The following is a 139,025-nucleotide window of genomic DNA, read 5'->3' as shown; positions in this document are numbered from 1 at the left end:
ATTCTCCAGGTATTAGTCCTGCCAGCCACGCACCTCTTCAGAGAGAGGGACGCCCCGCGGGGCTGCCGAGGGCGGGCGCACCAAGGCCGGAGTCTGGAGGGAAAGTTTTAATGGACTTCCTTTGGTCAGTGATATTTACAGTTGCCCATGACCAGAGAAGTCTGTTTGTACAGTGAGTAACTCTTCCAGCTCATTCTGCAGTGAGCCTGAGGCCCCTGACAGCACTGGGCAGACAGACTCCAGAGCCAGGCAGGAGCCCAGCGGGTGTGGGGGGGCTGTAGGTCCTCTTCCTCCAACTGCTGTCCAAGTCCTGGGCGGCCCACCCAGGAGCCACCTGCGTACCTGCAGAGCCACAGACCCCCGTGGAAAGGCCTTACAGTTCGAATTTCATGTGGTCTTCTGACAACCCCAGGAAGTTGTAGTCCAGGCTCAGAGAGGGTATGGGATTCCCCCAGGTCACACAGCCGTGCAGCCCAGAAGGGCTTGGCCTCAGACTCGGGTCCCCTGATGCCCCCTACGGTGTTCTTTCTGACCCTCACCCACCCCCACGTACTGGACTCCAGTGCGAGGAGGGAGACAAGATGAGAGGAGGACCCTCTAGCTTATCCTGCTGCTGAGCCCTTGCTTCCTCCGGGCTGGGCAGTGGGTGTTCACAGACCGTCCCAGAACAGTTCTGCCTTGCTCAGCTCCGGAGGCCGTGAGAAGCATCCACTGTGGTCTCCGTGGGAACCAGTCCATCTCAGGTACCAAATGCCCCGTAAGTGAGACTCTTACGGCGAGGAGGGGCAGGGAGGGCCTCGGGCTGTCAACCTTACTGCTCAGTTGTTTGGCTCACAAATCGGCAGGGGCCAGACATGGGTGCAGACAAAATTGTCCAGCACCCCTTCTTTGCCCAGGTCCAACCTCACCTGGAAATTAAAGGACATTACTAAATCAGCTTTGCACCTTCAGGGACCTCACTCTTTTCTTGATGGGACTTGACGCTCATTTGTTCGTTCGTTCGTTCATTCATTCATTCATTCATTCATGCCAAGCACCTTGCTGAATGCCTGCTATGTGACAGGACCTCTGGCCAGTCTTGGGTCCCAACAATAACTGGATCCTCACCCTGCACTTGCCTGTGACCATGTTTGAAGTATGGGGCGGTGTGTGTGTGTGTGTGTGGTGGGGGGGAGTGGAATGGTGAACACTGAGAATTAAAGGAGCCAGAAGAGTTGTACCTAGCTGAGTCTGAGGTGGAAGCAGGTAGTCATGGAAGGCTTCCTGGAGGAGGTGGAAGGATAGGGGCAGTTATCAGACTGAAAGGGGTGAGAGTGTGAGCACATCATCAGAGGGCACGAGCAAAGGCCCACAGACCAGAAAACTCCACGGTGGGGAGGGAGCAGGTATTTGTAGTTGGAGCCTGAGGTTCAAATCTATCTCTGACTGATGGATGGGACCACGCACTGAGGACCAAGAAATTAAGGCCAAGAGAGAGACAGGACGTTGGCAACCAGACTGAAGGAGCCTGGACTTGATCTCCAAGGAGAGCAGAGAGAGCCAATGAAGGGGGTTCGGCAAAAAAGGGGTGGGGCCAGATTTGCATGTTAGGAGGGACCAGCCGGCAGCCACAGGGAGATGGGGAGGCAGGGGGAGCAGGGAGACCCGAGAGGACCCCACTGCTTCCCAGCTCAGCCTCACACGACCCTCCCGAACTGTAGGTGTAAGAAACACCCAAACCTGTAGGGAATTGTTACAAGTTTATCCGAACCAGACTGACGACGTGTGCCCGGAATGAAAACCCACAGGAACTGAGAGGGTGCTCCAGAGAACAGCGGTTTTGTTTATTTTGTACATTGGAGTCAAAGGAGGGGGCGCAGGGAGGGTTCCATGGAATCCACTGGCGGTGGATTAACGGGGCGGGAGGAAGCAAAGTGGGGAAACCTCTGGGGTTTGATAGAAGGTGAAATGGATAAACATGCACTTTGTTTGCTTGGGGGGGGGGCGGGTACAGGACCTACGGCACATAGAGACCGTGTGTGAGGAGTGGGATACCAGTGGGGTCCCGTGGTCTCCTGCCCCGGTGCTGGGGGGTCCGGAAAGAAGATGCCTCTGGCGTTTCAGAGCTCTGGCATCCTAGATGCACACAGACAGCAGACAGGCCACTGAAGGTGAAGACTGACCTCTGTCAAGGAAGCTACAGGCCTAGGACATGACGACCGGCAGTGATAGCTTTTAGGTAGGAATTTGTCCATTCAGACTCTCCTGTGTGGTGGTTTCTTTTGGTTTCTGAGTTTGTAAGTCCCACCCTGCAGGCCTCCCCTGAGCTTGTTGGGTGTAGTATGTGGCCCCCTTTTCATCCACAAAGCCCGTGGGCCACCCACCCCTGCAGAATCCATACTGGGATTCTGGCATCTGGACCAGTATGGACCCTCCTCCAGCACGGCAGCTCTCTGCTGCCCCCCTCTGCCTGTAGGGGGCAAAGTCACCCTTTGGGCCTCGAAGGCTTTTTCTTAACCCCTTGCATCCTAGCCCTGGAGTGACAGGCAAACTTTTTCTGTAAAAATGGGGTGGGAAAACACTTAGGATTTGCAGAACACACAGTTTCTGCTGCAAACACTCAACACTGCCATTGCAGTGAAGAGAAGCCATTTACAAAGTGCGAACAGACTGGTGTGTTTGTGTGCCAGTAAAATTAGATTTATGGGCATTGAAATTCTAACTGCATGCAGTTTTCACAAGTCACAAAATGTTCTTATTTTGACTTTTTAACCACTGAAGAAAGGCATTGACCTTAACAACGGCAAAAAAACAATTTAAAATGGGTAAAGAACTTGAAGAGACATTTCTCCAAACAAGTCATACAAATGGCCCATAAGCATACATGAAGATGTCCAACATTGGTCATCAGCAGGGAAACGCAGATGAAAACCCCAGTGAGACACCACCTCGTACTCATTAGTGCGGCTGCTACTGAAGAAAGAAGGACAGAAAACAACAAGCATCGACACGGATGTGGAGGAACCAGAACCCCCGTGCACGGCCGGTGGGAATGCGCACCGGTGCAGCCTCTACTGAGAACAGCATGGTGATTCATCAAAAACATTAAAAATAGACTTATCATAAAGTCAGCACTTCTATTTCTGGGGATGTAGCTGAAAGGAGGGAAAGCAAGACTTCGAAGAATTACTTTCATACTCGTGTGCATAACAGCACAAAATCGCAACGGCCAAGAGGAAGACGCAGCCCAAGTGTCCATCCACAGGAAAACGGTTGAGCAAACTGTGTCCCACCCACATAGAGGACTGGGGGTCAGCGTGAAGGAAAGTCGGACACACACCACAGTATGGATGGGCCTTACAGCCATTAAGCTAAGTGCCATCAGCCAGCCACGAAGAGTTAAATGCTGTGCAATTCCACTCCTACGAGGTGTCTGCTGCAGCCCAAGCAGCCCAAGGAGACAGAAGTGAGAATGCTGGTTGCCAGGGCTGGTAGGGAGGGGTGGGGAGTCAGTGTTTAATGTGGGGACCTTCAGTCCACAAGATAAAAAAGTCCTAGAGACTGGTCTCAAGGTCGTGTGAATACACTCAACCCAATGTGAATAGACACTTCACAATGGTTAAGGCAGTACATTTAGGTATTCTACCATATCTTTTTTTCTTTCATTGTGAAAACCGTTCTTAGCTTGGGTTGCTGCCCAGAAATGGGTGGTGGGCTGGATCTGGTCTCTGGAACATAGTTCACTGACACCAGTTCTTCCAGAACAGAATTGACTGGTTCCCAGGATCCTTTCTTAAGACTGCGCAGCGCCCCGTCTGAAGTTCCAGAGTGAACAGAGTTTCCCAGATGCTTCCAGGGCCTGGGGAGAGAACCTGTTCTGGCTGTAAATCAGACCTGGTCTGGGGCCCCAGGCACCACCCAGAGAGCAAAAGGTGAAGAGAGCAGAGAGCAGAGAGCAACGGCGACTGGCCCACCTGAGCGGCGTGGAGCGGGCCTCAGGCCTGTCTCTGCCTGTACCCTCTGCGCGAGTGGAGGCCACGGCGACTCCCCAGAGACGCAGCCTCCAGACAGCCCGAGCGCCCACGGGATTGGGAAGGGCACTGCCCACTTCACGCCGGAGCCCTGGGTCACACCACCCTCACTGCAGTTTTTCATTTAACGCATTTCCTGAGTGCCCGGTGCTCCATGCTGGTGAGCGTTAGCGTGTGTGTGTGTGTGTGTGTGTGAGAGAGAGAGACACACGCACACATGCAGTGTCCTGGGTCCTGGACAGCTCCTGGTTGAATTACAGGGCTCTGAGGCCCCCCCAACTCTGGTGTCCACTGTCACGCACCCTTCCTTTTGGCCCAAATTCTGGAGAGATTCTGGTCACCACTCACCCCCCTGGAACAGAAAGGGTCACCTCTATTCAGCACAACCCAAAGCGTCACCGCCTTGCCAGGGATGGTGTGGCAGACAGGGGCAGGCTGCCTGTGCCCCCCTTGTCCCAGCACACAGCTGGACTACATTTCCCAGACCCGTGGGTTGGGTGCGACCGAGCTCTGAGTGTGGGGGTAGGTTTCTAGGCCTGGACCCTACACATGCCCCAGGGAGGACCCTCTGTGCCCTGGCCCCCTTTCCCCGGACGCCAGGGGTTGAGGCCGGCAGGGCTGCAAGAATGAAGGCCCCCAAGGTCCCAAAACAGGAGGGATGCCAGCCGAGCAGATACCTGTTTGGCATCTCGAGGGCGAGGAATAAATGTTTAATTTTGCTAAGCTCCGGAGAGTTGGAAGTTTGCTGTGAAAGTGGCTCATGTTCCGTGAGCAACGTGTCGATGCAGGCATTCAGTACACAGGCATCAGGCGGCGACAAGGGCCTGGCTCTGGGGCCGGATCTGGGGCTGGATCTGGGCTCCGATCTCAGGTCTCCCCTCACCACCCCAGTGGTCCAAGACGAGCCAGTCACTTCTCTGACATTGACATTGTGCGTGCGTCCCTGTGGGCACTGACGAATGGGGACGTATACACAAAGCAAACTGGTTAACATGCCCCTGAGGTCCCCTTGCATCCGAAGCCCAGCGTTTCAGAAAAACTTTCAACACAGAATGGCCTACGTCTGCATGTTTCCTGCATGATATCGTCCCCCAGTGGCCCTTGAGCACTGGAGAGGGAGAATCGGTTAAGGCACCCCCTGTGGCCACCGGGACTGTCTAGCCAGCCCCTGACACCCATGCATAGGCAGTGACAGCTGTGTCCCAACTGCCACTTGGCTGATGGCGATTGTGGGCAGCATCATGGTAAAGCACACATTTTAAAGGAGGTGTCCATGACTCCGAATTTACACTGCCAGCCCCAGTGCCCTGGGAGCCCCAGATACACTGGGCATCTCCACCGGGGTGTCATCTGACAGGTTCTCCACCCAAACCGTCCACCTGCTTGTTTCGGTCCGACAGTTGGGAGCTCTCCTTCAGCCCTCTCTTCTCCCCAGCGCTCCTGCCGCAGTGGCTCCGGAGCAAAGCTCGCTGATTCCCCTTCCGAAAGTCAGGGCGTGGCTGTGGGCAGCAGGACACAGATGGGGGAGGGGTGCGGGTGTGACGTGATCGCACCTGCATTTTCAGGAGCAACTCTGGATGCCAGGTGGTGGGGAGACTAGGAGCAGAAACGGGCAGCGCAATTCTCAGGCCTCGACGATAGTGCAGCAAGAGGTCACCCTGGCTTGGAGCGTGGCGCTGGAGGAAGCAGTGGACAGCAATTGGTTGCTTTGGGATACGTTTGGAAGGTAGAACCTCTAGGACTTGCTAAGCACTTGGATAGGTAAGGGAAGAAAAGAATCAAGAATACCTCCCAGCCCTGGCCGGCAGCTCAGTTGGTCAGAGGGTCGTCCCAATGCACCAAGGTTGCGGGTTTGATGCCCAGTCAGCAGGGCACACACGAGAATCGACCAGTGAATGCATCAGTGAGGGGAACAACAAAATCGATGTCTCTCTCTCTGTCTCCTCCTCTCTCTAATCAGTAAATGAGAAAAAAAAAAAAAAAAGAAGAAGAAGAACTCCCAGGTGTTGGCTACAGGCAAGGGGTGGTCGGCAGAGGCTGCCTGGGGAAGGAGGGAGGAGCTGGTCTGCTGTGGGGGAGTCCAGAGCTCAGTGTGGACCTTGTGGAGTCTGAGGTGTCCTTGGACTTCTGCATGCGGCTGTCATTGGCACAGCCAGGGGAGCATGTCTGAAGTTCAAAAGCGACGTGAGCGCAGGAGACAGAGATGGGGCTGTTGGCACGTAGAGGGGATGCAACACTGTGGGGGTGGGGGGGCTCACCAGGGCAGCGTAGGGAAGAGAAGGGACCCTGGACCGAGGCCCAGGGACTCCGCCACTGGAAGCCAAGCAGAGGAGGAGCTCTCCAAGGAAAGAGAAGTGGCAGGGGCCTCGCATGAGGAGAAGAGACAGGACAGTACGGGAACCGAGACTTGGCAATCTCAGGGGACTGGGGGCGGCCGGCGATGGCTGGGGGCCGGCTGAAGGTGGGGAAACGCACCAGTAGACACAGCAACACCTGGCCACTCATGGGAGAAGTTCTATCAGGAGCAGGAGCGAAGGAGGGAGGTCAGGTCAAGAGGATTTCTTCCTTTTGCGTGACAACAGAGCGGGTTTCTAACCTGGTGCAGAAGGTCAGCTGTCAGGGAGACGTCCCATGTTCAGGGAGTAGGGGACACTGTGAAGGAGGCCCCGAAAGGACCAGAGGGGCGGTGCCCAGAGCTCGAGCTGAGGGCTCGGGCTCAGACCCAGCAGGGGAGGGTGGCCCTTGGGCATGCCGGGAAGACAGAACAGGCACACATGAGCTGATGCTCCTGCCTGGGTCACTGATGCATCACACGGACGCCTCATAGCCACTCCACGTATCCCCGCTGGACGGTGGCTCACGACGACATGGTGGGCGCATCCCACTGCACCCCCAGCGGCTCTCCCAGCACGGGGCACAGGGTACCTGCTCAAAGGGTGTTTCCAGGGTAAGTCACTTCCGGGTCGATCTCCAATGTTGACGTTAAAAGGAGGGCGAATTCTGCCGCAGACATGAAGCTAACCATTGTGGATGCCAAGGTCCTCCACTTCCTGGGGGCCCTCCTTCGCCCCGCCCCCTTTTCTGTCTATCAAAGTCCCTCCGAGTCCACAGACCCCGCCCCCGCCTCCAGGTGGCCTTTCGGTTCTTCCAGCTCCAGGGGCAGCTCCCTTCCGCGCCGACAGGTCTCCGCTGGCAGCCCGTTCGTTTGGCCCGGGACTCAGCTGTGCCCTTCCCTTGACCGCACCCTGACCTCAGGTTTGTGAGTAAATACACAGCGGGCGCCCTGCGGTGGGGGCTGCGTCCTGGTGCTCGGGGGACTCGTCACGCACTTGCTGGGTCGCGTTGGATCGTTAGACTCAGCGCTGCGACTCCTTTCTTCCGCGGAGTTGGCACCGCAGGCCAGCTCCGCAGAAAGGGACGGAGACGTGCTCCCCAGCTCCCTGCAAACTGCGATCGGCGGGCGGGTTCTCTGTTTTCGGTGCGTGTCTAGCCCGGAAGTGAACCGGCAGGGGGCCCTGCTGCGAACCCGGCCCTCGAGGGCAGGGGTTCCCTTCTCAGCAGGCCTCCCGGTGCACCGAGCCCCGCCCACCTGGAAGCCTGCCGGTCCTGCGTGCAGCCCCGCACGGGCCACGGAGCCTGCCCAGGGCAGGTCCTCCCTGCGGCTGCGGGAGAGTTGAGGGCCCGGCCAGAAAATCTCCCTGTCTTCCTACCACCGTACTCCTCGGACTGGACCATTGACAAATAGTAACTGATAAATAGTTTCCGAAAGATACACTTTTAAAAAGGCCATTTTAGCCGTGGCCGGTGTGGCTCAGTGGGTTGGAGCATTGTCCTGTAACCGAAAAGTTGTGGGTTTGATTCCCAGTCCGAGCACATGCCGGGGTTGTGGGTTTGGTCTCCAGTCCAGGAGCGTACAGGAGGCAACCGATTAATGTTTCTCTCTCACGCTGATGTTTCTCTCTTTCCCTCCTTCTCTCTCTAAAAGCAGTGGGGGAAATGTCCTTAGGCGAGGATAAAAAAATTTTAAGGTCGTTTTGAAGGTCTAACGTGAGCTCAACTCCGTGCCAAAGTGCGAGACAGCGTGGCCAGGAGTGTGGAGCCCACCTGGCTGATCTAAAGGAGCTTCACGTGGACAGAGCTTAGATCTGCTCCGCGAGGTTCCAGAAGGCAGAGTCGGGACTGGAGGGCGGGGAGAGAACCGACTCCAAGGCCGACTTCGGCTGGGACCCAGGATGAACTTTCCAACACTCACGGCTTCTCACGCACGGTGCGAGCGGGCTACCTTACAGAGTCAGCGCCCTCCCCGCCGGCCCTCCAGCGGGGCCGGCGGAAAGCGACTCCACGAATCCTTTCGGCTTTGGAGAGAAAAGGTCGGCACCTGCTAACGTCAGCAAGTGCTCCGGGGTGTCCATCAGCCCCCCGCCACCCTCTGGGTGTCCTCGTCAGCACTCTCGTACTCTGCAGGAGCACGAGGAATTACTCCCGGCCCTCTGCATTATCATCACATCTAATGAACTCTGGAACGGCTTCAAGCTTGAAATGCCAGGCCCCGGCTGCGGACAGCGGGGAGGTGGAGGAAGCTAAGCAGGGCCCTTGCCTTCAAGGAGCTCACTGTCTGACACGGGAGCGCGTGGGGGTGGAGAAAGGACATTTTGAGAGCCAGGGCTGCTCAGTAATAACTCTGCTGTCTTCTTTTGATTTCTGAGAAATGGGGAACAGGAAACACACGGACATCAAGCTATCAGCCTGATTACCAAAGCGGTTGATTGAGGAAGGTGACCTCTCAGGGGACACAGTGCTCCTTGGCGTCTACCCAGCACGTGGTAGGGCTGGGGGCTCAGGTCTGCTGCTCTGGACAGGAGGGGACTCGGGCTGGGGGCTGGCCGCACACACGCACTCCCCCTTCTGCCGGATCCCCAGCCTGAGCAGCTGCTCTCCACCTCCTCTAGGAGTCACCGAGAGGTCCCAAGGGGTCCCCCCACACCTTTCCCTCCTGGGAGTGTGGTTGTGTTCCCCTCCCCTCCGTGGAAGTATGAGGGGTGAGAATTAAGATTCCCTGCAACATGCACATGTCCCACTAGGGCAGACAGCAGCATTGTCCAGGCCAGGAAGTGCTGGCTCGGTCAGGGGGGAGGACGACTGTGTCGAGGGGGTCTGCGGGAGGAGGTTCCACGGGCCCGGGGAGCTCGGCTGCAGTAGGGAGACCCCCAAACCCCCGCAGACCACCACAGACAGCAAAGGTTCCTTTGCACTCACACTGCCCCGCCAGAGGGGACTCTGCTCCATCTGGCCACTCAGGGTCCCGGGTGGGTGGAGCCTGCTCCTGCTTGTGACATGTCATCTCGGGGTTCCCAGGACTGGGGACATGAGAGACAGGGCGTCTGCACGGGCTGCTCAGGGCCCATCCCGGGAGCAGCAGGCATCCTTCCCCTCACAGCCCGCTAGCCAGCTAACCGAGGTGAGCGGGGAACCCGGGTGAGCCCCAGCCGCGTCTGTACGTTCGGAGCCTCGCAGAGAAATAGAAATAGACTATTCTGTGTCTGCGCAGCAAGTGTGAGCATGTCCCCTGGAGGCAAGGCTTCCAGAAACAAAGCGCTTATGTTAATGCTCTGCTTACCAGAAGGGCGCTGAGATGCCAGCTTTCGAGGCCACACGGCTCCCAATCTCAGAGACGCTCAGGAGAACACCTGAGGTTCTACAGAGGTCAGATGCAAGGGTCCACGATCGGAATTCAGGGTGGCCCCTGAACTTGGATGGAAAAAAACTACATGTTCTTCTCTAATCTCTCACTGAAATTTAGCAGGGTTTTTTTTTTTAATTCAATGAAGAATAAAAGTGTGAAGGTGGTCAAAGGTACCAGCTTCCAGGTATAAAATAAATGAGACTTGGGCATGCCATGTGCGGCGAGGTGGCCATAGCTGACAATGATGCCCTCACTGATAGGGGAGGGGTGAGGGACCCAGGACCCCCGGGAGCCAAGCCGGAAAAACAGGCTGCCGACTCTGCCTTCCCACCTCTCACGCCTCCTCCTTTTTCACTCCCACCGTCTTCCAGGTTCACCCAAAGGGCTGCTTTCTTTGCTTTGCTTCCCCAAATCCTCCTGTCCCTGAACCAAACTCCATTCTCAGTGCTGGCCTGGCCCCTCCACACAGACCACAGGGGATCTGAACCGCCTCTAGGCTCTGCCCTTGAAGTGCTAACGAGGGAGAAGGAAGCCTGGCACGTCCTCTCTCCCTGAAGAGCTTTTGGAACCAGGGCTTGCAAAGCCTCTCCTGCCTTGGAGCAAAAAGCCTTCCAGCTCCCCTGCAGGGGGGCCGCTGCAAGGAAACTGCATAGGTGAAAATGCATTGGTTTAAACTTACAAAAAAATTACCCTTGGCGCATTAGGAAGATCATTACGGCCCTGGGTTGGGGTGAGCTCTCCAGAGCTTGAGAATGAACTTCAGGCAGACCTTGGGCAAATCCGTGGTCTTTAATTACAAGGGTAGCAAGATGGGAAGGAGAGCCCACAGCTGCGTCCCGGTTTTGAACTCTCAGGAGCTCACGCATCTCCTCTGAATATGAAATTCAGGGATTGGAAGAGGCCATCCCCAAGGGCTTTAAACTCCGAGGTTCTCTGGCCAAAGGTCCTGATTCCCTGTATCAATACTTCATATTTTTGATTGAAGCTGCCAAATACAATAGAAATCCAAGCCACGTTGAGTTGGGGGTAGTACTTCAGGAATTGAGCTCCTGCGTCCATTTACCCGGGGGAAGAATGGCGGACCCTGGGGAGGGCTCGTTAGCAGGGAGTTATCTGGGGCAGGTGGACAGGAGCGCAGGGTTCACCTGCAGGGGACCAACAGGGAGCAGGAAAATGCAGAGCGAGGTGACAAGACGTGAAGAACTGGGTGAGGTCATTCTGGACAGTTTAGCCCAGCAAGACTGAACCATCTGCTTGGGTCCATTCCCACCAAGGGCAAGCCCACGTCAGTTCTCCCCGGCCGGCCACCATGGCCTCCCACAGGTCTTCCTGCCTCCACTCCGGGTCCCTCTGACCACGTCCTCACTCAGCCGCCAGGGCTTCCACCGCCCTCTGGATCTTCCCGCCGCCCAGGCTGTAAAGGCCATGCATGGCTCGAGAGGACTTGAACGTTCTGGCCCACTGGTTCTCGGCCCTGACTGCATATACTAATCCCGCCGACCCAGTCTCAAAAGATTCTGATTCAGTTGACCTAGGGTGAGGTCAGAGCATCATTTTTTAAAACTGCCCAGATGATTCTAGCGTGCACTGAAGACAGAGCGCCCCTGATCGGCCCTGCCATCTTTTCCACCTCGCCTCGGGCAAATCCCAACCCTCCCCCCCATTTTCTTTGTGGGCCCAGCACATTGCCCGGTCTTTCCCGAGCTGCCCCCGCCCCCGGCTCCCCGAGACCACTTGCACTTGCTTAGCTCCGATGCCCAGATATCTTACTCATTCATCAGCTCTTAGCCAGAAGTCCCTTCCTCAGCAAAGCCTTGCTGACCTGCTGGCCTGCGTCCCAGTATCCTCCTCCACACCGCATCACTCGAGGTTCAGCCAGGCAAACAGAGACCACTGTCGTGTGTCAGACAGAAGGCATTTAAATACGGGCCCTGGCTACACGGGTGATGGGAAGGGGAGCTTCATGGGCGACGGTGCAGCAACAGCAGGGAGCTGCTAGCACCCCTGTAGCTGGGGGGTGGGAGATGCCTGCTGGACGTCAGAGGCTGGGGCGGTCTGTAGGAGCGAGAGTAGAGTGCCGTGAGGGCTGAGACTACAGGGGGAGGGTCTCCCTGACAAGAGACCGCACCAAGGAGGAGCTGCAGCCGTGGCAGGAGGTGCCACCACAGCAGAGAGAGGGAAAGAAAGCGCCCTGCCTCCTCCCTTCCTTCCACCCCCCAGTCTCCCACCAGCGCCTCCTATTGGCCCAAACCACTCACCCCAGATGACAGGGTGCCTAGGAAACTCGGTTCTCCCTGATAGCAAAAACAAAAGCAGATGTTCTAGTTATGGATTGCTGCACCAGACCACCCCAAACTGGGTGACTTAAAACAATTTATCAGTATCACCCACGGTTCTGCGGGTTGATGGGGCTCAGCGAGCCTGTTTTCCCTTGGGCTCTCCCGTGCACTTTCAGTCAGGGGTGGCTTGGTCGACAGCTGTCTGAAGGCTCACCTAGGCTGCGCGTCCTCGATGGCGCACTCACAGGGCTGCCCGGTGACGCTGGATCTGCCAGCTGGAGCTCCGGATGGCCTCTGCACGGGCTTGGGGCTGTCTCACAGCACGAGAGCCAGGTTCCCAGAGGGCGTTTGACAAGAGTAAATTTTCCGGGAGCCCCGGGCAGCAGCTGTAGGGTTTCTTATGAGCTAGCCTTGGCCATCATCTCTACTGTATCTACTGGTCAGAGTGTTACTGTGGGGTAGCTAACTAGATACTAATAAAGGAGCAAAGGGAATTAGACATTGAGTTTAATGAACTGGGGGGCAAGAGCCTGTTTGCTTCACCAGGGAGCTGCAGATGCATACATCAGGGGGTCATAGTACCACTCTGTCAGGGGGATTAACACTCTTCCCTCCCCCCACCCCAACTTGACTGCTGGGGATGGGGGGGCAGGGGAAGGCAAGCACATGCGCAAGAGAAGTCAAATGGCACAGGGGGAGGAGCTTGACCGCAGAGGCCTGCCTGTCTAACTAGGGGGTGGACGTATCAAAAGCCCACCAAAGCTTGGAAAGTTGATTGGTTCTTTTGAAAAGTCATCTGATCCGTCCCAAACCAAAGCCAATATAATCCCAGGGAAACAAAGAGTGAGTTCTCTCTCTCTCTCTCCCTCCCTCTCTCTCTCTCCCTCCCTCTCTCTCGTGCACACATGCACTCCTGTGTTCTCTCTCCGAAGCCCTATGGTCTTAGCAGCTGCGTGGCCGGCAGCCACGTGGACTCCGCCACCGGAGCAGCCTGGAACGAGCCACATGGATGGGGACGGAAACCGCGTAGCCGCTGCCTGCAGGCTCCGAAAGACTAAGCTTTAACATGACATGCAGACTGTGGACACTGGCTTTCCTTCTGGCCTTGCTGAGAACATGGTCAGATGTTTTCCATGGCTGGACGGAGGGAGATGGGCCACTGGAAACACAGGGACTTTATTTCCACCCAAATAAACCATGTTGCCACAGTACAGTCTCCTGTGCATGGGTCCCTGGAATGCTTTCCTCGCCATCCCATGTCAGAGCCTAATTTCTACCACAGTAGAAGCACGAGTTATACTCCAGGGGCAGAAGCACAGACGCCTCTTCTCAGTGGGAAAGTAGCAAGTGTGTGCACACAGGGATCGATGGTGGCCCTCTCTGGAGGCAGACCACCAGCACCCTGTCTATAACCACGGCGATGCACAACCCTTCCATGTGCAAAACGTACTGCTCCCCTGCCAGCACACCCCAACTGTCATCCTATTATGGCAGCAGGCTCAGGCTCAAGATATGGGGCCCCATTGTATACATCAGGTCCAGGTGTGGATGAGGCTTACTGTGGTCTGAATTCCTGTGTTGAAATCTCAACCCCCCAAAGAGGACAATATTTAGAGGTGGGAGAGTGCCTTGGCTATAAAGGAGGAGCCGTCCCGAACAGGATTGGTGCCGTTACAAAAGAGGCTCCAGAGAGCTCCTCGCCCCTCCGTCCTGCTGAGGACACAGCAAGAAGGTCCTGGCTAGGGGTCAGGAAGAGGGCCTTAACTGGCAGTGGCCGCACAGGCACCATGATCTTGGACTCCCAGCCCCGACAACTGTGAGGAAGAAGCCACTATGGTCTAGAATCCTCACAGCCTGGAGGATTCTGTAACAGCAGCCTGCGAAGATGAAGACAGGGTGACCTCGAAAGCTGCAGATGCTCGAGACACAAGAAACATACACACGGACTACCGAGTCCTGTGGAGGAACAGGAACAAAACGGCCACTCTCTCAAGGGGGGGGGGGCTTCCCACCCGAGCAGGCTTTTATTAAGGATACAGATACAGTTTGTTGATTACAGTCTGGCAGGAAGATCAAATGAGTAGGCGACTTTCAAAGGGCTGAAAGGGTTCATGCTGAGTTTGGGATTTTATCACCTAAAAGGCTACAGGACCTAAAAGCTAGTTTCATTTCCTGCCCGGGCCTTCATATGCTAATTCAAGAGCATCCTCAGCAAGCAGGTCTCACAGGATCTTGCATATTCTTTGTCCCAGGTCTAATTACTCCGGGGGTCCGCAGACTCTGGTCTGGACTGCACCGCCCCTTGTTATGTCTGCAGGCCTGAGTCAGGCAGAGGAGACAAAGGCAGCCGGAAGACTTGGATTTCTCACAACTAAGAACAAGGACTCAGGCTTTGTCAAAGCTGAGGGGGCAGGGGACGATGTCGATCACCCCCTCATTTCCACAGCCCTGAGTCTCTTCCCTGAGGCCTCCACGTAATCGTGCCTATCTTCATACTCCTTCGAGAATTGTTACCCGTCATTGACTACCCACCAAGCAATGGGAGCCAGACGTAGAGCAGGCAGCGCTCCTGCCAGGGAGATAAGCTTGTCTCCTTAGTGTCTCCTGGTCCGGAGGTCTCTCACTCAGCCTTAGCCACGGGGTGGGGGTGGGGGGTTACAGCTTCCTGAGACCAGGCAGGGTGGACCCCAACAACAGGGTTCCTCAGGGGCAGCCCCTCAACTGCAGTGCTCACGATCTCAGAGAACTGAAGACACAGTGATGTCCCCCCCCGCCCCACATTCCCAGTCCCAGCACACAATGGTGGCACAGGCAGAGGGTAAATGCAGTAACACACCCAACAATAAGGGGTGGGGTGGGGTAGGGAGTGGGGGCAGTGGGGGGCCCATAGGAGTCCCTGGTCTGTAGCAATTCTCAAATTCAGCTGAGCGCATCCCTTGTTCTGGGTCCCTGGGAGGGCTTCCCTGTGACTCCGCTCTCTGGGTCGTCATTCTTTTCCCCGAGAAGTGGCCTCTGGGAGCAGTCCAGCCTGCCTCCCGCTTGTCCTATGACCAGGGCCAAAAGGACTCTTGTTACTTTGAACTTTGTCTCTCGGGTATACGCTGATGCATTTCCTTTAAAACCTGTACGGGTTTCCTCTTATCAGATTACAGGCCACACGTTTCTTTCTGAGATGTGCTCTTCCTTATTTTGGGCTCCCCGTGAGGCTGCTGAGGGACAACTTTGATGTTCCTGAAGACCCTCTGCACAGGGGGGCTCTCCACCCCCCACCCCGGGGGCAGTGGGTGACCTCTGGGGAGCGGTCAGCAGTGAGGTGTCGGAGCGTCACAGGGGGTCGAGGCACTGACTGACAGGGTCTGAGAAGGAGGGGCAGGGAGGCAGGAGGGCACTGGGACAAGGAGCATCCTCGGGGGAGGAGGCTAAGGAGGCCGAGGGCCAGTGTCAGCGGTGCTGCCGGGGACATGCGCCGGCAGGTGAGGCCTTCGCGTGCTCTGGGACCCTGTAGGCGATGTGAGTCACGTTACCACCGTCTCGAAACCGGTGCCTGGGACCGTCCGAGGACCAAACGCAGCTCTCTGCCTCCCTTTTTAGACCACAAACTAAGAACATAGTCACATATTTTAATGTTGAAAAGAAGTTTTAAAGAATAACGTATCGTAAGCCCTGGCTGGTGTAGCTTCAGTGGATTGAGCGCGGGCTGGGAACCAAAGTGTCACAGGTTCGATTCCAAGTCAGGGCACATGCCTGGGTTGCAGGCCACGGCCCCCAGCAACCCCACATTGATGTTTCTCTCTCTCTCTCTCTCTCTCTCTCTATCTCCCTCCCTTCCCTCTCTAAAAATAAATAAGTAAAATTAAAAAAAACACAAAGAATAATGTATCGTGACAAATGAAAATTTTCTAAAGTTCAGGTTCCAGTGTCCAGAAACGAAGTTTCATAGGAACCCAACCTCACCCCTTCATGAGTTTGGTGTCGTCCATGGCGACAGAGGCCACCGGACCCAGAAAACCTGAAGTGTCAGCTCTCTGGCCCTTTGAGGAGGAGGTTTGCCGACCCTGTTCCGAGCTGATTGGTGGGAGTGCCTGGTGCAGGACAAACCACGCCCCCATTCAGTGTGCGCGGTTAAAGACAAACCCAAGTATGTGATCCCCCCCGAAATCCAAGCCAGTCTCAGTGCTACGGGCCCTGGACCCACGGTTTTCTGTCCCTGCGGTTCGGATCCCTCCCTCGGTAGAGAGAAGGGAGCCCTGAGCAGACAGGAACGCCGCCCACTGTGCACCTGCCTGGAGGGGCGGCTCCGTGCGTCAGCAGTTCTCCACGCCAGCTAATTAAGGTCACTTCCGGCAGCTCCCGGGATGCGCCGTGCTGGGCTCCTGCTCGGGGCGCTGGCCCGACCCTGCATTGCCGGGCTGGGCACCCCCACCCCTGGCCTTCCTCTCACCCCAGTACACCCGGGGTGCCAGCTGGGGCCGCCCAGAGTCTCCTGGTTCCGCCTCACCCCTGCCTCCTGCCTCCACTCCGAGCCGCCCTTCGTGACTAGCCTCCGGCCTTGGCGCTGGTCCACGGAGAAGCCTGCACCAGGTCAGCTCTCTGCGGAAGCCAAGTGGGCTTGCTGCCCATCTGGAGCAAAGGAGGAGGAAGAAAAGTCAAATGCAATTACGTTCACATAATCACTCCCATTCGCCTGTCCCTTAGTATTTCACATTGGTGTTCCATTGTTTGTCCGTGTCTCTGGGGGCCCGTGGACACCAGGCACACAGTGGGTGCTCAGAGAGCAGCAGACAGAGGGAAGTCCCCACGTCTAGGCCCCTGACATGTGCCACCACGTGTAACCCCACCATAGCCCAGAGGGGAGTGCGAATGGCTTCCTCCTCCTCCAAGGAGGCACAGAGAAGTCAAGAGACTTGTCCATGATCACGCAGCCGACAAGGGCCCCTGAGATTTGACTCTCAGCCCAAGCTCTTCCCCCAGCAAACTCACAGGACAAGTAAAGATGAGAAGCAATGCAGGGCAGCAGAGTAGAACACGGGCTTGGGAATGAGTGGGGCTCTGCGGCAGGGGCTGCTGCTCGTCTGGAAGACGGTGCATCCCCAGCCCCCTGGCCTCTCAGTGAGCCCATGTGAGTACAAGGTGGCTAATGAGAGGCAGACAGTATTGAGTGTGACCTCCCTCAAGTCTTTCGAGCCAAGCAGGTGCACTTTCCGTGCACCTTCCTCCATCCTGCTGGAAGGTGGATGTGAGGGTGGGAGCTTTGGCAGCTCCCCTGGACCTTGAGGAGCAGAATTACACCCAAAAGACTGGGGATCAGAGCGCTCTGGGGGCTTACCCCAGAAGCCCTGGATGTTTTTACACATGGGGAAAAATTAATTTCTGTTTTGTTTAAGCCACTGATCTATGCATTTCTTTTTAAAGCAGATAAATAGAACCCTACCTGCCATCCTTACTCCCCCTGAGCCCCAGTCCCCTCATCCAGAGTCGTTAAGGAGTGGCTGCCTGACAGCTCACACTTATTGAGCACCTACTGCTTACCAAGCACTTCTTCGGTAAGCGTCTTACCCCTGCCGACACAATGAGTCCTCACAGCGAGGCAGGTGCTGCTGTTACCGTCACTTACAAACGGGATGCTGAGCCTCAGAGGGCGCATTTGTTCACTGAGGTTCCGCTGAGAGTGACACGCACCCCAGGGTCACAGTGGCAATTGTGTCCCTCTCACTTAACAGGCCGGCAGTCAGCTGGGCACCGAGGGAGACTTGGCGCCGTGAAGTCCACGGAGCTCACCTCCTTGTTGTCCCCGGCAGTGGCCACTGTAAGGAACCCTCACAGGAACTGAACCACCAAGAGGTTCAATAACTGACCCGAGGCGACGGAGGTACACAGGGGCACACCCTGGGTTCAGCTCCAAGCAGGCTGGCTCAAGAGCCTGCCCTCCGAACCGTCCACTAGAGCAGGGTGGGCCAAATCCAGCCTGCCACGTGTTTTTATAAATGAAGTTTAATTGGCACACAGCCACACCCATTTATTTCCGTACCATTTGTGGCTGCTTTCTCGCAACAGCAGGGGTGAGGGGTTGTTATAGAGACCGTGTGGCCAGAGCCAAGAGCATTGACTTTTAGAGAAAAGGTTACAACCCCTGCGTGTCCAGAGGAGAAGCAGTCACCCCCAAGCCAAGCCCAGACTGGTGGGGAGGTGAAGAAACCTTCCCGTGTCCCAGGAGGAGCTCCAGCCCCCATCCCCGCACCTGGCGAGGTGCATGCAGAGGTGAGGCTGGGCCCCACACTCAGCGGGTGGAAGAAGGAACATCTCTGCCACGCACAGCCTGTGTTGTGCAGGGCTTGGGACCGGCTGAAATTACAGTGATTTTTCAGTGCTCAAATCTGTGTAGGTGAGCCAAAGTTAAAAAGGGAATCTGTGGACCAAACGGTTCTAAAGTTCATTAGGAAAAGAATGCCAGGAAGAACAGCCAAGAAAAGTTTTGAAAAAGAAAAAGACGCGAGATGAGAGACACTCCGCCGGGAATCTGGGATCGTGCGTCTCCCTTCGCCCTCGTGGCGGGGCAGCAGGTGGGGCTGGTGGTGACGCCACTCTGGAGACGAGGGAGCTGAGTTCAGAGGTGACAGAGGACCTCCAAGGGTCATAGAGTTAGGTGTGTTTGTAACCCTACACATGCCTCTACCTGCCCCTAGAGATGGTTTGAGGAGGCATTTGACAGAAAGTGTTTTCATCCAGACCCTAGATTCTCTGCGTTCCCCTTGAAGGCCCCAAAGCGCTCTCTCTCTCACTCTCTCTCTCTCTGTCTCTCTGTCTCTCTCTCTCTCTCTCTCACACACACACACACACACACACACACACACACACACACACACCCTGTCCCCTGGGAGGTGCTGTGGGCGTGGCTAGTGACTGTCCCAGATTGCTGAGAAGTTCTGTCCTGCTGCCGGTATAACTGATCGCTCCATCAGAAGTGATTGATGAGAAGATGTCGACTAATTTCGAAACGCTGCCGTTTAATAAATAGCCCCCAAGGGGAAGTGATTCCTCACATACACACAGACTCGGGCTGCTCAGCGCCCAAGAAGCCTCGTTCTCCCCAACCTGAGGCCGAATCCCAAGCCTCCTCTTCCCCTGCTCTTCACTGCTTGGGCCGGGAGCGTCTCACCCTGCCGGGTGGGTTATTGGGATCAAAGACCGAACAGCATCCGCGCTGATGAAAACCGGGGAGTCAGGGGGCACGGGCCTCCGAGCCCCTGGAGCGTGACCGGAGTTCACGCCTGGTTCCCGACAGCTCTTGGCTCTCGCGGTCCGAGGGCTCAAGGGTCTCCGGTCAAGTCAAAAAGATGCCGGGGTTCGTCTCCCTCACGTTCTCTCCCCCAGCGCCCCAGCACACCCACGCACGTGGGAAACCACGCCGACTGCTGGTACGTCTCTGTACCGTTGGTGGTCACTGTCATCAGCGAGGGAAGCCCCGGACAGCAGGAGAGTCTGGAGCCCCGAGACTGGCCCGGGAAAATGCCAGTTCCCAGGCCCTGGTGCAGAAACCCTGGTGTTATACTTGGCTCCTGCTTCTCCCTCACCTGAGCCCCCCCCAGTGCGACCTTCTAAACACCTCTCAGAGCCTCCATGGCCCTCCGTCACCACCGCCATCCCTAAAGGTAACGAAAGTCACCCAAAGCACTTAAAAAATGGCAGAGCAGTCTGGGTGTTCGCTTGGCTTGGTACCTCCCGTGAGCAAAGCCCTGGGCTGAGGTACAATGTATATACACAAGCTGTCTTTAAATTCTCACTGCAACCTTTTAGGTCGATCTTACGGCTCCCCCTTATAGATGAGGACTCGGAGCCTCAGAGCTGTTAAATAATTCCAGCTATGAGGGGAAGGAGTTCTGGGGACGTTATGCACGGCCGGTGACTGCAGTTAATAATCCTGTGCTGTGTGGTTGAGAATTGCTCAGAGAATAAATCTTAACCCTCCTCGCCACACATAACAAAGGAAGTAGGTGAGGTGATGGATGTGCTCATTACCTTACTTGTGCTAATCATTTCACAGATGTGTATGTATATCACATTGTACACTTTTAATACATATAATTTTATTTATCAGGTATATCCCAATAAAGCGGGGGGGCGGAGAAGAAATAACGTTCTGTGTTGTTGGAGGTTGAATGAGGAAACTTCGTGGGCCCTAAAACTTAAACCAAATTCAGTTCAATTCAGCAAGTATTTTTGAGTATTTTTGGGCACCTACTATGTGCCAGCCATTCCCCAGGTGCTTAGAGAACAGCAACGAGCAGCAGCCAAACAGTTCTCCCCACTCCTGCCTCTGCGGTTCCTGCAGCAACAGCAGAAAAATTGGAGGAAAAAATCACAGACGTTCTCTATCAAGGGTATTGAGATACTGCAGAACCTCACCATAGCCTCCATGGGTCTTTTACACAAAATAACTGGTAGACAGCAACTGTCAAAAATCATGTAGCCCTGGCTGGTGTGGCTCAGTGGACTGAGTGCCGGCCTGTGAAACAAAAGGTCACTGGTTCGATTCCCAGTCAGGGCACAGGCCTGGGTTGCATGCCATGGTCCCCAGCAACCGCACATTGATGTTTCTCTGTCTCTCTCTCTTTCTCCCTCCCTTCCCTCTCAAAAAACTAAATAAATAAAATCTTTTAAAAAATCATGTGCTATTTAAAGAGGAAGAAAATATCATTCATAACCAAAACAAAACAAAACAAAACAAAAACACAGCAGCATACCTACAGACGATACAAATGGTGGCGTGAACCAATGTGAGCTTTAGAAAAATTAAAATTAATGTGTTAAAAATAGAGGGAATGAGGCCCAAGAGGTAAATGGAGCATTGGAACCAAGAAGGTATAGTCCATGGAAACATTCAGCAGCGATCGAAGCCACACCGTCTGGAAGTGAGAACTCATCGGGATGTGGGTCGGCCGCCGGGTCAGGGCAGAGCACACGTCGGTGAACTTGAAAGTGGGCCAACACAAAACCCACGCGCACATTTTTCAGGAGGTGATGAATGCCCTGCAGAAAAATACACCCAGGTAAGGGGACAGAGAGGGGTGAGGAGGCGCCCTGTCACAAGGCGCATTTGCTGGCAGCCCCCCTGAGAACGCTGACCACCTGCTGAGGCGGTGGAACTCTGCGTCCTCGGTGCCCGGCTGGCCATGAACTTCTCTTCCTCGGGTAACTCGTTCTCTAGTTGGCTCCTGCCAGCTTTGTCTTTAGACTGTGATCTTTCAACCAACACCGTCCAGCCTGCCGCACGCGGGGCACGCTGCTGGGTGTGGGGGGCTGAGCCCATCAGACTGGGCCACGCCCTTGGACCAGCTCCTGGAGAGTGGCTGGAGGGCATACACAGCCAGAACGGACTTCAGTTTGCTGGCCTTCCATCCGGTGCCCTTCCTGGGGCCGGGGATACATGTGAGGACACTCTGGGGAAATCCCACAGAGGATCCAGGTCCGAACTGAGAAAACAGGTCTTCTTCCATGTGACCCCGCCCCCCCCCGCCCCCACCCGCCAATTCTGAGGCTGCCACAGCCTCGGGACAACACAGGTCACAGTAGTTAGGCCTGAAGGTCCCTCCAGTTCCATTGCTGGGAAAGCAGTCCCTGTTCCCTCTCTGCAAGGGACAGTGTCTCCCCCTTAGCTCTGAGGTCAAGGCAGCCGTACTTCTCTCAGTGTCCCTGACATGGGAAGAGTCCTATTGCTGTAGTTAATAATCCTGTGTCGTGTGTTTGGAAATTGCTCAGGGAATAAATCTTAAATATTCTCACCACACATAAAGAATGAATGAGGACACAGAGACCTATACCCGACAGGTGAGTTGTCGAGCAAATGTGTCAGGACCCCTCCTCCCCCATTTCCTGACCCAGGGACACAGGTGAGAGGCCCAGGTGGAAGCAATTCCTGGCCACTGAACAAACACTCCCTCTCTGGTGCTGGGAGTTACGTGGGAATCTCGGGGGACGCAAACACTCAAACCAAAGCAGCAGACTACTTTATTTAAAAAGCACAAACACCCTCACAGGTGCTACCCTTCTCCCCCTTTACGTAGGAAAATAACCCAGGGCCCCAGAAGTCACTGCAAGGAACGTTCTGGGGGCCATTGGAGAGCTCCATCCAGGTGAGTTACGGGTGTGTGGCTTTCTGAGCGTGGAGAGTGGACGGGCCGGCGAGCTAGGCATTGGGTTCCCGGACCTGGGGGTGGAGACAAGAGTTCCAACTGGAGAGACCTCTGGGCAGGTACCAGCAAGGCCTGCTTGGGTTGAGAGAAGGAAGAAAAGAAGGAAGAAAAGGGTGTCTGGTCTGAGCAACTGCAGGGAGGTGGGTTTGGACAAGACTAATCGTCACAGCATGTGGCCCTCGCGTGACACGTCCCATTTCCCAGCACATTGTCATGCCTGTTCTTCAAGCCTCACGGCCACCCCGGAGGGAGGGCGAGGGCACTCGGACACGGGAAATGGACCGGCCTGGAGGGCCCACCAGGGGCCGGGACAGATGGGCGCAGGCGTGGCCTGTCCTGAATGTGGCAGACATAACCCCCGTGTTTTTTGGAGGCCCACGACCAGCCAAGGGCAGAGCACCCAGCCAGCCCCTGGGCCTCTCACCTCCTCCAGACACCCAGCTTCTCCCCGCCCCCTCCCCTCCGTCTCAGACACGGATCTTGTCTGTGCCTTTGCTGTTGTGGGTTTACCTTGCAGAAGAGCAAAGCAGCATCTAATCATTCCCTGCGCCGACTTATTCTTTGACAGGAGGTGCCGTGATTGTCCCCATTTGACAGGGGAGACCACTGAGGCTCAGGGAGCTGGCTCCTCCAAGGTACGTGGGAGCCAGGATTCTGGTCTTGGTCTCCCGCCTCTCCGTCCTGCCGGCTGGCCTGCTCTCAGGCGGAGAAGACAGAGCCAGCCGGTTCCAGCGCTAACGCAGGCGTTTGGGGGGGGTGGGGAGGAGGGAGAACTGGACTTACCGCACTGTGGGCGTTCCTTAAGTGCCTGTGCTGCCTGGTGACAGAGTCCACTCCCCGGCCGCACCAGGGACGCAGGGGACACCCCCTTCCGCAGGAGGAAATGCAGAATGTGGGAGAAGCAGGGCTCTACCTGGGGACATGTATACATCTGCCTAATTTTCTTTGTCACATAGAGGGTACATCAGGGAAGGTCAGAATGTCTCGGGGAGGCTGAGATCAGGTTAGAAAACCGGAAGGGGGCCCGCGGAGGTCACCGCGACGTGGAGGGGCTCAGTCCCAGGGACGCAGCGCCATCTGCTGGGCACCTGTGGTGCGACATGCTCTGAGACTGCAAAACAGAAGCCATTAGAAGAGGGATTTCGAAGACAGTTAAGGCTTTACTCCTGCAGTTCAATCCGAGAATGTGCAAGAGCTTTGTCCACTTAGCATTTAAAACGAACCCAGAATGGCTGCTAATTATGCAATAGATATGTGTTGAGCACCTACTAAGATAAACGTGGTTTCTGCCCTTTTGGAAGGGTACCTTTGCCAAAAGTAAAAGGCAAAAGATATTGTCTGTCTTACACACACACACACACACACACACACACAGAAATATACACCTACATACAGACCTATACACACACGCACATATACATACATGTATAAGCTCGTGTTAGGTACGCTTAGATAGCATGTGTAACTAAATTAATAGGGTAGCAGTTAGGATCATGATGGGCCTTGGAGCCACTTGCCTGGGCTTCTATTCCAATGCTTTCACTTTTTTTTTTTAGCTGTGTGTCCTGGGCAACTCACTCAACCTCTCTGTGCTTCAATGTCCTCATTGGTAGAATTTTAAATTAACTTTAAAATATATTGAGCATCATGGTAGTGTATAGTTAATATATTTGAGTATTCCATATGTGCAAAACTTTTTAAAAGTTAACAAAAGTTTTAAAAAAATTTATATGAACAAAACTTTCAAAAAAGCCCTCTCGTTGAGAACAAGGGTCACCTTGTACGCGGCAACACACGCGATTCCACTGGAGTTGGGGTTGTACCCGCTCCTGGGGCTCGAGGATTCGGCCCAAGTCCTGCCTTAGGCAGGGTTTCCATTGAGCAACCTGCTGACCTCAGAAAGTGTAAACACGAGAGAAACTGCAGATGTGAACGACCGATTAAACAACTAGAGGGAAATCCACGAGGAGCACTTTGCTCAGTATCACTCTGCAACACGACCCCCTCACCCACTCCCCCACCCCCCACCCTGTCCTGCGCTGTGTGTGGGTCACAGATGAGTGACCCTGGCCCCCGGCACAGGGGTCAGAGGTCTGTCCCAGGGATATTAGTGCCGGCAGGAGGCTGGAGCCCAGACAGGAAATCCCAGCTCAGACTGGCTCCAGGTAGGTGGAAGAGGGGGGCTTAGAACAGCCGCTCTGAAAAGTGTGGGGGCTGCCAGGGGCGGGGCTGCCAGGAGTGGGGTAAGGAGGCTCAGCCATTAACTCAATCAGCAAGCCCAGGTGCGCAGGCTGCATCACACTGGCTGTTTGTCTGCGTGTTTTCCCACATGACCATTTCTGAGTCCTTAGAGAAGGCTGCTTACGTGTTGCAGTGCTGACCCAAATAAGCCAGAGGGCGTCACCGGAGGGTCGTGGGTCCCTGGGTCACGGGGCTGGCCTGGTAACTGGCCAGTCTGTAGGAAGTTAACAAGAAATTGTCTCTCTCAGAGGAAAGCGTGGGGGCTCCAAGCCCAGCCACCTAGGGATCTTCTCACGTCAGGGCTCCCCAAGGCCACCTCGGAGGAACTCACAAATTTTTTTTAAAAAAGCAAAGGTAAGAGGTGCCCAGGGCGGAGTCCAGGAGAGATCAGGCAGGAGCTGCCAGGTACACTCCCCCCATGGAGCCACGGCCAGCCCTGTGCTCTCCATGCAACGGTGGGACAGTGTGTGCCGAGTGTCGCCAACCAGCAGCGCTCACCCGAGCCTCGGTGTGCGGGGTTTTTATTGGCGTCCGGTTGTGTGGGTGCCGATCACTGAGCCACTCAGAGGCCAAACTGCTGGAGTGTGACCGGGGCCTCAGGCACGCAGGACACTGTGGAGCAGGACACGCCAAGGGCTCAGGGAGTCTGTCCCAGGACCTGGTCCGTGGCCAGGCCTCTCTGTGAAGCATGGGGGTTTTGAGCCCTCCACGCCTTCCCTGCACACGGCCACGGGCCAAGCCCAGAGGTTCCCCGTTTCACTTAGTGAAGAAGGTGGCGGATGGCTCGTTCCAGGCCCATCCTGCTCTGGTTTGTGGGAGGCGGGAGAAGAGATGGGTCAGTGTGGTCGACACCTGGTCGGTGCAACGGCCCCGAGGTCAGCCAGCGGAGTCCCGCAGACACACGCGGAAAGGGGACCCACGTGGCGACGTTCCTGAGGAGGAACTGTGGGTAAAGCGCAAAATTTAAAAAGCCAGAGTGACGGGATTTGTGCTGCTGGGTCCTCAGGATTCTAGCTTGCAGGAAACAGCACTGAGCCAGCGCTGAAATTCCCCTTCAGATTCCAAGCATTCTGACACCCGTTTCCAGCTCTACCCCCGCCGGACCCCCGCCGGACCCCCGCCAAGGGCTCGGCTCCCGACCAGCCTGAAGGAGGTCCCCTCCCATAGTCCAGGGCCTGGCGGGGACTCCTGGCCTGCTCAGGACTGGGAACAGGCGCAGCGAGGATCTTCCCACACTTCATCACCAAGCCTCCTGTCAACGGTGGGGCACTTCCACCTCTTTTTCCTGGCAAAACGCATCCCGTGGCAATTCTTAACGAGGTGCCTTGGAGCCGGGGTCGCAACCCTGGCTGCTGACAAGTGAGAAGGAAGTCAAGGCGGAACTGTGCTCCTCCAAGCGGAACTCCACGCAGGAAAAGCCTCACTCGTTCACGCGTTCAGTGAAGACGTCCCGCTGGGTGAAATGGAAATCATGTTCAAAAACCAGAACTCCAGCGCAAGTCAGACTGTGAGCTCAGGAAAGTACCTTCCAGGGACTCCTTGCTCTCCGAGGCCGTCCTGTCCCCAGGGACAGCGGTGGGACAGCAGTGGGAGGCGGTGCACTCCACTGAGACCCCCACAGGTCTCACACCCGCCACTGACCCTCGGAGATGAGCCTCCGGGCTCCGGGGCAGCCGCAACATGGACGGTGGCCTGTCGAGAACCATGGGCTTTCCTCCGCTCTGGCAGGCCTTCCCAGGACGGTAACGCAGGACAATGCAGAGTCCAGGTGAAGTCCAAGGTGACTCCAGAGGTTCACTCACCCTGAGAGCTCATCGTGGGCCGGGCTGACGGGGGGTTCTCCCATCGAAGCCCGCCTCGGGTGACACGGGCCTTCCCTGGTCACCGAGGAGGAGAAGGGGGGCTCCTGGGCGAGGTCAGTCGCACGCCAGGAGGGGTCAGGCTGGGACTCGAGGAAGTCTGACCGGAAAACCACAACGATCTAAAGCTTCCTGCGACCAACCTGGAAGGAGTGGAGGAAGGGGATTCCTTCCCCCCTCACTTGGCACATGTGTTTGTGGGCACTACATGCACCAGCCCCGGGGGGTCCCCAGGTGAGGCCAAGGCGGCAGCTGCAGTCAGGTGAGTGGCCGGGGTGGGGGCTCCGGGGAAGGCCGTAGCTGAAGTCGGAAAAGGCCTTCGAAGCCAGGCGTGCCGGTTCTGTGGCACCTGCCGCCGCGGGCCGGGGCCGGATCCGCTCCCTGGCCGACAGTGGCACCGCGAAGGCCCCTGGGGCTGTGAGGATGCTGCCCTCGGGCAAGGACGGGGCTGCGCAGGATTCCTCTAGGTCTCCGCTGGCCGCTGTGGGCGGCTTTGCCCCCTCCCCCTCCCTCCGCTGCCCCTCGGGTTAGCTGCCCGGGTTCTTAGGAATCACCGACGTCATTCTTCAGATGTATCAAACAACTCCTAAGTGGGATGGGAAGGTTTCCTTTATCAAACTGGCGACTTTTCCTGCGACCCTCCACCAAAATCTCTCCTCCTGACTCTCAAGAAAAACTTGGTAGACGGCTCACCTCTGGCTTAAACTTCCTGCCGCAGACACTTGCCGGACGGAGGTCCTCCCCGTCGCCAATAACCAGGCACCCAACCCTCAAGACACAACCTACCTCTAATAAGGCGAAAGGAGCAATTTAATACATTCACAAGAATTCTGTCCTGGCTGGTGTGGCTCAGTGTTTGAATGTCGGCCTGTGAACCAAAGCGTTGCCGGTTCAATTCCCAGTCAGGGCACATGCATGGGTTGTGGGCCAGGTCCTCAGTTGGGGGCACGTGAGAGGCAACCACACATTGATGTCTCTCTCCCCACCTTTCTCCTTCCCTTCCCTGCCTCTAAAAATAAATAAATAAAATCTTAAAAAAAAAAAAGAATTCTCTCTCGAGCTTGCTGTTGTGGCTTGCCTAACTTTAGGACAGCTGGATGTCCAGATTCTACACTGGTAACTGCGACAGGGCCAGTGACAATAAACCTGAGAGACCCCTTATGAGTCACCTCTGCCCTGAAATGTCTCTGGAACGCGAGCTTCTGAGAAGCGCGGTGTCCCTCACTCACCACTACTCACGGAACAAAACCCACCTGGAATCACTCCACTTTCCCTCTCCCGAAAGAACTCCATCTATTTCTTTCTTTTTTTTAAGATTTTATTTATTTATTTTTAGAGAGGGAAGGGAGGGAGAAAGAGAGAGAGAGAGAAACATCAATGTGCGGTTGCTGGGGGCCATGGCCTGCAACCCAGGCATGTGCCCTGACTGGGAATCGAACCTGTGACACTTTGGTTCGCAGCCCGCGCTCAATCCACTGAGCTACGCCAGCCAGGGCCATCTATTTCTAAAGGGTCTAGTAACAGGGCACTCAGAAGTCGTGACAAGGACCCCAGAGACCCCCATGTCCAGTACTGGGCAGCCGTGAGGTGGCCTGGCAGTCTGAACCAGATGGCGCGTGGTGCCGCCGTTTGTGCCAGAACTCTGCCGTCGCCGCTGTCCCTACCCCGGTGAAGCCGGTCATTCAGAGCCTTTGCACTGACCCTTGACGGCACCTCCCCCTCCCCTCCTGGTAGAGACTTGGGGAGCACACTCCTGGAAAGAACATTTCTGCTTCCTGCAGAGCTCGGTGAGTCATCACACCTGTAACGTCTCTGGTGACTGATGTGACCTGCAACACATCAGCCTCTGAGTCACCTTGGCCCTTCTGCCCTAGTCCTGGCGTTCTGGGGAGTTTCTTCCACTGCTGGCCCCTGATGGCAGGTTTCTCCTTTCATTTTCTGAGGACCCCAGGGGTGTGCAGGTAAAAGCCGAAAGAGGGGAACTTACGGAAAAGCACCACACTGCACACCGGATACGAGGGCCGCTGTGTGCCCCGCAGCCGGGACTCACGCAGGGACAGCGTGGAGTGATGTCAGCGGTCGTCTCTGCAAAGGACAAGGCCGCCGCCCTGGCAGGGCCGCCGCCTGGCCGCAGCCCTCCTTCCAGTGCCCTCACCTCACCCCCATGAGGACCCGGCAGCTCGCGGCAGGTGCAGGGGGCGCTGGGGGAGGCGGGGCACGGTGAATCCCTGTCCTGAGCAATTACCTGCTCGGCGGAATGACCTGCCTTTCCCCAAAGCGATGAGCTCTGCGGTCACCTGAGGGCAGTCCTCTGATCTTGGACAGGACAGTCCCCAGTGGCGTGGGGGTGGGGCTACCACTGCCCTGTCTTCCCTTTTGGGAATCCCAAAACCCTCTGGGCGGGGTGGGGCGGCAGGGCGGGGCATGACCGCAGGAGCCCGGAGCTCTGAACGACCCCAACCCCGGCCTCAGCCGGTCAGTTCTCCGAGCGTTTCCCGGAGGCCGGAGGCGCTCGGGTGGACTGACGCGGGAGAGGCCTGGAGAAGGGCTCCGGGGGCCAAGGGAGCGGCCCCCCCCGCCCCCCCGACCCCCTGCCAAGCACCCTGCGAGCTGCTGTGTCTATGGTCCCCCACCACAGCAGCGGGGCAGACCAAAAACAGACGCACTGCTTTCAGAATTAACGACTCGACATGCTGTATCCTTGGCAGTTTATTTTTAAAAACAACACTCGAGTTATTATGTTCTCTTCCGTGTCCATCATTTTTCTTAACAGAACAAGTTACAAAAAATGTGGGGAGAGATAAGATCTTTGCAGATTGACACATCGGCAGGGGACTCATGAATAACGATCATGATTCAAAAGCTCCTGGTTTTACTCCTGAATCAGGCAGAGAGCGGATGAGAACAAATTCTGTTTACAAGACGATAATACGACCCTGACTTATTACAGTGCAGTGGCTATAATTACATTCACGACAGAACCCTCTTAGCCCAGACACCAGACACACTCCAGTTGCCGGCCGCTCGCTCGCTGGAGCAGGCAGCCGCCTGGGCGGGGAGAGCAGACACGGTAAGGCTTCTCCCGGGCAGCGAGGGCGCGGCCCCGCTCCCGCTCCCGCGGGGGCCTCTGCACAGGGAGCACACGCTGCCTTCACTTTGAGTCCTGGCCCTCGGTTTCGTCTAGGAGGGCGGAGCGGATCCCCAGCTTTTTCAGCTCTTCCACCAGGTCCCCGTTCTGGTGCATCTGCAGGAGGATGTCGCAGCCGCCCACAAACTCACCGTTGAGGTACACCTGCGGGATGGTGGGCCAGTTGGAGTAGTCTTTGACACCTGCGGAGAGAGCGTGAGAGTGTCATTCACGTGTCCGAGCTGGACTTCCCGCGGCGACACTCTGTCCGCCCAAGCCCAGCGAAGACTCGGGGGCCCCGCCCGGCCTCCCCAGGCCGGGGGAGCAAGGCGCCCACCACACAGAGCACCAGCTTCAGAGCCACATGGCCTCTGTTCAAACCCCGGCCTCTGACTCCAAACTGGGGACCTCGGACAAGTGGTGACTTCACCCCTCGACCGCTTCCACCCTCGTCCCGCGGGGTTCGAGAGGAATTGGGCGAGCGCGGCTCTCTCGCGGAACACCCAGCACACACTCGGCACGCAATTAACGGCAGCGCGTGTGACCGGCCATGGAAGCCACACGAGATGCCCAGAGCCACGTCCTCAGTGAAACGAGCCCTGAAAGAAGTGCCACACCGCCATTTCCAAGTGGACTGTTTCACAGGAGCCGCCAGGGCGACACTGCCGGGGGAGGCTGCCCCCACTCAACGCCTGCCTGGGTCGGCGGATGCCACCGTACTTCCACTCGGACCTTAGCCACTGGCTTCGTCTTAGTGGTTCTTTGGCCCAGAGGAAACCCCTCTCCGTGGCCACCGACTGTAGACCTCGCCTTGTTCCGCCCCCGGGAGGGGCATGCCACGGGGCAGGTGGCCTGGCTCAGCTCGGAGCTCACAGGGGCTGAGGTCACGGAGGGGAGGCGCGGTGTGGAGGTCCAGGACAGGGCCCTGGTGAGCGAGCCCGCTTCCCGCTCCCCTTAGGTAAGAGCCCGCCTGTCGGCCCTGCGACCAGGAGACCCAGGGCAGCTGTGGACGGCTCTGAGCCCCGAGGATGGTGGTTAAGACGAGGCAGTGAGAAGCAAGTGTAGTTTCAGTCCTAAGACATAAAAGACCCCTCTTTCCTAATGTTCGTCCTCACCACCCTACCCTATGTTGAGACGAAATGTCCTTTTTAAACACGCCCAGCCAGTGAACGTCTGTGTCGGCTCTGTTAAAACAGAGGACAGTCAAATTCATGACTTACAATAATCAGTCCCTACAGAGTGCACGTGATCATGTTACACTTACACAGATAGGCAGGTATTTTAAAGTAGATAAAATGAGCACAAAATAGAAAACTCAACAGAATACAGTATTACACAAAATACAAAATACAATATTACACAAATTAAAAAACCAGTCAAGTGGTGGTTTTTACGTAAATAAACTAAAAATATAAGAACTGGTCCTTTTTTTTTTAAAGATTTTATTTATGTATTTTTAGAGAGGGAAGGGAGGGAGGGAGGGAGGGAGGGAGGAACATCAATGTGGCCTGCAACCCAGGCATGTGCCCTGACTGGGAATCAAACCTGCGACACTTTGGTTCGCAGCCCGCGCTCAATCCACTGAGCTACTCCAGCCAGGGCAAGAACTGGTTCTTAATACCCTATCGCTTACTATTAAATATTTTTTTCCCAAACAAAATGACCAATTTGAGTTGTATCACAATAACCATCCAAGATACGTGTTTTTCTCATTTAAGTCATTGTTGTTGTTTTTAATAGCAACTTGGCACTCAAGGGCAGCACCAGAAAAGGCCCCCGGGGCGAGCTGAGGGCTTATCTTTCTTCTCCAGACTCATGCAGGACCACATGGTTACTCGGTTACAACATCACAGGCCCCGGAAAGCACCTCTTTCTTTCTGAACTGTTTCTTACTGAGTTGTAACTGACACACGATGTTACATTAGTTGCAGGTGTACAAGTGGTATTTGCCTTTACTGCAAAATGGTCACCACAACAAGTCCGTAGTTACAAAATTGCCTTTCCTGTGATGAGAACTGAAGATCTACACTCTTAGCAACTTTGAAGCACACTTCCAAGTCCCTCTGGATGTCCACCAACTCGGCTGTGAGGGTTGCGGAAGAAGGGCCCATTCGGTTAAGCATCAGAATGTCTCCATGGTAGCAAGTGTCTAAATACACTAGAAGACCCCAAGGAGTTCAGGTTTTTCAACATCCTGACGTTCGGCGCCGCATGATGACTTAGCGTACAAGGTGTGTGTGTGTGTGTGTGTGTGTGTGTGCACACTCTCTATCTTCTACAATGATGCCACTTACAAATCTTTACTTTTATGACTGAGGGTGGATGTAGGAATTAAGAAATGTTTCAAGTAAATGTGAACTTCTCTTACTTCTAAACTTTCTTAAACATCTTTTACATTATGTATGTGAACCACTTATGCACGTGCTGTCGTATCTGGGTTTTTTCTAATTAATGATATGTTGTATTGAGCTCTCTGTGACAACAAATACCTACTTATTCTTCTGGTGAGTGCCTACAATTTCCGAAACACACCAAAAATGAAAATAAGTTTGCCATCTGAGGGCCACCCAAGCCACACAGTCAATCCTAAATAAGGGACAATTCTTTTAAATCGAATCTTTGCTAAGTAACAGACTGATCTGCTCTCAGCGATCATTTTTACGGTACCACACTCGACCAGAGCTTTGGGCTTGTCTCACTCACTGAACTTGAGGCCGCAGACCGTTCGTCTGACTTTAGGGGAAGGGGAAGGGGACGATGTGCCGCCCGGATCAGTCCTTCCCCCAAACCACCCAAACCACCCAAACCACCCAAACCAGGGGCTTTGCAGCCACCCTGAGTGTCCAACACGGAGCCACGTGGGAGGGGGCTAACTCCTCCCAAACCCCTCGGACAGGAGGAACCACGGTGTCGCCCAGCCGATAGTTTATCAACATTCAACTTACCTGCTTCTTTAATTTTCAGATCAACAAGTGTTACAGGCAGCCGATGTCAAGGCAAAGCTTTGGCACCTTTCTTTACAAACATGCTATATTCCATTTTCAAAAAGTCTGGTACGGGTTCAAATACTTAAGGAAATACCCAACTGACTCCTATAGACCAGCGATTTTCGACCTTTTCCCTCTCATGGCACACACAAACTAATCACTAAAATTCTGCGGCACGTTAAAAATATGATTTTTTCCTCTGCCGTGACAAAAAAAAAGTATAATTTTGACTCATTCAGACCGGACGGCTGCTGTCATTTTTTCTACCCGACAGTCCAAGGGGGGAGAGGTCAGCGCCCCGACTGCACGGCCAGGTGGCGCTAGTTCCGGAAACCCCTGCGGCGCACCGGCTGGAAACCCCTGCTGTGGAGCGGCGTGAGAAGCTGCCAGCCAGGAAAGACCACTGTTCGTGAGCAGGAATTAAAACGAGTCCCCATGAGCCACCACTAGCTGTTTAAACGGGGTTAATTTCTTCTCCCATTTCAATTTTCAAAAACTGCAACATACGGTGACAATTCTTACAAACATCACCTGGGATTACTCAGAATCAGAGAGCAGCTCTTGAGACCCTGAAAATCACACCCGAGAACGGACTGTAAAGACAGCGGTGTTTTTGGATGACGGGCAGTGATCCCGTCTGGGACAGGAAGAGCGGACGGCAGAGTCGGTGAACAGGGCCACACCGGAACCGGAAGTCCCGGGCCGTCCACCCACACCTGCTGCTCCGCCGGAAACTTAATATCCCAAGATTCGGGCCGGGGTGGAGAAAATGTTCTGGAAAATTCCCTTCCAGAACTTTCAATGGATACTTTTCAAAATCCACCGCACCTCCGAGTCCCACGCTTCTCCGTCCCCGGTTCAGACAATACGCTTCACCATAATCCCGGCCCTTTTTCCCCGGTAGATCTTCACTGCAGCAGCTTCAGAGTCCAACGCGGATTAATCCCAACTCTGCCACTTCCCAGGCTCCGTGACCCCGGGCAGCTCGCGTCCGGCCTGCTGCCGCCTCCCAGGGTCCTGTGCTTCCGCGCCTTCCCTGCCTTTGAGGACAGCGCTGGGACGACAGGCCACGGTCCGAGCCGAAGCATGGAGAACAGCAGACCCGCAACAGAGGGAAAGCAGAGCGGGCGGCAGAGTGAACAAACACCGGCCCAAAGGTCAGCGGGCTGCAGCTTGCTGGCTGGTACCCGTAGCCTCTACTACATCTGCCCATCTCCTAGCCTCAGTCTCCTCATCTATAAAATGGGGTAACTCCATGCCCCACAGATTTATTACGAAGGTGAAAGGAGATCTAACTGGTGAAATGAAGTCCAGTCCCACAGGGCCAGGGGCAGTGTGGATATTCTGCCTTTTCCTTGTTGATGTCCTCTGCCCCACCCTTCCCCGTAACACTCCTCTGAGAAACACCTGCAACAGAGAAAGCTTAGGGAAAGAATGCAGGAACAATTTGAGATGCCACTCAGTATAAAAACACCCGTTTGTTGACCTAAGGGTTACAGAGTTTTATCCTCTTTAACCGTTTTATTTTACATACATAATCTCACTTAATCTTTACAAAAATCCCACAAGCTAAGTACAATCATCCTGCTTTGACAGATAAAGAAACTAAGACTCAGAGAGATTAAATAACCATGCTAGCATAGGCGGGAGCCTGGGCTCACACCCAGGTTTCTAGACGTCCGAAGGCCAGGACCTTGACCACCAGAGGTAGCCTCTGGCCGGGAGCCTCTGCCTCTCCTGCCCATGACCTGCACTTGCGTACACGGAGCTGCAATATACGGGACAGTCTGTCTTCTTTAACACTGATACACACACATGACATTGTGCCATACTTACCTTTGTGCAACTGACTCTTTGACTAAACATGGTAGCTTTCTGAAATTTAGTCACATAAATACATCCATTCATTTTAACCACAATTTCGTTTATCCAGTCTGCTACTAACAGAACAAGATCTCCTCTTGCCAGTGTTTCATCGTTCCAAGCAACGCTGCACAAAACCTGCTTACGGGTCTCCTAACTCACATGCAGGCGTCTGTCTAGACTGAGGGGTGACACACTACGGCCTCTGGGCCAAATCTGGTCCGCCTCCTGTTTTTGTGAGTGAAGTCTGATCGGAACCTGGTGGCCCTTATTCATTTACGCATTATCCCTGACTGCTCTCCGGCCGCGGCCGAGCTGAATAATGGCCACAGACACTGCACAGTCCATGAAGCCTGGAAGTATCTACTCCGTGGCCCTTCGCAGGGCGCGGGTCAGCTCCCGCTCTGGACTACGCCCTTGGGAGGGAAGCGGCAGGGTCCTCAGCTGCGCTCACCTTCAGCTCAGCTGACGTGCAGGCAGGGGGGGCTGTCAGTGTGCTCACACCCCTCCAGAGTGATGGGAACCACTGTCGACTTGCATCATCAGCGCACGACATGCCCGCTACACACACACACACATACACACACACACTCTCTCACACAACTTGTTATCCAACTTGTAAGGTTTGCCAATGTCATGGGTTTTTTACTATTGCTTAAATCCCCCGATACTGAAGAGGCTGAACAAATTTTCAAATGCGTAATACACACTCAACAATGATTAGTATAGGATAATGATTATTCATTCAAAAGACACTGTTCCCAAAGCAAGGAATACAACAGTGACCTGAATTGGCAGAAATTTAAGATGGTTCATAATGTTTTTAAGAGCATGGGAGAGAGTTTACGATGATAAACGAAAGCATTTACTTATTGAAACACTCACTGAAAGCTTGCTCTGGGTAAACAACATACGCGGCACCCAGGGAGTGGCCTGACACATGGCCCCTGCTCTCGAGAAGGCAAAATGAACACAGACACGCACGGTTATCAGCTGTGTTTTTAACCACCACCACCGTCAGATCCAAAAGCTGGCCCCAGAAGGATACCAACCCACAGCCTTCCCGTGACAACAGCCTGCCCCATACGTGAGAATGACTATGACTGATCATTTCAAACGCAGGATCCCATTCATAAACGCAGGATAACAAAACGTAGGCTTCTACAGTAAAGTGGCAGAACCTGGTGCTTCAAGGCTCCTTTGCAAACACTGTAAAACCCAACAGCGCTTGGCTCCGGGGGGTGCCAGGACTCGGGCACTCCAAGTCCCTCACAGGAACGCAGAGCGCCTACTTCACCCCCCAGGCGGTACAGGCACAGCCTCCCCATTTCTCCGCCAACGCGACCAACCTCGGCCAGGGCACAGACGCACGGAGACCAGCACCAAAGGTCGGCAGCCCTGTGCTCCGCAGGAAAGGTGCTACCTGGCAGGCAGGGCCTCTCTCCACTGCCTGGGCCAGCGAAGAGCCACAGGTCCTGCCTGGCCCCTGGCTTCATGTGCTGCAAGCCCGAGTTAGCTAGGGACCAGGAGTCACTCCCTGTCCTTCTCCCGACAAGCCTCCCCCAGCCCTGGCTCCACAAAGTCTCCCCCGGCCCTGATTTCATGCCCCTTTCTCCCACGCCACCAGATCCCAACTCAGACCAGCAACCGAGGATGAGGTTCGAGAGGCCGGTCTCTGACCCCACCAGCCTCAGACCACGGCAACCTCGTCCCCAGCGTCCACAGCACTATCTGCTCCTCCAGCCCAAGGACACCCGAGGCCCTTAAGGTACGCCCCAAAGCGCCTACCTCCCACGTACTTACTATATCCCCCTTCACCCCACTTCCCAGCCCTGCAGAGGGGGGAGTGAGGCTGCTAACCACTCCTTTCGGACGTAGCCCGAGAGAACGGGCCCAGAAACGCCTGTTTCAGCTCCGCGTGAGGATCGGGGAGCCGCTAGGACTTACCCCACTGTCCCAACTGACAACAGTACCGGGGCCCCAGGTCCTCGGGCCCTGTCCATGTCAACCACGTCCCCACCCGATTCTCTAATACAGTAATACCCCCTGCCCTGACCCCACGCAAACCCCAGACAGACCCCAGACGGTCCCGAGGAGGGGCCTGGCCCTGCCGTCCCCACCCCGCACTCGGCGGACCCTGACCTTGCCGGAGCTGGGGGTCGTCCAGCACGTTGTAGGCTGCGTAGTCCCGGACACCGTGCAGCCGCAGGATCTGCACCACCGCGTTGCTGAAGCCACACTGGGGCTGCTCCGGCGTGCCCTTGAGGAAGACCACCACCTTGTCCTTCTTCACCAGCGCGTCCAGCCGCTCCGCCGAGGCGCCGCCGCCCCCCGAGCCCGCCGCCCGCACTCCGGGACCCCGCAGGCCGCCGCTGGCCACGCCACGCCCCCAGCGAAGCAGAGCCGTCGCCGCCCGGCCCAAGGACCCACTCATCCCGCAAGCTCGCTGGAACCCTGTACGTCGGAGACCTGGGCTCGCCCCCAGAAACCTTTCCCCGCCCGCAGGGGCCCGGCCCGCCCCCACCCCCCGAGGTCCTCATTGGGCTGGCTCCAAACTGCTCTTCGTGATTGGAGAAGGCTGGCCGGCAACTACTGCAGTCCACCAATCAGGTTGCTCTCCCCTCCCCCACAGGTTAAGGGTGTTCCATACGCCGGAGCCTCATCCTGCAGCCTTACCATTGGCCCTCGCCGACCGCTTTGTTCGTTGATTGGAGGAAATGGATGTTCATCAGAGTCACCCTCCGCGGCACAGAGGAGGCGGGCAAAGACGTCTTCCCTCGGTAGGGTAGGCGTGCCCGCTGAGACCATCCGGAGGACTGGGGAAGGCACTGGGCGGGGTCCCGCCGCTCCGCGGAACGCCGGGAAGGGGTCACTTCCAGAGGAAGGTTCCGGTTCCGGTACAGGCGGTGGTTGAGTTGTCATAGCAACGTGGCTGGCAGGACCCTGGGTTTTGCGTTAGGGGTGGTAACAGGGCCGCAGAAGGCCTGGGTGGGTCTTCTCCAGCTTAGGTGAGCGACTCCGGTGCCTCCCTAAGGCCGCGGCGAAAACGGCCATTCGTGGCGGAAGCCGGACCCGGCGCTGGAGTACGGGCTTGCACGGGCTACGTCATCTGGCCCGGGGCCACGGGTCCCGGCCCTATCCTGGCGCCCTGCTGCCCACGTGAGAGCGGAGTTCCATGCCAGGCTTCCGGGTCCTCGCCTCTGGCGCGCGATTATTTCTCTACAACAGCTTTTATTTTAAAAGTTTGCACCGCGTTCTCGTCTGTGTGATCCTATCTGGGTTTGGGGGCGTTGACTCTGCACCCTACTTAAGCCCTTGGACCTGGCCCGGGGAAAGGTTTGTTGAATGGGGACCTAAGTGGGGAATTGGTTCGTTCGACACACGTTTTGTGAGCAGGTGCTGCGTGCTCCGCACGGTGCTTGCGGGAGAACTGCAGAGAGACATGGTGCCCAAACTTTATAGCCAGCGTGAGCAGTGAGATACAGGTATAAAGTAAGGCGGGGGTGCAGAGTACAGAAGGGAAGTCCCATTGCTTTTTCGCGTCTCTATTGTACTTTTTACACCATAACGTGTATTTATTAGGTGTTTATTGATTTCACTCCCAGGCACTCGATTTAATTCACTGTGCTTGGAGCGAGGCCGGTGCTCATGTTGGTGGAATGAATGATTCCGGAAGAGTGGGACTCGGTGAAGTCGTCCCGCGATCTGTAGTCTGGAGCCGCTCTGGGTTGGTGGTACCCTAGAGCACACCAGACTCGCAGAAAAAGCATACGCCGGAGGAAGCTGAGGCATGACTGCTCGAGAGCCAGCCGTCCCATGTGCAATTTTCCTCTGATAGTTCTGGGTACTGTTGCCACGGCGATGATGACTTTCCCATGTCATTATCTATCCACAACAGTAAGAGAAGCTTTGCAGCCAAGATATTGTTTAACAGATGGAGTGCTTTCTGTTGGACACTATGCACTGCTACAAATTATTTTGTTTAAACCTTAGGTATTTTAAAAATTGGTTCCGGGGATGACCTGTTTATGCTTTGGAGGTACCCAAATTTAAAATCAGAAAATTAGTGCATGTGCTGTCAGCAAATGAATCTTGGAAATAATCCTTCAGCATGAAACTCAGTAAACTGAAAATAAACTCCAGATGTTACCTGGAAATTCTCCTCAGTGACATAGTTCCTATTGATGTTTGGTGGTTTTCTAATGTGAGGCCCAACATTGATCAGTTTCTTAAAGAGTCTTCTTTTTTCCACCCAGATTCTTTGATTCCAGGTAAATCAGAGAAACAGGCATCAAGAACAGAAGAATGAGGTCTGTCTGGAAAAAGCCCAGCCACTGTTAATATAGTGAGAACTGTTAGCGTGACATCGCTGTAACCTGGCAGCCAAGGAGAGTGGCCTAGAATGTGCATGAATGAACAATGACAACCTCACTGCACTAGTCAGTGGGGGTGGTAGACACCGTTGAGTGAGCATGTGTGCTGTGTGGTCATCACATGCAAAATGACTGAGTGAGTAGAACAACGAATCTGCATCAAATTTTGCATTAGGCTTGAACATTCTCCTGCAGAAACTATTCAGATGATTCAGGAGGCTTTGGGGGATGACGCAGTGAGTGCAGAGCAAGTAAAAGTGCGGCACAAATGTGTCGAGGATGATTGAGATTCTGTTGAAAGTGATCCACGTTCTGGAAGGCCTGCAACAAGCAGAGCACCTGAGAATGTTGAACGTGTACAGGCCTCAATCAACAAAGATCGACAACCCAGGTAACTCTGCCCCCTACAGCCCAGATTTGGTACCCCAGGACTTCTGGCTTTTCCCAAAACTAAAATCACCTTTGAAAGGGAAGAGATTTCAGACTGTCAATGAGATTCAGGAAAATACAACAGGGCGGCTGATGGCGATTCCAACAAAGGGTTTTGCCGAGTGTTTTGAACAGTGGAAGAGATGCTGGGAGAACTGTGTGGGGTCCCAAGGTGCCTGCTTTGAAGGGGGTTGAGGTGTCATTGTCCTGTGTACAATGTTTCTTGTGTCTTCTTCAATAACTGTCCCTCTTTCACAGTGCCTGGCTGGGAACTTTCTGGGCGGGCCCCCTGGCTCATAGGAGACGCCGGGGTGCTGGGGCGGGGCTGCTGTGTCAGAAGCTCAGCCTGCAGGGCAGCAGCAGAGAACACGTGGTTTCCGAAACCACCTTTCACTCGTGCTACAGTAAGTTGATCCTTTTAGAATAAAAGGCAGTTTGTTCCTGAAATTGTAAGTTGTCCATTGCCTGCTCAGCTGTCTACTTCGGCCTTTGCGTTGACTGGAGGAGGGAGGAGAATTTGCACACTGGTGTTCTGAGGACCCCGAGGCACGGAGCAGTAATGATGGCCCTTATCTAGGTGGTGACGTTGGCTTCGGGAGGGCGGTTGTCTTTCTCGGTTGTGTCACTGAGTTGGGAACACCGCTGTCGTTAAAGACTCAGAGTAACCCTTGAGCGGGGAGGACACGGAGCCCGTGTCTCTCAAGCGTGAGGTGGAGCGGCTGCGCACAGCGGGGAAGGGCGGGAACGGAGGGGGAAGGGAGGCCGTGGGAAAGCGTGTCCTTCAGGGAGCGAGGCGGGTGGCCTTGGTGGTGTGACCGAGGACAGGAGAGCAAATCATGTGTCCAAACCAAAGGAACTGGAATGATACATCTAACTTTAAGTTTTTAATAAAGGAAGCAGAAATACAAATGTCTATGGTGAACGTATTCATTTCTGTCTTCGCGTGGAAACCGCTCTCAGAGTGCTGGCACCAAGCCTCCGTGGTTTAAAGAAGCAGAAAAACAGCATTCGAAATATTTCTTCCAAAGCATCAAACTCTTAATATGACTTGGCATGTTAGTTTTGAGGTTTCTCTTTAGGAATTCTGTGATGAAAACATGTCACAAATGCACCCTTTGGGCACACAGTGGTCAGAAACCTGCACGTATGCTCAGATAGATTTGGGTGTTTTGAACACAGAAGTCAATAACTGTCAGTTTGTGATCTCTCCCACGTGGGCACTGATGGGGAAGTGGGGGCGGGAAGTACACAGAAACTTAGGAGAATCCTGGCATTTTGGTCACAAGATATAATTAGACCCCAAACTAAAAGAATCAAGGCATGTAAATATGCTGACTCAGGCATCCTAAAAATGTTTTTCCTCTCTGCACTTATTTATAGATAAGGCTTTACTATATTTGGTAAAATTTTTTCTATCTACTGACTTCTCCGAAAGCAAATTCACGTTGAACCACAGTTAAAAATATTACAGATTGGAGATCATGTCTTCCCCTAATCAGCCCTAAGTGGTTATTGAGCCTGAGACAATACTCTGTGTGAACTCTCAGCATGTCAGTGTTTCTGTGCCCTGACGTGAGTGTGGAAGTCTGCTGCATTCTGACAAAGAGGGTGTGTGTCTGTGCACAGGACGTGCGACACACAGACAGCCAGGTCTGAGCTGGTCGGAGCGTTCTGTGCCATTTTAAAACAAGTGGCCGCCCGGGTTGCCCAAGCGGTCGAGCCAGCAAACAGTCCTGAGCTAAAATAGTGTTTGTGACCTGGAGTTGCAGCTGGAACCCGAAACCTTTCTCTGGTGCACCTGGCTGCTGTCCAGTAATTTTTGGGCCTCTCTGCAACCCTGGCATCAACTGGATGCCCCAACTGCCCCGCCCTCTGAGAGAATCCTTGCTAATCCCTGATGCCCAGATAGAAGTGCCTTCTGCACTTGGACTCCTTCTATCCAACAAAGACAGCTGCTGTTACAAACACTCCTCTGACCGTGGGGGTGGCCTCCGGCAGGCCAGTCACTGTTTCCCACACCAGAGGCCTCAGCCTAGAGGCCGCGAGGAGGGTCTCGTCAGGGCCTGCGCTCCTCTCTGGGTCGGGTCGAGGGAAGAGGAACGGTGTGCGGGAAAACGGGTTGGCTCAGTTGAGAACCAGCCCCAGCCGTGGGGCTGCAGGTGCAAACGGATTCTCCGAAGGACCGAAGGACCGTTGGTGAGAAGCCGGGAGGCCGCAGCGGAGCCTGCTCCTGCTCCGGGATTTGAATGGCAGCCGTGGGATGTGAGCCCTGGGTCCCAGTCCTCAGCAATGCTAAATCCTAAGGAGTTTTCATTCTCCATAGAATGCCCCCCCACCCCACCGTCTTCCCGGACCTGTGAAAAATGTGTGAAACCTGCAAACAGTTAATGTTCTTTCAAGAGGCCTTTCAAGAGGCCCTTATCTGTGGGCTGCAGAGTGCCGAGGAACCGATCTGTGCTCTCCTCTGCTGCTAAAGGTTTACCCCCGAAACAGTCCTGTCCCTGTTCTTCAGACGGGTTTGTGTGCGTGCCTTCCTTCGGACCTCCCCCACCCCGAACCCCAGGATGAGGGCTCTCGGACAGTTTGGTCCCCAAACTAGGTTCTCCGCCCAGTACCTGTGTGTGACCTCTTTTGGACAGACTGGAGCCCCTCAGGTCCCTCTAGAAGCTTGCTTGCCGTCACAAGCACTTCCGGACGTTTTACTGCCAAGCCATAACAGCACCAGCAAGCCCCACAGAAAAAGATTCCTGAACTGCCTTCACTGGCTCTGCCTGTGAGTGTATTAGCGACAGATGCAATTTTTGTGCTTTGTGGAACTGAAATGACAGTCTCAATCTAAAAACCCAATGAGAAAAATGGAAACCACAGCTCTTCATTCCTGAAAGTTACATTTCCTTTCGTCCCCCAGCTCTTTGGCATTGAGGCCCCAGCACCGGGCCTCTGCCGGTTCCATGGGGAACTTTGTTTCATTCTGAGGAAAACAGCCCGGGCCCTGCCTCCTATGAGGCAGTGTTAAGAATGAAGGGGCGATCGTAAAATGTGTTCAGACTTGATTAAAGGGGAGAAAAGAGCAGTCCACTTTCCCCAAGCTGTCAGTTTCAGCTCCTGCCTTGTGTGTTTCTCTTCTCCAGCAGCAGATAGTTCCGGTAACTCACACTGTTTGTTCCTGCATTCTAGCAACTTCGGAGACAGTGCCTAGACCACAGAACAGAAAAGCAGGGGGCCAGTGCTGTTCCGGGTCAGACCTGTTAGGAAAATTTATCTGCTCGCAGCAGTTTATGGCCCCCTCTGATAATCACCGCGTTTGCAGCCAGATGAGCGCCTGGGCAGTTTTATTATTTTCCTTGAATGATGGCTGCGATGTGGTGCCAAGGCCTTAAATACTCCCTACGATGAGTCAGAATTCCCCTTGATGCTTCCACCTTTGAGCCTTAGTAATTTAATGTGTCAGAATTAAGCCCGACGATCGTGGGAACCCATTGCTGCAGCCTACTCCTGCAGTTCATCCAGCAAGGGAAGAGGAATTCAGAGGGGCAGGAGGTTGCGAATGAGATGAGACATACGTTATCTTTTGCAGGAAATATTGGAGGATTTTAAATGTTTTTCTGCTTTTGTGGCCTGGAAAATTCCATCCGTTAATTCCAACTTTCAACTTTTTTTTTAAACATTTTATTTACTTTTAGAGAGGGAAGGGAGGGAGATAGAGAGAGAGAAACATCAATGTGCGGTTGCTGGGGGTCATGACCTGCAACCCAGGCATGTACCCTGACTGGGAATCGAACCTGCAACACTTTGGTTCACAGCCCGTGCTCAATCTGTTGTGGAAAATCCACCCACACTCGGGGAGATAATGAAGCACAAACTTTATTACCCAGGGGCCCAGAGGGGGTGGTTAACATCCAAATCCTCTGAGCACCGATCCTCACTCTCCCGGGGTTTAAATAGTCCCGGGCTTCCTACCTACGTGGCAAAGCAAGGTTACAGAAGCCGAATGTGAAAGTTAGGTCCAGCTACCTTATTTGGGAGACAAAGAGAAAACGCAGGAGGAATTTGCAGAAGCTACAGAGCACAGGAGCTTATCATGGGAGTCTGTGTACGACCTTGAGTAACTGGCCATTGCTTTGGTTACGACTTGTCAGCTTCTACAGTCCTGTGTGAAATTTTGCAAGTGTTATAGTTACAGAGCATAAGAAACTTTTGGAGTTTTCTTTTCCTGCTACAAATCCACTGAGCTACGCCAGCCAGGGCCCAGCTTGCAACTTTTTGAAAGCATAGCCTACTGAGATATAGTTAGCTGTTACCCAATTTCAGTGAGCCAGAGTTTCAAAGAATTTTAATGAAGGCTGTTACAAACTATATTGTAAAGAAAAAGAAAAAGGTAAGGGGGTCACTTTGCATAGACCTCCCTTGCTAAAACTAGAGACCAGGAGAATTTTGCATTAAAAGCCTTGAGAAGGGGCGCTATGGCAGGCCAGCCCTTGCAAGCGCACGGTGGCAGGGCGCCGCTTGTCGCCGTGGGTTCAGTGCAGCGCTAAGCGCGTGCGTCAGTCCAGGCGGCGAGATAGTCCCGCAGGTTCACCTTCACGCCACGCACTGCGGCTCAGTTCGCACCTGCTGCCGGCTGGCTAGGGACAGGACCAGCAGTGGCCTCTGACTTGAAGGGTTTTTTTTTTTTTTTGCTTCTGTTAAAAATCACCACGTCGTATTTCAAAATCATTCCGTCTTGAGAAACTTGGAGCTTTTCCTGAGAAGCCCCTGCCTTACCCCGCAAGGCCGGTAGGGGGCGCTCGTCTGTTTTACTTAGGAGGCTGGGCAGCCCAAGCAGAGAGATGCTGTCCCTGCCAGGAGGCATGGTGTCCGGGAACTAACGTTTGCCCGACTCCACCAGGTGCTCTCAGTTCCCGCCCAAGGCCTGCTGTCACTCTAGGGAATGGCTAACGCTCCCTTTTCTAATGTCACAGCCACAGCAGATCAGAAGCAGTACATTTCAAAAGGTTAAGGCTAAAAGCAGGAAGAAGCAACGACTAACAGGTTACCAGGAGATTCTAAGAATTAGGAGGCAGACATTCTGGGGCTTGTTTTTAAAGCAGCTTTCTGGGAATACTGGATGCAAGCGGGGGCCGCCAGCCTGCACGGCGCACTCCCTGAGCGTGGGAGCCCCGACGATCACGTCCAGTCACCGAGGAAAGGAAGTTGTATTTCACATGCTCTGGGCCGGAAGCCAAGGAAATGGCATACGTATAGGATTGCCAACAAAATTATACACACGCGGGGCTTCGGGAGGTTATGTTAAGAAAAAAAGAAACCTGAGGGATACGTTCTTCCCTAACTACGCCAGATAAGCAGTCCTGTTCCGCCTCTTTGTGGACTTCACGCCGGTCTGCCGCTGCGCGCACCCTAGAAACTCTTCACTGGGCGGTAAGGGACCCAATGACACCGGCCTGCAGTCGGGTTTTTCTAAGCCGCGTGAACCAAACGCTGGGCTTGGGAGCACCCAGCTGGCTTTCTGCCTGGCGACGGCCACCCACAAAGCAGCCCTGGGATCGCCGATGCGCCGTTTCACCCGCGATGAAACAATTTGGAGGCATTCAAGAACATAGCCAGCCCCATCTCACCGCTGTCGGGGACCAGACCCCTTCGGGAGCTCGTTTGTATCACAGTTTCATTGTTTTATGTCGCCCCCTCCCCGGACCGGCAGCGTGTAGTTCAACCGAGTTCTTTTCTGCCCCTGGCCCTTGGCGCTACACCTGGTACTTGGTGTGTGCTCCGTGAGTAATTCTTGAATGGAGAACAACAGGTAGCAGGGTGACCATGCAGGGCGGGATCTCAGAAATCCCAGCGTGTGGGACACACTTATGCCTGTGCCGCAGGAGGGGGGAGGCGGCCGCCGTGGAGCATCCACCCGCTCTGTGCTGAGTGGGCGCTCCGGACACCCCCTCCCAAGGGCCTCGCAGTCGTGACAGGGGCAGGGACAGATGCAAGAACGTCACGAGGGCTGGAGGAGAGTGGCAGCGGGGCTCTGAGTACTGAGGGCAGCACCCCGGGGAGCAGGGGAAGCTTTACCTGGACGTCAGGAAAGGGACAGGAGCTGCCGCCACCTGAAAGGGAAGTGCCCCGGAAGAAGAGGGAACAGCCAGGGCAGAGGCCTGCGCTGCAGACCCGTGGGCAGGGCGGAGGGCCTTGGGACTTGGTCTGTGGGATGAGAGAGGGGCACGGGAGGGTGTAAGGCATCAGTTTTTGAGGGATGAGCCCCATGGGACGGTTGCAGGGGACCCAGAGGCCGTGAGACCGACCAACAGGCAGGCCAGAGCCAGTCGGGAGGCCAGGATCCAACTGCTGCTGGTCTCCGGCTGGCGTGGCGCAGGTGTCCAGGCTTCAGAGGCCAGACTGACAGCACTTGGCAACTGGCTGGATGTGGGGAGGTGGCGGGGAGAGGAGGGAGGAACTCGGGCTTGTCTCCAGGTGCCTGGCTTAGAGGCTGCTGGCCCCTACCTGCGGAGGCAGGGCAGACAGGAAGGAGCGTGGAGGGGAGAGTCGGGAATTGCTCTCGGACACTCAGTTCCGAGGAAGGTGAGACGGCATAAGTCATCAGATGACAGCTGAGCGCCCGGAGGAGAGGACTCGGACCATCGCGTCTCCAGGCCCGGACCTGGCGATGGAAGAGGCTGGGGCAGGGAGAGCAAGAAGGAGGCAAACAGGGAAGAACCCTGGGGCGTGTGTGCTGCAGGGAAGGCCGAGAGGGGCAGGATGGGGGGCAGGAGCAGGAGCTCCCAGGAGAGGCCCTGATCCCCAGCGGACGTCAGAAGTCACCGGGCGGGGGTGGGGGGGGAGGGGGCGGGGAGGGCCAGGCAAGGACACGACCAGCATATCTCCTGGATTAGGCAAGGCCCGTACCCAGGGCTGCGGGCTGACGCAATCAGACCTGGACCCTGGCAGGGTCTCTGGCCGGGAAGGAGTGGCCTAGTGAATTGTACGGTGTCTTCTGGCTGACGTGTGCACGCGCACGTGTGTGTGCACATGTTTGTTTCAGGCCATCTTAGAGTTTGTACGCTGAGTGCACAGGGCCCAGTCCTTTTGCCCAGATTCACCGGAGACACAAATAAACATTTCAGTTTGGATGACGAAAGAGCCCGGGTTGCTGAAGCGGTGAACTGATCCCACTGGCACGGGGCCAGCAAGGACCTTTTGGACACCCAAGGTCACCGGGATGAGTGTGCTACCTTATCTGCTGCCTGGCTACAGGGGCTGCTTTTGTGTGCTGAACCCAGCTTTTTAACGAGCCGGGAGGTACCTTTGTGGCGCCTGCCATTTCTTCCCTGCCCACCAGCCCTGCAGCATCAGAAAGGACACTTAGGATTCACGCTCTGTGAGACTCTGCCCAGGTGCCGCAGCTCTCGGGGGACCTGCAGCAGGCACTTTGGGGAGCGTCCGGCCTGCGTGTCTGGGGCCCGTGGTCTGCAGCAGGAGTTGAGGGTTTTGTGGACGGAGGCTTCTGCGGTGAACCGGCCTTCTCTGCACTGGGCGCATCGTCAGTCATACAGAGCTGTCACCCAGAGCAGCAGTCCGCGCACAGACGCAGGGACACATTTGACAGGAGCTTCTGCCGCTCCCACAAGGGGGTCAGCTGTGCCCCAGGTGTGGGCTTCCCCAAAGAGTAGAGCCCCCTTGCTCGCATGGTGATGGCGGGGTTGGCCCAGATGCCCAGCACGGGTTCCGCTGCCCCAACTCAGGTGCCGAGGCCGGGCCTCTGCCTGCCAGTCTGCCAGGCGGGGCTCGGCGGAGCCTCCCCCCGCTTCCTGGGCGTGCTGCCTATCACACAGCGTTGCTAATATTATCACATGTGCAGGGCAGCCAAGTCCGTGCCCAGAGCAGGCAAGAACACTCCTGCAGATTCCAAAAACATGTCTCCAGGGAGCCCAACAAGACAGGGTTTCCCTCTGCGCAGGGGACAGGGCCCACCCAGTGCGGCCAGCTGGGGAACACGTGTCCCCGGGGGGAGGGAGACCACGAGGAGATTCCCATCCACTGAGCGTCCGGTTCCGCCGACCCACAGCAGGGTTGGCCGCCCAGCCGTTATCAAGGCTGCATTCCGGTTTCAAAACAAAAGTAAACAAGCCGGGCTCCTAACACGCTACTGTTTAGACCCAAAGGATGAAGCTGGAAGGGCAGGCAGCAGTCCGGGCGCTGGCTGAGGAGCCCTCTCGGGGCTCACGTGTTGTTCGGTAACCAAGGAAGTCGCTGAGCGCGGAGGCGACTTCCCCGGTACAGTACGCGGCAATTCAGAGAACACAAAACCGCATTCCTTATCTGCAGAGGCTCAGCCGGCCCTGTCGTTCTGTCTGTGCAGCCCTGACACTCCCCCTGCCGCGGGCGCAGGTCCTGGGCACGCCCGGGATGGGCGGGGGGTGGGGGCTCAGCCCTGCTGCGCACACCGCCCCCCACCCCCGCCTTCTCGGCTGCTGCTCTCTCACCACAGAGGTCCCACTTGCCACTAAAGCTGGTGCTGCTCTTTGCAAAGAACTTTTTTTTTTCCCCATCATAACCTTGACCATTAAGATCTCATCATATTAACGAAGTGGGAGCTTAACGCTTTGGGTTCAGCGTAGCTCTGTGTGAAGCCGGAACCGAAGGAACAGACTGCGGTTCCCCCCTGACCAGGGAATGGTCCTCCACTCTCGCTGCCAGCCAGGCAGGACGCATGCACAGTGACTGAGAGTGTGGGCTGAGGCCAGCGGTGCCTGGGGTTGTGCGTGGGCTCAGTCACGTGATAGCCGCGTGACAACACGTAAGCCTTTATTTACCCTCTCTGTCCCCTCACTTGTTAAAACAAGATAGTAATTATAACTAACCTGGAGGTGCTGATGAGGGTTACACACAAGCAAAGGCTGACGGCAGTACCTGGCATGAGTAACCCTTTAATGTAACGAAGCATCGTTATTCTCCATCATGCTTCCAAGTGTAGCTCACGTCTCACCTTATCCAGAATACCTCTCCCCGAACGCTCCAGCCTCCGCCCCTCCCTCCCGTTTCGGGCTCCTCTGTAAGCGTCACTTTTGTGCCGTGCAGTCCAGCATCTGCAGCTGGCTTTCCTCGGACTTTAAAAAAACTCATGGCCCGATCCGGGGCAATGACCGGGGTATGTTCACCACCACAAGTAAGTGGGCAAAAGCTGGCGGCGTGGCATCGCCTAGGAGTGCTCTGACTGGCAGTTGCCACGTGGAGTGTGAACACTCGCCCGGACACGGAAACCCGAACCGAGTGTTTACCGCACCTTCCAGCCCCCCCCCGGAAACAGCCCAGGGGGCCTTCAACATGTGAGTGGGTAGGCAGTGGTCCAGCCGCACCGTGGACATACCTTAGCAGCACAAGGCGTGAGCCCCTGACACGCAGAACCACCTGGAGGCATCTCCAGTGAATTATGCTGGGGTTAGCGTGTCACCCGAAGTTAACATACTTTATGATTCCAACGACTAAAGCACCTTGAAATAGCGAGAGTGTGGGAATGAGGACAGGTTCATGGTTGCCAGGGCGGAAGGAGGGGGCGAGGGCAGGAGGAGGGCAGCCCGGGAGGCCCGTGGTGGTGGCCGTGCTCTGCATCCTGCTGGTGTCAGCGTCCGTCTATATCCTCTTTGTGACCTTGTTCCCGTGGTCATGCAACAGTTGCCACTGGAGGAAACTGGGTAAAAGGTACAGGGGGCCTCTCTGCGTCCCTTATTACCACTGCAGAATCGACAGTGATCTCAAGTGTTCATTTTAAACAAAACCGCTTCAGGTGTTCTCAGCAGAAGCTGGAAGAGTGGACGGGATTCCCCGCTCATGGGGAAAGATGGCAAACCCCTTGTAGAGGGCTTTACTTCTTGAAACAAAGCGTGTCAATTGTACCTGAACATTTTCGAGTTTGTTGTACTTATTCCTTGGAGTGAAATAATGGCAGTGTGAAGTCATATTAAATGACGGTGTTGTCTACTACAGCGATTTTCAACCCGTGTGCTGCAGGGACTTTTAAAGCACGCCACACCTGACTTCTTTATTCAGGGACACTGACCCCTTTTCCCTGAGATTGTCAAATAAAAAAGTGACAACCGCCAACACAACAGCCATTCAGTGTGAATGAATACAAATTGGACCTATGTTTTGTCAGATTGGCAAAAAATATATTTTTGGTGTGCCACAGAATTTTAGTAATTAGTTTATTATGTGTGCCGTGAGACAAAAAAAGGTTGAAAATCGCTGGTCTAACACATTAAGATTCACACTGTTTTTTCAACTGGGGAAAGTACAGTAACTTCAAGATGATCTTTTCGTCTCTCTTTAAAAATTTAATTATTTATTTTTAGAAAGAGGGGATGGGACAGAGAACAGGAGAGAGACATCAGCAGGGGTCGAACCCGAAACCCAGGCCCGTGCCCTGACCAGGAATCAAACGGCAACCTTTCACTTTGGGGGCCGATGCCCAGCGCACTGAGCCACGCCAGACCCAGCCGGGGCAGGGGCGATCCTTTCTGATTGGCTCACTTGGAACTCAGAGGCTCGCAGATAATGAACAGTGCTGACAAGAGCCAGAACCCAACACCCAGGACCTAGTCCTGTGCTTCTGATACACTGCAGCACTATCAGTGTGTCTAGAGGGAAATCCTGAGTTACTCTGGTTCCCAGGCTTAGTTCTTGAGATGACGCATTGCCATCCAGCAGGGGTGCCCCTGCTCGGTCACTGGGTGGGCGGCAGCTGCTGGCGCGGAGGGCCACCGGTCCAGGGGAGTGCACAAACCAGGCAGGTGCGTGGGCTCATCCTTGAAGCCCATTGTAGGACCTGAGTGGGAAGGGACAGACTGACACTTGGAGAGCTGGCAAGAAAGAATGAAAGAAAAAGAGGGAGGGAGGGAGGGAGGAAAGTCAAGAGCAGACCAAGGCAACAGCCAGATCCCCAGCTCAGATCTGGGCTTCTCTGACGGGGCGCCCCAGCAATGGCCACCCCAGGGTGAGGTTTTCATTTCCGGTTAGCCAACGGCGCTAATTTATTTCATCACTAAGGGGGAAGCCGGTCTAGGACAGAGACATGGGAACACAGTTTTCCAGAACACCGATGACCGCCCTGGGACTCTGGGCAGGGTCCCCCCTGATGCCCTCTTGCCTTCAAGCAGCAGGAGGTTGGATGGCAGTGGAGGTAGCCCAGCTTTCGTTCTGACCTTTCTGTGGAGACCGAGCGCACAAACAGCTAGAATCAGGTCTGCAAAATAATCAGATTCCTACCGAACACTGTTGAAGCTAGCTAACCAGCTACAAATGCGAAACAGACCAGAATGGTTTCCCTAGCTTATTAAATTGGCCCCTGCCTCTCTGTGCGCGGTGGAGATGCTGGCTGCGGGGAAGAGATGTGGGGGAAGCAGAGTAAAAATTCTGCTTTTTGGGAGACCTTTTGCACGTTGCACAAATAGCTCCCACTGCCAGATGAGTCAGAATTTCCGAATGGCATAATTTTAGGACCTTCTTGTGGTTCCCTCTCTGGGCCACTTCTGAAAGGGAGGCCCTGGGGTGGGGTTTCCTGTGCTCGATTCCACAGATGACAGAGGGGCTCCCCACCTCCTCTGCCAGGATTTTCTCCCAGATGTGTTTTCCTTTCCACTCCTTTTTCTGGCAGCAAGGAATGCTGCTGCCGAACTGAAAGTCTTTATGGTCCTCCCGGCTGCGAACCACGCCCCCTCTCCCTCCCCGGCCCCAACCCCACTCTCCCCAGTTGCTCCCTCTACTTTTTCCTTCCATACGAACTATTTTGCAGTGACAGAAGGTGGCCATGTCATTGACAAAGAGCAAGTCCAATTTTCAGGTCAAGCTTAAGAAAAACAAATGTTCTGAAAAGCATCCAGCCCTGTAAAACCAAAGATAATGATAAGAGCAATAAAGCTAGAAATATCTGCACACTCTCCTGTAGCTTATAAAATAATTTCATCCTGTGTATTCTCACCTGTGAACTCTCATTGCTATCCCTCTTGAACAGATGAGAAAACCAAGGTTCTAAGAGGTCACATGGCTTGCTAAGGTCCACGCAGTTAAGCATCAGGGCTGGGCCTGGACTTTGGGTCTCTGAGGCCTGAAACCAGTGCTCACGGCCACGGGAACAGCGAGAGGGACCGTTCAGCTCCCAGCACCAACACCGCCCTGTGCGGGTTCCAGTCCCTCGGACACAGACTCACTGCACTATGGCCTTCTGGGGACGACAGTCCGTGCCGCATTCCTCTCCATATTCCCGGGGGCTAGCACGTAGTAGGTGCCCAGGAAATGTCGGGTGAAAGTCTGAATAGCTGGCTGTGTGCCAGACACTGTAGGCATCACGCTGTACCCAGAACAGCTCACGAAACCACTGAAGACAGGTTCCCATTATCACACCTGTTCAACAGGAGAGGAAACCGAGAGTGAATAATGATCTCAGAGTTGCACACTCCAGCAGTCTGACAGCAGAGCCTGCGCTCTGTCCTCCCAACCGCACAGATCTAGAACTGGCCCAGGGCAAGGCGGGGAAAGGCCTTTTGTGTGTATTGCCTATGAGCCTCGGAATAACTATAACTTAATTAATGGGTAATCAAGTCGGAGGTCTGGCTGACCCTGGCATGTTAACACAAGCCAGGTCTACCCCGTGATAACTCCAGGCTCTTCCTACCTTCCTCCGGTGTGGAAAGGACACACACACACACACACACACACACACACACCCCGCCTGTCTTACACGTGGCTCTTTCCTTCAGGACACTGATTTCTACTCTGATCTACTCCACACACCTCCGTAGAGGGCCCGCCAGCCTCAGGAAGAAGTGACAGAGGAAAACACCCTCTGGGAAGCATTAGACATGGGCCAGTGACTTCACTCCGAGAGCCCAGCCTCCTACTCCCCGTCTTCCAAACACGGGCAGCCACACCTGAGTTGTGAAGACAAGTCCGCCTGGTGCTTAGTTCTACAAAGCTGGGCTCCTCCTTAGGCGGCGGAACCAATCGTGCAAACGTGTCATTACCGGGACAGAGACCAGGGCTGGGGCAGAGGACCGTTCAAAGGGCTCGAAAGCGCTGGGAGCGCCAGGGCCCAGGGGCAGATGAGGGTTAGAGTCCCTCTGCGGCGAGGGGAGGGGGTGGGTGTAGTCCGAGTCTCCCACCGAGCTAGCTGACCGGTGAGGGAGGGGGTGCGGGGGAGGGAGGGAGGCACTTTATGGGCTTTAGGTTTGTGGGAGGTTCGGGTTAGGCGTGGGGCTCACATTCTTCGTGGCTCATTCCCAGTCGCCTCCGTTCCTCCGCGTCCGGGGGGCTGCCACCCGAGCCTGGGGCCCAGAGATCCCGCGTGTGGTGGCCCCGGGGACTGTGGGGTCGGGGGGGGGGGCCGGATGGCGCTCCCTCACTGTCAGGCTGACCGAGGGGTGTCACTTCCTCCTTGGATTCGCGCCTCCGGGAAGGGTGCCCCCTGCCTTTGCCCCCAGCCGGGCTCCGAGAGGGCGACCCCGCCAGTCCCCCAGCCTTCTCCCCAAGTCTGCACTCGCACAGGAACTCCCTCCCCGGATTCAAATGTCCCCGGGAGAGCTTCGCGCCGACCCGAGGATGAGACCCGGGCGGAGGCACGCGGGGGGCGTCGGGGGGCTGCGGGCGGCTGCGGGACTGGAGACGGCAGCCCTGCGCGCGGGACGGGGAGTAGGATGGGGAGCAGCCCACCCGCGCTCCCTCCGCCCGGGGGCTCGGATACAGAGCGCCCTCTGGGCTGGGCCCGCGCCCCCACGCCTCCGCCGAGCGCCCGGAGTCCGGCGCGTCTTCGCTGGGCCCCGTGAGGTGCCCGGTGCTCCCGTGTCCCGTGTCCCGTCCTCTGGCCCACTGGGCGGGGCGGGGCGGGGCGGGGGCCGGAGTGGGGGGGCCCCGCCCCAGCCCCGCCCCGCCCCGCCCCGCGCCGGAGCCGCCCAGGACGCTGGGGGCGGAGGGCGGCTCCGCGCGAACTGCCCGCAGCTCTGCGCGAAGTGCCCGAGGCGCCCGCTCCTGCACGCCCTGGGCCGGGTAAGTGGGGCGCGGCCGGGGGACCGGGCGGGGGGGCCGGTGGGGTCGGGGCCTCAGCCCCTGGCCCAGCCCTGACGCGTCTCCCGGGGATCAGGGTCCCCGAAAGTCGAGGGGACCAGAGGAAGCGTGCCCGGCGCGGGGGCGGAGGCCCTGGCATGACAGCTGCCGGCGGGCGGGTATTTTTAGTTTAAACCCGGCCGTTCCCTGCCGCCCGCGGAGTCCCAGAGTGCTTCCGCTCCCCGGCCCTGGAGGTTCAGCCCCCGAGGAAAAGCCCCAAACCCGGGGCAGCGCGTCCGCGGCCGCGGCGGGCCAGGCGCCGCCTCCGATCTTAGCTCTGCCTCCGCCGCCGGGGCAGTCGGACCTGTCACCGCGGGCTCCCGCGGGCCGTAAACGCGGGCAGAAATCCCCGCTCCTGGCCACCGCGAGCTAGCCCAGCGCCCCGCGTCGGGAGGGAGCGTCAGACCCCGCGGGCGCCGTTCCCCTCAGACCCCTCCTGGCTGCGCAGCTTTGGGGGAGCCGCTCACCTTCTCCGGGCCCCGAGCCGCAGCTCTGAAGGAGGAGGTGGTGAGGCAAAGATCTCCCCCCACACCGCGCGGCCCGAAGGAGCCCCCACGGGGATGCTGCCTCCACGCAGGGCCTTCCCGTCCTGACTTCAAACCCTGGTGGATCTGCTGGATGCGGCCCAGTGCTCAGCCCAGGAGCAGTGGGTGCTGCCCGCAGCCCAGCTGGTCTCTGCTCCAAAACTCTAAGGCCGGGGACTCCATCCGGGCTGGGGCGACAAGGAACGTTATTCTTTTACTTCTTTGCCCTGAAGCTCCAGCCCGGGGCTGCCTAGGGACTCTCTCCCAGGTTCCCGGTCTCCTTCACCTCGGAAGGGCTGACTTCCTCAGGCACTAATTAGGGCTGCCAGTGGGAGGGGGCACCCACGTGGCCAGGAGTCATGCCCCGTCCCCCGGAATGAGGCAGTGGCGGAAAGTACCTGTCCTCCCAGGAAGGGGAGCATGCCACACCAATCCCCGTCCTCCTGAACTTGGCGGGACACCCTCCCGCAGCCACTGGGGGGACAGGAAACAGGCCCAGAGAGAGGGAGTGCCATGCTCAGGGCCCGGCCCTGGAGGGCCGGGCCCTGCCTCCCGCACAGCTGGGCCGGCCAACAGGCCCCAGGGCTCGGGAGCTGGAAGGCCGAGGGGCGCCCGTGCCAGCAGGCTGTTTTGCTCCGTTTTCCTGTAGCCGTGCCCCGGCCAGCGGGGCTCTCTGACACGTGGGGTTCTGCACATTCCTCAGGCAGGGCCGCCCGGGGCAGGCCGGCAGCCACAGCTGTGCCAAGCCCGCGGCGGCCCCGGACAGAGCATTCTCCTCCACCCGAGGGGCCCCTCGGAGGGCAGCTGGGGCAGGGAGTGGGCCGGGGAGGCTGACTTCAGGAACTCCTGCCTTGCTAGGGGTCCTCAGGGGAAGTCCCGAGGATTTCCTGGTGACCCCAAGGGGAGGGGAGTGGTGAGGCTGAGTTCAGGTTTCTGCCTCAGGGTGCAGGCTGGTTGGCCCCAGGCCCAGCTGGCACCTCCAGGGTGAGTGAGAGTACCTTCTGTCTCCATGGGAACGACTCCCAAGCCCAGGCACTTTGCATGTGGTCCCAAAGCTGTGGACTTGCTGTGCCTGGGCAGTCCCTCCACCTTGTTAGGCTGGAATCCCGGGACGGGGGCTTCTGGGAGGGCCTGGCTCAGCTGCAGGGCCACGTCCCCTCTGGGGAGGCGACAGTGGGCAGGCCAGCACAGCCCCCAGAGCCCCTGGGAGTCCCTGGGCGTCCAGAGGGCACAGGGCCCCCCACTGACCAGCTGTTGGATGGGGGTGGCTAAGGCAGAGTACCCGCGTCCAGTCCTGCCGCAGCCCTTTCCTAGCCGCACGACCCCGGGGACATCGCTCTGCCTTTCAGAGCTTCGACGTCCTTCCCCACGAGAGGGGGCAGCCGTGGCCTCTGTGCCGCGGGGTGCCGGGTGCCTGGACAGCACAGTCCGCCGACAGCTTGTGTGCCGTGTCAGGCAGCTCCTGCAAGCCATTGTCACCGTCCGGGGCGACGCAGCCTGGCAGGGACACCGGAGTTCCTTTCCCTTTGACGTTTGCACACCTGTCTGCTGGGGAGTGGCCCCGCGTCACGGCCCGCAGAGCCCTTCCGGCCCAGGAAGCGGACCCTTGACCCTGGCAGAGACGTCCGAGGGCCCTGAGGAGGGCTCCTGGTGGCTGTGGGCTCCTTCGCCGCGTCTCCTGTCTCTCGCCTCCATGATTCTGACGCCAGCGGGCAGGGCTGCCATCGCGGGCCCACTGACAGATGCGGAGTGCGGTGCAGAGGCAGGTGTGGTGGGGGCGGGGCTGGCGCTCTGGGGCCCGTCGTCACACCACAGGGCTGCCCCAGAGGATTCACGGACAGCGTCACACGCCAGTCATGGGGGGGGGGGGCAGTATTGACCAGGCAGGATCTGGGTCGTCGTCACCGCATTGACATTTCCTGGAAACCATGGATTCCAAACATTCCCCATTCCCCCCGGCCCCGCCGTAAACATCTGAAAGTAGCCAGGAGTCACCAAAAGGGGATCCCTGGGCGGAGCAGTTGGGCGTCAGGGGAGTGTCTGCTGACCCCCCTGCCCCACCTCCCGACACAGACCCTGAGGATCTTTGCGTTCGGACCTGGGGATGGTGCTGCCCGGGGCGAGCAGCTCGGGAGCAGGTAGTGGCAGTCCTGGCAGCTGAAGCCTTGATCTTGTCACCTCTAAAGCGGAGATAAGAGGCCCCAACACCCCCTGTGGGCTGCTGAGAGGACAAATGAGACAACTGGGGACAGTGCTCAGCAGGACGCCCAGCGTGGCAGGGACAGGCCATGGACAGGTGTCGTCATCGTGGTTGTTGCTGTTCCTAATCCTCCCCGTGGGGTTGTAACAACTGTGACAACACGGAGCGGCCCGCGCCTCTCGCCTGGATGCCCAGGCTGCGGACCGGGGAAGGGAAGGGAAGGGAAGGCAGTCCCAGCGTCTCCGAATGCTCGGACAGACACGGCAGGGAGCTGCTAAGGGAACGATGAGGCTCGGTCCCTCAGTAGCGTGTCATGTAGTGAGACGTGTGTGCGGAGGGAAATGATGGCCAAACGAGGAAGAGGCCCCTTAGAAGTCCGAGTCACCGTGGCGGGGGCGGGGAGGAGCCTGGGCTGGCGGCGTCGTGGGGGGTGGTTGCTGAGGAATTCACCTTGCAATTATGTATTAGTACACCTGTGTGTGTGCACGCCTCTACCTGTAGATCCTACTTCTCAGACTCAAGCAGGTTTTAACGAAGGGCAAGTGAATGGCCATGCAAGATTGGGGTGCTGTCTCTGGTGGGCGGGAGGGGTGGGCATCAACGGGAAGCCTGGTCCAGGTCAGGGGGCTCCACCGTGCTGTGTCTCTTTGCGTGGTGGGCTCGTGGGTCTTGTTCTAAAATATCCTCATGCTTCATCATTTACAAGTAGGAAATATATGTATACACATTACACACAATGTTCATAAACATTATGTATTCCATTATATACGATGTTTATAAGCATTACTTATACTCCACTATATAGAATGTTTAGAAAAATTGTACATATGCCATCACATGCAAAGTTTATAAACATTATGTATATTTCACTATATGTAATATATATAAACATTGTATGTATTCCATGACACATGTATACCACATCTTACAGATACAATTAGGAGGTGATGTGGAGTGTGGTCACAAAGCTCTCTCAGAAAATCAGGTTCTCCCCACGGATTCAGACATTAATCTGGCCGGATTTAAAAACTCGAAGAAACAAATCCTGCTGTCTGACAGATCATTCATTCGGGAGAAGTACCGTGACCTCCCTCTCCCGGCGTCGAACAACACGAAGGTGTTGACACCCGAGAGCTCGGATTCGCCACAGGATGTTTTCTAAGTCCTAGCCTAATGATTTATGCCTCTGGATCCGACCATTCTGGCATGTGCGAGCTGGGAGGAACCTCGGGCCTCCTGGCCCACTCCGAGGGTTTTATGCAGAGGGAGGTGGCCGGGCCAAGGACAGCAGGAGGCCCCCAAGTAGGGAAGACAGTCCCTTCTGGGCTGCCACACCTGGTGAGTCTCATCAGGACCCACCGTGTCCCTCCTGTGACCCGGGAGGGCCGTGGCTTCCTCCTCAGGCCGGGCAGGGACACAGGTGAGATACCTGAGATTAAATCGACGTGATCCTTTTACCTTTAAAAGGTCAGGAGAGGGGGCTACTGCCTGTGATGACGGCACACCTCCAGAATGTCCGTGAGCAGGAATGCGGTGAAAGGAACTCCATAGGTGGGGCCCGGAACCTCCTTTCCTACACAGGGCCCCTGGGGACAGGCACTGGCCCTCCCCCAGCTCTTTGCTGGGCAGGTGCGGTACATTTAAAAGTCACCAGGGTGACTCAGTTCCGTGGGGGTGGTTATGCCCGTTTTTCAGCTGGGGGAACAGGTTCAGAGAGGTTCAACGCCGTGCCCCGAATCACACAGCAGGCAAGTCTGCAGTAGGACCTGGGCGGGGACTGACAGGTGAGAAACCGTTTTACGTGAGCTCTGCTGGGAATACCTGCTTCACTCACCAGGAGCTGCAACTCAGCCTGGCGGGCCCGGGGACGTGCTGATGTTGAGGGTACTAGGGTGGCGTCCTCCCAGCTGTCACACTGCAGCAGACCCTTCAGGCCCACGGCTCCAGGTGCGATGCTCCCGTCCTGACCGAGCTGGCTCTGTCACATGGGCAGTGGTGCGCCAAGGACGGGGGCAGTCCATCCCTTTCTGGTCTCTGGTGCTTTCTGGGTTCGACTGCGTTCTCTCGGCCACCTTCTCTTTGCCCAAATCGGAAGTGTCCTTCCGGCCCGCCCTCCGCACAGGAGCCTGTCACAGGGCTCAGAGGGCTGTGGTCCCAGGACTGTGCCTCAGTGGGTGGCTTTGCCGATGCGAGGCGGGCACAGTGACAGCCTTTGTCCCCTGCGTGCGTGCTCACCAGGGCAGCGGAGCCCGGGGCCAGGTCCCAGCCCTGCTCTGTGTCCGGGGGCCAGTCGCAGCGCTGTGACCCGGCTCCCATCTGTCTGATGGGGCACAGTGACACCTCCCACAGGGGTGGTACCTCTTACACGAGGGCCCAGTGGGCTCAAGGACTTTCCGCAAGCAGGGAGCTCTCAGAGACTAGGAGACAGAGCCACCCTGCCCGTGCCTGGGGCAGCTGTGCGTGTGTGTGTGTGCAGGGTTCTAGAAGCGCTTGGAAGTGACAGCTGTGGGGGACAGGAGGAACGCCGGAACCAGCCGGGGACTGTGGGTCCGTCCAGCCTGAGCCCAGTGCTGGGCCTGCGGGGGGGGGGGGGGGTGGGGAGGGGTTGGGGGGGTGACTGAGTCTGCACAAGCAGAGGGTACCAGCCTCCGTCTCTCAGGTGCCTCTGGGCCCATCCGCGATTGGAGACTGCGCCTTCTGGTCCCCGGGCCAGTATCTTTTCCCTTAGAGCCACCTCCCTGAAAAGTCCGTGTCCTCAGCATTCAGGGTGTAGGGACGGACGCGGTGGACACGGGGTGGGGGCGCTGATCTTCAGGGCCAGACCCACTTGGGCGGCCCCAGGGCCTGGATGGGATGAGGGGACCCACCTCCGTTGCTGGTTAGGCGCTAATTAAACCAAGCGTTTTGTTCGAGATCTGAAAAGGGCCGCTCCCCAGTGGCATTTGCTGAAATAATACAGCCGGCTGACTCACCAGGGCAGCCTCTTTCCTGGTTGTTTCAAAGAGCGTGGCCTCTCCGTGGCGATGGGAGGAGCTCACCGTGTGACAGCCGCCTTTTGACCTTCACCTGGGCCTGTCCCTGTTTCCTGCCCTTTAAACTGGGAGGTTGAAACTCAATCTCCAAGGTGCCTTGAAGTCTGGGTCTTCTCTAGTCCGGGAACCACAGCCTGGAAATAGGTGCCGTCTGCCCAGCGTCCCAGCAGGAGCCAGGCCACTTGCTTAACACAGGTGACTCGCTCCCTGTCTGACTCCCCCTCATTCTGGAGGATCAAGTCCCAGGCCCCCTGCCTGCCTCCACGGTACTTCATCTCCCCGCCACCCGGGTCGCCTCCCGGCTTCCCCATCCCCAGGCTCCAAACCCCTTCTGATCTTTGTTTGCCACCTCCGCCCCCGAGCACCAGCTGGTACCTCCACCATTGTCCTGGCTGCTGGTCGTACCAACCCCTGGCTCCACGGCTCCTCCTTCTAGAAGCCTCCCTCAGCCGCCGCTGCTGCATTGCACGCAGGGCATTTAGTAGTCAGTGTTCCTGTCTGACTCCCCATGAGACCGTGACCTTGAGGGCGGAGATACAGGATGAGGCCTTCTCGCGTCCCAGCCAGAGGGAGGTGGTCACTGTCGTCATCATCATGGCTATTGTTTAGTGAAAAGGCTTGAGGCTCTAAAATAGGATCTGTGGGATTGCTGGTGCTCACTCCACCCCTGAAGGGCGTGGACAGAGCCGATCCTAGCGACTCCCAGGACGCAGAGGAGAGAGGTGGGGTCCGGAGGCTCGGGAGAGGGGGGGTGTCCCTCATCGCCTCCAGCGGTGGCCTCCTGGAGAATGGTCCATTTTCGGGGCCTCTCCAGGGCTGGCTCTGGAGCTGGGGATGCGCCTCTTGGCCTCTCAGGGACTCACGTCTGACATGTGCTCTCTTTGCTGAGTGCCTCGGCCTGCTTTTCCCACTGGGGCCGGGTCTTCCTCCGTGCTCTCCCCTCTGCTGAAAGAGTCCCCCACCCCCAACCCCTGCCAGGCCTGCCCAAAGCTCCTCCTTCTCTTCACGGGGATCCTAGCTGCCAGGCACGGCCTCCGGGGGCCTTCCTGCGCCCACGGCAGCCCCATCCCGCCCTGCCCCTGCCCCCGCCTCCTGTCCTGCTGTCTGTCTGGCTCTCATCACTCTCCGAAGTTGTCTTGTTTATCTGCAGCTGAGTTTATCATCCATCTCCTCTACTAGGACATAAGCTCCAAGGGGGCAGGAAAAAAAGTCGGTCCCCATGGCCTGGCCGTGGAGGCGACTCAGTGCATCCTTACGGAACAACAGAAGGAACGAAGGAACACGTGAATGACCGTATGAACAGAGAGGGCGGACGGGGTGCCAGCGGCGACCCCTTGCCCGGGTTGTCCCGGCGCTGGCGTCCGCCCGGCATTTACGAACGCCAGCATCGCTCTAGAGCTCCCTGCGCTTTCTGCCTCGATTCTCCCCCGTGCGCAGAGAGGTGCACTCCCACCGGGCTGCCACTGGGCAGAGAGCTCGAATAGCCCGCCCTCAGCTGCTCAGCAGCGGGGCTGGGAAGTGAGCTCCGGTCCCGGGAACCCCGAGCTCACGCAGGGAATGCCAGCCCGCACTGACCTTTCCATGCCGTGCCGGTGTGCGCAGGGTGGGGCGTGGTGAGTCACGCTAGAACTTCGCCTCCTCACCAGGCTTCTTGCCTTGCAACCCCCAGAGGCCGTTCCTCAAAGGAGATCCTTTCTGTGTGGCCAGTGTCACATGGGTCCAGGAATGCCACTGCTTTTGCAGAGCCGGCCCACCCTGGAACACCCCATTCTGTCACACCCTCTGCCTCTCACTTGGGCCCGCGGAGCTCTGCCTGCCTGTGGCCGACTCACTGGCTCACTGGCTGGGAGGCTGCGGTGACCACGAGCCGGCCGCGGCAGGTTGGGCGGGAGCCAGGCGGGGTTGCCAGGTCAAATTCCTTCCTTCGGGACCAGGCAGCGACCGCACCTGGTTGGCTTCACTTGCCTGTTTATCTGTCTGATGATTTCAAACCCAACTTTGCTCAGAAATAACTGTAGAAAACAGATTTTTAGGAAATTCCATCTTGTGGTGTCTCTTGCCCCCATTTCCTTCTGGGTGAAACCATCTGAAACCCCGGGGGTGGGGGTGGTGTCCTAGGTGTCCCTGGGGCAGGGTCCCTTCTTGTCAGTGTGCCCCTTAGAGGCAGCGAGGGGGTGGCCCGGAGGTTCCTCCCTCCTCATGTGCAGGAAGCACTGGGGTGGGTCACACAGCTCCTAGTGGTGCCGACTTTGGTCTGGGAGCCAGAGGGGCACATGCTCGTGTTGGGACCTGGGCTCCTCCGCCCCAGAAGCCACTGGTCTCCGGTGACCACATTCCTTCACGGCGCTGACAGTGACTGAGGTGGACAGGAAGGAGCACCCAGGGGCGGGGCCCTGCCTGGTGGGTGGAGGAGTCGGGCGGGGCCGGAGGGTGCTTTAAACTGACTGTCCCATCCTGGGTGCTGCTGACTGGGAAAGAGGGAAGTTCGGGGGGCCTGGAGGGGCCCCAGGAAAGTCTCTTTAGTTTTGTCAGAGGGCACAGCTTTTTGTTTGTTTGTTTTTTAGAGCTTTTATTTATTTATTTTTAGAGAGATGGGGAGGGAGGAAGAAAGAGAAGGGAAAGAAATATTGATGTGCCAGGAAAAAAATCACTTTTTCGGGTGCCACTCACATGCCCCTTCCTGGGGGCCTGACCCGCAACCCAGGCATGTACCCTGATTGGGAATCAAACCCGTGACCCTTTGGTTTGTAGGGTGATGCCCAGCCCAATGAGCCACAGTTTCTCTGGGCCTCGATCCTCTTCTCTGTAAGGTGAGGGGTGGGGGGAGCCTGTGCTGCGCTCCACGCCCAGCTGTGGGCATGCGCACCGCAAGCCCTCCTGGCACCGAGGGGCCGCTGCTATTTTTAGGCCAGCGCACAGAGCACAGGGCCACCTGTCTTCCTGTGCAGAGGAAGCTGAGACCGTCTAGTTGGGCCGAGTTCCTCACTGCTCCTGGTGTGGGGCCGGCAGCCTTGGGTGGTGGGATCATACAGGTGTGGGCGGGGACCCTGGTTCTGCCCCCTGCTCTGAGCCGTTCGCAAGTCACATACCCTGCAGGGTCCTGGCTGCCTCACCTGTTCGGTGGGGCTGGCCACACCTGCCCTGCAGGGTCACTCTGAGGAGCAGATGTGGTCGCAGACCGGCGAGGAGTTAGTGCTCAGCTCCAAGTGGGTGTTTGCTCCCAGGAGCTCCAGGTCCTCCACCCCCAGCTTCTCTGAGCGCTTTCCGCTTCCCCGAGATGCCCTGGCTGCGGAGGTGACTTTGGTGACAATGAGGGTCCCTCGGAGCTCTCGGCACTTCCGCCTGCCTCTGCCCCCTGTGGTCCCCCAGGGGTTGGATCCGGCACCGCTGTGAGTGCGCCAGCCTTGGCTCAGGTGTGCTTGGCAGAGGCTGACACTCTGGCAGTCCAGGTGTGTGGAGCTGGAGTCACCCCAGCCAGGCCTGTCCCCTTGGGGGACTCCTGCTGGGGGTGCAAGGTGTGGGCCACACCCCTTGGTCACTCATTTCTCTCCCAGGACCCCAGTCATCCCTAATGGCTGATGCTGACTTCGTCTTCTACAGAGGACAGTGGGAGTCCCTGCCACTGCCCCGGGCCCATTGGTCTTGCTCCCCGAGCTGAGGGGCGGGTCCTTCTCCACGCGGTGCAGGCCATAATTTCAGGGGGTCGCACCTCTGAGTTCCAACCCAGGGTACTAGTAACCGGCAGGATGAATGTGGTGGCACAAGCTCGAGGGCGAGAGGGACACTCACTCCCTTCGCAGCTTCTCCTCCAACGTCCTTTTGTCTTTTCCTCCTAATCCTTCTGATCACGTGATGTTCTCCTAATCACCGGGGCTTCCCCAGAGGCCAGTGGCAACGTTCAGAGCCCCCAGGGACTGCTGCACGGGGCTGGCTGAGGAGCCGGACCCTGTCCAGACAGCGTCCCGTGCGGCACGGATCTCTTTCCGGCTGTTCCCCACCGCTCCCACCTCTGACTCCGCACAGGCCTGTTCGGCGAGCACCAGCACCAGGGGTTCCAAATAAACGGCGTTGTGTTTATTCCTTGGGATGTTCTAGACGCGGCAGTTGAGCTTTGCCCTGCTTCTCTACGTAAGGCAAAGATAAAAAGCTTTCTTTTAAAATAAATGTAAGTTTAAGTGGTCCAATTAAAAAAAAAATAAAGCTAAGGAGAAAAAGTGACAGTGCAGGTGTCTGCGCACGAAGGGCCAGGTGTGTGAGCACCTGGAACCCGGCGACACCTCCGGGCCCCTCTGGGCCTGGCGTCCTGATGGGCCCAAGGGTGTTCACCCTGGGCTGCCTCACATAACGGACAAAAAACCCAGGCCTTCTTGTACCAGCCCTGGGACCCCGGGGAGAGCCAGGGCTGGCAGATTCCAGGGGACTGCCTAACCGGGATTTCCCAGTTTCGCTTTACTCAGTGACCGCCACCCCCACCGCTGCCCGCGGACAGTCCAGCTGGCTCTCTCTGTTGCAATGCGCTCGGCTGCCTCCAACCCCCGATCAGACCAGAGGAGGCTCCCTGTCCAGCGCTCAGGGCCGTGTTTCGGGAAACATTGCCTCACAGAGCCAGGGAGTGCAAAGGTGCCAGGATCTCAGCATCCCCAGGGCCCCCACCGGCACGTGGGCAAACCACGGGGGGTGGGGGGCAGGGGAGACAGAAGCCTGCCGCCCAAGGCAGCGCCCCTGCAGAGCTGGCCCGGAGCTGGCGCAGAGCGGTGACACGCCAGACCCAGAAGGGCCGCGTCCTCCGCCCGCGGATCTTACACTCCCCAGAAGGGAAGCGGAAACAGAATTTGAGGCGAGCAGACCCTGCCTGGCCCCAGCTGCCTTTTTCAGCTCGTGTCTGCCGGCACCGGCCCGCCGTCACCCGAGAGCTGGCCCACGTGCCAGTGGGCCCACGTGCCAGCTCTCGGAGCCGCTGCGGGAGGCTCCCGGTGTCTTTTAACTGGACGTGTCCTTCCAGCCGGGATTCACACCACGGCGGGGACGGGGGGGCTCAGGGCAGGATCTGTCGGACACCCTCCCACGGGTAGGGGGCTCTGGAGAAAGTCCTGTCAGTTCAGGGAGGACCTCGGCTCAGCGGCCATCGCCACCTCCTACCTACGTGTCTGTAAGGGGAACTCCGGGGGGCGATCCTGAAGCAGACGCAGCTGCCAGCGCTGGAAACCTGCCTGTGCAGCCCGTCCCCCGCCCCCGCCCCCCTCTTTGGGGGCTATGTGCTACCGTATTTTGCTGTGTATAATGTGCACCCGAATTTTTGACCGAAATGTTCAGGGGGGAAAAATCTTTCATTTTGATTTTTTAGTTCAATTTTTTATTTATATTTGGAAATGAAACTGATGGTCATAATTCAGGGTATTATTTTGCACACAGATACCGTTATTGCTTCCTAGAGTTGTACTTTTACCACATAAGCATAAATAAAAGAATTAAAAACATTGATATAGATATGGAATTAGTACTACCACGTATAATGTGCATCCTTAGTTTTCCTTCAAACATTTGGGGGGAAGTGAGCATTATACATGGCAAAATATGGTATTTGCTGAGCGGATAGTATGGAATCTTCTGGATTGCTGATAGCTGGGGTGGGGGTGAGTATGTCCCTTGAGCTGATCACGGCCTTTGGTCCCTGGAACTTCCAGAACAGAGGTCAGCAAGTTTTCCTGTAAAGGGACAGAGAGTAAACATTCTGGGCTTTATGGGTCGTACAAGCCGTGCTGCGGTTTTTCCAATCTTCACTGTGTCCAGCAAGCAGCCACGGACACTGTGTAAATGATGGGCGTGGCCACGGGCCCATAAAGCCTTCCCGTGGACACTGGAATTTGCCTCATGAGTTTTCCTGGGGGGGCTTGCGGCCCCTTGTTGCAGGAGCCCGCTCTGTGCGGAGGGTGGGCCTTGCGGGTTCGAGCGAGTCACGGGTACTGCCATTTCAGCTCTTAGAGGCGCAGTTCTGAACACGGTCTCAGCCTGTGTCTGCTGGTTAGACGCGAGCCTAGAGTTAGTTAGTTCATTCCTTCCTCAAACGCTAATGGTCTAGAGGCGAAGAGAGGAAGAAACAGGAGGGAGGAAACCAGGGAAGTCCTGGGCAGACCAGGACGAGTCGGTCACCTGAGATCAGCCAGTCACACCACTCTGACTGTGGCACTGGGCAGCCGGGGTCCTGGGTGGACGGTGGAGTGGGGGTCAGCCGTCCACGGAGCCTCGGTGCTCCCTCAGACCCGGCTGCTCCACCTCCTCCCTCCCGGAGCCCCCGGGCCCAAAGAGCCACCCGCTGTGCTGCCCCGGGAGTCTCTGGGCACCCGAGGCAGAGACCAGCTGCCCTCGGCAGCCCCTGCCGCCCCGGGGCACAGAAGAGCACCTCGTACGAGCTGTCGGAGGACTGGGCGAGGGTGCGGGGCTCCACCCTCATCGCCGCGCTGGAGCCCGTGACTCGGATGCTCAGGGCTGCTGCGCCACTTTGCACATGCTGATCCTTCTCTCGCATGCCCTTCCCTGCCGTGGCCGCCTCCAGTGTGACTCTTCCCTTGACTGTCCGTCAACACAAGCAGGGGGCTCTCGCCCCTGCGGTGTCCCTCTGAGCTGAGCCGCACTGGACTCCCTCACCGGGCTTCTCTGTTCGTCTCTCCCTCTCCCCCTACACTTCCTGAAGGGGGGTCACCAGCTCAGGGTTCTCGCCGCTGCGCTTGGCACCTGGAGTCCTCCCAAAGGTCCTTGAAGGAGTGAATGAGCACACGGAGCAGAGACTCACTCATTCACTCACTGACCAGCTCCTCGCCAAGGACCTACTATGCGCTGGACAGCGGGATGGGAACAGCGAACATGACTGGCAAAGTCACTGATTGCTGTCAGGGAACTCGCATTCTAGAAGGATCTAGAATCATCTAAATGCAACAAGAAAGTAAAAGAGAAGCAAGAAGGTCTCCTGTGCTCTGAGAGGGACACAAAGGGGCAGGCAGGGGCTCTGTGGCTGGCCGGCCAAGGGTGGGGGCTGCCCCCCCCCCCAGAGGGGAGACGGCTCGGGCTCCCCTCCTGTGGGCGCCGGAAGAACGTGCCTTTCCCGGGGGCGTGCGCCCTGCTGGAGTGTGGTGTTCTCAGGGGTGGGGCCCTGCCTTCCCCAGCGCAGCGTGTCCCTTCAAGGAGGCGCATCAAAGCCGGCATTGTGTGCGAGGAGGAGCACACACGCTTCAGAAAGCCCAGCGCGCTTTGAGCCTGGTGTGGGGCGTCCCCCCAGGCCGGGAGCACAGAGAACAGGCTCCATGCTGACCATCACACCTCTGCCCCCACCCAGCGGGTGACCACTGTGGGGCAGCCACAGTAAGGGACATGGGCTGTGCTAAGGAGCCATGGCCGAGACCGGGGAGCCTGGGTCCCCCACTGGGAGGGAGATGGAGCTCCCTACTGGCTCTGGTGGGGGATGGCAGGGGGAAGGCAAGGGAGGAGCCTGAGGGTGGCCGTGCTTGGTCAGCTTCCAGGCGCCACACACAACAGTGGAGTGCTGTCCACAGGGATGGATGGGCAGCTCGGCCCCCGTCACAGCCCCTCTGGGAGGGAGGACGCAGCCTGGGTCGCAGGGCCGAAGTGCTGGGGCCGGTCCCCAGAGCCTCAGGGGACAGCTCCCCCCCACTGCTTGGTGCGGGCTGCCGCATCGCCAACCTGGCGTCTCCAAGCCCTGGCAGCACCGGGCATGTGCTCATTCTAATCGGCACAGCCTGTGAACAAGTGACCTTGGACTCGAGGGAAGTGAAAGTCTCTGGAGGGAAGGTCTCGGGGGTGCTACAAGGCTTCCAGATATAGGGATATGAAGCAGGGGTGAGTGATACAGAGGACGGACTCTTTTAGACAAACAGCTCAGGGACAGCACCTTGCTCTCCGGCAAAATGGGGATCAGCGAAGGGACTGTTGGGGGACCGAGCAGGACTACTTGCAGTGTGACCTCGGGCAGTTTATTTAACCTCTCAGAATTTTGATATTTTTAACTCTATAAAAAGAAGATAATCCTTCCTACTTAATGGTGGCTACAGACCTCAGTTAGTTGATGGGTGTAAACGCCTAACACAATGCCCGACACCTGGTGTGTTAGTTCCCAGGGGCCAGCCCCAGAAAAATCCTGAAGGGCTTCCTGGAGGCAGTGATGCCAGGTTGATGGTGAACGTAGCCAGGGAAAGAAGAGCACGAGGGAGGGGGGCGACCCTGGGGAGCTCCCGCTGCAGGGAGAGAAGGTGGGAAAGGGTGGGAGGCGACGTTGCAGAGACAGATGAAGGACTCCAACTGTCCTGCTGAACATCGAGGACTTGCTGGGTGGGGGCTGTGGGTCACTGGAGGGTTGAAGTCAGAAAGGCTCTGAACCCTGACCCCTTGCATGCCCCTTTCCACCAAAAGGAGAGGATTTTGGTTCCTCTCCCTCTTGCAAGACAGGCAGGTTCCTGGGGAAGGAGTCGGAGAACCCTGGTGCCTGGGCCTTGGGCCAGGTGTGGGTCTCCCCGGGGCCTCGGGGAGTCCAGCCACGAGGACTCGCGCACTTTGAGAGCTCCCGAGTGGGGTGGACCCTGTCTTTCTTGGGCTGTTCTTCCTACAGCTGGAGTGCATTTCATTAATTGAAAAGCGAGGTTCAAATTGTTCTGGGGCATTTTAGAAACCGAATGTGAAAGCCGTCCAAGAGTATTTTTCTTAGCTGGAAAATAAAGCATGCTGGCTTTGCTAGTCGGCCCTGTTCCCAGCAACCCCCTGAGTCAGTGCTGGTGGGGTCCGGCCCACAAGGGTCCTGTGGGTCTGAGTGGCGGCTCCTTTGCACTGAGGGCCCACTGTGTCCCAGGCTCAGTGCCGGGCCTTTGCGTGCTTGTCGGTACCATTGCTGTGCTCACTTTACAAACGAGGAAAATGAAGAACAGAGAGGTTACTAAATGTACGCAAGGTTGCACAGCTAGTAGTGGGAGGAGCCAGATTCGGTCCCAGGGTGGCCATCCTGCAAGTCTCTGCTCTTCCTGTATGGCAGAGTACGGATGCTGGGTCTTAGTAATACTAGTTATACTTTAACTTATTTTTGTGTTTTTTAAAAGATTTTACTTGTTTTTAGAGAGAGGGGACACGAGAAAGTGAGGAGGGGAAACACCAGTGTGTGGTTGCCCCTCGCATGCCCCCTACTGGGGACCTGGCCCTCAACCCAGGCATGTGCCGTGACTGGGAATCGAACTGGAGTGAACGACCCTTTGCTTCACAGCCCGGCACTCAGTCCACTGAGCCACACCAGCCAGGGCTGCTTGAACTTATTCTGAAAGTCTCATAGACCTGTGAAATTTTTTAATTTGTTATGAGAATGGATGTAATGTTAAAGTGCTTTCATTAAAAAAAAACAAAAACTGTTACAACCCCCTTAAGGAAATTGAAAATTTAAAAATGTCTCTATGATCCCACTGCTCTAAAAGAACTCTTTTTCCAAAGTCTTTTTGATCTTCATGTTGTTGTGTTTTTTTTTGACAGTTTTTGTATAATTTGCACAGCAGGGTTGGCAAACTACAGCCCACTGGCCAAATGCTGCATGTTTGTGTAAATGGAGTCTTTGGCACACAGCCAGGCTGGTCATTTACATATTGTCTCTGTTTTCCCGTCACGACGGCAGGTGTGGGTAGTTGGGACAGAGACCGTATGGCTTGCAAAACCTACAATGCTCCCTCTCCGATCCTCTGCAGAAAAAGTGTGCCCACCCCCAGCCTGGCGCGCGCAGAATGTGGCAACCCGCTTTTTATATTTTTTTTCCCCCTTGGCCACAGGATTCGTCCACAGTGTTCTCACATTTCTCATTGTAAGTGTCCCAGAATATTCCACGGAATGGATGTCGCAAGCTTTTCCTAACCGTGGCCTTTTTGCTGGACTGTTAAGTCACATCTTTGTTTTCCTCTCAGAACTGTCACACATTTGCAGTTATTTATTCAAAACACTTGACTAAGGTCCGTCCCAGACACTGTACCAACATAACTCAACGCTCAAGTCAGCAGTAAGAAGTTCGTGTGAGTGTGACCCCATTTCCCAGATGGGAAGGTGAAGTCGGAGGAGTTAAGTCCACGGGCTGCCGCGTCGACCTCCAGCGGCAGAGCCAGCTCTGCGTCAGCTCAGCGGGCTGGCTCCCGAGGCCCAGCAGCTCCGTGTCCCAGAAGGGGCAGGCCTTTGTGACTCCGCGTGAGGGTGGGGGGTCCAGGCAGTGACTCACCGGGAGTGAGCCCCGCCCAGCCGCCCCCAGCCGCCCCCATCACCAGATCTGCTTAATTCTCTGGTCTTCTGGGGCCCCAGCCAGGCAGCCAGGGCCACGTGACCACAAACTTTGTTTCTTTGTGGGAAGCAGCCCTGAACAGAGGGCCGGCTGCCGATACTGAAGGAGAACACGCTATCTCCTGGGCAGAGAGTACCATTGGGGCTGTTGGAGATAATGACACATTTGCCAGCATTCTAGCTGGGCTGAGAAAACAACAATAAAAGCGCAACACACTGCCCAGTGGAAAGGAAATGGCTGAGGAAAGTTTGTGACATTGTCCCTTGGAGTATTCTGGGTCACTTACAATGAGAAACACTAATGAGTCACACGCGGGGCGCCGGTGGCAAGCTTGTGTCTGGTTGGTCCTCCCCGAGTCGGGGGGCCTGTGGGGGGCTGACAGGACCTGTGGGCTTCCCAGGACACCGGGCACCCAGGCTCCAGGGGCGCATGGAGACCGCATGCCCGTCCAGGGTCCGTGCACCTTGGCGGAGGAAGCAGGTGCACGTCCCTGGCCCACGGAGACGTTTCGAAAGTAGATTGCGTGAGCGCTGCCCACGGGACGTCTGCGACCTGGTGGATTCTGGAAGGTCTCGGGTTGAGAAATGCCCAGGAGGAGAGGCTGGGGGTTGGAGGGAGACCCCGCTTGTTGAGAAGGCCCCGAACGTCGGCCTCATCTTCCAGAAGAGGAGAGGGGGCTGGGGTGCCGTCACCCAGGAGCACGGGATCTGGCCCACGCCATCCACCGCTCTGGTCTCCGGCACCGACTGCCAAGGTGTTTGGTGCAGAGCAGGCGGCGAAACCAGATTCGTCACCCAAGGAGCCGAGCATCTCCTGAGCTCTGGAACGGGAGTGAAGGGCCTGGTGTGGTTCTCGGGGAGCAGACGGGACGAGCCCACCCTGACTCTCTGCCTGTCCCCTCGAGGTCTCTGGAGGACACACCCTCCTTCCGGGTGGGAGGAGAGGGCGCAGGGGGAGATGTCACCGCGACCTGGGTTTTTCTCAGCCGTCAGTTCCTGGAACCGCAGGCCCTGGGGGTGGGGGGGTCCCCCCTGCAGCTGCAGTGGGCTTCCCTGTCGGGCCTGATTCATTCTGAGCCCTGACCCAAAGGGGCCCATCAGGGGTGACCCCGAGCTACACATGCCTCTCTGGCTTGTCCCCATCTCAGGCACACTCACTGTGGAGGGGCTGGCCCGGGCCAGGCTCCTCATCATTGGGGGCCGTGGGGACTCACTCCACACCCCGCCTGCGTCTGCAGCCAGCCAGATGTGCGGTGGGAAATCCTGTTCTGACTCAAAAAGGAACCTTCCCCCGCTTTTGCCTTCCTGACTGACTTCCTCATTTGGCTGGCCGTTTTGCAGCATGGCACAGGGCTGGGGCCAGACTCTGCGCCTCAGTAGCTGTGTGGCCTGGGCGGGAGAGTTGGCCCCTCTCAGCCTCAGTTTCCCCACCTGGAAGGTGGTGCAGTCACATCTGCCTTGGTGGTCGGCGGGTTGGGGATGCACAGCACCTGCCCGGTGCCTGGCCCATAGCAGGTGGCCTCACATGTAAGAGCTTTTGGTGACATTTTTTCCAACTCATGGAAGTCTATTCTGGGATCCAAAGGTCAAGACCCATAGTGACCTTGATACCCATCTGGGGTCAGATGCACCTGCAGTGGGGACAGGGCAGGCAGGACACTTGTTATCCACCAGACAGCATCGGCCATGGTGCTGGCTGGTGTTTGCTGGGACAGGGCCCCCGAGGACAAGTTCAAGGGCAGACACCCGGAGGATGGGGGCTGCAGCTGCACAGCTCACCAGATGTTTGCACATCCAATCAGTAGTTGAGAAAAGATCCTTTGATTTGACCTCCTGGCCCTTTTTTTTTTTGAAGAGTAGGTTTTCACTAAGAAGGATGACTTGGGGACAGATGGCTCTTGCATGTGACTTAAGGTGTCGTGTTGCAAGGAGCCTGCTGTTGTTTCCAGATGCTGCCCCGCTGCTCATGGGCGGCCAGAGCATACCGCTCCCTCGCCCCCAGACTCTCACTGGCTCCCTATTGCCCACGAGGTCCGAGCACCCCTTTGAACCCCAGGCCGCTCAGGCCCCCCAGCCTGCCTCTCCACCACTGCTTCCTTCTCGCTCCCTTTGACACTTCTCTGAACTTGGCCTTGCAGCCCACCTCCCAGCTGTTGCATGTGCCGGTCCAGCTCCATCCACTCGTTGTGCCCGTACCCGCTTCTCATCTCCTCCAGCCCCAGCTCAGCCTCCACCTCTGGGTCAGGGTGTCCCCTCCCCTGGGAGCCCTTCCCTGGACCCCTGATCAACGTCACCGCTCCATTCTCTGGGCGCCCAGAGCTTCGGGCGTGTCTCCCCGTAGCAGCCTCGTCCAGAGTCCCTCAGACCCCGAGCTGTCACCGGCAGGGTGTCAAGGCTTCTACTTCCCCACGTCTCCGCCCGTCCTTTTTCACCGCCTGCTCGTCTGCTGTAGCCGCCCCGCTGGGCGTGAAGTGGCACCTCCTTTTCCTTTCGGTTTGCGTTTCCCTGAAGGCTGAGGACATGCAGCGTCTTTTCCTGGGCCTCTTCGCCATCTGGGTGTACGCCGAAGAAATGTCTGTTCAGGTTCCTTGCTCGTTTTATCACTGGGTCGTCTTTCTAGACCAGATTCTCTATTAGTCACATGGTTTGCCAAGATTGTCCCCCGTTCTACGGGTCATCGTCTCACTCTCCTGTGTCCTTAGAAACACAAAAGTGTCGACTTTCGTGACGTCCATTGTGTCTATTTTTTCTTTGGTTGCTCGAGGCACATCTGAGAAACCATCGCCTAACCCAAGGTCAGGAAGGCTTACGCCCGTGTTTTGTTCTAGGAGTTTTATGGTTTCTGTGCTTAGCTCTCCCTTTTGATCTGCGTGGAGTTGATTTTTGTATTTGGCTGGGGGTAGGGGTCCGCCTTCCTTCTTCTGCCCGTGGGCAGCCTGTCGTCCCCGCGCCCCTTTCCCCGTTACCCTGTCTTGGCATCCTTGTTGAAGATCCGTCGTCCATAAATCAGTGAGCCGATGGTTTCTTTATCTGTGGGTCATTTTAAAGAAATGGCATGCTTCCCCTTAGAGGCGCTGGATGTCTTTGCACCAAGATGAGTCCTGGCCTCAGGGCTGGCACTGAGCCCTCACGAGGTCTTGGGAGGGTCTCTGTCCTCCTCTGAGCCTCCTCCTCCCCACCTATAGAATGGCACGGGGAGATCAAAGCGTTCCTAGGAAGTGGTCCAGCTGTGACATGCTGAGACTCAGCTCAGCGAGGTGTCTGCAGAAACTCTCACTGGCCCCTTGGGGTGTCCCAGCATCCCGTAAGGCTTTGCCCCGCAGTCAGTCTCCAAGCTGGGGGCAGTCCCAGCAGCTGCCTGGCCCGGCCAGATGGGTGGGAGGCAGCCCTGCCTCTCGAAGGATGTTGGCGTTGCACTCACGTAGTGAGCCGCGTCATTGGCCTCCTCCACGCCAGCTGTGCCCCGGCCTGCGGTGTATACAGCTGAACGGACACGGCCTCCGCCCTGCGGGGGACAGTCTAATGGGAAGGCAAACACACCAGCAGTGGTCACATGGGACATGCTGGTTGGCGCTGTGCACCGCGGGCTGCAGGTGCGAGTGGGCGGAGGGCAAAACACAGCTGTGCAGATAGAGCCCCGTGTGACCACAGGCCGGAATGTCAGCACTGGCTAAGTACCTGGAGACTCTCAGGCTGAGCGGTGGGGTGCAGCCACTGCGAGATCTCCCCAGCAATCACCTGACTCGCTCCTCTGCCGGCCCTGACACACTCGCTGACCGCCTGGCCGCAGGTGCAGTGCTCTGCTCCGAGAGAAGCCCCTGGCGCGGACTGCCCGAGTTGCAATTCCTGTTCTGCATGCTTTGGGAAGTTATTTCACATCTCTGCGCTTTGCTTCCTTAGCTGTAAAACGGGGTTAATAATAGCACCTACCTTGTGGGACATTTGTTTCCAAAGCAATATAAAGTTGGAATTGTAGGCTGGAACAATGTAGCATTTAGTCTGGCATGCTATGCACCTGACTATTGGGTATTGTAGCCCACGGCTCTTTCATGTTGCAACATGGTAACAGGGTACGATTGCCTTTACGTTGCAAGAACCGAAGGTGATCATTACAGCTCTGGCATTTGACAGAGCAGGGCTCCTCGGCAGTGAGTTTCCCTTGCTAACAGCGAGTGATCTTTAGGAGCTCAGAGAGCCCCACCCCCAACACACACACACACACACACACACACACACACACACAGATTCCATTCATGTATCTGTTATTACAGGTTTTTGGCTGTTGGTGCAGGATGCCTGGTTTTGTCCTCAGAGAGCCTCCTGTTCTAGGAGTCCTCTGTCAGCATCCTTGGAATTGGAGCAGGTTCCTGTCGCCTGCATGTCTCCCTGTCACTCAGCTCCTCTTTCCTTTAGCCTCCAGCCTACGGGCAGGAGCTCACACGAATAGCCTTAAAGTGGGAGGAGCCTGGGAGCCCAGGAAGCGGGTCCTGAGGTCCATGTGCAAGAGTCCGTCAGACTGCTGCAAAGTAGAGCCACAGCGAGATAGCACTGCCCGCTGCCTGGAAGGGCCGTGATGAAAAGGACTGACCCCAGCTGAGCGTGCGGGAGCTGGAGCTCACACGCTGCGGGCAGGAATGCAAAGCGGCGTGACCACTTTGGAAAGCCGCCTGGCAGTTTCTTAAAAATGTAAACATACCGCTACCTCTGATTCAGCCACTCCACCCCTAGGATCTCTGCAAGAGAAATGAAAGCATATGTCCACACAACTGTTGGGAACAGCTTTATTTGCAATAGCTCCACGCTGTCCATCTGCCGGTGCACGACACGGGCAGCGGCACGGCCGAGGCGCAGAGTGACCACGCTGGGTGGAGGCCAGGCCGGAAAAGGTCGGCACTATCTCGTCTCACTTATGTAAAAAACCTCCCGAAAATGCGGACTCGTCTCGAGTGCCAGTGGTTGTTTCCCTTGGTGGCGGAGAGCTGGGGAGGTTCCCCCTCTGAGTGGCGAGGAACCACATCTGGAAAGGGGAACAGGGAGGCGTCCTCTGCAAGGAGGTGTGGAGGGGTGGAGTGGGGGAGGGCTCAGCGGGCAGCACGAAGCTGGGGAGGCAGAGCCCACACCCAAGCTTCCAGACACATCGGCCGTGCGTGCGGTGCGGCTGGTGCGTGGGGACCAGGGGCACCCTGGTGAGCTGGGGCTGCAGGATGAGGTGGCCCCGTCCCTGAGGGTCCCAGGAGTGCTGGCTTAGTCCTCCAGGGCACGGTTCGTCCATCTGGGGTCTGAGGATGATTTCTCCGGAGAACGCAAGCTCTACGGGAAATTTTGAAGTTTTCGTCTGATAAAACCCAAGAAGACATTGAAAGCCCTATTTCTAAGGCCCTCCTTGGAGGGAGAGGGTTCTGAGAATATATTCTTGTGCAGCCACAGTCATCTTTTCCAAAAGGTCTGTTCCCATGTTCTTTGGGTTCAGGGGCCGCAGGGGAAGCGAGGGGAGGAGCGTGCGGTCCGACCCGCTCCCTTGGGCTGCGGCCCAGACAGTCCAGGGAGGAGGCGCTGGTGCCGGTGGGAGAGGCTGCGGAGGTGGGGCCAGGCGGCCAGGCGGGTCTGTGGGTCCTGGGACGGCTGCCCAAGAGGGGCGCTGAAACCCGGCACGTGGCTCTGATTCCCGGGGCCGAGGAGAGGCCTGGAGAGGGAGGCGTGGGGACTGGAGTCACTGCCACGCTGTTGCGGACCCTGCTGTGGGTCCCCGGAGAAGGGAATGAGGGCAGGTGCGGGGACGGGGCGACATCTTAGAGGCCTCCACCACATCGGACCCGATTATCTCAGGGAGGGGCTGGAGTGGGCCTGAGGTGGGCTTCGTTTGTCACGGGCCGGGTGGAGCGCTCGGTGCTGGCACTCGGGGACGCAGGTGGGGCTGTCCCTGCAGACACGTGGGGTGGGCCGTGGTTCTCGGTGTGAGCCCCCAGCACCGACCTCTCTCACCTGCTGCTGACAGCCCGTCCTTGCCTCCTGAACGGACGCTGAGCACCCCCGCCCGCACCGCCTGCAGCCAGTGGGACCCCGTGGCCAGGACGCCCTCACAATGGGACGCCGGGAGCCCCAGGGCAGAGGCTCTGCCCTGTGGTTGCCTCTCCTCTCTGGCCAGCCTAGTCTTCTGCGCCCCTTCCCGATGGGCCCCCAGAGTCACCTCCTTCTCTCCTGGTTGTCCCGTGCCTTTTCTCCCCTCCCAGACACTTACATTGGACCGTGCGTTGCCCAGGACAGCATTTCCAGGGTAGATAGAAATCACGTCTCCTAGACTCTGGCCTTTTGATGGAGAGCTTGGGTGTGGCTGATTTCAGAGTGACTGGGAATGCTGTTTTATAGTCCAGGTACGTGGGGCGCTGCTGGGCCACAGAGCAGCTGCCAAATGCCATTTCTCAGCGACCGAGAGCTGACTGCAGGCCACCCTCGGAGCACCTGTCGTGCAAGCAGAGCCCGGCCCGCCGCCCCCTTTGCGGCTGGACTGTAAAGTGCCCCTCACAACCCTGTTCCTGGGCAGGGTTTCTCAGGGGGCCGCTGGTGAGCCCGTGGGCAGAGGGTGGGGTGTGTGTCCCGCAGACTGTGGGGCTTTGGTGTGGCTCGTGCTGACCCCTAGGCTGGGCTGCAGACGGTCATTGTTCCCGCGTCTGGATTCAGCCGCCTTGGAGGGCCGTGAAATTAAACGTGATGGTGAGAGCGCCCGGTCCAGTGACTCCCCTGGACGCGGCCACCGCGAGTGCCTGCCTTCCCTCTCTGCACACTTCGCCCTCGGAGTCCCCCTCTGTAAAGGCCACGTGACGGAGACTCCCCAGGCCCGGCCTGGGCTCTGAGCGACGCTCCGGGCAGAGGCCTCTCCCGGACGTGCTCTGCTGTAAGCAAACAAGAGCCAGTGGTCCCAGAATCCACTCGGAATGAGGGCCGGGATGAAAACCAGCTGCGGGCTCCGTTCCTGATGCTCCCCCTGCGGGTACGAGCGCAGCGGGAACGGACCCGGTGGAAACTGTGTGGCGCGGCGGGAGTGAGTCACAGGGGAGCCGAGTGAGTCACGGGACCGGGAGGACCGCCCAGGCCTGGCTCCCGGGCCAGGCTGTGGTGCGGGCCCCGGGCCAGGCGGCAGAGCTGGCTGACCAGGTTGTCACTGCCTGTGGGCGCTGCCGTGGGCTCTGAGGTTTCCCTGGGTCTGAATCCTCCAGGCTTCTGGGTCCCAGGACAAAATGCCAGCGGGCAGCAGGGTTGGCACAGGGCCGAGTGGCCAGGCACCGTGGGACCGAGGCTGCCTGGCAGCTGGGGCCTCGGGTGTTAACCCCGTTTATGTCCTGGAGATGGCTTTCGGGAGCTGAGATGCTCATAGACGCGAGATGACTCATGGAGGGCTGGCTGCCCCGGGCTCCCCACACCATGTGGGGAGCTGTCAGTGGGTTCTGAGGGTGCAGGCAGGAGCACGGAAGCCAGGTAGTGCTACGGTGTTTAAGAGCAAAGCCTCTGGACTCAGGCCGCCCTGAGTTCAAGTCCTGCCCCTGCTGCTCAGCACCCCCCTGGCCCTGGGCAGGGTTCCTGTGTTGTTGGTCCTCAGCTCTCTCAGCTGCAAAGCAGGGAGAAGAACGAGCGTCTCCCTGGCCTCTGCAGGGTGAATGGGTTCAGCCTGTATCATAGGGCCAGGCACACACAGGGCGCCAGGTGCACCTCGGCTGCTACAGTTACTGTGTTTGCTTCTGGACCCGCCACCCTTGCCTGGCTGGCTGCTGGCCCCGCTGAGCCTCAGCTTCCGTCTTGACAGAGCGATACTGATAATACCAGCCACATCACGGCCACTCTGTGAACCCGACTTTGCCCCTCTCTTTGCTTGGAAGGGTTTTCGGAGTCATGTTTTAGGGGCGTTCCCTAGTGGAATTTGGTTGGGTCCCAGAAGGACTCTTGGAGTGTCTGGATCGCCAAACGGCATGTGGTATTCTGGTTTTCGCACTTTCCTGAGAATGTGTTGGACGGATTGAGGTGGGAGCTGTTCCCACCAGGCCCGTATGGAGTGTCTGCCCCTCACTGGTGGCAAGGCAGAGCCAGTGGGGAGCTCCGCCTGCAGCCCCCGCCTCACAGCCCCGGGAAGGAGACGGGGGCGGGGGAAAGAGGCGTCCGCGCCGGCCGATGCCCAGGACACAGGATTCTGAGCCCCGGCTGGCAGTCAGTGTCAGGAGATTTTTGTTGGTGCCAATTCACTGCTGTTTTTCCTGTAAAGCTAGTTCCCCAGAGAGCACATTGCAGCTCAGCCAGTTGCTCAGGGGGCCCAGAACCAGGGCAGAAGGAGCTGCTTCCTTTGCAGCGTCCAGATGGACGGCCTGTGCAGCCCCGGCTCCCGGGCCCTCACACCCATTCCTCCGGTCCCGTGCTCCGCTCTGGGTCACGGGAGGGTCGGCCCGTGGGCCGCGGAGCCCAGGCTCCCGGTGCCGGCCCGGGGAGTTCACAGACAGCTGGCAGCCTCTCCGCCAGGCTGGGGCTGTGTCTCCTCTGGGTCCCCAGGTCCTGCTGCGCAGTGCTCCCAGCCCGGATCTGCTAAGATCACCTCCTCCCAGGGTCCCTTCAGCCTAATGGGGGAAGTGGACCATCTCTGGGTGTTTTTTTTTCTCCAGGCAGCTTCAGTCCCTCTGGTTCACAGCTGGACTCAGAGCGGATCCCCTCAGCCTGCTGGGACTCTGACCTTGTCCTCGCAGGTCTTCCCGGCGCCCTGGCAGGTGGCAGAGTTGAACTTGGGTTTGGAGCCCCTGTGGTGAGTGGGACAAACACGGGCTTTGGCACCCGACAGAACCAGGCTCAGACCTCAGTGCCGCCATGATGGCTGCGTGTCCCCTGCCACTCACTCCAGTCCCGGCGTTCTTGTCTGTGGTCGGGGCAGGGGATGGCGGCCTGGCCGCTGGGCCCCCCGTCCTGGAGCAGGCGCCCCATGGGTGCCCACAGCATTCGGAGAGGAAGGCCCCTCCCCACCCCCCACCCATGCCCCCACCTGCTCTGCCCAGCCCCACTGCGTCCCCTTTGCCGCCTCCTGTGCCACCATGACCCGCCTCTCCCACCGGAGATGCCGGGGCCGGCTTGTCGCCAAGTGCCGGCGCCGTGTGGGCAGTGCCCCGCCGCGGAGACGTCAGCGCCCTTCTCGCCCTGGCTGGCCCTTTGGCTTAAGTCCGTGTCACCTTCCCCAGCACCTTCCCGTCCGCCACACACTTTTTTTTATGACAGTTCCACCACCTCACTCACCCTGGGCCTCCCCTGCCTGGGTCTTGAATTAAACTCTCCCCCTTTGAGGCAATGACTCAGGCCCAGAACTCAGGTTCTGGAAGCTTCTCAGCCTCCCCCAAAGTATACCTTCACCGTCCACCCCTGGGGAAGCCGTGACCCCAGCTGCACCCATGGGCCCTGCCCACCTTCTGGGGACGTGTCAGTCTGGAAGGCCGATGGCCTGTGACCCAGGTTTCCCTGGGGCATGTGCCCTGTCTCGACTGCATGACCGTCTGCCCCGACCCACCACTTGTCTGGCATCGAGGCAAAGTCAAGTCATTTCCCCCCTGGTTGTGCTCTGTGATGGCTGTGCAGGTGCTGAAACCAAGGCCGTTTCCTTTCTGTCTCTGCCGCGAGACCGACGCCAGCCTGAACCAGGAAAGGCTGCGGCCTCCTGCCCCGCCCTGACAGACTCTTCAGGGACAGCCCATTAATACACTCGCAGCCACACCCAGGGCTGCTTCTGGGACTTGGAAGTGGAAATAGCTTTTTCTTTTTTCTTTTTTTTTTAACACTGAGCACAACTTGTTTTTTTCTTTTTGCCACAGTGGTGGGGCCAGGACCACCAGGACCAACTCTAGGTCCTTCTGGCCTCAACACCTGCCCTTCCGTAGGACATATGCCTGGGGGTCACAGAGCCAGCTAGTTTTGCCTGCTGGCCACTGTGGCTCCCTGCAGCTGCTGGACATGGCCTTGACCATCCACAGCGAGGGCGGCAAGCTCTAGGCCATGGGCCACCTTTGGGGAGCAGCCTGGGAATGTAGAATGGTTCTTACCTTTTTAAAGGGCTGTAAAATCAAAGAAAAATATGCAACAGAGACTGTATGTAGCCTGAAAAAATTAAAAAATATTTGCTATCTGACTCTTAAGAAAAAAAGCGCAGCCCTCTGCTGATGCAAAAGCACCCCCGCCCCCTGCGCTGGACCATCTCCCATGGAGGGTGCCCCGGTCTGCCTTAGATTAGAGGGGACCGTGGGGCTGGAAAGAGGGTCGAGCTGGGGTCTGGGGCCCATCTGCAGACCACACTGCCACAGGTCACAGAGGCAGGGCTGTGGCCAGCTGGATCCGTGTTTTAGAGAGCCCCGTCTGGCTGCCGCCCCGCGGAGCCTGGGGAGAGGGCCAGAAGCTGAGTTGCATTCATAGAGGACCCGCTCCTTCTCCCATCAGAGAAGGCTCTGGCTCTCCTCTCTTTGATGGAGGGTCCGGCACCCCTGGACTCACCGGGCCACGGATGTTCTCTCTCCCTGAGGCCTTCCCTTGCCCCCTAACCCTCAGGCACCTACAGAGCTCCCCCGCGGGTCCCAGGAAGGAACCTCGGGAGGAGTGTCTCCCTGGGCCTCACTGAGATTGTGGGCGGGTGTTTCGGGAGCAGCTCCTGTTAGTTTCACCTTCTAAATTTGCATAATGAAGCCGGCCTTTTGATTGGCTGTTAGGAGGCTTGGAGCAAGGTTCTCATCCGGGTCCCTGGGAGGGCACCGTGGTAGGAGGTAGGGGCCCATGAACTTGGATGGGAAACTAGCTACATCCCTACTGCTTCTAACCTTGAACTGTTAGCAGTTCCTCCAGTGACGCAAGGGAGAAAACTGAGACGCAGCGCACTCGGGCGTTGCGGGCGCGGTGGCTGCGTCACGTGTTTCTGTGTGGCCTTGCAGTTGCAGGTTCCCTGAAATGTCACGTGTGCCCATCACTGTTCCCAAAATGAGTAGGCCGGTTGTTAGATCTTGTGGCTTAATGTGTTAATAAGGACGCGTGTGGGTGGGGGTCTTGTGAACTCGATTTTCAATATTTTGGTAACTGTGTTTTCATGTGATCGGTTTCCTCTGCCTTCCTTTGCATTTTATTCTCGGCATTTCAAGCCTTTATTCTGAGGCGTCCACAGTAAAAGTTAAGAGTACCCATCCCCCTCCACCGAAACCAGCCCCCCCCCCCGCCCGCCGGGCTCGTAGCCCCGCCCCCTGCGGCCCCCGCTGGTGTTCAGCGTGCGCCTGGCGTCCAGGGGGCGAAAGGACACATGGGCGGCGCCTGCGTGTGCTGCCGTGGTCGCAGCGTCAGCCGGGAGCGCGTGCTTCATCCTGTGTGTTGCTGGGTTGGAAGGAAATGGTTTGGCAGAACCGGACAAGAAAGAAGTCCCGTCTCCCAAACTCTACCTGCGGCCTCTACCTGCAGACCAGGCCCGTGGTTAGTTCGGTCTGCCAGCCGGGGCCGACCCGTGGGTCCGAGGCGCCCTCGAGCCCCGCTGCCTCCACTGGACCCCTGTGTTCCAATCATGTACCTCGGGGTCCCCACACCCCCCCGCCTCACAGGCCCTGGGTGTTTCCAGCTGGGAGGGTTGTCCCGACCCTCGCCGCCTTTCGGTAATTAGAACCTCCCCGAAGTGTTGGGTCACTTCTGAAACCCAGGAGCCCCATCCCCCACCCCCCCCTTCTTGCTTTATAAAAACAAAGGCCGAGCTTTTGGAAGCCCATCAAGTCACACACTAGACAAGAGATTAAAGCCACAATGAACCAATTTAAACGCCTGCACATTCTAATGTGCTTTTCAAACGAAGCATTCAAACCCTGGGAGTGGCTGTGGGGCACGTATTAAATTGTCAGGAAAAAAAGTCGAAACGGCTCTGAAAGGAAAACAACGCGCTGGGAGCCTGAGCTCCGAAGGGCGGGTGGGCTCAGGTCGCAGACCAAGGTCACCCCGAGGCACCCGCCCCCCTCGAGGTGGGCGTCTGTCCAGGCGGGTCTGATGGCATGGCCCGCCCAGGCAGGGCCCCGGGGGAGGGTGCCCAGGCTCCCGCCCAGCTCTTGCCACACAACCAACGGGCGACTGAGAAGAAAGCGCCAGCAAACCATGCAGCCAACGTGAGGAGCTGTTTTTGTTTGTTTTTAAAAAAAGGATAGGGTTGCCCTTTCTGGAAAATTTACCAAGGACCGAAGAGGAAAAACAAGGAAACAGAAAAATTCCTACTGCAGTTCCACCAACCACAGACAATGGTCCGTAACCAAGGGGCCTCCCGGGGCACCGTGCCAGCGAAACAGAGGCCTGAAGTCACGTGGGACGTGGCATGGGTCCCTCTGGCCACACCCCTCCCTCCAGCTCAGTCACGCGAGCACTGTGATGGCCAGACCTCGGACCCTTTCCTACGAGCATAGATGTTGCTCCCGTTTGCTTTTATTTGTTGTAGAGTTGTGACAACTAAATGTACAGTTCTGTCTCGTTGTTCGGTATTAGCATTATATTCTGAGAATTCTCCATCACAAATTCGTTTTAAGCATACTTTTGTTGGATGCAGAATATTCTGAAGTGTCAGTAGTAGCTTATTTACTTAAGTAATGCCCAATACTGGGCATTCGGATTGTTTCTAGTTTTGTGGTTGTGTTTTTTTGGTGCGTTAAACTTTATACCAATTCTAGGCTATTTCAACATTTGCAGAGGGCTTACTCTGTGCAAGGCATCATGGGAGATGGGAGGATAAGCTAGACACAATCCTTCACGTAAGATGCGGATATAAATAACTTTAATCCAAAGTAGCTTAGAGTTCCCACAAACCAACGAGGACTGGCCCACGGGAGAGCTTTGCCCGGGCTCAGAGGGGTAGAGGCAGTGATAGGAGGCTGCTGGAGACTTCGCCTGCACAGCTGGGAGGTGAGGCTGAGGGCGCACTGGGCCGGTGGCCGAGAGCTGCTGCTTCAGTGGAGGGACCTACACCAGCAGGCAGGTCTCCTGCGGCTGGCAGAGCCAGGGGGTCTCCTCTGAAGCACTTAGTTGGCTGATGCTCATCCGCCTCCTAGAGAAGGTGGTACGAGGCTCGGTGGAAGCGATGTCTGCTGTGGACCCTCTGTCGGCGGACAAGTGGAGACCAGACAGCTGGCTAACCTGCTGTCCCCCGGCCTGAGATGTTAATTTCAGGCCAGTTTCAGGGGCTGGTGTCAGCTCGGCTGGTACCAAAAATTGTGTTTCTTAGAATGAGGCTTTTGATTCACTCAGATCAGATTCATTATCCATCAGCCAATGTGAGGCTGTGTTTCAGGATCCTCTTTGGGAGGGGCTTCAACCCAAAGGGACGGGAAGGTGCTGCTGCGTCCCAGGGTGGGGTGAGCGTGGAGCAGGAAAGCAGAGGGGCCAGAGAGAGCCTTCGCCAACCTAGCCCGCTGGGCTCACTGTCGGGGAGCTCAGCCACAAGGAGCCCTGACCTGGCTTCCTCTCCTGCTGTTTCCAGTCGTCTGGCCCTTTGACAAACACAGTCACCCCTGACTATGTCGCCCCATCCAAGCACAGGGGGCGGGGCTGGACAGTGTCAGCCACCACCCCCCTCGCCGGCTGCCCCGTCAGCCTGCCCTGGGGCCCCTGGCACTCTTGCCCCTCTGCCTGGTCTCACGTGGTCCTGCCTTCAGCCCCGCAGGTGCCATGACTCAGCAGCCCCAGGACGGCTTCGACAGGAGCGTGGAGGACGCCCAGGAGTGGATGAAGGCCGTGCAGGACCGGCTGCAGGCCAACGACGACACCCAGGGGCCCCGTGCCGCCCTGGAGGCCAGGCTGCTGGAGACCGAGGTACGCAGCGCAGTGGCCCCGATGACCCGTGGCCTTGGCCGGGCCCCTCCCTCTCAGGCCTCAGGGTTCTGGCCTGGACCAGTGCTCCTCAAACTCTGAGGTGTTTGAATCTCCTGAGGATGCTGAATTAAGTGCAGATTCTGATCCCGGAGGTCAGGGCGGGCCCGAGATGTGGCATTGATGGCGTGCTCCAGGTGACACCATTGCTCCCGGTCCTCGGACCACACTTTCACACTAACCCTCTGGGCCCCCTGTCCTGGCAGGGGCACCGTGCGGCCAGGTGGGTCCCCAGCCCAGCTGGCCCAGGCCCGGCCTCCTGCCCCCTTCCCTGCTTCCCTGCAGCCGGGTCTGGGTGGGCCCAGGTCGGCCTTCATGGGCCTGTGCCCAGCGAGGAGTGACCCCTTTGGCTTCTCCAGGGCCAGGGCCCAGGTGCACCCCCCACCTGGCACGGAGCAGGGTTTGATACATGTGGAGCTGCACTGACCGGAAGTGCAGGTGCCAGGTGCCCGGTGCCCAGCCCAGTGTCATCATGGGAAAGAGCACTGGGCTAACAGAGAGCTGGGTGACAGTCTCCGTGCTGACGCCAGGGCTGTGTGACGTTGGCCAAGACCCCGTCTATCTCTGGGCCTCAGTTTCCCATCCGTGAGCAAAGCAGTTGGCTTGCACGTCTGTCAGGCTACATCCATTGGGATATTCCACGATTATAATTTATCACCTAGCAATGGTTGCTTTTAAGGAGGCTTACCTTCTCCTGCACAAGCTGACCACACACTGGTGGGGGGGGGGGGTCTGTCCATGAACAATGCCTGGTGTGCTGGGCGTGCTGGTGTGAGCCCTGGCCAAAACTGACTGTCATGGCAGAAAGGAGGGGGTGACCCCGCTTGAGTGACCCAATCAGAGGCTTCCCAATTGGATGATGCAGTGCGCGAAGAATCCAGGGCAGGCGGGCGTCTGGAGAAGGTCAGGTCCCCTGGACTTTGCTGCAGAGGCGTCAATGGGGAGGAGTTAGGTTAGGGGATGTGGGGGCGGGGGAAGGGGTGGGTCCCTGCAGAGGGAGCAGGGTCAGGAAGGCACCCTGGGAGTGGGAACAGCTTGGGGCACATGCCGGGAGCCCTGCCAAGGCTGCCATTATGGCCACACTGACTGTCAGGCAGGAGCAGGGGATGAGGCTAGAGGGGTGGGCGGGGTCAGAGAGTGACAGCCTGAAACACCGAGCCAGGGAGCAGGACCCCTGTCCTGTAAGAGGGCAGTGGACCGGAAGCCTGGGAGGTCAGGCACAGAAGGGGCGGGGCCTGAGGGTGGGGCGGGGCCGGCAGCCCAGGCCCTTCCCTGGTAGGAAGGAGGTGTCTATCGGAGCGATTGTTCCACCCAGGGACAGGGGGGCTGGCACTCCCCGAACACCGCTGTCGGCTTCCTGTTTCATTTCACAAAAGCCTGTGAGTGTGGTTTTATCGTCCCCACTTTTCAATAGCGAAATGGACCCCTAGACACAGTGACAGGCAGAAATTCAAGGAATTGATCTGGAGAAGACTCGATCCCAGGGCTGGGTTCAGAACATCACCGGCCGTCCGCGTGCGGGGACCGGGGCTGGAGGCGACCGAGGTGCGCCCTGCTCTCGGGTTCATGGTGCAACGGAGGACAGGGGTGCACACAGTCTGGGCGGCCACACCAGCACACGTGAGGAACACCGCAGAGTGGGTCTCATGATGTCACTCTGCTCCTCTAGAACCTTCCGTGGCTCCCCGTGGCCCGCCAAAGAAGCGCCAAACTACACCTGGCATCCGAAGTTTTTCAGTGTTGGCACAGCCCTGTCCCCCGCCTCACTCCCCGCCCCCACCCCTAAAACCCCACCTCCCAAGTACGTAGGTCCTCCCGTTGGCAGAAGACCTCCTGGGTTTCCTACCGCTGAGCCTCTGTGCTGCCACCTCTACTTGAACGCCCTGTTGTCTGCGCCCGGGTGTGCCTGTGAAAGGAGACGCTCCCTGGTCCACGAGTCTCTCCCGGCCCCCTCCCAGCCCAGCTGCTGGCGTGCTCTGTCCAGAAACGCCACCGCCCTGCGTGTGCGCTTGCTGTCCTAGGGTGTGCATCCCTGCGGAGCGGGCACCCTGTGCGGGCGGGTCGTTACCCTGGCCGGTGGGTCTGGCTCGTGGCAAAGGCAGGGAGGGTCCTCAGGGAGGGCCATGGACTCGGCCAGGGTGAGTGGGCCCAGGAAACCAGAGGGAGCACTTCTCTCACGTGAGCCCCCATGAACTTGACCTGGAGCCGGGGTACCCCCTCATGGGGCTCGGCACGCTTAGTTTCTGCACGCTTTGCCTTTTCAGAAGCAATTCTGTGATGAGAAAACATTGCCTTCCTTTCGGCTGGGGCCTCCTCTGCCTCCTCAGTCCGGGGACCTCGCCCTGGGGTCTGGGGCCTCCCTCGTCATTCCTCCGTCAGCTCAGGGACGCAGGTCCCGAGTGACTGGGTGCGGATTTCCATGCAGCTCCGAGGCTGTGTGCTCGGGAGTGAGTCCGAGCCCTCCCACAACCTCATCTTCCATCAGTAAAACAGGGAAGGACTGCCTCACCCCTCCAGGCACCGGGACCCTCAGGAGGCGGAAGCCCCCTGGGGGGGGAGGCTGCACAGAGGTCGAGAGCCCCGGCTTGAATCCCCGCTGTGGCCGCGGCACCTTGGCCCCAGGGCTTCCGAACCCCAAACCCCAAACCCCGGAGACTCAGCTTCTCCCTCCGAGGGGAGGGGAGAGTCCCCCGTCTCTCAAAAGGGAGGGAGGATGGAGGGGAGGAATTTAACTGCGAGCTTGGCAGCATGCTGGTAGAGCTGGCCCCACGAAGGGGGTGGTTTCTGGTGGCTCTGGTGCAGGACACGGGCACACCGACCGTCCCTGCCCTGAGCGCCGAGCCTGGGGAGCTGCTCTCCTGAGTAGCAGTCCCCCCAGATCTTCGTCCTCTGATTCTCAGCCTCCTTGGCCCCGCACTGGGGACCGGCCACAGCTAGGCTGCCTCCTCACTGGATTCCAGTCCCCTCGGTGGCCAGGGGCATGCCAGCATTTCCTGGGGCCTCGCTGTCCCTAAATGTGCTGTGCTTCCGTTTGCTCAGCCCCCATCTCAGATGTCTGTGCTTCCCTGGGCTCGGGGCCCGTGCTGCCTCCTCAGGAAGCCTTCTGGGATTTCCCCACAACCCTCCTTGGAGCTCCAGTCACCCTCTGTGGTCTCGTGGCTCTTCCACGGTCACCTGTGCTCCCGTCTGCAGCCCCCACCACGGCCTGCAAGCACCCGGCCGTGCCTGCTCCCCCTGGAGTCCAGTGTCCAGCACAGCGCCCAGCGCTGTGCCCCGCTATCTCAGTGACCTTGAGGGAAGCGCCGACTAACCCCATCCCTCCAGCATTCCTGGTCTCCCGCTTCTCCCCAGGAGAGCTTCTCCCTGCTCTCCATCCGGCCACCACGTGACTGGTGCCTTCACCGGCTCCTCCACAGAAGGCACTGTGTTGTCCCTGCCGCTCGGATGCCCTCCCAGCCAGCTGGTGTCCCCTGCCACGCAGCCCTGGACAGTGTCCCTGCCTGTGTGATGGGCCATAAAGGAGCTTCACAGCGGCTGGTCCCCGGAGTGGCGAGGGGGGGTGGGGTCTGCAGCTCAGCAGTTGGCTCTGCCAGCCCGGCCACAGGCGCTGGCGTGGTGTTTCGGGGCAGGCACTCCACCTGCCTTGGGGACTGGCCAGGCCTTGTCTCCTTGGCAGGGAAGCAGCACTCTGTCCCCTGCAGAGGGCAGAGAGCAGAGAGCAGTGGGTCATGGTCTTTGTGCCTCTCAGTCCAGCCTGCGCCTCTCTGACCAGGAATCAGGAGGGCAAAGTCCAGGAGCCTGGAGGAGGGCGCAGGATGGGCCTTGGGGGAGGGCCGTTGTCCTCACAGGGACTTTCCAGGCCTGGCTGGCTCCTCGTGGGTGTGGCAGGGAGAGAGCGAACTTTTCGGAAGCTGTTGGCTGCCCTGCTTTATGGCGCTGCATTCTGCCCGAGCGTATACTGGGCCGCACGTGGGAAGGAGGCCCTCAGACTGTCCCCGAGGGTTGTTCTGCAGCGCCCGGGGCTCCTGTGGGCCCCTGGCGCCCGGGGTTGTAAAACCAGGATGCCCGTGGTGCCCGTCCTGCCTGCCGGCTCCAGCGGTGGGCGTGCAGCGGGCCCACATCTCGGTGTCAGCAATACCGGGCCCTTACTTGTTCCGATTTCTCATCCAGTTAAATCTCACTGGAGGACAACAAACTCATCCTCAGCCTCGTGGTGGGACCCCTGCTCCTGAGTGGTGTGGAATGGGCTGGGCGGGGGGTAGGTAACATTTCTCAGTCTAGAGCATTCCACGGTGGCCTCTGGACGTTTGGTCCATACTAGTCACAACGGCACCTTTGTCGTCCACGTGGCCACTGGATGCTGGGTGGGACTCGGGTCTCTGCGGGGTGCTCGCTGCAGCTGTGTCCCTGCCCCCTCCCACTGCCTGGCCCACCCCCCCACACCCAAGCAAAGCACCTTCTCCTATCTTGGGGAATCTCCCCGATCCTCACACTACCCGCTCTGGCCCCCCCGCCCACTCACAGCCCAGAGGCCGCCTTAGAGAGGCGCCCGCTCAGCTTCACGCTTCGGTAGGACGGGTGGCAGGGGACGTTCCTCCCAACCATCTCTCGTCATCACCGTCGTCGTCCCTCACCGCCCTCACACAGAGGGACAGAAGGGAATCGGGGCCACTGCCTGTCGCACAGGCTGGGGGAGGGCCTACCTGATCACTCGTTCCTAAGCTACATTAACTCATGTCAGTGTTTTAATTAATGGTATTTATAAAAACTAACACTATCCCACTATGAGGTAGACAGAGCAGCGGTTGTTATCACTATCTCAGGGGGAGAAAGGGAGGCCCAGCACTGTCCATCCTGCACTGTCTGCTGCTTGGCCCGCCCGCACTCTGACCCCCCGACACTGGCTTCTGTGCCCACTACAGAAAATATGCCGGCTGGAACCGGAGGGGCGCCTGAAGGTGGACCTGGCGCTGCAGGCGGCCCAGGCGCTGTTGGCCTGCTGCCCCGAGGACCAGAAGCCCGAGATCCTGGCCCAGCTGAGGGACATCAAGGCCCAGTGGGAGGAGACGGTCACCTACATGACCCACTGTCACAGGTAGGGCTGCTGGGGACCTTGCCAGGCCTTTGTCTGCCCCTGCCACTGCCGGCCCACCACCAACCACCACGCTGGCCTGGGCCCTCCGCCCAGGGCACGCTTCTCCAGTGCTGGGATTTCTGGGAACAGGGTGTTCTCGTGGGATTTCCGCCAGCTTGGCCCGCCTCTCTCTAATTATAATCAGGCTTAATGATGGTAATAGACAGTGGGAGCCCATCTCGTTTTGCCAACAATTAATTCTCTGTAGACGTGCCATGGGCACGTCCGTCAGCGGGATGGAAGAGAGGCCCCAGGGCCGGGGGAGGAAGGCCCAGTCCTGGCTAGCACTGCAGCCCCGATGCCCTGCCTGCACCCGGGGGCCAGGCGGGGTGGGGCAGGGCAGGGATCAGACTGAGGGGGGCCTCTTGCTCGGACGCCTACTTGCTGTGCGGCCGTGGGAAAGTCACTTGACCTCTCCGAGCCTCGGGCGCCTCGTCCAGACAGTGGGTATAATCAAATGTTCCACGGAGGCTGCTAGGAGGAGGGAAGGGGAGATAGCCAACGTGAAGAGCGAGGCACCCAGTAGGCCCTCAGTAAACAGGAACAGCCAGCGCCCACCCCCCCCCCCCAGAGTGGTGAGTGGGCTGGGGGGCTTCGCACAGTGCTTTTGCTTTTCAAGCCTTTTCACGTGGAATTCCAAAGTGGCTTGATGTGGTGTTACAGATGGGGAAACTGAGGCGAGTGAGGAGGCAGGATTGTGCAGCGAGTTCATGGCAGCCCCTGAACGCACACACAGGCCCTCGGCCTGCCGTCCCCATGGCGTGGTGACGAGCCCACAGACAGTGGTGTCTTCTGCAATTATCAGACACACTTTGTGTCTGTTAGTGGGCATGCCGTGGTAAGAGTCTGGGTGCCTGTGCCCAGCCCCGCCACTGGAGTGGCATGACTGGGGTCCCCTGCACACCGACAGTGGGAGTACGGGGCGAGGATTTGGGATGCTGGTAGCTAAGGCTCCATAAGCTATATCCGCCAGGCTGGTGGTTCTGGAGCAGGTCTGGAATCAGAGCCACCTGATCCTTAGCCCCCTGCCCCCGCTCCACAATTCTGTCTCCCAGACAGGGGGTCTTGTCCAGCAGGACCCAGGTAGGGCCCAGAATCCTCAGTGTCAGCGAGCCACCCAGGTGACCCTAAGGCCCAGAGAGGGCGTCAGCGTGTTCCCCTCCCGCAGACCCCGAGTGCCAGGAGACAGGCTGGCGGCTTGTCCAGGGCGCTGCGGTCTCAGGGCGCCGTGGTCTCTCTGCCCGCAGCCGCATCGAGTGGGTGTGGCTGCACTGGAGTGAATACCTCCTGGCCCAAGACGAGTTCTACCGCTGGTTCCAGAAGATGACGGTGGTGCTGGAGCCCCCCGTGGAGATGCAGCTGGGCCTCAAGGAGAAGCAGTGGCAGCTGAGCCACGCCCAGGTGCTGCTGAGCAACGTGGACAGCCAGGCCGTGCTCCTGGACCGGCTGCTGGAGGAGGCGGCCTCGCTGTTCAACAGGATCGGGGACCCCAGCGTGGACGAGGACGCCCAGAAGAGGATGAAGGCCAAGTACGATGCCGTGAAAGCCAAGGCCCAGGTGGGTGAGGGTGGTGGGTGTTCCCCCAGTGCAGCCAGTTCCCCACCTCATCCAGTCACCCAGCCACCCACTCGCTACCTAACCATCTGTCCATCCATCTGCTCGCCATCCACGGTCCGCCCACCCAACACCCACCCGCTGACATTCACGCATCCGTCCACCCTCCTGGCCACACACCCATTCACGTCCCCACTGAACTACCGAGACGCCCACTCACTGCCCACTCACTCACCACCTCACCTACCCAGCCATCCGCCCAGCTGCCCACCCTCCTACACATCTCTTTACTCTCTGCTCCCCCATCTACGTCCCCACCAACCCATCCAACCTCCTATTTGTCTGGACAACCACTCAGTCGCCCACCCAGCCGTCCGGCTACTCATGCACCCACTCGTCAGCTTGCCCACTCCTTCACCCACCCACTCACCCACCCACCTCTCCACTGTCAGCTACCACTGTCCACCCCCTCACCCACCTACCCAACCACTCACTGTCCGCCTGTCCCCCGTCTGTCCCTCTGCCCACTCACTGTCTGCCCGCCCGCTCATCAGTTGTCCGTCTGCCCACCCTCCCACCCCTCACCCCGTCCCTGCCCTGTGCACCCCCGGTGTCATGCAGTGGTCTGTGCACGGCGGGCGCCCGATGTGCACAGGGTCGGCCTGCTGACCGGTGGACAAAGGCTCACTTTGTCCGACTCGCCTCGCTCCTCCCCTTCCCCGTTTTCTTCCCTCCTCCCACCCTCCAGCCACTCCCCTCCGCCCCTCTCTTTCCCTGTCCCCACCCCTGTGCCTGCCCTTTGCCCCTGGTCCCTCTTCTCGTTCTCAGTCTTATTCTTAAACAGCCCATTGAGTTACTGTGTTCAATCACTGTTACTGTTATTTTAGAAATCCCGTTTGGTTCTCTTATATGTCCCCGCTCCTTCTTTGCAATGTCAGGGTCTCTCTGTCCTCACGTCGTGCACCCGTCCCGGATGCGGGGTGTGTCTGGCATCATTCTGAGTTTGTTTCATAGTCTCCATCAGAGGCAGCAGGTGGGCGGGGGCCAGGGCCCTCTGGTGTCCGACGCGAACTGTCCCGTGAGAACGGGCATTTTGCTGTGAGGTTCCAGAGGGCGCCGTGACCCTCGGAAGTCTGAGAAGCTGAGAGGAGCAGACGTTCTACTGCCCGTGGCAGGAGAGTTAGCCCCCGACCCCGAGGTCCTCATCGGTAAAATGGGATCAGTATCCCGGCCTCACCCCAGCCGCCCTGCCCCCACCCCGGGCCGAAGGAAAGCAGCCTGCACCACCACCCCCCAAATGGGCAGTTAGCCCTGCTGCCCGGTAGTCCCTGAAGACTCACTCGCAGTGGCCCAGGGGCCTCCTGGTCCCCTGCTCTGGACACGCGATGAGAGGTCACCTGGCCTAAGAGGCTCTCTCACAGCAGGTGAGAACACCACCCCCAGGCAGGCAGCTGAAATCCCCCCAGCGACAGGGCCGGGGCTGTCCTCCGAGAGGGGAGGGCCCCTGGGGCGTTGCCTCTGTCTGCCTGGGCACCTGCCTCGGAAATCGCAGGCCGGTGGTCCAGCAGCAGGAGCTCACTCCTCACAGCCCGGAGGCTGGAAGTCCGATATCAGGGTGCCGGAGCCTTCAGTGTCTGGTGGGGGCCGCTCCCTGGGGTGCAGGCGGCCGCTCTCCCCTTGTGTCCTCCTGCGGCAGACAGCGCAAGGGACAGCAGGCTCTCTGGCGTCTCTTCTGATAAGGGCACGGACCCTCTCACGGGGACCCCACCCGCAGGACCTCATGGCCCACGGAACAGCCCCCACGGGCCCATCTCCAGACACCACCCCATCGGGGCTCGGGGCTCCAATGTGGGGCTCTGGCGGGGGTGGGCACCATTCAGTGTGCGCCAGACGCTGTTTGCACTGACCCTCGTCTTTCGCCAGCAAGCCCACTGCAGCAGAGCTCACGCTGGGGGACAGGCCATTAATTTCTGCTGCCTCTGAAAACCCATTTCTGACTTCCAGTGGGCTCATTAGCAAAGCCTCTGGTGCCAGCAGGGCCAGGACCAGGGAAGCATTGCGGGGGCCACCTCTGCGCCGGTGGCCTTTGTGACCACCCCCTGCAAACAGTTATTCATTAAAAGGCCTGACTCAGACAAGGGGTGAGCCCTCTGTCAACGCAACGCACTTGGAAGTGAGGCAGAAACAGAGCAGGCAGGCAGCCCGTAAGGTCTTGCTTGTTTATGTTGTCAGAGAGCTTTTAATCCAGCGATTCCCTCTCCCCAAGAGCCAGGGGCACAGCTGCGCCCTCCATCCCGCCGCTTCCCGCCCTCAAGGAGGCGCGAGTGTCCCACGTCTGGCCGAGAGTCGGAGCAGCGGCCCGTGCAGCCGCGCAGAGGGCGGTCCGCGGCGCCCGTGTCGGCGGGCTGGGTTTTGGCGTCCCTGACAGCTCTTCCGGCCACAGATGGTTTCATTGTTTGGTCTAGCGCGAGAAGGGGGAGCCCTCTCCCATTTGTCACCCCTGTCATGTGCTGCCGTGCCGTGGCGGCCGAACGGCGCTCTGCGATCTCTCTGCCTGGCACGAGGCTCGCCGGGACGGCCGCCCCGCTCGGCTGCGGTCCCATCGGGGCCTGCGCCCTCTCCCCGGAGCCCGGATGGAGTGTGTGTCTGCCCGGGGTGCCAGCGCCTCGCCGCTCACACGCTCACGCAGCCGCCGGCCAGCGTGTTCATCACACGGGCCGCTCCGCGATGACATTCACGACTGTCAGGCAGCCGGCGCCCGAGGTGACTCTCTGCTCCTTGTTCCCGACCCCGTCTGGTCCGTGACTGAGCCTTGCCCGTGGGTGGGGCAGCCCTGGCGGACACAGGCGGTCCCGTGGGAGGGGCGAGGCCACCGTCCCGCTGAAACGGCAGTGTTTTCATCGGCGTGGGTGGCCGTGGACGCTCTGGGCCTCGCGCCCACGAGTGGGAGGCTTCTCCACACGTCTCCGAAGGGCTGGGCTGGTTGCCTCGCCATCCCCATCTCAGAAGTGGGGTGGTTTTCTCCTGCTCGCCGTGGTCATAAGTGAAGGTTTAAGTGAATCAGTATTTCTGGGCTCGGCAAGGAGCTGCTCCAAGGGAGGGGCAGGCAGACACAGAGAGCGGGGCGGTGTTGGAATCTGCGTGTCCGTCCACACTTCCCAGCCAGGGACTCGGGGCTTCGTTGTGTACCTGCTCAGAGGCCCTCCCCTCCCCCCCCCGCCGTGCTGTGGCTGCCAGGTGAGGTCCGCACCCTGCGGCCCACGGACCGCACGCAGCCCACCTCTTGATTTTGCACGGCCTGTGAGCTGAACATGGAGTTTCTGCCTTTGAACGATTGCACGGAAATTACCAACCAGGACATTCCATGATATGCAAAGATGTGGAATTCGAGCTGGAGTGTGCACATTTCAGTTGTAGCAGAGAACACCCAGCCCAGGGGTGTTTGCCTGTGCTGCACCCTGGGGCAGGAGCAGCGCCCCGAAAGCAGGGCAGCTGCCCCAGAAACCCGCAGGTCGGGGAAGCCGGACGAGCTGCAGGTGGCCAACCTCCGGTCTGGAGCCCTGACTGGCAGTCCGACACAAGCCGTTTAAATCCTGTGTCTCAGGTCCCACGAGAGAGTTCTGTGACCCCACAGCATCGATTTGGACATTTGCATAATGGGGGGTTTTGTGATTGTGGCACAGATTAAATAAGATCATGCTTGTCAAGTTCTAGGCCTGTAGCCAGTGCTTGTTAAATGGAAATCCCCTCTCTCCCTTCCCTTGACCCTCCTGGAAACATCCCCCGCCCACTCCAACCCCCCTCCCCCCTCCCCGCTGGCAGACACCCCATGTGTGTCTTCCTGCCGCTCAGGAGGCGTCTGCAGAGCCTGCCCGGAGTGGACCTGGGAGACGAACCGACACGGTGCGGCCTGCCCGTAGGGAGCTCTTGGTCCCCCCGGCGGGAGCCACCACAGAGGGAAGGCCCTTTGCTCAGCCCGGGGCAGCGGCACTTGGTCGGGAAAGGAGGGTGCCGGGGGTCGTGCTGCCCCGGAGCACGGAAGTCAGCAGGTGGCCGTAAACGATGGCTCACCGTGCTGGAGCGCTCACACGGCCGCCTGCTGCTGTCCTTGGTTTGCGTGAGCTCCGGCCCGTTCAGTCCCAGTGCAGCCCAGTGGGGCGGGCACTCCCCTCCTCACTGCCCCCTGCAGGTGGGGAGGCTTGGGCACAGAGGCAGTGCCCGAGGCAGGGAGTGCCTGAGGCAGGCCGTGGTTCGAGTCACGGGCAGCAGGCCCCGAGCCCAGGGTCCGGACCTCCGGCTCCCCATGCCCAGTCATGGCATCTGCCCTTGACCTCCAGACTGTGGCACTTGGACCTGAGCCTGGGGGCAGCGAGGAGCCCCGGAGGGGTTTCAAGAGAGGGTGCTGTGATCAGTGGTGTGTTTTGAACAGTGGAGTCCCTAGGCACACAGTGGGTCTTGTGTCAGGAACACTTCTTTTCCCAGAGCCAGTCCCCCCCCCCCCCCCAGACTCCCGTGTTGTCCCTATGTGGTCAGAACTTCCGTGGGGCCGTCTGAAAACAGAGCGACCCCAGCCCACGCGGGGGGCTGGGCCTCCCGCACGAGGAAACAGGCAGCCTGCCCTTTGTTTGCACGCCCCGCAGACCCTGCTGTGAAGGGGCCGTCCCCCTGCGACCCAGCCTTACCATCGCGTTTCAGTCTCGGTGCTTTCCCAGGCGGCCGATGGCCTCGGACGGGCCATCCCACCTCCAGGCCGCCGAGTCCCTGTCTGTTGGACCGGACCGATCACGTTGCCTGTGAGGGGCTGCTGGGAGAGTCCAGGGTGGTGGCGGTGCCCACAGAGTCCCCGGGGCAGCGCCGGCCCCGTGGTGAGTGCTCAGGCGACGGTGTTAGGTGGCAGGAGTTGCGGTGACCAGGCCCCACCTCAAGTGCCATTCCCAGGGCACAGCGGGACAGAAAGCCAGCTGGGCAGGTGACGGACCCGGCACTGACTTGCTTGGTCTCCGAAGCTGAGAGTCTCTTGGCTTATTGCTAATAAGCCAGAGAAGGGGGTCTGGGGTCTCTATTTCCAGCAGAGGGGCTGCCGGTTGGCTGTGCCCCATCCCCCTGCACACCTGCACGCACACACACCTGCATGCACACACACCTGCATGCACACATGCACACACACACACAGGCCCCGAAGGCCAGGGCAGCCAGGCTGGAGCCCCCCACGGCCGCTGACATTCCTCCCTCCCTCAGGACAGAGTGGGCCTGCTGGAGCAGGTGACGCGGGAGCACGAGCGTTACCAGGCCGGCGTGGACGAGTTCCAGCTGTGGCTGCAGGCGGTGGTGGAGAAGGTGCAGGGCTGCGTGGGGCGGAGCTGCCAGCTGGCCGACGAGCTCCGGCTCTCCGAGCTGCAGGTAAATAACCCGGCTGTGTCTCCCCCAGGGGCCCCAAGGGAGCTGCAGTGGGGGCGAGTTCTGTGTTAGAGTTTATGCAACAGGGGGTGCGGGGGCCAAAGGAGATACAGACCCCACGGGAGGAGAAGTGTGGGGTCTAGCGAAGCGTGTTGGGGTCCTCGGGTGCCGTGTGGAGGTCTCTGGGCCGCCAGGGCACCGGGAAACCCCAGGCCCCGGCGGCGTGGTCTAGACTGGTGGGTCCCAGACAGGGGACATCTGCAGAGTCTGGAGACATTTCTGGCTGTCACAGTTGGGGGTGGCAGGGGGGGCTACTGGCATCCAGGGGCTGGGGCCAGAGATGCTACTAAGAATCCTACAGTGCACAGCACGGCTCTCACGACAGGGAACTATCCAGCCTCAAATGTCAGCAGGGCTGAGGGTAAGAAAGCCTGGCAGAGGTGGCAGGCCCGGGGAGGGGGGCAGGGGCTCTGTCCCCTCTCACCCTCCCGACACGCAACAACCTTGAATCAACTTCTGACTCCCTCTGTAAAGTAACTGGGTAGATTATCTCCGATAATTCAAGAACCACTCTATAATTTTTGCAACATTATACAGCACCTGTACCCTTTATTTAATATTTGTACTTATGTAAGAGTGTCCACAGCACCCTTGCTCATCACGGCCCCACGCCGAAAGCAGTCCAGGCTCCTGGCGGCAGAGTGCTGGGGAAACAATCTGATAGAACGTTACCTGTCGGGACAAACGTATTGTCATGTGTAGATGCAGGGATGTAACTCACAGTAAGGAGGAATGAAATTCTGATACCGGCTGCAGCGTGGAAAAGTCTAAGAAAATATTATGCTGAGTGGAAGAAGCCAGTTTCAAAAAGTAACATATTCTGTGGCTTCCAGTAAACTGTAGAATCTCTCGGAGTGTTAGAAATGCCGTATGTTTCGGTAACAGTGGGGATTACACGAGCATGCGTATTTCTCGAAACTCTCGAACGGTCACACCCAAGGTCTGTGTGCTTTATGCCACGTCAACTACACTTCAGTAAAAAAGTTAAAGAATATTTCCAAGGCGTTTTCAGATAAAATAGATTTAAAGGTGTTCACAAAACAGTTTTTATTTAAAAAAAAAATCAAAAGCTGACGACCGTTTATGTAAATCAGAAACCTGATATCGAGGTCATGGTCGGACCATCAGTACTCATTCGTCATTAGCGGGTGACCGTACAGATCAACACTGTGAAGTCCAGTGGGTCCATCCGGGTCCTCTCGGCCCCGTACTGTCAGTCTCTGCTACACGGGCAGAGTAACGAATGTCAGGGAGTGTCAACGACATTTAGAGAAGCACCCGCCAGAGACTCTCTCCTTGGGGTACGGAGGTGACTGGTAAGAGATGTGGGCAGGGGATTGCGTCCCCCTGCAGTGAGTCAGGGCCGTGGAGGTGGACGGTCCGCCCCTTGGAGAGGTGGTCTCTGGCCCTGAGCCAGGAGTCTAGGAACCCACGTGCAGCCTGACCTCGCCCTCCGGCTTTTTTCCACCCGGCCTCCCCTTCAGGGCATCGCCGACGATCTCCTCAGGGGTGAGGAGTCTCTGAAGAGGCTGGAGGAGCAGGCCGTGGGGGTCATCCAAAACACCTCTCCCCTGGGCGCGGAGAAGATCACCAAGGAGCTGGAGAAGATGCGGGAAGTCCTGGAGAAGCTGCGAGCCCTCCGGGGGGAGGAGGAGGAACAGCTGCGGGGCCTGCTCCGGTCCAGGGGGGCCTTTGAGCGGCGGAGGAAGCTGCTGGAGGCCGAGCTGGGGGAGTTCAGGAAGGGCCTCCGGAGGCTGGCTGAGGACGGCCTGGAGCCCGCGGCCGGGGCGGGGACCGAGGACGAGCTGGTGGCCCGCTGGAGACGCTACTCGGTAAGCGGTGCTGGGCCAAGCCATGGCCGTGCAGTCAGTCACCCCTGGGAGCTTCTGCGTGGCGGGCATCGCAGTGGGCCTTCAGCACACGCACTCTGGTTTTCCCAAAGTTGGGCGTTTGCACCCATTTTCCAGATGAGGAAACTGAGCCCTGGAGAGATTTCCCCACTCCCAGTATTCCTAGGATCACAAGATGCATCAGCAGGTCGGTGAGACCAGAGGTGGATGGTCTCCAGGCTGCCACTTCTGTGCCTGGTGGGGGCGTGGGGGGTGGCCGACTCCCTGAGCCCAGAGCAGAGGGTGTTCAAGCCAAGGGTGAAGCTCTTAGTGTAGAGATGACCATGGGCCAACTCGTCATCTGGGGAGGCCAACAGACGTGCCCATTCTGGGCAGCAGGGTGGGTTCCAGTGACACGTGGTGTCCAATCAGAGCACCCTCCCCCTCCCCTGCCCCGTGTGCCCACTCACAGGAGGTTCGACCTGTGGACGGAGAGATTTAAGGATAAACACCCTCCCCTCTCCCGTCATTATTCATTAACTCAGCGAGGTCACTCCGTGTCAGTTCCGCCAGGGGAAGCATCTGGAAGAAGAGCCAGGCAGACCCACTTCCGCTGTGCACTGCCCTGCTCTCTTCCCCTCCCTTCTAAGTCCGCCCGCGAGCACGAGTGTTGTTGCGTGTGCCGGAGCAAGGCACACGGGCTCCCTGGGGCCCGCTCAGGCCCGTCGTGAGGGCCAGAGCCCACTGCAGTCGGCTCTGTGCACAGGGACTGGTCCCCAGCGCAGCACCGTCTGCCTCGGCAGGAGGGGGCGGCCCGGGCAGTGGTTAGGGGTGGGGGCTTTGGGACAGGACCGCTGGCCCATCAAGTCCTGGGTGGCTCGCTTCGCCAACAGGATGACTTTGGGAGAACTACTCTTACTCTCAGTTAAATGTCAAAAGGGGATTTAATAATAGGAACCCCCCCCCCCAACACACACACAAATTCCTTATGAACACGTGGAAACAAGAACGCTTAGACTAGCACCTGCCGAAAAGCCAACACTCAGAGTACTGCTTTTACCGTGCGGTCCAGAGAGGGGAGGTCAGAGGGTGCGAGCTCTTTGGGAAGGGGCACCCGGGTGCCCTGCCACTGCCCCCTGTCACACAGCCACGTGCTGTTCCGGGAAGCCGTCCCCGAAGTGGGAGGCCGACCACAGCCTGCCGGAGGCCCCCTGCTGCACCTGATCCTGGGGTCACCTCAACTCTGACCAAGTCCTGACTCATTGGGTATCCGCAAGAGGGAATTTCAGAACTGATCACTAGGGACTTTGCTCTTCAACAGCACTCGGGCAGTTACTGTTTGCATTTCCTGTGGCGTGCCCTGTGGCCAGGAGCAGCCACACCCGACCTGCCCAGCCCAGCCCAGCCCAGCCCAGCGGTGTGGGGGCCTGGGGGCCAGGCCAGGCCTGTGGCTGCACGGCTGTGGGACCGGCGGTGGGCTGGGGCCTCCCTGGCCCAGCGGAGCAGGGACAGCAGAGTGCACTGAGCCCACCCGGCACCGAGAAAGGAGTGTGGGCCGCTTGCCCTTCTGAGAAACTCGGGGGAGGCAGGCGCGTCAGGGCCTCGGCTGAAAGAGCAGCCCGCAAAGAGAGCATCTGTGCGGGGCAGGCTCACCCTCAGAGCCACACGGAGGGCTGCGGGGCCCTGGGTGGGGTCACGGCCACGGCGCCCCCCCTTTTGTAGACGGGGAGACAAGCCGCTGAGAGTTCCGCAACTCGGCCAGGGCGGAGGGTGCAGAACTCGGTCCCGAGGTGGTTGGGCGGTGCTCCGTGGAAATGTCCTCAAGGCCTGCCCACAACCCTCTAGGCCATCGTGCCTTTTGGTGCTGAGGGGGCAGCGGAGGAGCCGGGGGGCCTGGCTCCAGTGTCCACCTTTGACTGGCCCTGTGGTGTCGGGAAACACTTGGACGGCGCTTCCTTGCCTGTGAAATGGGGACACACCCACCCACCCACTTTCCAGAACCCTTGGGAAGCTTAAATGAGCGAGACACCCAGCACACTCAGCATGGTGTCACTGGTGCTAGACATGAGTTGTTTGTATTATGAGGAGCTCGTATTCGTGACCAGGCTGTGAGGTGGGTGGTATCAAGAGAAAAACCAGCCTGGCGAGGGAGGGTCACGGGAGATGGGGGAGCAGGGCCAAGCCCCTGCCTGTCTTCTCCCTGGCTGCCCCGCCCCCTGCCCGCCACGCTCACCGCCCTGGACACACGCCCTGTCCTGTCCCGGGACCTCACCACCTCCCTCGGGGCTCATTTGTGCTGCAGGCGACGCGGGCGGCGCTGGCCTCGGAGGAGCCCCGGGTGGACCGGCTGCAGGCCCAGCTGAAGGAGCTCATGGTCTCCCCCCACGACCCGCAGCCGATCCCCGACAGCGTCGTCGCTGCCATCCAGGAGTTCCAGAGGTACAGGGGAGGGGCGGGGGGCTGAGGGGCGGGACGAGGGGCGGGACTCAGGGCCTCCTGTCCCCATCTGAGGCCGTCTCCGGGCAGCGGGCTTGCTTTCTCTGGCAACCTGGTAACTTCAGGAATCCTTGCACCTCTCGATGGCTGTCTGCCACAGGTCTGACTCAGTGTGGTCACTGTCCCTTTGGAGAGTAGTTTGCGTTTCTCTCCCCCAAAGAGTCCCGAGTTTGCTCTTGTCCATGCTAAGGGGCTCATTCACCCATTTCCCCCGAGTCTCTTTATGCAGCTCAGCACTGGGGCTGGGTCCACCACGTAACGACCCAAGGGGAGTGTTTTCAACAGGCAGACACCACCCCCCTGCCTGCTGAGGGTGCTGACGCCGGCCTCTTCTGCTCCCTCGGCCCGTGGGCTCTCAGGCACAGCAGGTCCCCACCTTCCTAGCTCAGCACGGACGAGCAGACCGAACTGCCGCCCTCGGTGCAGCACAGCACGGGGTTAATTTGGAACCGTAGCTGTTTTTCAGTGTGTGGCTTCAGAGTTGTTTAGAGCACGGCAGAGGCATCCCTGCATCCACAGGACCTCTGCCTGGTCCTGGGCGTCCTCTGGAATGGGCTCCGGGACCTCCCCCCTTGCTGTGTGTCTCTGACCCCACGGTGTCCTCAGTCCACACCTCTGGACATTCAGAGCAGTGGCCTGGACCGGCCGGGGGATGTCAGCCTGGGGCAGGCGGGGTACGTGCACCTCCTGTGCACAAGCAGGCCGTGCCCAGAGTTATAGGGGCCCGGCAGGATGGTCATTCACTCAAACAAGGATTCGGCTTGCTCCTGCGGGGTCCCCGGGGGCGGGCAGCACCTGTCTCAAGGCTCCGTCATTGCTCTTTAGAACTCGACGTTCCCTGGTCATGAAGCTGGGCTGCGAGTCTGTTTGGGGACTGGCTCCTTTCCAGTGCACTTCCGCCCCGAGGGCACAGGGCTCACAGCCCGCGCGATAGCAGAGGGACCGCCCCGGGAGCAGCACACGCCGGGTTCCTGGGGGTCCGGGCGCGGCTGCACTCCTGAACTGACTCCACTCTCTCCGGTTCACCCCCCACGTCTGAGCAGCATGAAGGCGAAGAGCACCAGGCTGCGCAACGCCGCGGGGGTGGAGCTGTGGCAGCGTGTCCAGCGGCCTCTGCAGGATCTGCAGCTGTGGCGGGACCTGGCCCAGAGGCTCCTGGACGTCACCGCCAGCCTGCCAGACCTGCCCTCCATTCACACCTTCCTGCCCCAGATCGAGGTAAGCGGGGACCGGCCGGAGGGCTGACCTGTGAGGCGGGGGGAGGCCACCGTGGAGTGGGGCAGCTCAGGTCTTATCCTAGGGAAAGGCGTGCTCCTGGGTCCTCTGCCTATCTGGTAAAGTTCACGGCAAACTGGCCCAGCACAGGAGGTTTGTGCTCCCAGGAAGCACCAGCATTCATTATCGGAGACAGAGCTCAACCTCAGAAGGCAGGCAAAGCTGGGCGCCCGGTGTGACCCCAGAACTCTGCACTGAGCCTGCCACACCCTCTCCCTTCCAGACCCCACTGCGGGCAGCCCTCTGGTGGGAACCTGAGCAATGAGAGAGCACGTCAGGCCGTGCCCTTTACGTGATAGGATGCATGCGACAAGTGACAGGAGACCTGACCAATGGTAGCTTAAAACTCAGTGATCTTCAGGCGGTCCCAGGGCTGGCTTGATAGCTCGATAGCATCATTCAGGACCCAGGCTTCTCTAGCTCTAAGCCACGCCTCCTTTCACGGCCGGTGATGGTGGCCACCGCTGCCAGCATGCATTCACGCGTGAACAGGAAGGAATGGCACGGGAGCTAAAGAACTCTCCATCTACCACTTCCAGCAGGGAGGCGAATCCTCCTTCCGAGAGGCCAGCAGACTCCCCTTACACCTCATTGGCCAACCCAGGTCACATGACCACCCCTGGCCCAATCCCTGGCTGAGGATGATGGGATTACCATGATGCGTGTCCATTATAGTCATCCTCCTAGAACCTGGAACCGGCCATTTGCTACCCAGACAAAATCCTGGCCATTCGGTGAGGAAGCCGGAGGAAGGGCGGTTGGGAGAGCTGTGGACCGTGTCCGCCACCCACGCCCGTCACCATGGTAGCTCCGGTTCACCTGTAAACACTGCCTTGGGCTGCCCTGAGCTCTGAAGTTCACAACAACGTGCTTTCAGGGCCAGGTTCCTAGACACCAGAGCATCGGGAGTGTCAGCCCCGCTTTGCATTCATTTCCGTCCTGATGATACCGGTCACGTCTCCTTGGGGAACGTAGAGATCTGCGATGGAAATGAAGAGCCCTCGCTGGTGTTCCCATGGGCCACGGGACACTGGTGACCTGCTGGGCAGTGTCTCCATCACTGTCCTGTCCAACCTGGTGGAGGCTGGCGTCGGCCCCTCCTCGGCCTGGAGCGCCCTCCTGGGCTGCAGACCAGGGTCTCCCTCATGGTTGTCCACCTGGCGCTCAGGTTGGAGCAGGTGCGTTCTCCCTCCATGTTGCCCATGCTGCAGATCATGGCCTCCCCTTCCGGGGGTCCTGTGGGGCCCCTGTGGAGCCCCTCCTGCTCCAAAGGATGATGGTCTGTCTCTTCGAGGTACTCCTCAGAGATCCCCCAAGGAGAATTTCATGTGTGCCAGAAACCTCAATTTCAGGCCAGACTCTCCCAAACACACCCCTTGCATCTGATGAAAAGCCATTGAGCCATTTCCACAAGATATGGTCATCATAGACCAAAGCTTTAATTAATAAATTACAGTTTCTACGTATTTGAGATCACATTATATAGTTTTATCCACTGATATGTCGACTCTACACATATAAGCTTTTTCTCAGCAGCATTTAAAGCTGTTCCAAAAAGGTCATCGTTTCCAACGGCTGCCTGAGGTTCCATTTGTGGGTATGCCATAATTTACTGAGTGTACCACACATATTTAGGTGGCTTCTGATTTTTTGTTGTCGTAATTAATGTATGTTGAATATCTATCTACACAGATTTTTGTCCCCATGTCTACCATTTTCCTCCTCATTTTGCTGAGGGATTCGGGCCAGGAAGAAGTTAGGGTACTTGTTCAAGGTCAGGCCACCCGAGAGAGGCAGAGCTAGGGCCAGAATGGCGGGGTCTAGACTTCCGTCTAATGCTCTGGTCCCTGTTAGCTCGCTGCTTCCCGGAAACAGCGTTGCGAGTTAAGCAGAACAGTTTTGTTAGAACTATTTGACCCTGGAGGAAACCAGGTGTCACAGAGGGGAAGCCACTTGCTCAAGGTCACCCGGTCCTTGCGGCTCTGACCCAGGCCTGCCTGACTCCACGACAAGTGTGTTTCCATCCTGTCCTTCCCACGGGGCAGAAGGCACACCGGGACCTCCTAGAGGTGGGAGCGAGAGGACTGTGCTTCCGGAGGGTGGCCAGGACCCCCAGAGCGGGGGTTTCTCGGAGCCGTGGGCGGGAACAAGTCAGGCCAGGACTTCGGTTTGCTGGCAGAGAGCCAGTCAGTCTTGTATCCCTGTCCCCAGCCTGGCCGGGGCGGCCTGGATGTCACGGGCCGGGGCTCGGGCTGCCCGCCCTGTCTTTGTCTTTTCTTGACTCAGCTCCTCTGTCTAGCCCCAGAGTGGCTTTTGGATCTGCAGAATTCCTCCGGAACTGAAACTCGGAGCCCCCAGAGTAGGGCATGGCCAGCGTATCAGTTTCCTTGGGCAACTCTAACAACATACCAGAAGCTGGGCGGGTTAAAGCAGCAGAAATGTATCCTCTTACAGTTCCGGGAACGGAAGTCCAAGATCAAGGCGTCGGGGGGCGGGGGGGGGGGCGGGGGGGCGGCAAGGGGGGGCCTTGCTCTCTCCGAGGGCTCTAGGGGCGCGTGCCGCCTCCTCTCCTGCAGGTCACTGGTGTTTGCCACGGTCGCTGGTGTCCCCGGGCGTGTAGGTCCTGTCTCTGCCTCTGTCCACACCTGGACATCTTCTCTCTGTGTGCTGCCGCTTGGTCCTCCCTCTGTGCACACGTGTGTCTGGGCCCAGACTTCCCCTTTTCATTCGGGCGCCCGTCGGCCTGGATCAGGGGCCCACCCCAGTGACCTCACCTGGCCTTGGCTACCCCTGCAGGGACCCTGTCTCCAAAGAAGGTCACGTTCTGAGCTGGTGGGGGAGGGTTAAGACCTCACCGTTCCTTCCTGGGGGAGGACACAGTTCCATCCCTACCAGCTGGGAAGAGCTGCTGTTTGTGGTGCCCCACCGCGGGCCTTGCTCTGTTAGATGTTTCATGGGCATCATCTCATTTAAGCTTCATGGCACCCCCATGAGTGGGGGTGTGGCCACCCCCATGTTACCGATGAGGAAACTGAGGCTCCAAACTGCCCATGGCCTCCCAGCTAGCACGTAATGCAACTCATCATGATGATAACTGCCCGGCCTGAATTCTTAACCCCACAATATCATGTCTGGGTTTGGTGAAAGGGGGGTGCAGGTGACCCCCTCCCTAAAGAGGCTTGACCTCTGTGTGGCCGATCACAAAGCACATGCCTTCATTCACAGGACACTCCAGGCCAGCCGTGCCAGCCATGTTTTTGCTGCCCTTCCTCCAGGGACCCCCTCAGCCCTTGTAAATACTGCTTCCTCTGAGGAGCCCTCTTGGATTTCCCCAACCAGGAAACCCACTTCTGTCTTGAATGCATGCCCACAGCACTTGGTTGAAACTTTGCTTAGGAAAACATTCCCTTTCTGCCTTGACTGCAGTTACCTGCCTGGACTAGGGTCTTTGTCCTTCTGGTCCCAGCCCCATGCCTGGCTCAGCATCTAGTGTTGTCATCGGGTAAAAATGGATGGACTCTGGCCAGCTGATAACAAAACCCCTGGCCTCCAGGGCCCTGGGCCTCACCCAAACAACTGGTTAATCAGCAGGGGCCTGAGGCTTGGCACAGGGCTTTGGGGCAGAAAGTGAGTGTAGGTTGGGCATGTGATCAGGGCAGGATTCCTGGAGGAGGTGGGGCCTGGGCTGTGCAGAGCTCAGGCTGCACAGGAGCAGCTGCCCATTACAAGGAGGCCTCTGAGTTTCCTTTAGATCCCTTTCCACCTGGCGAGCTCCTATGTATCTTGACTCCATTCAGGTGCCACCTCCTCTGGTGAGCCTTCCTGAATTACCCCTGATCATGTTCCCACAGGCCCTTAGCCCCCTCAAAATGTCCCGAGCACCACCTGGGAGGTAGCCCACTGCTAATGGTGAAGCAGATTGCTGAGTAAGGATCCAGACTGGTCTGGTCTGGTTGGGTTCAGCTGCAGTGGGCACAGCTGGTGCTGGGGCTGGTGGAGGCCAGCAGGCTGCTGGGAGCTGCTGTGGCCCCGGTGAGCGAGGCTGAGGTGCCCACAGTCAGCGGCGGTGGGGATGGACAGGAGACGATCTCCAAGACATGTAGGCAGTAGAATTCCTGCTCAGACTTTGACAATAAGATGGATGTTGGGGAACGAGGGAGGAATCAAGATGACCCCTAAATTCAGGGCTTCTGCAGTGCATTCCTGCCAGCCTGTTCCTCAGGTTTGCTGCTGCCCTAGGACCCGGCACAAAGGTGCAGCCACGGGGCGGTCGCAACCGAACAGGTGTGCTCCTGGAGCGGCCTCTCAGCTCCGTCCTGCGCCGTCCTGCTCTGAGGCTAATGGCGACCTGTCTCCCTCCACAGGCAGCCCTGATGGAGAGCTCCCGCCTGAAACAGCAGCTGACCGTGCTGCAGCTGAAGAAGGACCTGCTGGGCAGCGTCTGCGGCCAGGACAGGGCAGCGGCCCTCCTGGAGCAGGTGGCGGGCTCTGTGCGGGACAGGGACCTGCTGCACAACAGCCTTCTGCAGAGGAAGAGCAAACTGCAGGTGAGCCCCGCCGCTGCCCGCCCGGCCCTGGCGCCAGGGCCAGCTGGGGGACAAGGCCACCCCTTCCGAGCCAGGCAGCCCTCCCTGCGGATCTCAGCTCCACCACGTGCCTCCGGGTGGCCCTGGGCACGTCCCTTTGGCCCCACAGTCTCCGGTTGCTCGTCTCTAAACTGGGCGGGATTATTGTGCAACCCTTCTCACTGGGCTGGGCTCCTGGCCATCGGTCTGCCCCTGCCCTCTGCCCCCTGCCCCCAAGTCCCCTCCCTGCTCTCCAGTCACTGAACTGTCTTTCACAGAGAGCTAGGGAGTGTCAAATAAGAAAACACAGAGAAAACAAAATTAAGCTTTGAACCAGCAGTTAACTAGAAACTATGATTATCAGCAACACGTTTCTAAATGTGACTACGTGAAATCGAAGATAAAACATGGCGTGCCCCAGACAGCTCATTCTTCACGTTACAAATGTTTGCTGCGTGTCCGATGATGACAATGACAGTGATGGCGGTGATGACGATGATGGTGATGACAGCTGTGGTCTGTGGGGCACTGATGAGGGGCCGGGCACCTGCTGAGAGCTCACGTCCCTGACCCCGCTGACCCCAGCGGCAAGCATTCCAGGGAGTGCAGGCAGACGCCCTCCGCTGCCGCGTCTCCACTCCGCCACAGCAGCATGAGAGCGGCTGCACGCTAGTGGGCATGGCTGTGTGCCTCTAAAACCTTTTTAACAAAAGGGGTGTACGGTGCCGATGGAGTCTGCCAGCTCCTGTCCTAGTGGGCAGAGCAGCTGCATGGGAGGACACTTTGGTGACTCTGAGGAGGGGCGTTCAACCCCCCTCAAGAGCTCTGGGAAGGCTTCCTGGAGGCGGTGATGCCTGAGCGAGCACGAGCGAGCGGGGAGAACGCTGGAGAAAGCAGCTGGGTTGGGAGGAGAGGTCTTAACGTGGGTGCCGCCCGTTCTGTGTCTCTCCAGAGCTTGCTGGCACAACACACGGACTTCAGGGCTGCTTTCGAGCCCCTGCAGGAGAAACTCTCGGGCCTGCAGGTCAGGGTCCGAGCCGAGGGCGGGCTTCAGCGGAACCTTCCTGCCAAACAGGCCCAGCTTTCCAGGTTGCAGGTAAGGGGCCTGTGGGGCCGAGTCCCCTTTGCTCAGGTGCTGAGCTGCACCTGGAAGCAGCGCCCTCCTTAGCAGTAACCAGCAGAGCGTCAGCCGCCCCCTCCAGGCACCTGAGCCTGCACTGAGGTCTGATCTCTCCTCTCCGCTGACCTGCCTGATGGTTCCTGGCCTCAGCAGGGCCCTTGGCACCTCCAAGACGCTGACTCTCCACCTTAGAAAACTGATAAGCCGTCCGTGGTTCAAACTCTAACATCGCTCTTGTTTTTAAAGTTGCTTTGCTAAGTGTGCTAACGAGTCCAAAGGCCTTCAGTTAGATAAACCCATTGGGGCCCTAAGAATCAATCTTTCAGTGCACCCGTGGGCAGGATGGGCGTTGGCTGGATGAGGAGCTGGCCGGCGTTCGGCAGCTGCGTCTCACAGCCCAAGCTCAGCGCATCCCCACACGGCACGTGTGCTTTGGAAGACGCCACAAATGGCGCATCCGGGGCTTTCAGGCTGCAGCCGAGATGGGGCTCTTCCTAACGTGTGACGGTCACCCGGCGAGAGTCCGGCTGCATGTCCCCCAGTTTGCTCTCATGGTGTCACAGCGTATTTTCATCTCGTTTGAGAAACTCTCCCCGTTCTCGAGAGTGGACCCACCAGGCGGCCTCGTGGTGCAGCTGTTGGTCAGGGACCCACTGTCCCAGGACCCCTCCCCCAGTGTCCCCCACTCAGCGTCCCTGGCCCCGGGCAGCACCCATGATGAGAGGCAGAAAGGGCAGCCCTACTCATTGCTTCCTCTGCTGTAGGGGCTGCAGGAAGAGGGGCTGGACCTGGGGGTGCAGGTGGAGGCCGCCAGGCCTTTCATCCAGGGGAACCCCGGCCACCAGCACAAAGTGGACCAGCTTTCCGCCGACTGCCAGGCCCTGCAGAGGTCTCTGGAGGTAAGAGCTGTGACCCACCCCAGGCCCTGGGATCCGACTCTCCTGGACGGATCCTTCCCCCTTTCTTCCTTCGTTCCTGCCCACTCTCCTTTCTCTTTCTCTCTTCCTGTTTCCCTTCCTCATGCCCTCAGCGGGCAGTCATTGGGTGCCCCCTGTATGCCAGACGGCATTCTGGGCCCCAAGGATGGGGGTGCGAGAACAGGATAGCCCTCCCAGGTTTAGGCTCTGGGGGGTAGGTGGACGAGTGGGCAGCCAACAAGTGAATGTACAACCCCCCGGGCTGGCAGCCAAAGACAGAACAGCACAGAGTGCTCGGATCCTAACAGGAGCCCCGCGGGCAGCAGGCCCATCACGCTGCTGCCTAAGCTGGGGCTCCCAGGTGCATCTGCCTGGTGGCCGAGAACCTTGTCTGCAGTGCCCTCTGCTGGCCACCTGGGTCTTTCTGGGGCTGCCAGAGGACTGGCTCCCTTTTGAGCAGTGGGAACGGAAACGGAGGGTCCTGCCGAATTCCCCTGAGGACATGCTGACAGACAGGCTCCAGGCAGCACCCCAACGTGCACCCAGAGGGGGCCCTGGGTCTGTGTCTGTGACCGGGGCGTCTGGAGCTCACAGCCAGCTCTCGGGCTGCCTCCCTGCAGAAAGCTCCGCCTAAGGCAGGGCTCCCCACCCCACGGCCGGCCCCGGCCCACCCTGCTCAACAACAAATACTCCGAACAGGCTCTCTGTGTCCTGAGGTTCACAGAGAGTGTAAGTACCCACACCACTTAAAAATGTGATGTGCCGCCCTTTTTATAGTAGAAAAGAGAAATAAAGTGAAGCATTGAGTAATTATTAGAAATGTCTTTGCAAACATAAGAGCACCCAGGGGGCCACGCCAGAGGCAGAGGGTGGATGTCACACACACACCCCCCTCCAGGGGGCGCCTTCAAGCGCCTCCAGCACTGGGGTTCCCGTCCTGAGTGCAACCCCGAGTGCAGCCTCTGTCAGCTCACAGAGCAGCTGCGTTCCCGGGAAGGCGGCCTGTGCTGAAAACTGCCGAAACCTCTCCGTGTTTGCGCGTTAACTGGGGTCAGAGTCTAAGCTCCCGCCCCGCTAAACAGGGCTTTCCTGTGTGGGTATCGGTAGGGCGTGAGAAAACCCTGCGGGATGCGGGCTGTCCCCCAGAGCAGGCGGGGGTGGGGGGCGCCCCCACTCTCACTGTACCTGCCGGCGTCGCCCCCACCCCACCGTCGGGCACAGCGTCTGGAACCCCCCTATGAGATTTCAGAAAACACAGCTCTACCCCAGAGACCCACCGGCCTGAGGGAGGGCTGAGGTCTAGATGAATTCGTTTAGTTCAGTTGAATCGGTTAGCAGCTAATTTATGAAGGTGGGGGGGGCGGGCAGCAGAGGAGTCGGAGCCGCTGCCCCGTCCGTCAGCGGCCGCGGAGCCCAGAGGCGCAGCGAACTGCGGCTGTAGTGCCCACGGCCCGCGACGGCCCAGCCTGCCCATTAGAACAGTCAGGAGCGGCGCTCGCTGAGCACCGTTAGGGGCTGCAGGGTGGCGGTTTCCAGTTCCCTCAAACCTCCTTACTGTCTCGGTGCTTCTCCAAAGAAGTGCGTCGCCCCTCCTTTATTACTGTGGTACGTGGTGCTCTTCCAGTCGAACACGTTCTAGCAAGTCTTTCCGCCACAGCCCAGGGGATTTCCCTGCCCCCGTGGGGGGCCTCCGAGGGCATTGGGTCTGACGCAGGAGCACAGGACACAGGAGGGGACAGGGTCAGGGGGCGGGCGGGGAAGGGGAGCCTCGGGTCGGTCGCAGGCCCTCGTCGGAGGACACCGGCGCTGTCCCAGCTGCTGGTGGGCCTGCCCCCCGTCCCCGTCCGGCGGTGCCAGCCCGTGTCCGTCGAGTGCGGGAAGGCAGGGCCCGTGCAGGCCCCGCAGAGAGTCACCAGGACGTAAGGCAGGAGTCTGAGCACGAGAGGGGTTGAGGGCCCCGGGGCCCGACGGCGCCGTGGTGGGCTGACAGGGCGGTCCCAGGCCGGGCGGCCGGGTGGACAGGGAGTGTCTGCTCTGTCAGGTCCACGGCCCGCCCTTGACGGAGTCAGAGAAGAGCAGGTGAGAGCTGAGCAACGGCTGACCCAGGGCAGGGGGATGACAGCGAGACCGCTTTTAAAAAACTCACCAAGGCCCTGGCTGGCGTAGCTCAGTGGACTGAGCGCGGGCTGCGAACCAAAGTGTCGCAGGTTCGATTCCCAGTCAGGGCACATGCCTGGGTTCCAGGCCACACCCCCCAGCAACCGCACATTGATGTCTCTCTCTTTCTCTCTCCTTCTCCCTCCCTTCCCTCTCTAAAAATAAATAAATAAAATCTTAAAAAAAACCCAACTCACCAAAGTCCGATCGCGTACAGAAAAATGGCCCTCTAAGTATGCAGCGTGATCAGTTTTCACAACTAACACGTCTGTGTTACCAGCACCCAAGCCATGGCACAGAATACTACTACCAGCCCCCTAACCCTTGCCCAACAAGCCCCCCGGGTCCCTGCAGTCACCGCCCACCACTCCTGATAGCCGAAGGGGACCCTGCCCTTGGACTTGAGACAGTATAAGGCTGGGGTTGCCTGAGCGTGTGGGTTATTCAAGCCGAGTCAGACAGTTTTCTCTTGTCGTGGCTTCTGGCTCTCGTGACAGTTGTGAATCCACCCACCCGGGGTGTTGCCTTGGACTGTTGTGTAGGCTGTTCCTTCTCGCTGCCGTACAGTATCCCGCTGGGCGACAGGGCCTCGGAGTATCTGTCCATCCTTCTGTTGGTGGGCGCTTGGGCGGTTTCCCGTCTGGGGCTCTTGCAGGCAAGGCCACACACCTGTCTTTGGGGGGGACGTGCTTGCATTGCTGGGTGGGCACCCAGGGCTGAAAGCCTTGGGTCATAGGGCTGCCCATGCTCCATTTTAGGAGAAACTGACCTGTTGTGCTATTTTCACAAGTGGTTGTACTAACTTACACACCAGTGGTGGATGAGACAGCGACTGCTCAGACCTGGGGCAGGAAAGTATGACAGGCTGAGAGGCACTTTACACCATAATCTTTCTTTCCGGGGTGAATTCCTTGCACCGTGCAGAAGGAAGGACCAGTGTCTCTTGTTCCTGCTGGGCAGGGGGCCCTGGACGGGAGCCCTGGGGGCCGTCACAGCCCAGGGCCCGGGCAGGTCTGGGGGCCCTGCAGGGTGGGGGGCCCAGTCTCAGCGCCCCCAGCACTCAGGGCGCCCCGGCCTCGGGCTGTGCCGCAGGGCCTCGTGGACCGGTGCCAGCGGGGCGTGCAGGAGCACTGCACCTTCAGCCACGAGCTGCTGGAGCTGTGGCAGTGGGTCACCATGGTCACTCAGAAGCTGGAGGCGTACCTGGGGGACACCGGCCCGTGGGATGCACAGTCCCGCGAGGCCGAAGTCGAGGTAAGCTGGCTTCCCCTGCAGAGGTGCTGCGCTCCCAAAAGCAGGCCACAGCTCCCACCCTGGGGGGCAGAGGCCATCCCCAACCCCAGCCCACCCCACCCCCGCCGGGACCTCACTGGGTGTGTGAGTGTGAGTGTGTGTGTGTGTGTGCCCTTCAGCGGCTGCTGGCGGAGTTCCCGGAGAAGGAGGCCCAGCTGGCCCTGACGGAAGCGCACGGCCGGCTGGTGATGGCAAAGTCCTCTCGGGAAGGGGCGGCCGTGGTCCAGGAGGAGCTGGAGGCGCTGGCAGAGTCGTGGCGGGCCCTGCGGCTGCAGGAGGAAAGCCTGCGCAGGTGAGGCGGCCTCCCACCCAGCCCGGAGCCTGCTCGGACACGGCCCTTCCCGCGGGGGAGAGCTCGGTGTGCCCGGGACGGAGGGGTGGGACTCTGAGGCGGGGCAGCGGGGTGGTGGGTGCAAGGACAGGGCCCGGCCTGCGAGGAGCCTCCAGCCCACTCGGGCTTCGGCCGCACCCGCGTCAGTGGGCACCTGTGCCTCGTGGGCTGTGGTGTGGGTCTCAGGAGGGAGACCAGAAGTGCATGAGCCTTGGGGACGTTCTGACAAGCCTGAAGGACCGGCACAGACCTGGGAAGGGCAGTAGCCGCCCACGGCCACGTGCCCGACTTCTGTCACTCCTCTGTGAGTCCCCGCCGTCACTCCGTCCCCACGTCGACCGGGCCGACCCTGTCTCCTCAGCCTCATCAGGAACCGGCAGCTGCAGAGGACGGAGGTGGACTCGGGGACGAAGATGGTTTTCACCAACAACATCCCGAAGACCGGGTTTCTCATCACCCCCACGAATCCCGTGTCCATTTCCAGGCGTCACCGGCAGGTGAGTCTGTCTGGTGGGGCTCCCAGGAGGGGCCCGATCCCGGGTCCAGGGATCAGGGGCGGGGCGAGAGTCTCCTTACCACTCCTCCCCCCCGCCCCCCGTCGCCTGTGGCCACAGGCCCAGCTCAGGGCTTGGCAGTGCCCTCTCTCAGCTGAGCCCGCCCTGCTGCGTCTCCAGCATTCCCTGTGCCACGGGACAGAGGGACTCAGAGACCCCAGGCCCGGGCCCCCGGGGAAGGTCCCAGGCATCCCCTGGACGGACGGGCCCTCGCCCCTCAGAAGCACGGCCCTGCAGGGAGGAGGGGGTGGGGGTTGGAAGCTTTCTGCTGGCCCAGACTGCAACCTGGAACCACAGGAGATGGGTGTTTGTTGTGCCACACGTTGTGTTTTGTGAAGACAGCTAGCCTCAGTGCATCGTATTGTCCCTCCTGTCCCCTGGCTGCCTTTACGGGGGAAGCACATTGGAAAGAAATTCACTTCTTGGTCTTCGAAGACGGCCCCCCATCTCTCCACTCATTCTCTCGTTGCCCCTCTGAAAGCACGTGGGTGGGGGGGGGTAGCTGTGTTCTGAGCGTGGGGCTGGATACAGCCTCGAGTGGGACAGAGGCACTTTCCGCCAGCCGAGGGCCCAGAGCCCAGCGCAGAGCCTCCCATGTCGGAACGCGCACCCCGATCATGTTAAAACTCAGACTCGGATGCAGTGGGTCTGGGTGGGGCCCATGAGTCTGCCTTCCCACAAGGCCCCACCCGCTGCTGGGACCCGGAGCACCGGTCCAGAGACAAAGGGGTGGGACCCGCAGGCAACGAAGTGAGGGTTTGCAGGAAGCGCGGTCCGCGGTGGCAGAGGGGCCGTGTGCTGTGGGAGCCTGCGGCAGCCTGACCATGACCCCGTTCTGGGGCAGGGGAGCCCTCCAGGGAGAAAGGGAGTGGGGGTGGGGGGCGAGGAGAGGAGCGGAGGGGGCTGCAGAGGAGACAGCGTGTGCGGAGACCCCGGGGAGAGAGCACAGTGCGGGGCCACGGCGTGAGAGTGGGCTCGGGCTCGGAGGACGAGCTGCGGGGTCAGGCAGAGCCAGAGCCCGAGGCCCTCGGGCCGCATGGAGGAGCGGGAGGGGCCCCGCAGTGCCTGAGCGAGGGCTCAGCTGCAGGGGCGTGCGAGCTAGACAGAGCCGCAGGGGGACAGAGTGGCAGGAGGGCGACCACGATCACAACCGTCCTGGTCAGGCACCAAAGGGCTGCCCTGGGAGGCCCTGGAGGTGACCTCGAGGAGTGTCCCTGAGCCCTGGACACCATGGCCGCGTTGAGCAGAGACCTTCCTTGGCCCCCAGGCCTCGCTCACCCCCGCTCTCTGCCTCAGACGGGACCCCCGGGACACACGTCCTCCCTCTGACGCTCTGGGCGCCCCGTGCCCCCCCGCAGGCAGACCCCCTGCAGGACGCAGACGATGGCCCCGGCCCTGCAGGGTACCCCGAGCTCCTGAGGAACTTCGCGCAGTGGCTGCAGGGGGAAAACGCCAAGCTGGTTAGAACCATCGCGATGAGGTCGGCCTCGGCCAAGGACGCGAGGACCAGAGAGATGAGGCTGCAGGTCTGTGACCCCCCCCCACCCCCGCCCTGTGCGCTCGTCCCCCGAGCGTCCTCCCAGGAAAGGAGCACAGAGCGTGCTCGGGCTCAGCCCCGGCCTGTGTGCGAACGGTGACTCTAAAACCGTGCTGGTGCGGGTGTTCCGCAGGAGCCGTGCCTCGCGTGTCCGTGTACTCAGCGTGCTTCCGCACTCCCCGGCCGGCTGGGGCACAGCGCCGCTCCTCGCCCCGTCACGTCCCTCAGCCGCGGGGCCGTGGCGTGGGGCAGGCCGTCCCGGCCGGCCGTGGCCTCACGCAGCAGCTGTGCATCTCACTCAGGGTTCCGAGGCCCGGCCGGCCGTGGGGGCGGGCTCAGGGGGCCGGCCTGTCCACCCCCAGCCTCCCTCTCCCACTCCCAGCTGGAGGGGGTCACCAAGCCCTCCTTGGTCCCCCTCCCCCCACAACAGGGCTGGCCCCTGCCCCCTCTCACTGTTGCTCACCACTTTTGGCCTTAACTGTGGAGACTGGGGAGTCTCAGCCCAGGAGGGAGGGGCTTTCGGTCTCAGCCTCCGCAGAGCCCAGACTTCGACCTTGGAGTCCAGGGCCCCGAGGGGCTGCCAAAGCGGCTCTGCACCCCCCCCCGCCCCCACGATCCCTCCCAGACCGGCCGGTGTCCTGTCGGCACAGCGGGCCGCACCCCGGGTTGCCCCTCCAGGCTCGCACTCGCCCTGCTTTTCGCCCAATGTGCCTCGCTCTCCTGTGAACTCTTTACTGCCTGCTATTTTATGTTTCTTATAGTCAAACCTCAGGTTCCTTTTTCTTTGGTTTCTTTTTTCTTTCTTTTTTTTTACTACATAGTTCTGCATCTCCAATGCCTTTTATCGTCTCTAATATTTGATCCTCAGTGAGAGGCGTGGCCCAGTCTCCTGGTCGACCAGGACCAGGATGTCCCTCCTCCCTCCCACTCAGCCACTCCTCCCGCCTCCTGCCCCCGCCCGCCGATGCCAGCCCTCTCGGAGACGGCTTACAGTCCCCTGGGTGCACCCTGTCGCCCTTGGAGAGCTCACGTTCCGGGGGGCTGTGGGAAGCTAGGCAGCATGACCTCGTCACAGCCAGTCGGACAGGGCAGAGCAGGACCCAAAACCAGAATGTGAGCCCTGGCCCCTGGACGGAGGGGGCTGCTCCAAGCCCCAGGTCACACCATGTCTCAGGGACCCTGAGGATAAAAGGCGTCCCCCCTACCAGGGGGACACAGAGCTGTGTTTCCGTGGAAGAGTCCCAGCCCCGGCATCACTCTGCCAGGCTTAGCCCCGTCAGCAGGAAGATGTTCAGCAGGGGTAGCTGTCATAATGGCTCCTCTTAGGTCCAGCCCTCTGGGGGACCCGGGTCTAGATCGCCAGAGCTGGACGTGGCCTTGGAGGTCAGCGGGGCAGCCGGCCCTGTCCTGTGGGGTCCCCTTTGTCACACTGCAGAGAGCCAGGGCCTGGCCTTGCCTTGAGTTTGCACGGATGGGATTCTTAATAGCGGCCTTCAGCAACCCTGCAGGGAAACTCGATTAGCTCCTCCCCACTGCCACGTGGGGCTGCCGGGGCCTCTGGAAGGTGCATGGGACACTGCCTTTGCCCCACAGGAGCTGGAGGCTCGGGTACCGGAAGGTCAGCATCTCTTCGAGAACCTGCTTCGCCTTGGACCGGCGAGAGGGGCCTCGGAGGAGCTGGAGGATCTGCGCTACCGGTGGATGCTCTACAAGTCCAAGCTCAAGGACAGCAGCCAGCTGCTGGTAGGACTAAGGACTCTCGGGCCCCGGGCCCGGGGGGTGGGACTCTCACCTGGGAACCCCGGGTGGGCTCGCATCCACTCCACCCTGTGCCTGCACAGGCCGGACGGAGGGGGCCGCTCAGGGAGAGGAGAGAGAGACTGTGGGTCCTAGGTGCCGGCTGGTGAGATGTCCCTCCCCCGTTCTGCCACCCTGCGAGGCTGGGGCTCCGGTGACAGCAGCAGGGACTGTCACAGTTAACGTCCGAGGAGCACTTTGCTGCCTCTAAGCTGCAACGTCTGGGTGCCACCCTGGCCTGTCCTCATCCTCATGACCACCCTCTGCCTGAGCAGTTGTGCCTCCGGTCCCCGGAGGGGCACCGCTGGAGGCGGGCAGACGGAGCCTGGGGTCCTGTCCCCTCCTCCTCTGCCCGCTGGGACTTGGAGCGAGCCCTTTCCCCCTTTTGGGCCCCGGTGTCCCCTCACACCAAACATAATAGCTAATAAGAGCCTTTGTGAAGTGCTATGTCCTCGTAGAAGCCTATAAAGGAGGTACTGTTCTTACTCTCTGAGCAGTGATGAGGAAACTGAGGTCGGGGGGTCAGCGTGAGCAGGGAGCAACCCCGTCTCGGCTGCTCCCTGGGCTGGCCCTGCAATGTCCAAGTCGGCCACTAGGTGTCAGCCCAGCCCCAGCCTGGCGGCCGTGCCCTCGGCCCGGGCTTTCCCAGACAGAGTCCCACCTGGGCCTGAACTGCGTTAAAAAGCTCATTAAACCGAATCACCTGCTGGCTCAGCCTGTCCAGATGACCAGAAGTTTTAAAGAAACGCTCCCCTGACAAAATGAATATTCCATTACAGGCTCTGCTGGGATTTAAGTTTCACTCACTTAACTGTTTTTTTTCCCCCTCTTCCTCTCCTTCCCTAAAATAACAGACACGGAGTTCTCCGGGGCCGCCGACAGGATTCCAGAAGGTACGGGGTCTGCCATCTGCCGCGCACGGCTGCAGGGCAGGGCGTCTGGAGGGCCCGTGGGCCTGCGACGCGGGGGCGGGACTCCTGGGCTTTCTGGAAGGTTCCGTGAAGTCTGAGGAATGTTTACGCAGGATCAGCCCTGGGCCGCACTGCATGCTGGGCCCCAGGAAGGCCCAGGGGAGCGCAGAGCGTACCGAGCTGTGACGGGCACGGGGTAGAGGGGGACCCTAGACTTTTTCATCCGAAACCAGCACCGGGCGAGGCGTGAACAGGGGCGCTCATAACGGCCATGCCGTGACAAAAGGTGTGAGCCGGCGCTGTCCCAGGAAACCTGCACCTTTGCAAACTGGACAGTGCGGCCCCCTGCGTGGTAGACAGGTATCAGGGCTCAGTGGGGGACAGGTGAGGACGGGGCAGGGTGCCTTTCCTGTTCCACCAGGTGTCACCGCTTAGGCCCCCCGGGACACACCCTGAGCCACTCCCGTGGGGCCCGCGGGCCACAGCAACAACAGTAGCGGTACTGATGAGTGATAAGCGCTGTTGTTCTGGGTGCTGCGTGCTGACCGTCCGCTGTGGGCCATGCACTGTGCCGGCCGCGGCCAGGGCGTTGCACCTAACTGTCCTGGCTGCACGCACGGGCATTACCACCTCCGTTGTAAGTGTGAGGAAGCCAGGAAGAGACAAGTTGGAAAGACTTGCTCAGCAAAGGCTCCAGAGTGGTCTGGGGCCTCTGGCCCCAAAGCCTCTCACGCACACCTTGGAGAAAGCACCCCTGAGGCCTGGCAGGTGTCCCCGCTTCTGGAGAAGCCCAGTGTGGATTCATGTCCCCTGGGCCCCCTTTTCCAAGGGAACACACGTGTTTTCCTGCCAAGCACTGCCCGTGAGAAACACGCCTGCAGCCTGCTCTGCTCCCGAGCGGCTGCATTCCTCAAGGTCTCTCACCGTGGAGTCTGTTTCCAGATGCTTTGCACACTGGGGTTCTTCTCAGTCCCCAGATGGTGGTCATGCCTCGAATGATTGGGAGAGAGGGTGTCCCCTGGACGGGGCAAGGCGGTCACGAGACCAAGGTTGTGCTCTGGGCCCCGTGCCAATCAGCTTTGTGGTCTGGAACAAGGCACTTTGCCTCTTGGGGCTCACTTTTCCCACCTGTGAAATGGGACTATTAATGTGGACCCTATTTACGTCGTTATCTAGTTTTAAAGATCACGCCAACTGCCGCCTGTGGAAGTTCTTTAGAGATCCCAAGACCCTGGCCCCCCACCCCTCCCCAATTTAGAATAACGAAGAGACTCCTCGTGAAACAGGGAGCAGCACCAGGAAGGGTTGGGTTGGCCCACACCGTCCAGCCTGGTGGGACACGGGGGACCTGGGGCTGCCTCTAGCTCTCACCCTTGAAGCCCCTCCCTGGCTGGGAGCCCTCACCCATGCAGCTCCCAGGCTGCAGTCCATGGGCACCCACGTCCGGGTCCCCCGGTACTTAGCACATAGTAAGTGCTCACTCAGTATTTCTGAGTGGGGGACCCTCAGCTGGCTCACCACCGCCCTCCAGCGCAAGCTCACGCTCCCAGCAGTCTGCAGTCAGGTTAGCGTGGGGCGTTCACAGCCCCGTGTTTATCTGCTGTCTCCTCATTCATTTGTTCGTTCATTCATTCATTCATTCCACAAATATCTGCCGTGTGCTGACTTTGTCCCAAGTGCTGTGTTAGGCCCCTGAGACTGATCCCTCAGTGGACATAAAAGCCAAGCCCTGCCCTGGCAGTCTGTGCATGCTGGCCGGGTGGGGCAGGGGGGTGGAGAGAGGACTCCCACGTCCAGCTGGTCTTGCAGAGCACAGGCCGAGGCTCCGGGTCAGGAAGCCTCCAAGGGCGGCAGCTGCAGCGTGGGGGTCTTCGCTTCCTCGTGGCCGACAGGTGTCGGGCACCACTTCGTGGGGTGCACGAAGCCAGCGGGCCCTAAATGGCCCAAACATCTGCTTATTTGGGCTGGGTTTCAAACAATCAGATGTGTGAATATTTGAGTCTGGTGCTGGCTGGGTCTGGAGCTAACAGGGTTCAGCCCACTATGAAGAAGAAGAAGTAAGCACCCCAAGGCCAGTCTAGAGAAGCCATCTTGGGCTCATGTACAGGACAGCTGGTCTCGGCGCAGATTTTGCGCCCTCCCCCCAGAGCTTTGCATTCAGCAGGTCCGGGGTGGCCCAAGAACCTGCCTGCCTAGCGCCGTTCCCAGGTGGGGCTCAGGCAGCGGGCCTTTGGGAACCACCACGCTGTGCTCTGTGTTGGAATCCGGGACCCACCCGTAGCGCGTACGGTCGTTGGCAAGTCCCAGCTTCCCGATGGATGGAAGGAGGGTCCACTGAGCTCATGGCGGGCAGATTTCTTGTAACAACCGGCACATAGTAGGCCCTTCATTGCCACAGAAATATGGACCCTGGAGACTCCTGCAGACGCCGCCCCTGCTCCTGTGCCTGAGAACAAAGGGATCGGTGACACCCTGCAGGGGGAGCCTCCCCTTGGCCTGGTTCTGGTGTTCTTTTTCCTGGTGGGGGTACGTGCGTGCGTGTGTGGGGTGGGCACCCGTGTGCATGCATGCACGTATATGCACGTATGCACACGCAGGCCCGACAGGCAGCAAATAGGCACCGTCTTCAGAGGTTGTCATCTTGCCAACTTAAAAACATTTCATATATTATTTTTATTCGAAAGGGAAGGGGGAGACCTGCCCCAAAGCTGATTATTTATGAGCCGTCGGCTTCGCACGCTTTTCTTCTCTCCCCGTGCACCGAGTCACTGAAGGCTCCGGCCCCATCACGGGCTCCAGCCTGCTTGTTGGTGTAAACAGAATAATTGAGATTTATTAAACTTGCAGCTGCCTACACATTGCCGGCTCAGTGCCACGAGCTGTTTGCCTGCAGCGCTTAGACGCGCGAAGTGAAATTGCTTTGCACGTTGCAACTGGGCCCTGAGTCGACTGGACTCCTGCCCGGGCCCTGGGAGCGGGCCAGCCTGCCTGAGACAGACCGTTAGCTGGGGACAGGTGGGCCCGTGTCTCCGCCGGCCCCAGGCGAGCTGGCGCGGGGCCTGTGTGCCAGACCGCAGGCGTGGAGAGCACTGGGTGCTGTGGCCTCTGGGTGCAGGTTCGGGTGCTGGGTGGCCCGAGGGTGGCATTTTACTTACTTGACCCTAGTTTGTCCAATAGGTTGTAAGGCTCCTGCGTTTTTGCATTTCTACATCTCTCGAATTGGGGTGTCTTAGTTCAGTAGGGCTCTTCCAGGGAGGACGTGGGCTGGCTTCTCCCCACCCCCACCCCCGGGACGCCATCCACCTGAGATTTCCTTACATCAACATCTCCCCGTGTGGGTTGTTCTGTTTTGTTTTCCTCTGGACCACACTGGCCGGGTCCGCTCAGACGGCCCACCTCCAGGAGCCCCGGCCTGTGGTTCCCGTTCTCGGGGGGAGTTCTGTCTCCTGGCCCTCACCCACTGCCACAGGCGGCCTCGAATTTCCTCGCTCCCCTTTCCTGTGAGGCGGGGCCAGTCCTTGTCGCCCCAGTACTGACGGTACAGCTCTGTGGTGCCCTAGCTTGGTGTGGGGTCTCCAGTCAACGCTCCGTCTTAGTTGTTAGTTTTTTCTTAATTAACGGGGTGGACCATAATGGTGCGGCATACAACCAGCGTCTTAGAGTAGGTGTAATACCGGAATACCAAATCTCAAGGCATCGGTGAGTTTTCCATGTTAGATAACAACTTTCTCTTCCACTAACTGTGATTTTTTTATTTCAATAGTCCCTACTGTGTGCTAGACCACATGTCAGGCCCCCGACGCTCCCAGCCACCCTGACTTTGCAGTGGGAGGAGCGTGGCCCCTCGGCCCCTTCTCCATGGGGGCGACAGCCAGGTCGGGTTGGAGGCGGAGGGGACGAAATTTGACTGGACTCCCCTGAGGTTCACTGTCCCATCCTGGGGACTGGTCAGATTTGGTTTTTCTCCCGTCAAAGGCCTGGGCTGCGCTAGGGCCCTGCCGTCTGACCTTCCAAAGGAGAGAGCCAGGGACGGACCTCAAACCTCGTGCCGCCTCCTCCCCGGGGCCCTGTCCGCCCACCTGTTGAGCCCAGAGGGAACTGGCCCTCGCTGATTGATGGACGAGTCCATGCTGCCCCTCTGGACACGGAGTTTTTGAAACTTGTCTCTGACCACTGGAACCCGGAGTTAATGGCATTTGCTCTTTCTACTCCGTTCTCCTTCCGTTGCGCAGCCCACCCGCCTTCCACCTGCAAACGCCTCTGAAGTTCGCCCCAGAGAGGTAACCAGCAGCCGCCCCTTCACCAGGCACAGGACCCGTATGTCTGTCCCCACCTGCTTGGCCCCCGGACAGCCGGGGGCCAAGGACCGCGTTCCCTTAGCACGGGGGTCCAACCTTTTGGTGTCTCTGGGCCACACTGGAAAAAGAGTTGTCTTGGGCCACACTTTAAATACAGTATGACATGTACTAAAAAAAAAAATCTCATAGCGTTTTAACCAAATGTATGATTTTGTGCTGGGCGGCAGTCCCGGCCACCCTGGGCCGCATGCAGGCTGCAGGGCGTGGGTTGGGCCCGCCTGGCCATGTCCTCCGGTTCTTAGCCATGGCCAACCGTGGGCGTCTCTCGCTCTGTTCTGTTCTATTTGTGTCTCTTACTTTTTCAGTTTTCAGAGTCAGCGTTGATAAGACGCAGTGTTCAAGAAACACCATTACTTAATCCTCCGTCCGTACACAAAGTGTCTAAGCTGCCTTAGTAGCCTTTAAAAAAATGAATAGTCTTTGTCTTTTGGGTGGTTACAGCTCTGGAAAAGAATGCGCAGGTCCCTCGGGGAGACCCCATACGCCCCTCGCCTCCCTGCCGCGTCTCCCCTGTACTGCCATCCCCTGTGCTGCCGCCTTGCACTGGCGGGGTGCACTGCTGACCACCGACGGACCCATCTGGCCGCGTCAGTCCTAGCTTGGGGCCCTGGTTTAGAGCTCACTCCCGGTGGGGCACATGCTGTGGGTTTGGGCAGATGTGTGATGACAGGTACCTGCCCCGACGGTATCGTACCGAGTATGACACTAATACCCCCTCCCCCCCCGTGCCCTTTTATTATCCCTTTTCCCTCCTCCAGAGCCCCTGGCAACCGCTGTCCCGTTACTTGATTCTCTCAGCAACAGGCATTTAAATCCCCGCCACGTCTCCTCGTGGCTGGCTCTCCCATTGCTGTTCACCAGCGACGAGTAGCCCGTGGGATGGAGGAGCCGTTCCCTGTCATTTTTATAGGTCATGCCCCTCAGTTAGGACCCCGTTTCTCACGCTGTATTTACTCATCGCTTCTCTTTAGTTTCCCCTGCGCTGGAGCTTTCTACTCCTCAGTTGCACTTGCCCTTGCCCTTCCTGAGTACAGGCCAGGCACTCTGCAGACTGCCCCTCAGGTTGGGTTTCCTTGGCGTTGCCTTGCGATGAGAGCGGGCCGTGCGTTTCCGGCAGGAATGTCCCGGAGGTGAGGCTGAGTTCTCCCTCGTGTGTCCCCTGGGAGACCCCGGTGCAAATGCCACCCCCCACCCCCCAATGCCGGCACTGCTGCCTCTGGCCATGCGATGAAGGCTGCGCCTGCCCCCTGTGATACTGCCGTCATTGCTCTGTAACTAGTCAGTGCTCCATGGGGCACCGCTCAGACACACCGCGGACACAGTGCCTCTTCCTCCCACGGCTGTTCCCCCGGGGCCTCCAGGGCCCCTTTCCCTCTCACAGGTCACTCTGTCGCTGGCGCGTCCTGCCACGTCCTACCTTGTCCTGCCGTGGCCCTGCTCTCCGGCTCTAAGTCTCTCGCTCTCTCGGGCCCTTCTCCGGTCTGGGTTCACCCTAACTCCAGTCCCCAAGGTCCGGCTTCATGCTCGACGTGTGCTCGGGGTCCCAGGGATCAGCTCAGACTCCACGGGTCTCAAGGTGGCCTCACGGCATCCCCGACACCCACCCGAGCCCCAATCCCTGTATCAGTGGGAGCGCTGTGATCACCTGCTTTCCCCGGCTGGATGCCTCCAGCTTGTCCTGGACCCGCACGGACCTTCGTTCCAGCCCCAGGGTCAGAGCTGGGCCTGGGCGGGTCTCAGAGGAGGCAGGAAGAAGGAAGGAGAGAAGGGGGCGGAGGGGCGGGGAAGGAAGACGACCTAAGGCCCATGCCCCCGCTCCTGAATGAGGCTCCCTCCTTGCTCGAATAATGCCGGAATCGGGGTGTCCAACCCGTGGCCCGCGGGCTGCCCGTGGCCCAGGATGGCTATGAATGTGGCCCAGCACAGAAGTGTGAGTTTACTTAAAACCATTTATTTGCTCATCAGTTTTCATTAGTGTTGGTGTATTTCACGTGTGGCCCAAGACAACTCCTCTTCCAGTGTGGCCCAGAGACGCCAGAAGGTCAGACACCCCCCGACAAAATCACCCCCCACTCCCATCATATGACCCAGAGACACTGCCCACCAGTCAACCAAACCACCCCCCGAAGGCTGGCTCAGGCCGGCTCATCCCCTGACCCCCTCCGAACCGCCCTGGGCTCCTGGGACAAGACAGTTCCGCGGCCTGACCGTCCCAGGCAGAGCCACCCTGCTGTGAGCACAGGGAACGCCCCGCCCAGCCCAGCCGCTGCCACCGGCCCTGGTGGGAGCCGCCCGGAGCCTCTGCGCTGTCACGGGGAGTGTGTCCTGGGCTGTGACGCGGAGCTTTGGCCCCGAGAACTGGGGGAGAAGGCGTCCGGGGCACAGCGCGCAGGGCCTGGCCGGGGAACTGTGGGCACCCGGAGACCCCCTGGAGCAGCCGGGGAATGAGGCGGCCCCCGACATTCCGGAGAGTGTCGGGGGAGACCGCGGAGAGAAGGCACACGGCATCGTGGCTGTCAGAGGGGCCTTCCGGGCCGAGCTCACTGCTGACTGAGGGTCTGGTGGGGGCACGGGGGCTGGCCCATCCTGGACTGCCGGCGGAGAGCTGGCCCCTGGCCGCCACCTTAGCTCTTGGGCTGGAAGCGTCTTTGTGGTGGAGAGTGAGACCCGCTTCATTCCATGGTGGAAAGCCCCTGAAAGTCCTGCTCCGCTCTCGGACGGACCCCAGGTCAGGGCGGGATGGCAGCTCTGGGCTGGCTGACAGCAGAGGCCGAGGGTGACCTTCATGGTGGTGGTTTAGTTGTTTCTTAGGAGAGACGCCATGGCAGGTGCTGGACAGAGCCTGGGCTGTGGAGCGATGCTGGCCATTTGAGCTTATCTGTTGACCTTGACCTGGTGCCGTTCCCACAGGCTCCGTATCTTTCTCCGAGAAATGGGCCCAGGGAGGCCCACCTCCCCGAGGGGCGCTGGGGGCTCAGGGAGCTGTGAGTGCGGGGCAGCACTGTGGCAGGGCCCGGGGGGCGTGTTCGGTGCGCTCATTAACGAGGGGTCCTGGGGGTTCTAGGGAACCACTGGGCTGTGGGAACAGGCCAAGTCACACCATGGGCACTGGGGGGGCGGGGGGGCGGGCAAGCCAACAGCCAGACACACAGGAAGGGAAGGAGCCTTCTGGCCACCGTTTCTGTCACTCAGCAAGTGCTTATCGAGCACTGCTGGGGACGCAGCAATGGACGCAACTAACGTGCATGCTGCCTCCGGGGTTCCCCGGGGACGCAGACCTGAACCAGGCTCCAGAGGAAAGGTCCGGGCGCCACGAGAAGGTGCAGCTGGGGCTCGTGCTGATCGAGGGGCCTGGGGAAGCCACTCACCGCTGAGGTCGGAGGGACCAGCAGGAGCTAACCAACTCCACTGGTGGGAGGAGGGAAGTGAGCGCTCCAGGCAGGAGGGGCGGCCTGTGCAAAGGCCCTGTGGCAGGAGGGGCGAGGGCCTTTAGGGGCCCAGAAAGGGCATTTAAGGAGGCGGGTGCTTTTCTTTCTGATGGGGCCGGGAGGTTGGGGGCGTCTGATCCTGGCATCTGGTGGAGGGGAAGCTTGCGGGGCCCCCAGGACCTGCCCGCCTGCCCACCAGGCAGAGAAGGAAGGGAATGAGCATTCATCGAACGCTGACTATGTATGTTAGGCATAGCATGCACTGCCTCCTTTACCCGACCAACTTTGGTAGGAAGGTATCGCCCCCCCCCCCCCCCATTTTCCCCACAGATGAAGGGACTGCGGCTCAGGGAGGTTAACTGGCCTGTCCTAGGTCACACAGAGCCAGGCTTAGAGCCCAGAATTCCAAACCATTTCTTCCCCCCACACCCCTTTTCACCCTTTCATTAATGGCAGATGATTAGGTCCCGGATTCCTGAACCCCTCAGAGCTCTCACAAGTGATGGTAATTACACAATGTCTGCCGTCTCCACCACCAGGTGCTATGAACCCTCCGTGTCTGTACCCTCCTGCGCGGGGGGCTTCTCACACCCAGAGGAGGCCCCTTCTGTCTTTGGGTCGGTCTGACTGGGCGGAGGCAGAGAAGAGGCAGCACTTTCTGGGGGAAACTGAGGGACAGAGAAGCTCCCAGACCTGGGAGGGGCTGAGATCGTCGATTTCTTTGTTGGCTGCTGAGAACATAGCTCATGCCCATTGTGTGACTGCGTGTGTGCTTTCTGAGCATCCAAGAATCACATTAAAACATGTCTTTTATATTAAAGAACGCTTTAGACTTCGGGTCCCTCCAAGTGAGGAGGTGAACCCTTAAGTGAACAGCCGCCAGGCAGGCGGCAGGAGTCCTGGGGAAGAGACGCCCCACCCTGGCACTTCTCAATGCAAACACACTTTAGACCTTCCAACACGATGTCCCCCGAGGGTCACGGCCAAGGCCCAGCTTCTCGCTTCAGGAAGCCGAGTGTTAGCTCGGAGAGTGGGGGAGCAAACAGAAGCGGGGCCCCTGTAAACAGGTGCTGCGTCGCGAGACCATCCGTCACAGGTCTGTAGCCGTGGGGTACACCCGGGCTAAGGAGGGCCTCGGCATGTCATCTCACCCTCCCTCCCACTCCCAGACGGGCTGGGGGTTTGGAATGAGGCAAAGACAACCCGAAAGGTCAAGTTGAGTTAGACTCCTTGCGGTGGCCGGCCCTGCCTGAGCCGAGCTGGTGGGCAAAAGCTCAGGCGCCAGCCGGGTCTGCCCCAGCCCCACACGCCCGTGGGGAGGCCCCCTCCCCGGCACAGGGCGCTCACGTGGCTTTGCACCCCACCCCGAGGTCACTGCTGAGATCAGCGGAGCCAGCCCAGCTCCTCTGTCGGGCAGGCTGTCAGCAGTCTGTCCTTACAGCGCGTCCGCAGGCTTTGGTGAGTGAGGGCCTTTGAGGGCCAGGGACAAGTGGTCCCTGCAGCCTGGAGGGGGGAGTGGGGGCAGGACAGTGGGTGAGGTCACTCAGGTGTGAGAGGGAGAGGGACAGAAGTCCCCGGGTTAGGACCTGCCGGGAGCATCTGCATTCAGCAATGTTTCCTCGTCACCACCATCATCATCATCATCTTCATCTTCCTCACCACCATCATCCTCATGGCCATCACCACCACCTCCACCACCATCATCGTCACTTGATTGTAACCTTTGGTGTCTCGGAGGGGGAACCTCTGGTTCCGCAGGGAGCCATTGGGTATGTTTTGCAATAACAGTACCACAAACAAGAGCTTGTTTACTCTTTAATTGGCGTGCAAATGTCCTTTGCCTTGAGTCCTCACCACAACCCAGCAAGTGGGGGGTAGATCTTTCACCCCAACTTTGTGAGAAGAGGACAGATGCTCAGAGAAGTTAGCAGCTTGCCCAAGGTCGCGCAGCTGCTGTGCGGCAGAGACTGCGCCGGGCCCCGGAGAGCTGGGCCCTGCCATGCTCAATGGTCACTCCAGTGGCCCCCACTTTCCTACGTGGCCCGCCCTCGGCCCTGCACGCCCGTGAAGGCGCGACCCCGCCAGTCCCTGCAGAATTCAGAAGCGCCCTTGGGCCACTTGTGTGGACGCTGCAGCACAGATGTTCATTAGGCACGCGGACGTGCGAGGCTGAGGTCCGTGTGGTGCTGATGGTGTTGATGCGGAGGATGGCGATGCAGGAGATGGAGGAGAAGGGGGTGCTGAAGAACCTGACGGTGGTGAGGGTGGTGGTGGTGGTGGTGGTGGTGGTGGTGACTGTGATTATGAGGATGATATTAGTGATGCCTCATAACAAGACAGCAGTTTTGAGCACCTACTCTGCGCAGGCCCCGTCTCATTTATTTCTCACAACTCTTCCGGGTAGGTATCATTATCACCCCTTTTGACAGGTAAGACATTTGAAGTTCAGAGAAGTTGAGTGACCTACTCAAGCTTCCCACCTAGGACTCACAACCAGGCAGAGATTTTGTAGTAATTGGCAGGGTCTGTAACTTGATGTATTTGTTCTTCCTTTCGCGCCTTGACTGGTTTGAGAAAACTGGAGAGATCTTTGCTTTTGGACCAAACTCTCATCGGGCCCACTTCCCAGCTGGGAAGACAGAGACCCGTGAGGTCAGATGGGGGGCCCAGAGCCGCTGCTGCCCCAGGTGTCCTCCTGGCCCCGCCCCTGAGTTCTCCTGGCCCCGCCCCGCCCCGCCCCACACCGCCTGCGCCTGCGCAGAGCCCCCAGCCCGCTAACCCCTGCCGCTCTGGTTCTGCAGGCCCAGCGCGGGCGCGGACCCTGCGCCCTGCTCCGGAAGGTGTGCTGCGTGGCGCTGCCCCTGCAGCTGCTGCTGCTCCTGCTCCTGCTGCTGCTGCTCCTGCTCCCGGTGGGCGAAGACAACCGCAGCTGCGCGCTGTCCAACAACTTCGCCCGCTCCTTCATGCTCATGCTCCGCTACCACGGCCCGCCCCCCACCTAGCCCGCGGGGGCCTGCAGGTGACTCTCTCCTCCCGCCTTCCATCAGCCCTGGGCTCCTCCTGAGGACGCCGGGGACTCTGGGAACAGGGGCAGGCCAGGCGGCCGAGCGGCCCGGTGTAAATACTGCAGCGATGCCCCCGGCACAAAACTACCTTTTATACATTGTTGTCTTCGTCTATTTATACTAAACGCATACTATGTGCGACCAGGAATCATGTACAGACTTTTTATACGCTCTTGTGTAAATGCTCGGGATGGGTCGTTTCAAAGGTGGCATTCACGCGTGGTGGGGAGAAAGGTGGGGCGTGGCTGCCCCGGGAACCGTGACAGGTCTGGTGGTCGGCAGCCTCTTACCCAGAAGCCCGGCCCCTGTCCAGGTGTTAGGGGAAGGGCCTTGGAGCTGTCACCGCAGATCGGCGCCCCGTGTCTCAGGCACAGTGAGGACAGACATGCTTGTCCAGTTTCTAAAGCGACAGCAGAGTAGAGCAGGGATGGTGATGCTCAAAGGCAGGCCGGGGGATGGCCATGGAAAGCGACATGTGAGCGAGTGTGGCGGGGGGGGAGAGGTAAAGGCAGCACAGGACGGGGAGCCCCTGAGCGCAGGGACCAGGGACGTGGGCCTGTGGTCACGCGTGGGGTCTTCGGGAGACAATCAGTTCACGCCCGGCGAGTTCTGTTCAGGGAGGAAATTTCGGAGAGAGACCCCTGTTGAGACCTCCCCGAGAGCGGTGGGCAAGCTCTGTGTGCCCCAAGCACCCCGACAGCGACAGGGGAGATGTGTTCCCTCAGTCGCTCTTGGTCTGGGTCTGTCATCGTCTCCAGCTCGAGCCGAAGGGACAGAAGGGGAGTCCAGTGCACACCAGAGACCAGGGATGGAGGGTCTGAGCCAGAGATGAGCCCCGGCCTTGGGGTGCAGCCCGTCTGAAGGGCTGTCCCTCCCTCTCCCAGCAGGGCCTTTGGACAGAGGCGCGTCCCCTGGACCGAGAATGTGCCACACGTGCCCCCACGGGGGGAGCCCGGCTCCCGGCGCCCCCACCCAGGCCCTCTCCGGCCAGGGCTGGCCAGGAGGTCTCCGTGCGCCATCTGGGCAGGAGCCAGGATGACTCTGTGCTGGGCCCCAAGGCCGGAGACGTGTGTCCCCGCCCCCCCTGGGAATTCTGGAGTGGGTCCTAAGTGCTTTATAATGGGATCACGTTTTCCCTACATCAACACTAAGTTTTCCGTTATAAACAGTGTCTAGTGCCCCCTCCTTACAAACCCATTTGTCTGTCCAGCTACAAATACACCCAGGGGGCTCCTCAGGCCTTTGGAACCATAATATCTCACAGACCCAGGAAGGCCCTGCAAGCAGAGGGGAAACTGAGGGCCCAAGGGCGCCCTGCCCCCAGCACCCCCGCCCTCGCACACACCGCCCCTCCCTCTCTAGCACAGGCCCCCCCAGGCCTCCCCAGAACCAAACGGGGCTGGGCGTGCACAGCGCAGGGCAGCGGAGTTGCCCAGGGAAGCACTCCTTCCCCCAGACATTTGGACACCGAGCCACGAGGCCGTGCCCACAGGTGACTCTTCGCTGGAGAGTCCGGGCCACGTGACCCGAGACCTGGGCCGGGGCAGCGAGCCCAGGCTCTCTGGCTTGTGTGGGCTCCGCCCTGGGAGGCCGGCGCTGGGGCAGGCCTTCAGAGGTCTCCGCTCCCCCGCTGCACAGGCCAGGAGCCGGGAGGCGCAGAGACGGGAAGGCACCTGCCCACGGGCACAGAGCGAGGTGGCGGCGGGCGGCCCTGCTCACCGCAGCGCAGTGTGGGGCAGGATCCCTCACCCCCATGCCGGTCACTTCAGAGAACACAGCTCTCTCGCAGGAATGTGGAATGTGGCCGCGGCTGGTCTGGTCGGCCTCCTGCGGGGAGGGCCGGGCTGCGGTATGCGGGCCGGCGGTGGGCGTGTGTGTGTTTTTAAACTTTGATAATGATGCCATAGAGTCTACTTCTGTTTCCAGAGTTGTTTTTTTTAAAAAAGAGAGAACTGATATTTTCCTTACTTTGTACACACGCAGTTGTAATATGACCTAACAGCCCATTTACCAGCACGTTTCCAGTGTAACCTCTTTGCTTAAAGTGCTTGCAGGCCGTGAGGAGTTTTATGACCTTCTAGCTTCCTAACCGAGGGCTGAGAAGCGCTTTAAGGGTCCCAGCGAGAGACGTGCTGGTGGGACCGGTGTGTTTGGTTTCCCGCTGTCCCCAGAGCGCGAGGGGAGGAAGGAAAGGGGAATGGCACTGCCCAGCCCAGCTGTGTGTGTGTGTGTGTGTGTGTGTGTGTGTGTGTGTGAGAGAGAGAGAGAGAGAGAGAGGGAGGGAGAGGGAGGGAGAGAGGGAGGGAGAGAGGAAGGGAGAGAGGGAGGGAGAGAGAGAGAAGAAGAGGGAGAAAAAGAGGGAGAAGGAGAGAGAGAGGAAAAGAAGGAAGAGGAGGAGAAAGAGGAGGAGGGGAGACAGCAGATGGAGGGGACACTGGTGAGCCTGGCGGAAGCTGAAGCCGCTGGTCACCCTGCTTGGCTTGGCAGGGGGTGCTTTTCTCAGCTCCCCTGATGGGGGGTGTGGGCGGCAGACAGGCCAGGGGAGCCCCTCGGGGTCCGGACAGGATGCAGGGTGCAGAGGGCGCAATGATGATGACGCAGAACAAAGGTGCCTTCCAGTTGAATTCCCACAACAACGTTCAGGGCCTGTTGTTGCTTCATTGCATTTTTGAGACGACAAAGCTGAGACTTAAAGCTAGAAACATGCTTGTCCCTGCAGAGGTGGGACCCAGGTTTGTCTGCCCCCAAGGCCCATGCTGGGAGGAGGGTTCCCCCAGGCGCTGCAGGGTCTCCCGGGTACAGCCTCTGCGGGCCCTGGGGGCGGGCTGCACAAGCGAGCAGAGCAGGCGTCTCTGCCCTTCTGCTCCGTGGGGATGGGGCCTGAGGCCTCCCTTCGGGGCTGGCCCTGGGCCCAGGGAAGCGTGGCCGCCAGGAGCACAGTCACACCAGCCCCTTCCGACGCCGGGCTGGGAGCTGAGCCCCGGTCCCCCTGTGAGGTCCCGGGGCAGGTTGCTGTGACTAGAGCCCCGGGGCCGGCCCAGGGCCAGGACTTCAGCTGTGGTCCATGGAACTGCATGGGAACTCCCACAGTGAGCGAGCGTGTTTGCCGGCACTCAGCTCCCTCCTGGGTGCAGAGAAGACGGGTCCTGGGCGAGGGGACCACTTCCGTCCCTCACACCTGTCTGTCTTGGGCAGCTGGCGGGAGCTCCCAGCTGAGAGCAGAGGACGGGGGTGCTTGTCCCTGGGCAGCGGGCACCACCCGAGGGCCCCTGGCGTATTGCTGCCCACACCCTGGGAGCAAGCCCCGACACACTGCAAGTTCATGGTTATTTCTATTCCTGGCATAGTCAGTCATCTACAGTCACAGTTCATGCTCAAAACTTGTGGCTGGAAATACCCAACTGAAAACCTGCTCTTCCCCACCGAAGAGTTTCCAGGTCGTTAGTGGACATTCCAGCAATGGACTTGGCCGTGCATTAGCATCAGCCCTTGCCCTTCCCGTTCCCGCCTAGGTACTTACTCCCCAGAGCACCAGAGGTAGGAGGACCTCTCCCTGACTCCCCGCTCCCCACCCCCGTCCAGGGAGGCTGCGCCTGAGGTCTCTGCGCCTGAGGTCCCTGCCTGCCCTGTGAACCCTGAGACACCAGGGGCTTCCTCTGAAGTTGGGCATCTCACTGGTGGCCGCACAGTCACCTCGAGTTGGCTTCTTGTGTCTCCGGTCCAGTAGCCGTCCTGCCCGAATTCCCTCTTACGGGTACTCAGCTAATCCAGTGGGGCTCCCCTCACCCCAATTTGTCACCAGTCTGAGTCAGCAACAGAGGAGGGGTGGTGAGGCTGAGAACCCTGGCCCAGCACTAGATATGTGGGTGCCTGCCTCCTTGACTGCGTCCCTAGCAGACAGCGATAACTGGTCCTACTGCCTGGTTGGCCGGGCCCGCCGGGGCCCCAGCAGAGGCCCAGATTCCAAGGATTGAAACAGGCCATCACTTCTCCCTCAGTCCCAGTGACAAGAGAAGTGCCTTCTGTCTGACAATGTAAGAAGGAGGGGGAATTTGTTTTTAAGAGGATCTTTAACAAAACAAAAGCTCATGGTCTAAAAACAAATCTTACAGCAGAGCACCCAGAGGCAGGAACAGCATCCTCAGCGCCTGCCTTTTGGTTGCCATGGTAACATCACAGCCGCTCACAGGATGGTACCCAACGACCTTGTCCAGACTGGAGACAGTAATCTCACAACAGGACCTCAGTGTCCCCAAAGTGTCCTAGACTTCCTTTCTGAGCTCAGCAGCCTGGACACAGGCCTGCAGCCCTGTTTCTATTCCGATGACACAGGGACAGACGGGATGTAAACTGAGGGCCTGCAAGATGGCCCTGGTTCCTTCCAAACTCCCATGCTAGGGAATCACGCTCTTGTTTTTAGATGCTGAAACCAGAGCACAGAGAGGGTTAGCAGCTTGCCTAAAAGCGACCAGCTAGTGGGTGAGAGGTCAGTTTGGGACGTGCACCCAGGAATGATGGGCTCCAGGCCTCTCCACGGAACTTCCGCCTCCACTGCCTTTCTTTCCTTTGTGGGCCACGGGCAGCCGCTGCTTTGGTGACTGCTGAGCTGGTTGAGGGTGTCGGTCCAGAGCAGGGCCTCTGGGGCATTTGCCGAGTGCCCACTCCCATGGGCATCGGGGGCTGGCAACACCTGGGTGCAGGGCCGGGGGATGGAGGCTGGTGCTTAGAGAGACAGAGACGGGCCACTCCTTGCAGCGCAGGTGGAGGCCAGTTGGCTTTGCGACGCCGCTGCCCCTAGAGCAGTTCGGATTCCTTCCCATGGAGTAAGAAAGAGGTGTGTTCTCTGCAGAGGCGGTGGCTGAGCATGTTCTAGAAGCTTCATTGGTGGGGAAGAAGTGGATAGAGGAAGGTGTGTGCATGCATGTGTGTGAATGCGCTGTGTGTGTATACTATACGTGTGTACTACACACACATTCCCACCTAACACTCAAGCTGGCAGCCCTTGTGTCCAGCCCTGGGCGTCCAGGCACCACCAGCCCTGTGGTCTCTGGGAACGTCGGGGCGACCACGCCGGACCCGGTGTCCCCTGATTCCGGTGCTCTACTGGTGCCCCCCACCCTGCCATTGTCCACACACGGGGAAGGTCCATGGACCCCTGTGGGCTCTGCCTTCTGGAAACACCCTTGGCCTGGTCTGGAGACAGCGGCATCTCTTTTCTCGTTCTGAGTGTCCATGACCTGCTTGTAAGTGGGGGACTCAGCTCAGAGGGTCCCGAACGGGCCCGTGTCTCTCTCGCTCTGGGCCCATCTGTGTGTCTTTGTGTTGTAGAGGCCCGTGACGGTCATCGAACTGGGCGAGCACCTGCGGTGCCAGAAGCAGGAAAAATAGCAAGTTTCCAGTCCCCGCTCTGGAGGAACGGGTGCTTCCCCCTCTTTTTCAAGTGCCAAGACCAGCTGTTCCCAGGGCTGGGCTGGGCTGGGCTGGGCAACAAGCCGGCAGCGGTGTGGCAAAGCGTGAGCATGTGCGTGTGAGTGTGCGTGTGTGTAGACGCTGGGTAAGTGGGTTTTGGCGTCAAGAGCAAATTGACTTCATTGTTTATCGTGTTCTGTTATGTAAACAGTCCACACAGGGACCATATCCACTCCCGCCCTCGTATTTGTGATTGTAAAACAAGCATTTGCAGTAAATCAAGCTTTCTGGGAAGGCAGGCAGTGTCGGAGCCAAGTGACTATCCTGGAACACGCGTGTTATCTTGGTTCCCGCCACGTCCGAGGCCCACCAGAGCCTCCTCTGCCTTCCCCGCTCGGGAGGGGCGTGGGGACCCTCCAAGCTCCTGCTCGGGGCTGCAGTTCAAGGTCACACCGAAGCTTTCGTCCCCTCCCCGCGGTTCCGGTCAGAAGTAGCCGTGTTCTCAGACACAGCTCGATGTTTTTGTTGTTGCTGTGTGTGTTTTTTTAAAAAACAGATCTGCTTTACATTTGGAAATAAAAGTCTCTATTTTGGTCTATGGAAGACTGTGTGGTCTGGAAATTCTTTTTCTGAAGAAGCAGAGGAAGGGGTCTGCCTGAAGAGGTTACGAGGGGGAAATGCCCAGTGACGGAGGCCGCCCGATTTGCATTCTCTGTCCCCCCGGCAGGAAGAGCGCCCGGTGGACGCCAGGGTGGGGCTCGAGGCGACAGCTCCCCTCAACCCGGCGTAAACGTCGGCGTCGCCCGGGAAGCATCTTCAGCGACGCTGCCAGCAGCTCCCAGATGTCTGGGGTCACAGACTCAGGGTGGGGGGGAGGGGCAGGCCCTGCAGTTTGAACGTTACACATGCGCCCCGAGCAGATCCCGAGCAGATCCCGGCACCAGGCAGATGCCAGGGGGCCCTTCCGGCCCTCTGCCCCTGCCCCCCGGATCGCAGCCCCCTAGGATGGTTCCTTTAGCAGCAGTCCTTAGCTGTGGCTGGCGATCAGGTTTGCCAGCCCACAGCGCGCTGATGCTTGCATCCAGGGAACACGGGGGACACTGTCCCCTGTGCAAGGGGAGGTCTGAGAAACTCGCAAGTGAACCAGGACCCACCGCCCATGAAAGCAGGCTCCTGACGGTGGCCCTGGCTGGCCAAGCAAAGGACAATTCGTGACCAGAGAGTCTGCTGACAATGGCGCGAAGTACACACTGCTTCCGTTCGGAGCCCTCTCTGTGAGCAGGATGCCGGCCGGAAAGGCTTTGCATCTCGGGTAATGAATTTTCCCCACAAATGGGAAAGGCCTGCTATTACTTCATTATAATAACGCATGCAATCTGTTCCCTAATGTGTCACCTTCTCACCTTTTGTGGGGGGAGAGAAGGACCCCTCTGGTGCGGAGCCATGCACCCGTCATTCTCCATCCTTAAGTAGCAGGGAGAAGGCGGAGACCAGGTGCCAGGGGGTCCCACCTTCTGGCGTCTCCGGGCCACGGCTGGAAGAAGAAGAGTTGTCTTGGGCCACACATTGAATACACAAACGCTAACAAAAACAAAAAAATCTCATAATGTTTTAAGTAAACTTACGATTTGGTGTTGGGCTGCCCTCGCGGCCATCCTGGGCCATCATAGACTTTGCCTCCATCTAAGTGAGGAAGACTCTGAACCTTTTCCACCCGGGATCCGACTCCATGGCACGGGCCCTGGAGGTCAACACCCTTCAAATCACCCTGCATTTTCGACTTAGAGGAGCAGCTCCGCAGACAAAGAGGGAAGGGTGGCATGTCTGTGCTGTCGGGTGGGGAGCTCGGTTTCCACGGGGGCCTCGTTTCACGGCCAGTGAGATGATGGCGTCGTCAGCACGCCAGCTCCCACGGAAGGGCAGGAGGGCAGCGAGAAGAACCCTCACTCACTTCACTGCACGGAATTGGCGACTGGAAGGAGCTCGTCCACCAGGCATCTGGGCCCGCGCAGTCGGAAGCCTCCCAGTGGCGCCGACCATCCCAAAGACCCTTGGCAACTCTCGCCGCCTGGGACACAGGGGCCCCTCGCCTTTGATGGGCTGTCCGAAGAATAAAGCGTACCCTGTGATGGAAGACAGACCTTTGCCCTCTGGGACTCCCTGCCCTTTAGGTGTGCATGGAATTGGTCACGGCCGTGCCCCCGTGGCTGATTTTAAGAGCCGGACTCTGCACGGCATGCAAATGCGCTGTGCATCCCGCACAGTAACCAAACACGGTGGGCGTGCTGTTCCCACGACAGAGGCATCACACCTCGGGTCGGGCACTTCCGCGTGAAAACTCGGTTTCAGCGGGGAAGCTAGACTCGGCCTCCCTTGCTGTGACACACCTTTTGGGGAACCCAGCCCATCATGAAAGTGACCTTGAACTCACACACACACACACACACACACACACACACACGCAGCGTCGAGACCTTCCCAGTGCCCTCCCCCTGCCCGCTCCTGGCTGGGGGATTAACTCATGTTTATGCTGATGTGATCTTTTTTTCACAGCCAGGCGTGTTATGGAAGTAATTATCTTACCTCTGTTTTCATCTGTGGCTTCCAAGCCCAGCCGTGACGTGCTTAATTGGAGAGATTCATCATTTCTGGTGGACACCCCTTGGTGCGAACGTTCTCAGCTACTTGGCCTTGTCGGCCCCTCCTGTCACCGGCTGTCCATTCCCGGCTCCCACCGCCCCCACGGTGACCTTCCTCCCCCTGCCTCCCTCGATTATGCTCCTGGTGGGGGCCGCGAGACTTTCTCGGGCTTCCTTTGCTGAGATCTCGCCTTGCATCGCATGCCGCGTGCGTGCACTCTGGCCGCCGCGGCTCCCAGCTCCCCCTCGCCCTTCACCGTGGCGTTCGGCTGCCAGTTCCCAACAGGAGGCTCCTCTGCCGACAGACACCGAGGGAAATTGCTCCCAATTGTCCTCTCTCATGCGGCAAGTGCGCGTTTCCCGTCCTGGGGCATGTGCAAATAATCGAGGCTCCTTTTGCCTTGGAAGGAGGTGAAGGAATGACAAAAAGAAAAGTGAGATTAAACAAGAAAAGCTGAACCCAATGTGGTGGCCTGGCTCGCAGCCTGGAGGGGTGAAAGCGCACGAGCAGCAAACCCGAGGAGGCGCAGACAATGCCTGTCGTTTCATTCCTGATGTTGCCCCGTGTTCACTGGTTGGTTTGGACCAGGGTCCCGTGGTCGTGCAGACGTTAGCATTAGAGGAGGCTGGGTCAAGTTCATGGGCAAACTTGGTGCTAGTTCTGCACTGTTCGAACATGCTCCAAAAGTTTAAAAAAAATTTTTTTAAATAAGGTTTTTGCTTTGTAGCTTTGGAAAAAATGTAAGGATTCTCTTTTGCCCTTAAGCTGCCTCCTTAAAGGTGGGGATGGATCCGTTCTAGGAACAGGCTTGGTGTCAGCCTCGTCTGGGCTGGGCTCCCAGCAGCCCGGCACGTCCGAGGTTTCTGACCTTGGGAGGAGTCCCTGATGCTCCTGGATGACACCTTCCTCGGAGGGCTGTGGGGGTGGGGAGGAAGGGAACAGCACGTGTACGGGGTTTGCACAGCGCTGGACACATAGGAGACACTCAGTAATCGGGAGCCAGTTACTCATCCCCCACCCCAGCCCCCTGCTCCGTCAGACGGGTTCGGAAGCAACGTCTTGTTCCAGGCCTCTGAGCTCGGAGTGCCCAGGACACTCGGTTTGACCCCGCAGTTCTGCCCACAACTGCGGCGGGAGGTCGGGGGTGGGGTGTCCCCTACGGGTTTACAAGGGCCCTGGGGGTACTGGTGGAGGGAAAATTCTAGACTCAGTCACGGTTCAGTTGCAGACAACAGAATCCACTCTACCCCTAGTTTAAGGAGCACAGGATTTCTTAGAAGGTGGCTCGTGAAATTGCTGGAAGGGCCGAAGGGGTGGATTCCAGTGTGAGTATCCAGGAAGAACTCCAGCCCCCAGGACACACCGCCTTTCCCATGGGAGAGAAAGAGGTGGTTACCCCGATAAGGAGCTGCCGAACCAGGAAACCGCTGCCGTCCCCCCACGGCAGCTGGACAGGTGCCACGTCGGGCCGCCCCCCTTCCACACCGAGGATCGTGCAGGAGGGCCTGAGTGGGCGCAACTGAGCCCTTGGCCAGCACTCGGCAGCGAGGATGAGCAGGGTCACTGCTTCAGCGCATCCCTCTCTGCAGGGCCGTGAGGCGTCTTGCACGGAGTTCAATGGGTGACAACTGAGGGAACCCACAGGGCCTTCCACGGGCCACGTGTCTGGGCACTTAATGTCCACGCCCGTTCCTGACTCTGTGTCCAAGCTTCCCAGTGAAAACAGCGACAGAGACAGGGAACTCCTGCACACACTGCGCCCGCTCGGCCACCTGTCACGCCGGTCCGTGTGCCCGTGTCTCCGCCCAGTCAGCTTTCTTCCTGCTGTCCTGAAGCCTGCACATTACATCATAAGGCTAACCACGCCACCCCTGCCACCGTGCCCACAGCTGGCCACAACGCTCTTCCTCAGACCGCCTTGTCACCGGTCTGCCGTCTTGTGCTTCTCAGGCCCCTGACCGTCCTTAAGTCAAGACCTAAGTAAAGGATATTCAAGTAAAGAATACTATGGAGCGCCCGCCGTAAGTCAGGTGTGAGTAAAATGGAGAGCACAACTGTCCATTTGTGGAGCACTGCTACCCCCACGGAGCTTGGCTGCCAGTCTGGCTCCCGCCCAGCACCCCGCGTAGATCTGCACCCACAGTCCCGTCCCCTTCCAGCCTCACCTCGGAGTCAGCCCCCGGGGACATCCCTTCCCCGCTGTCTTCCACGCCCAGCCTTCAGCAGGGCTGTCTGTGGCACTCTACTGGGTATAGTGTACTGGCTATACTTCACTTTGCATCCTTTGGTCTAAACAATCCCCAGGATGCCTTTCAGTTCAAATTTTCCAAAATTCTGTGTGGGATGCAGCCCCTCAGGCCACATACATGCGATCTGTCTCCCAGTGGGCCCGTCATTCTAGACCGGGTCCCAGTGGGCCCATCATTCTAGACCGGGTCGCTTGGCCTGAGGTCAGTTTCAGGCCCTGCTCTGCGCCTGCAAGCCCTGAGCTCACTCAGGCCTCACAGCGACCTTTCCAGCTGGCTCAGAGAGGTTACAGACATGCCCAAGGCTGCACAGCACACAGCCAAATCCCAATGTCCTCCTTGGTGATTTTTTCCAGCTTCTGGGCTTTGTCAGTGGGAGTTCCGTGACATAATCAGCACTAGAGGAAAAACCCTCCCCAGACATACCTGCGTGAAGCTGGCCAGGGCTTTGGCCAACCCAGCATCGCATCCAGAGCCACTGTGGCACACCCAGTGTCCGCGGGGATTGTAATGTGACCCTTTCCAGTGAGAAACCCGGCAGGGTTATCAGGGCTGGGCAGCCACCTGAGGCCCTGGACGCAGTCCCTTGGCTGCCTTCCAGCCCGATCATTGTCCTAAAAGGCCGCCTGGTTTGGGCTGCTGGTGGGAGGTGGGAGAGAGGCAGAGGCCCTGAGAGGCGGGGTCTTTCCCATCTGGTCCACATTACCAGGCTGTGAACTATTTCACACTCTCCATTGTACCATCAAATAAAAGCAGAACTGATCTCTTTGTTTGAGGTTATTAACCGGCATCACTGGTGATGAAACAACACACTTATTGTCTCGTAAGTGGAGGAGACTATTCTGTGGGAGGTTTGTAAAAAGGACAGGCTCTCCCCACGAAGCCCAAGAAACATCCTGATGCTGACGGAGGGAGGGAAAACGGCAGCTCTAGGGAGCGGGGGTGGGAATGAGAGATGCTTCGCCATGGTCTCAGCCACGGAGATGAGAACCTAGAGGAGACAGAGTGCTTCCTGGATTTCCATCCATCCATCAGTCTATCCACCCACCTCCCCATCCTTCTACCCATCAGTCCATCATCCATCCATCCACCCATCCATTCATCCATCCACCCACCATCCTTCCATCATCCACCCATCCATCCATCATCATTCCATCCATCCATCATCTATCCCATCCATCCACCATCCATCCATCATCTATCCCATCCATCCATCATCCATCCATCATCCATCTACCCATCATTCTTTCATCATCCATCCATCCATCATCATTCCATCATCCATCCATCCATCCATTCATCCACCATCAATCCATCCCATTCATCCATCATCCATCCACCCATCATCCTTCCATCATCCTTCCATCCCTCCACCCATCCATCCATCCCATCCACCCATCCACCCATCCATCCCTTTAACCTATTGCTGGAAGGGGGCTACAAGCCAAGGGATGCACGTGGCCTCTAGAAGCCAGAAAAGACCAAGAATGGCTTTCCCCTAAAGCCCCCAGGGGGAACACAGCTCTACTAAATATCTTGACTTTTCAGCCCCATTTTTGGACTTCTGACCTCCAAGGCTGTAAGATAACAAATCCATGTTATTTTAATTCAGCAATCACGGGGCAGTTTGTCACAGCAGCCAGTAGAAGCCCATCACACAGTCTCGCGTGAGCGTGAAATGAGCTGTGGTCAGGGCAGGCTCCACCCCCACCCCATGTCCTGGGGGCCACCCCGTGACCAGCACCGAGTGTTGTTCCGCCCCCCCCCCTCCCGAAGCCAGCCTGTCCCAGGTGGACAGGGCAACTGCCAGGAGATGGACAAAGTCACTCTCTTTACGAAAACGGAAGTTGTCGTTAAATAAGAGCATGAACATTTAACCGGCGCCGTGAC

The 139,025-nt window shown here is 58.6% G+C and overlaps 2 protein-coding genes, 2 long non-coding RNA genes and 1 other non-coding gene across 6 annotated transcripts; 3 read left to right on the top strand and 2 right to left on the bottom strand.

Annotated features, from left to right (window-relative positions):
- Nucleotides 1–28,953: 28,953 nt before the first annotated feature.
- GLRX5 (glutaredoxin 5) lies at nt 28,954–36,729 on the bottom strand. Its single transcript, XM_045823148.1, has 2 exons — nt 36,382–36,729; nt 28,954–29,592 (listed from the first exon to the last, which is right to left on the bottom strand). Exons 1-2 carry the CDS (start codon nt 36,671–36,673, stop codon nt 29,414–29,416), a joined length of 471 nt encoding a protein of 156 aa, XP_045679104.1. The 5' UTR covers nt 36,674–36,729; the 3' UTR covers nt 28,954–29,413.
- Nucleotides 36,730–36,951: 222 nt separating this feature from the next.
- Nucleotides 36,952–39,933, top strand: LOC123808438. The gene is made up of 3 exons (XR_006783786.1): nt 36,952–37,575; nt 38,496–39,003; nt 39,300–39,933. It is a non-coding gene; the product is annotated as an uncharacterized LOC123808438 (long non-coding RNA).
- LOC123809021 lies at nt 37,942–38,213 on the top strand. Its single transcript, XR_006783897.1, has one exon. It is a non-coding gene; the product is annotated as a small Cajal body-specific RNA 13 (non-coding RNA).
- A 9,538-nt stretch (nt 39,934–49,471) lies between the features above and the next one.
- LOC123808316 lies at nt 49,472–53,903 on the bottom strand. Its single transcript, XR_006783779.1, has 3 exons — nt 53,588–53,903; nt 51,004–51,425; nt 49,472–50,907 (listed from the first exon to the last, which is right to left on the bottom strand). It is a non-coding gene; the product is annotated as an uncharacterized LOC123808316 (long non-coding RNA).
- On the top strand, nt 52,977–126,988 carry SYNE3 (spectrin repeat containing nuclear envelope family member 3). Of its 2 annotated transcripts, none has more exons than XM_045822897.1 (18): nt 52,977–53,063; nt 82,849–83,005; nt 87,985–88,157; nt 89,444–89,753; nt 94,989–95,150; nt 96,692–97,039; nt 99,339–99,475; nt 100,576–100,750; nt 105,172–105,354; nt 106,325–106,468; nt 107,257–107,391; nt 110,659–110,820; nt 110,979–111,151; nt 111,552–111,687; nt 113,103–113,270; nt 114,875–115,024; nt 115,933–115,971; nt 126,577–126,988. In XM_045822897.1, the coding sequence occupies exons 2-18, from the start codon at nt 82,862–82,864 to the stop codon at nt 126,775–126,777; spliced, it is 2,940 nt and encodes a 979-aa protein (XP_045678853.1). In that variant the 5' UTR covers nt 52,977–53,063; nt 82,849–82,861; the 3' UTR covers nt 126,778–126,988. The 2 variants fall into 2 exon arrangements, with proteins under 2 accessions (XP_045678853.1, XP_045678855.1); XM_045822899.1 differs by lacking the exon at nt 52,977–53,063 and adding an exon at nt 82,042–82,099.
- Nucleotides 126,989–139,025: the final 12,037 nt, after the last annotated feature.

The sequence above is a fragment of the Phyllostomus hastatus genome, unplaced genomic scaffold (assembly GCF_019186645.2).
Source record: "Phyllostomus hastatus isolate PE091 unplaced genomic scaffold, TTU_PhHast_1.1 phas_scaffold_501, whole genome shotgun sequence".
Taxonomy (NCBI): Eukaryota; Metazoa; Chordata; class Mammalia; order Chiroptera; family Phyllostomidae; genus Phyllostomus; species Phyllostomus hastatus.
This window is presented reverse-complemented; position numbering and strand designations above follow the sequence as displayed.

Excerpts from the sequence above, each read along its gene's own strand:
- GLRX5 (XM_045823148.1), bottom strand. The coding sequence starts at position 36,673 with ATGAGTGGGTCCTTGGGCCGGGCGGCGACGGCTCTGCTTCGCTGGGGG. Across the intron at positions 29,593-36,381 it reads CGACCCCCAGCTCCGGCAAG|GTGTCAAAGACTACTCCAAC; the intron begins GTCAGGGTCCGC and ends CTCTCTCCGCAG.
- SYNE3 (XM_045822897.1), top strand. The coding sequence starts at position 82,862 with ATGACTCAGCAGCCCCAGGACGGCTTCGACAGGAGCGTGGAGGACGCC. Across the intron at positions 99,476-100,575 it reads GCCATCCAGGAGTTCCAGAG|CATGAAGGCGAAGAGCACCA; the intron begins GTACAGGGGAGG and ends ACGTCTGAGCAG. Across the intron at positions 107,392-110,658 it reads CCCTGCAGAGGTCTCTGGAG|GGCCTCGTGGACCGGTGCCA; the intron begins GTAAGAGCTGTG and ends GCTGTGCCGCAG.